At 44.7% G+C, this 119,693-nt stretch overlaps 2 protein-coding genes, 1 long non-coding RNA gene and 1 other non-coding gene across 8 annotated transcripts; 3 read left to right on the top strand and 1 right to left on the bottom strand.

Moving 5' to 3' along the window:
- Positions 1–13,593: 13,593 nt before the first annotated feature.
- Positions 13,594–33,150, top strand: LOC101936216 (very long chain fatty acid elongase 4-like). Of its 5 annotated transcripts, none has more exons than XM_065570904.1 (8): positions 13,594–13,972; positions 17,520–17,586; positions 20,042–20,229; positions 26,575–26,655; positions 27,608–27,664; positions 29,397–29,511; positions 30,384–30,511; positions 32,150–33,150. In XM_065570904.1, the coding sequence occupies exons 2-8, from the start codon at positions 17,529–17,531 to the stop codon at positions 32,318–32,320; spliced, it is 798 nt and encodes a 265-aa protein (XP_065426976.1). In that variant the 5' UTR covers positions 13,594–13,972; positions 17,520–17,528; the 3' UTR covers positions 32,321–33,150. The 5 variants fall into 5 exon arrangements, with proteins under 5 accessions (XP_065426976.1, XP_065426967.1, XP_065426960.1 ...); XM_065570895.1 differs by having other exon boundaries at positions 13,602–13,972; positions 27,605–27,664; XM_065570888.1 differs by having other exon boundaries at positions 13,655–13,810.
- A 13,190-nt stretch (positions 33,151–46,340) lies between these two features.
- On the top strand, positions 46,341–48,487 carry KCNA5 (potassium voltage-gated channel subfamily A member 5). The gene has a single exon (XM_065570872.1). The coding sequence runs from the start codon at positions 46,480–46,482 to the stop codon at positions 48,349–48,351; it is 1,872 nt and encodes a 623-aa protein (XP_065426944.1). The 5' UTR covers positions 46,341–46,479; the 3' UTR covers positions 48,352–48,487.
- A 289-nt stretch (positions 48,488–48,776) lies between these two features.
- Positions 48,777–79,230, top strand: LOC101935593 (uncharacterized). The gene is made up of 3 exons (XR_010593387.1): positions 48,777–49,806; positions 74,947–75,078; positions 77,651–79,230. It is a non-coding gene; the product is annotated as an uncharacterized LOC101935593 (transcript).
- Positions 79,231–110,910: 31,680 nt separating this feature from the next.
- LOC135976183 (uncharacterized) lies at positions 110,911–115,019 on the bottom strand. The gene is made up of 3 exons (XR_010593385.1): positions 114,678–115,019; positions 113,195–113,277; positions 110,911–113,041 (listed from the first exon to the last, which is right to left on the bottom strand). It is a non-coding gene; the product is annotated as an uncharacterized LOC135976183 (long non-coding RNA).
- Positions 115,020–119,693: the final 4,674 nt, after the last annotated feature.

The following is a 119,693-nucleotide window of genomic DNA, read 5'->3' as shown; positions in this document are numbered from 1 at the left end:
AATTCAGTGTCCCCCTTGTGAAAAGACTTCCATAATTCTGTCCTGGTGCTGATTGAATTTCATTGCTGAATTGCCATCTTCCCAGAACATTATTGCAGACACTAGAATGTGATGATATGCTCTTAGCTCACCCTCTTTTTTTAATACAGCCGCATCCGTTGTTTGGCTGAGCTGCAGGCTCCTAAGAGCTGCTAGGGAAAAAGACCAAGAGTATGAAATAATAACGTTACCGTGTATTTGAGCTGGGGGGACAGATTAAATGGCTATTAGGAGCCTGGCAGGGAAAAGCCCCCCAAAGAGCTCATTGTGTCAATGTACCCAAACAATGAGCCAGACTGGTAACACTCTTCTTTTATTTATATGGCTTCTGCCTTTGCAGGGAGCAGAGGGGAGAAAACTTTCCCCCTCACCCACTATTGTAATTTAGGGCTTGTTGTTAGAGATGGTGAGGAATTTTTTGACCAAATCTATTTTTTTTTCCATTGGAAAATGCCAATTGATCAAAACCAAACTTTTTGTGGGACTGTGTCAGTTTTGAGAAAATTTTCATCAGGAAGGTTTCTTAGGTCAAGGATGGAATTTCTGGTCAAACTGGAAGGGATAGAGAGAGAGTGTATGTGTGTGTGTGTGTATGACGGGTGGGGGGAATCTCTCTGAATTTCCCCTGTTGGAGCTGTTCCACTTTGCATAAATAGAGAGAGAAGCTGGGTGAGGTAATAGCTGTTATTGGACCAACTTCTGTTGGTGAAAGAGACATGCTCCATTGAAGGATTTAAAGAGACTCTTCTTCAGCTCTGTGAAGCTCAAAAGCATCCTGGGACCAACACAGCCACAACAGCACTATAAATATTCATTGGGCCAGACAGCAAGAGACTGGCTCTATTGAACAGTGGTAGGACATTTAGGCCTGGTCTACACTAGCCGGGCGGTTCGAACTAAGATACGCAACTTCAGCTACGCTATTCATGTAGCTGAAGTCAAAGTATCTTAGTTCGACTTACCTGGCCATCCTCACAGCGGTGAGTCAGCTGCCACAGCTCCCCCATCGACTTTGCTTACTCCTCCTGCCGAGGTGGAGTACAGGCGGCAATTCGGGGATCGATTTATCGTCTCTAGATGAGACGTGATAAATCGATCCCTGATACATCGAACACTACCCGCCAATCCGGCGGGTAGTATAGACATATCCTTACCTGGGATGTGGTGAATCAGGCAGAGGAGAGATTTGAACTTGGGTCTCTGACATCCCAGTTGTGAGTCCTAACCACCAGCTTACTGGGTAGGGTGTGTCTTTGCCCCACCCATTCCCCTGCAGAATGAAAACAAATTCTAAAACCTCAACATTTTTTCTGAAACTGAAGCCCAGTTTTCTGGCCAGCCCTACTTGTTTTCGCCACCAGGTCCTGAGACAGAGCTTCAGTTTATTACATTAATCTGAGTGCAAATGTAACAAGAATTTATTGAAGGTACATGGTCTCTTGGATAGGGCACTGGACTGGAAATCAAGAAACCTACAGTTCTAATTCTGGCTCTGGCTGACCTTGGGCAAGTCACTTTGCCTTTCTGTGCCTCTTTCCCTTATGTCTTGTCAATTTAAATTATAAGATCTTCAAGGATTATTTGTTGCTATATGTTTGTGCAGTGCCTAGCACAAAAGGGCCCTAAAGTTAGAGCATCTAGGCTCTTCTGTAATAAAAATAAACAATATTTCAAAATAGAGAACATGAACATTACTGAGATGACTGTGCCAGGGGCCTATTTACAAATCTTAGTGGCTCCTGCAGGAAAAAATGAGGCCCAGAGCCTAGCATGGACACTTAAAAAAACATGCTGAAAACCATTCTTTGCTTAGTTCCAGCAGGAGTTGTCATTGCCAGATACAGTCTGGTAATGAATCTCATGAGCTAAAGGGGAGCCGAATTAACAGGGAGAAAAAAATTAGGGCAGCCAGCAATACCGATTAATAAACAGTTTAGCACTGGCTATGATGCCAGGGACCCCAGAGGAGTTGTGAATATGATGGGGATTGAACCATGGGAATAAAGAGACAGCTGAGAACTGGCTACTGAGAGAACTGGAGGCCCAGAGGTGAAGTGTATCCCAGTAGCTAGTTCTCAACTGTCTCTTTACTCCCAACATTCAGTCATATCATGTTCACAACTCCCAGAGTCTGGTCCCCATAATAATCTCAGCTCCAGGTCTGTCTTGTGTCCTTACTGCTTTTTGGCTCCCTAGATTTAGTCCCCCTATAATGCTCTTAGCTCTGTGGACTTGTAGAAATCTGAAATTTCCTGGCAGCTCAGTTTTTAATTTCTCCTCCTTGCCGATGTAATGGGCTTGAGACTGTTGTTTGCCAGTTCTCCAATTTGTAACAAGTGTCAGACAATGCAAGTAACACATAGCTCTACTAAGGTATCCCTGCTTCTTGAGTATTTCTTAGCAGCACTGAAAAGAAGAATAAAACAGTGCAAAACATGGGCACTTTCTATAGACAAAGAAATTCCCTTCCACTGTAGATCCCTCTGCTTTTTTTTCCTTTTCCACTAGTTGCTGCAGTCATTTTCATACACTTGACTTGTACAATCTTCTGACAGAAAGTCATTTGAAAGGCCTCCTTGCTCTCTCTTAGACATGAAGGGGGCAGTAGTATGCAACTATTCCTCCAACAGAAAAATGAAACAGAGGTATGCTATCGGCATATTAAATAATTAGCCATTCTTCCCAGTGCCAGTTACTGCTTTGTGTTGCACTGTGTCCTGTTACATGGGACAGCTGAGTGCTTTCCTCTCTAAAATGTGCCAGGTTGCTTTCAGATTAGATACATAGTAGGAGTATTAGCAATGCCTTTGATTTACTAGTACATAATGACTTTTATCCCAATGAGTCATAGAATCGTGGGTCCAGTCTGACCAGGTTAAGACCATATGCAAACCCAACAGAGCCAATGGGCCTCATACTTCAAGGTCCTGGGCACCTACTTCAGTAGGTGTCAGGGGTAGAAGGCACTCAGCACCTTGCATGGTCATGATGTGTTGAGTAAGAGTTACTGGTGCATAATGTCACTCAGGATTTGGCCCATAGAGATGAAGAAGGATATGGTGCATCTAGTCCATATAGGGTGACCAGACGTCCCGATTTTGTCGGGACTGTCCCGATATTTGCTCGTTTGTCCCGCGTCCCGACCAATGTTTGGTCGGGACGCGGGACAAACAAGCAATTTTTGCCCTCCGCTCTGGCTCGCGCCCCCTCCCTCGCCCCAACTCCGCCCCCTCCTTCCCCCATTGGATAGCTCCCCAAATCCTCGGCCTGGCCCCACCCCCTCAACTGCCCCATTGGATCCCTCCCCAAATCCCCGCCCCCTACCGAAGCACGCCGCATTCCTCCTCCCTCCCAGGCAAGCGCTGGAGGGAGGAGGCCCGGGGACAGCGGGATGAGTCCGGCCTGGCCCAATCGCAGGCAGGAGGGTGGGGGGTACCTGCAGGGGGGCAGCCCCGGGTCCAGCCTGGGGAACCGGCTCCCTACGCGCCCATGGGTGGGGGGGCAGCAGCTGTCCGCGTGGGGACTCTGGTTCCTCGGGGCTTCACCTCCGCCACGTGCGCTCCGGCCCCGGAGGGGTGTAGTTGGCGCTGGGTGCCAGGCAGATGCCTCTGCCTGACACGCGGCGAGGGAGAGGCGGAGTAGCAGCTGGAAGGGCCGGTCGGGCTGCACTCCCGGGCCCGCGGGGAGCTGAAGCCTGCCAGGGAAGGGGCTGCCACACGCTGGCGCGCCCGCGGCCAGCCCAGGACGGTCTCCGCGCAGGGACTTGGCGGGGGTGCTCCCCCTGTCCGTGCCCATCTCCGCGGCATCGGGCTCCGGGCAGGGGTTGTTGCATCCCGGGACCCGGGGGCCGCTGTTTACCGGCACCAGCCTAGGCGCTTTCCGCTTGTTCGTGCTTTTTTTTTTTTTTTTTCCTCCCTACCGGCTTTTTTATTTTTTGGCTCCGCCCCCTTCCCCCCCCGCCCCCCCCCCCCCCCGCGCGTCCCGATATTTCGCCTCTCTGATCTGGTCACCCTAAGTCCATATCTGTGTCACAGCAGAATTGTTTTCTACAGTATGCTATTTTATTGCAGAGGAAAGCACTGTCCAGTGGACACTTCAGCAGTCAGCCTATTCCTGTGTGATACTCTATGTAATTTGTAGCCACCTTTGCATGGACCACATTAGCCTACAGCAGCAGTAAAAATCATTCTTTCCACTTGTGTATTGCCTTTTATTTGAGGATCTCAAAGTATCTGTAAATGTTAATTACTTAAGGCGACAACCCGCCCTCAGATACGCTTCTGGAACACATCATGGCAGCTGTTTAACAGCACACAGCCTCGCTAGACCGTACTGGCTGAATTTGCCATTAGCATAAGGGGGTGCAAATGCACTGAAGTCAATGGAGTTGCAGCCAATGACGCCAGTAGTGAACTAAGCCCTGTCCATGTGAGAGAATAACCATGCACGGTGGTGTTGCTCTTCAGTGCTGGTTTCAGTGCTGCTGCTGAAGTGTCATAAAGAAAATCCAGTTGAAATTCTCCCTATGAACATGATCAAAGTTGAAGAGAGGCGCAATATCCCACTAGTGAACTCCAGAGAACCCTGCCTTCTGGTCCTGAAACTGCCCCAAATGTCTCATCTCTGCTTTTTTAGCCAGTTACACAGCCCAGGGCACAGTCTGACCCTGGTAAAAATCCTGGTACACCTGTTCACTTCTTAAAAGCAAAGCTGGCTCTTTGATGAGAGCTTTATTAATATGGTGCAAAGCTTTCACACTTCCGTATCATGCAGTGCACAAATACATACCAGAAGTGGGACATCACAAAGCAGAATCCCTTTTCCAATTGAAACAGTCAAGGGAATTTTAGAGAGGGCTTGGCATTCCCCAAAGTGGAATTTCACCAGCTGGCTAGAGAATGGACCACAGGAGCCTGACTTCTAACCACAAGACCACACTGCTCATCCCTGGTTTGGGAGGATGGGGAAGATGAGTTGAATAATTCATTTTCTTCCTCCTATAAATATCAGCCATATTCAGCTTCCAGATAACTGAGAGAGTATGCACCAGAATTTCACTAGAATTTCCTAGTCTTATCATTTGTTGTTACGATAAGTGCTTAGGAATCTGGGCCTCTAAGATCAGTTTGTGGTAGTCATTGTACAAACTAGTAACAAGCAAGAGAGTCCTTGCCCCAGATGGCTCACAATCTGTATGGCAGACAGGATGCAACAGCTGGATGGAACAGACAAACAGGGTTGTGGTGGAGTGGGAGGATGTGATACTAAAGGGACCAGAGTTTAAGAACAAGTCAAGGCTTGCCACTTGCCCGACCAATGCCAGGTGGCAGTGATTGGTAAGCATCACGGATAAGGTCAATTTTAAGGAGGGATTTAAAAGGGGATAAGGTGCTTGCTTTTATGAATTTTGATGGGGAGATTTTCACATGGGGAAGGTGGAGGAAGCATTGCAAAAAGCCCAATGGTGTTATAGGGAGATGCAGGCAGGTCTGCAGTTGAGGCTGGCATTAGTGGAAGAGTGAAGATGGGGGTCAACATCTGCCTTATGATCAGATGGGGGACTTTGTCTTTAAATTGTCAGGAGTATTCTACTGCAATACCTGTGCTGATGTTGGATTTATAAGTAATAATACTTTGTACTTCTGTAGCACCTGCTTTCAAAGGGACTCAGAGCACTCTTCATATATTAATTGATGGACTAACCCTTACAACATCCCTATGAAGCAGGTGTTATCTCCACTTATAGACGGAGAAACTAAGCTATAAAAAGATTTAGTGAGTTTTCCAAGATCACACAGCATATTAGCAGGAGAACCAGGAACAGAGTCCAGGTGACCTGCCTCTACTCTTGTGCCTTAAGCACAATATTGTCCTCCCCACTGGTGGGAACTCACCCCTATGCACAGAGCTTGGACAAGGTCTATGTGCCACATAAGTTTCATTTAAGCCTTCAAAGTAGGGCCTAAGTGGGACTCAAGTGTTGTATAGGTTTGGTGCATGCCATCTGCCCAGGGATGAATTTCATTCTTACTGACAGACAAGGTAATATCAATTGTGAATGCATGGGATAAAAAACAATCTCCCTTTTCCTGGCTTTGAAGGATCAGCTGTAGATAATACCGTTTGCTGTGTGCAATAGGAATAGTCAGTCAAAATTGATTTCTCAAATTATTTTTAGTGCTGATAGTGGTTAAGCTCAATCAGTTGTCCAGGTAGGAAATAAAAGGTGAAGATTCTTAGAATCATCCACAAGGTCAGATCTTCAGAGCTGTCCTTAGAGGCCCTGTGGCAAATAAGTCTATGGTTCATTGTACTCCTTCTCTGATGCTGGGCAGCAGCACTATAGAGAGAAAGGTCATAGTTTCTATACTGTTACCTGTCAGCTCTGTGTTCTTGGGGAACCAGGGCGCAGTATCCAGCCTGTCTGACTCATGATGGACACACACACACCCCAGCCTCTGCTTGAACCAAAACCGATCAGAAGAAAGACTTACAGAAAGCAATGAAAAGGCAGTGGGAGACACACCTAAACCCCTCCCGACGAGGGTGACAGGATAAAGGAAACTCCCCTAGCCTCATTTGCATTGAAGGTGGGACAGGAAAGCATCCCCATTAGCATACAGAATGGAGAACAGAGATTCCAAGGCAAGAACTGCATTGAACTCTGGGACCAGAAAAGGAGGGAAGCACTGCATGATGGGGGATCTCTGCTCCAGATGTTAATGAGCCCATGCCTGCACACACCCAGCTCAGTAGTTATCAGACCAGTTCTAGTAATAAATCCTTTATTGGTATCCAAAATACTGAAGCTGCCTAATTGCATTGTGAGCTCCCTGGAAGAAACACTGCCCATAGCCAGGAATGAGCAGTTCCTATTGTCTAGCCTGAATAAAACAACTTTGGTGTACTCCCTTGAGCCATCAGTTTACCCATAAACAAATCTAGTGTTCTCCTTTGACCCATTGTTCTTTCCCTACAAAACCCCCTACCCACGCTCAAGTAAGTGCTCTGATGCCTGGATCCAAAATCTGCAGCAGTTCCATTGGGACTTCATCTTCTCCTGACTGATCATGCTGGGGGCTCTGCGTGTCTTCAGCACTCCGGACCCTCAGCTACCACCACCACCTGGGACCCCCAACTGGTTCAAGCTTCATAGAATGGTGAGAACCCAGGGCACTCTCTCTCTCTCTCTCTCTCTAGCCTTCTGACCCTGACTTGTGTGATCAGTTACAGTAACTCCTCACTTAATGTTGTAGTTATGTTCCTGAAAAATGCTACTTTAAGGGGGGAAATTTTCACCAGACAAAAGACTATATTTTATATATATGTATACACACATATACACAGTATACGTTTTAAACAAACAATTTAATACTGTACACAGCAATGATGATTGTGAAGCTTGGTTGAGGTGGGGAAGTTAGAGGGTGGAAAAGGGAGGGATATTTCCCAGGGAATGCCTTGCTGCTAAATGATGAACTAGCGCTCGGCTGAGCCCTCAGGGGTTAACACGTTGTTAATGTTGCCTCACACAGCTGCTGCCAGCAAGCTCCCTCCATCCTGAGCCCTGTCGTGTCCCCCACCCTGCTCCTTGGAAATCAGGTAAAGTAGTGGGAGGCAGGAGCGGGGGGAGGGGAACACCCTGATATCAGCACCCCTCTTCCCCCTCACCCCCATACAGCAAGCAGGAGGCTCCTGGAAGCAGCTCCAAGGCAGAGGGCAGGAGCAGCACATGGCAGTGGGGGGAGGAACAGCTGAACTGCCAGCAATTGGTAGCCTGCTGGGCGGCTGCCGCACAGGGAACTTAGGGGAGCTGACGGGGGGCTGCCGGTCCACCCTGTTTCCAAGCCCCCACCACTAGCTCCAACGGGCTGCTCTTTCTGCAAGCAGTGGCAAAAGCAGATGGCTGCCAAATGACGTTATAAGGGTGAATTGCACAACTTTAAACGAGCATGTTTCCTAATTAATCAGCAACCTAACGATGAAACAACATTAACCGGGACGACTTTAAGTGAGGAGTTACTGAGTAGTTTTCTAAACCTGACTTTTATAATAAAATTTGTTAGATTTAACATTATCACTATTTTGTTTGTTTGGCTCCCCTTGTATGGTTATTACCTGGCAATAAATAACTTTCATTGTTAAGCTGGTTGCTTCTCTCTCTCTCTCCCGTCCCTACCCCCCCAGTGGGTGTTTTTTGACTTTTCCATTTGCTCTGCAGCAACGCTCCTCGTATGTAAGCTAAAGATCCCTCCAGCACCCAAAAATCCTGTAGAGTTTGCTCATCAAGTGGGTTACTACCAGAACAATTGTAATGTGAAAGTGGGGATAGGGACGTGCTGAACCTGGGACATATAAGGGTGGCAAATTGAAAGTGCTGCTCGACCCAGCCCTACTGAGTCCAGCAACATGTAAGGGGTCAGCTTGGGAGTGCTGATTAATCTCGTCCTCTCAGAGAGAGAGAGGTGTGTGTGTGTGTGTGTGTGAGAGAGAGAGAGAGACAGATTCTGGGGCTGAAAAAACCCAGCCCTGGGGAACCGAGGTCCTGCAGGATAGCTCCATTGGGAGGGAACTTGCAGAAGTAGAGCTCCGTATGAGAACACAAGTGACACAAGCAGTACATTGATAGAATTAGAGAAACTCCCCCCCCAAAAGAGTAACCTTAATAAATGAGTGTACCCCAAAGTAACGAACAAATCTGGTAACAATACTATGTCCTTATCTGGGTACTACACAAACTGCAATGACTAGACATGCATCCTGCTGCTGGCAGCTAAGCGTGAGGTGAATCTGAGACGTTCCAGTATCCAAAATGCTCCTTATACCAGAGGCTTCCATCAATTATAGTTTAGTATGGTTAATATTCTCTGCTCAACAGAGCACTATGACAGGGACAAGCTTCTGGACACTTTCTCTCCTTTGCCTTCCCACATCTCTGTCAAAGCCACTGTAAATCATAAAACTGCCTGTGCTGCAGCTGTCTTTAGGGAACTGAGCTTTGAATACATGAGGAATTTAAAATGTCACAGGACGATCCCTCCGTTGATCAAGTTAGATTTGCAGCTCTTGGGGCCTGGGTGCTGAATGGTCCAGGGGATTAGAAGAGGTAGCAGAGCCTTTCTCTTCTAAAGTTACCAGTTAAAATCCAGCCCTGGAGCAACAGTGATCAAAAAGCATGCCGAGCTGTCAGCTGTTCAGTAGCCTTTGTCAAATGAGTTGGTGATTTTGAGCTAGGTCCTACTGAAGTGGCATTCATTATCTTCATTATTATTATTATTTCTATGACCGTAGTCTGTAAAGGTCCTGACTAAAACTGAGGCCCCCATTGTGTAAACACATAATGAGAGAGACAGTTCCTGCCCCATAGTGCTGATAAGTTGAGCAGGCAAGACAGACAAGGGGAGGGAACTGAGGCACAGAGCATGATTATCCCACCGTCACAAAAGTCAGTGGCAGAGCTAGGATTAGAGCTCATGTCTCCCATTCAAAATTAACTGAATATAACTGACCATACAGCTCCTTTAAAAACATTATTGAGTAACCGTCACAATAGCCTGGTGAGGTAGGTAGGTAGTTATCGCTATTTTCCTGATGGGGAAACTGAGGCACAGATCCTCAAAGGTAGTTAGGTACCTATCGCCCATTGATTTCAAGTCCCTGAATACCTTTGAGGATCTGGAACAGAGAGGTTAGCTCAGTATATTTCAAATGCAGCCACCATGGCCACTTGTGGCCACCAGGGGCTTTTCTTGTGGCCACAGCCTCCTGGGTAGTGATGGGGGAGAGGAGAAAAGCAGTGGCCCTCCCCCCAAGGCCGCCAGGGAGGGTTGGGCTCTGCTCCCCTCTGGAGACACAAATGCTGAAGGAGCAGGCTGCTAGTGAGTTCCCCACCTTCCCTGGGGTGGCAGGCAACAGGCTCTGGTCCTAGGCTCAACCCCCATCCATTCCCCCCTGGACTCCACTGCCTCCCCTGGCCCCTCATCTAGGACTTATTTTGTCCCTGGGCTTGCCAGGGCTGAATAAGTCTGCTGCTGTGAAAAGTGATATTTGTATGTTTGTTAATATCACTTTTCACAGCAGCAGTTACTAGCTAGCAACTCGTAAATAAAGCACCAACAAAGCAAAATAAATAACAACAAAAAAGATAAGAACGTGCAAAGCACCTTATTTGTGTTTCTATTCTGTTGAGGTCCAGTAAAGAATAGAGAAAAGTGTACATTATTTTTATTATTCAGTCTGCCAAAAATCCCAACATAAAAAAATTGCAATGATTGGGACGTGTATATGGGCATATATTTTGTCTTTCCTAAACTTAGTTAGAAATTTTAGTTAAAATTGTCACAGCAGCCACCAGCAAGAATTGGTGACCGCATTCTGAGGCCACCAAAAAAATTGTTGTGAGAATCCCTGGGTTAGCTGATTGAGTAAAGGCACATGATGAGTCAGTAATAAAAACAAGAAATAGAATCCAGGTGTCCAGATTCCCAATTCCCCCTTCAACTGGTAGGCTTCACTGGCACTGACAAGAACAGGGCAAAATTGTTTTTCACCTGTGACTCTTTCTTTTTGTCCCCATGGAGTAGGGATCCCTAAAACAGGGCAGGCTGAAATTGCAGTGCTTTTCATAGTTACTCAAATATTATTGATAGTTGTTTGTCTCCAAAAATCCACCTGAAAAATCTTACTCCATTTGTACACTGTTAAAAAGGTTCAGGAACTTATAATTGCATATTAACATAACAAAATGAGTGTTTCAGTACTGGTTCCGTAGGAAATTGTATTGCTGTAAAAACATCTATTATTTAGTTACCAGTTGTTGAATGAAGACTCCTCAAAGCAGCTGTTATTTATTTCTGTCATTAACAGTTGAATCCTGATGTGATTATGAAAGTGTGCTAAAGTGAGATCACATAACTCCACTGTACACTTTCCAGAATATTACCTTCCTGACAATTGTGCTTAGCAACGGTTTATGAAAACACCCATTACAACAGTTAAAAACTTTCCAAATAATATTCACTTATTTGCACAAGTGTATCCATTCTTTATCTACCAATAGCACTAAGGGTCTAATCCAACTCTCACAGAAGTCATTGGAAAGACACCCATTGACTTAGGTGGGAATTAGATCAGACTCTGTTCTACCTCAACTATTTGTTGGCCTTGGTTAGCAGTAGCACAATGGACTAATTAAAACTTGATTTAGATTCTGTTTAGGGTGCAATGAATGCAATGATCGCATTCAAGTTCTCAGTGGACATTGGCCCATGTAAACTTGGGAAGATTAACATGTCTGATCAGAAGCAATTACTGCTGCAGGTAAGGACTACCATGCTCTGACGGAGCATTTGGCCAGACTGTCTGCTGGTATAAATTGTTATCGTTCGGCTGACTTCGGTGGAACTATGCTACTTTATGCCAGCTGGGGATCTGTCCCAGTTTACAGAGATTCATTCTCTCCAACTGCTACTATAATTACTTCATTTTCACAACTACCCTGTGCCCCTTAGTAATTTCAAATTTAAAAAGAAAGCAAATTGGCTTGATCACTAAACTTGTCTTCACCTGCTGCTCTTGAAAATGAGCTAGAAATAATGAGGCATTGTTGTTGCTTAAAGTGGCATTAAATTAGCCAAGGAATGTGAGGAGAGCTTTTGCAGATACCCCACCAAGAGCTTGGGCACCCAAGCTTCAGAAATGTAATTGGTGAATTAATTGGCTAATTAAGAACTGTGAGCAGGTGTTTGTCCTCAAATGCCCTGCAAACACAGTAGGCAGAGTCCAATGTCAGCCCCTTCCTGGAGTAGGGACTGACAAACAAAACAACATTAAGATAACAAAGGTCCACTCAAACCTTTCCCCAGGCTTGGCTGCTCCTATGGGTCCTCCCTAATGGCTGCTCAGCCCATACCTTCTAGAACTTCCTCCTCAGAGAATCACGACAATTTCCCGTATTCCCTCTATGAGTCAGCAGGACCAACTTAATCCTTTCCCAACAGTGTCAGCATCTGCTAGCAGGGCAGGGCATTTCAGTCAAACACTACAAGATTCTTACAGGAGCTCATACTATATCCTAATTTTTATTTCTTTTCAAATTGAAGTAGGAGATTAGACTACATGTTTTTGCTCTTCAGAGTGGTTGTGGTATGTCTACTAATGAGCATGTGGAAGTGATATGAGGGGTGCTGGAATGTTAACCTCTGAATTTGGTTGATAAAGGTAATAGTCTTGCTGTAATATATGTAGACTTCTAGAAGACATTTGACTTGCTACCACATGCCATTTTGATTTTAAAAACCTAGAAAGATCAAATTAACATGGTACACGTTCAATGGATTAAAAACTGGCTAACTGATAGGTCTCAAAATGGAATTGTAAACGGGGAATCATCATTGAATAGGTATGCTTTTCTGGGATCCCGCAGGGATCAGTTCTTGGCTCTATGCTATTTAACATTTTTATTAATGACCTGGAAGAAAACATAAAATCATCTCTGAAAAAGTTGGCAGATGACACAAAAATTGGGCGAGTGTTAAATAATGAAGAGGACAGATCAGTGATTCAGCAAGCAAACAATATGCCTTTAAATATGGCTAAATGTAAATATGTACTTCTAGGAACAAAGAATGTAAGACTCTGTCTCTGAAAGCAGTGACTGAAAAAGATTTGGAGCTCAACATGAACTCCAGTGCTGTGGCCAATCCTGCGATGCATAAATGAGGAAATCTTGAGTAGGAGGACAGAGGTTATTTTATGTCTGTATTTGGCAGTCTTGTGACCACTGCTGGAATACTGTGTCTTGGACTGTGGTGGATTCTCCATGACTGCCAGTTTTTAAATCAAGATGGGATGTTCTTCTAAAAGATCTGATCAAGGAATTATTCACAATGGCCCCTTCTGGCCTTGGAAGCTATAAATCTCATGATATTACACATTCACTGGGAAAATCATAGTTTCCAAAGAGTTAATCCTGCTCTCAGGAATGGAAGCTGGAGATCCCAGAGGGGGAATTTCCAGCCAGTGCTCATTGGTGGTGGCATTGAGCCCACCTTAAAACACCTAAAGAACGAAACTTGGTGATCATGCAGAGAATTCTCCCTGTCTCATTTAAAGATGGTCCAGGTGCTTCCCCTAGGGATGGAGGCTGGAAATAATGAAGGAGATTGCTCTCAGTGTCCCCATCCCACATCCCAGTGAGGGTTTATTTGCTGGGTGCTCTCAGCACTTTCTCTGCTGTCATCATCTGATTCGGACTTGTCACTTTTGGAGATGGAAAATCCCATTGAACAAATCCTCAAGGGATGGGGTGGGGGAAGCTCTGTAAGAGTGCTGCCAATAGTACTTTTTCCAGTTTTCCCCAATCAAGTCGCCCCACCCTTCCCCATTTCTCAGGGGTTGAAAAGTTGCCAAAGCATGCCCTGAGTCAGAATACAGAAGGCTTTCATGGTTCTAAACATGAAGAGTTGGCATCATTCCCAGGCACGAGGCCGAAGGTCAGAGGTTCATTCCTATGGAAGCTCAGCCCAATTCAACCTTTGTTTTCTCAGTCCTTCCAGTCCCTTAATCTGACAAAGCACGTGAGGAACAGTAAAACGGAGTGGGGGAGGGGAATGTGATGTAACTCCAGATCAGGCAAAGTCAGAGACGGCCTTCAGCAATGGTGGTGTTTGCAGCTCACAGTCACTGGTGAACACCACACCCTGAATCTTGTCAAGGAGCCAGAATTCAGAGCATCTGTGTGGGAACCCAGCGGATGAGACACCTTCTTCAGGTGAGGAGAGGGAAATGTGGCACGGTGCCTGCTCAACGGCACAGACTCCAGCAGCTCTTTGTTCTGCTGTCTCTGGGGTGTATCAGGAGGGACTAGAAAGATTTCTGCACCCTGACAGTATTCCTGGAAAAAGAGAGAAGTTACAGCATCTCCCCTGGAAGGGTAAGTCTGCTCTGTGTAATGGGGTTCTCTTTTGCTTGGGGGTTCAGCTCACTGTTTGGGAGAAAAAGAGCTGGAGTGGAGCAAGCTGAGCTGTGTGTAAAGTGTGTGTGTGTATAAATAACCACAAGGAAATCCTCCTTGGTTTGACTCAGAGTCTGCTGTTAATCCCTTGACAGATCTCTGCTGGAGAATTCTGTTCAGGTGATGTGAGTGTGTACCTTTTGTGTCACAGTGTGTATATAAGTGAGTGTGTCAGAGGGCATCAATGCCGGGGGAGGGGAGGAGAGTGTGTGAGAATGAAAAAATGAAAGTGGAGGTGTGTGTGATTGCTACATGTGTGGGAGAGAGAAAGAGCCTTGTGTGTGTCTTTGAGTGTGATTGCTGTGTACATTTTAGGGTGTGATTGGGTGTCTGTCAGATTGCATTTAGGTTCTCAGGTGTTAGGAGTGCTATAAACACCTAAGTAGGGAGAGCCAAATTTGGCTCTGTTTCACCAATGTAAATCTATAATGAGATCTCTAACTGTAATGGTTTTCCTCCAGATTTGCAATGATGTAAACGAGAACAGTATTTGGCCCATAGTGTCAGGCCTGGTCTAGTCCTAATTTTTGTACTACTACAGCTATGTAAGTCAGAGGTGTCTTTCCTCTCCCCTCCCCCACCCTGAAATAGTTGCACCTGCACAACCCCTAGTGTAGATACAATTATACCAGTATAAAGCATCTGTATGCGGACAGAGCTGCAGCTGTTGTCGCTGTGGAACCCACCTCCGCAGATAAATAGCAGTGCTGGGAAGGCTGGCTCTGACCCTGGAGCCCCGGTCAGCTGGGGATAAGCAGAAAGGAGAAGCTGGTCTCTCCACCCTCACCACACCACTGGTTGGCTAGAGAGCTGGTAGAAAATCCTGTGCCTACTTGCATCTACCAGTCCTCCTGTGACTGGAGGGTGGGATTGCCATTTAAGAAGGGGCTGCTCAGGCTACTGGAGAAGGCACCAGCTGCTACTGCTGCTGGAATGACATAGCAAGCTGAGAGTCTGGGGACCAGCCCAGGGAGCAGACTGAGCGTGTGACCACACTGATCTGCTTGCAGCATACATGAAATGAAGCCAGAACCCAAAGGGAAGAAGAACCCTGGTCAGTGACTGAGTGGCTGATGCTGGGGATGGTCGTTGGGACTGTGTGTTAGCTGATGAAGGGGACCGATAAAGCTGATTTGTTACTGATGACAGAGCTGGGAGTGATTTCTGGGTCAATTCCTGCCTCCCCAAAGGCTGTAGGAGAGGTCTTCCTCGCAAAGCAAGTGGTGGGAATCTGGAATTACTGGCAAGGGGAGCCCTTAACACATTCCACTTTATGTACACCAGTGTAGGTAAAACAGTACAACTGTGCCGAGTAGGCATCAAGAAGTCAAATTCATCCCTGCTCTGACTGGAGTTGCAGCAGGTGATAAATCTGTCGGAGTGAGTCTGTGACAGGTGTGTAAGGCGATGATTGTGTGTTTGTCCCAGAGTGACTATTTTGCCATGTGAGCTAATAAAAAGGGATACATTGCTTCAGTGATCCCCACCCGCATCCCCCTCCACAGGGTACAGTATAGCACACTCTGTTCATCTCTCGGACCTTTCACACACTTTGCCCGTCATCACATTGGGACCAAAGCTCTAGTGTCCTGAGTGCAGCTAGACAAAATATTTAAAATGTTGAAATTGCAAGAAAATGTAGTGACCCTCCCCCACCAAAATTAGACTAAATTTTCATGACATTTTTCCTCCATTTTTTTTTAACCTGGTTATAGAGATGGTCAAAATTACCAACCCAATCTCCTTCTTTAATAGGGTTTCCGGCCTAGTGGATGGGGGAAGCTGTAGATGTGATATAGCTTGATTTTTAGTAAGGCGGTTGGCACAGTCCCATATGATATTCTCATAAGCAAACTAGGGAAATGTGGTCCAGATTAAACATACTCAAAGCGGATTGTCAGTGATTCTCTAGTAAACTGGGGGGATGTATCTAGTGGGGTGCCACAGGGGTCAGTCCTGGGTCAAGTACTAGTCAATATTTTCATTAATGACTTGGAGTGGAGGGTGTGTTTATAAATTTGCAGAGATAACACCAAGAGGGGAGGGACTGCAAACACTCTGGAGGACAGGATTAGAATTCAAAACACCTTGACAAATTGGAGAATTGGTCTGAATTCAACAAGATGAAATTCAATAAAGACAAGCGGGAAGAAAAAAGTCAAATGCCCAATACAACATGGGGAATAACTAGCTAGGTGGTAGTACTGCTGAAAAGGCTCTGAGGATTAAACTCATACTCAATTTGAGATCCATTGTATGATGCAGTTACTAAAAAGGCTAATATTATTCTGGGGTATATTAACGGGAGTGTGGTATGCAAAACACAGGAGGTAATTGTACCACTCTACTCGGCACTGGTGAGAACTCAGCTAGAGTACTTTATCCAATTCTGGGTAACACATTTAAAGAAAGATGTGGATAAATTGGAGAGATTCCAGAGGAGAGCAACAAAAATGATAAAAGGTTTAGAAAACCTGATCTATGAGGAAATGTTAAAACACTGGGCATGTTTAGTCTTGAGAAAAGAAGACTGACCCAGTAACAGCCCATATTTGAAGACTATTATAAAGGGAATCTTGATCCATTGTTTTCCAGGTCCACTGAAGACAGGACAAGAATAATTAGCTTAAACTGCAGCAAGAGAGATTGTTAGATATTGGGGAAAACTTTCTAACTATAAGAATAGCTAAGCATTGGAACAGGCTTCCAAGGGAAGTTGTGATGCAGGCACCCAGTTACATCAATGCAATAACAACACCCCCAGTAATGCAAAGACAAAGTCTACCTTCTTCCATCCAACGTAGTGCTAGCATAGACACTGAATTACCTGTGTCAACTCTAACAGTCCTCCAGCAGCTGTTCAAAAATGCCCCTGTTCCCACAACAGTAGCCACTCCATTCTGAACTCCATTGCCCAGGAGTCACACACACCAGAATCTGCTCCTTCCCCTTTAAAAAACCAGCATATTTTTGAAATACCTTTTCCCCAGTTGAACACCTTGGCAAGCACACCCACTAGCCCACATTTCAAGCTATGCCTGCTCAGCACATACAGAGAACTACACCTAGACACACTCCTGTCTGAAGCAGAGCAGAAGTCCTGGATCTCCTTGTCCTATCAGCCATCGCAGGAAGTTTTTAAGAATATTTAGACTATCAGGAATGGTCTAGGTATATCTGGTCTGAGGAGGCTGCACTAGATGGCCTCTCTAGGTCCTTTCCAGCCTAACACTTCTATAATTCTATGAAAATTTGTTGAAATTTCAACACAATTTTAAATTTTATTTTTTTAATTGCTAATTCTTTTCCCCCCCCACACACATTTTTTTTTGACCAGCTTGAGTCCTAAAACTGTGTCTATGAGTAACCAGAAGTCTCTGCACACTGCAGGACTTGGAGCCTGGAGTGGCATAATGGGGTTAGGTGATCACAGACAAGGTTAAATCTCATTTTGCTTTCCATTCAGGGATCCGGGATGGCTTCAACTTGGCAGAAAATTCAAGAGTTCTACAACTGGGCCCTTGAAAATGGAGGTAGGTGGAGAAGCTGCCTTGTATGGGAATTGGCCAAGGATGCCATTAGGCGGCACTATGGAAAGTACAAACCATTAATAAGAATCATCCCCTTCTTGAGCTCACTTCCTTTCCTTGGATACATGGCAAAATCTCACTTTTCCCTACCAAAATCTTAAGCTTCTTTAGAGTCCTGAGCTATAGCCCATGGAAACACCAGCTTGTGGGATGAAGGAAGGGATTTAAGCATCTTTGTTCTTGCGAAGGAAAACTCTTTAACCCTCATCCACATTTGTTGGCCAGTGTTGTGTCTCACAAGCATACATGTTGTGATAACTCATGAAATAGTAGCCCTCCAATTATACTGTTTTAGACATTGTCCCCTAGGCACATGTACACAATTCAGTGAAAATTTTAATTTAGCATAAAAAATACTTTTTCTGCATCAAAAAGTGTGTGAGGTACAAGTGTACTCCAAACATGTTGCACTGTTATACTGTATTTTTAGTAGTTCTACGTATACATGTTTGCTTCCAGTGACAATATTTATCTTGTATTGTAATACTGGTAACTGTCTCCCACACAAAACAAGCTACGTTTTTTTGCATAAATGTAACTTGCATGTTAGAATTGATAATACATGTGTGGGGTAATGTTATACCCCACCAGGATGTATGTTGTGACACCTCATGAACTAGTGGCTATCCAGCTATGCTGTTTTAGGCATTGCATATGCTGACTGATCATGCATTGCAGCAACAATGGTTGCTGCATACAGTCACCCTAAGTAGAAGGTATTCCGGCGATGTGTGAATATTGCACATTGGCTCACACTGAAAGAAACTTCTTTCTTTCAATTCGCTGTTTAGATAAAGTCTTTTAACCTAAAATGTTACAGAATTGTTTTTGGTTTCTGAATGCATTTGGGGTACAAACTACAGTTAATATAACTTTTTTTTCTTGACACTGGATTAAGGTTAAAGAAGGCAGCCCTTTATGGGTTCAGCGTGGGGCTCTGAAAGGCTGTCCAGCAAGAAGTGCACCTTGCTGCTTGTAAACTCTGAAATATCGTGTAAAGTGACGTCTTAAAATGTGCATTGGTATGTCATGGCCAGGCTTGATAGACCAGGTGATTAGAGCTCAGGTTTTGACTTCTGAAGACCCAGGTACAATCCTACCTCGGGTAACAAGTGAAATGTTGAGACAAACCACTGCACAATGTTTGCAGAGTTATCAGGGTATACTTAGGAGAGACCCAGGACTGGAATAACAGGAGGTGCTGCAGAGTAGCGTGACATGTCAGAATTGGAATATGCTGCAGATCAGAATTAAGGTGTATTGGCAGCTCTGTGTGCTGGCGTAGGATTGGGATAACAAGAGAAGGTTCAAATCTGTCTTCAGGAGCTTTGAGTGGCAGAGCTGAAGAGGGGGCTCAGGACTAAAAGAGAGGGAATTCTACAGGCAAGTTGAGAGGCATGGTGCCAGAGCTGTGTGGGTCCCAGGACTGGAATAGCAGATGGGAGTCTGAGTGGAGATTTAGGAGCACTGACAGACTGTGGAACTCAGAAGTAGAATATTAGAAGAGTTCCGGCGTCAGAGTCCATGACAGGAGTAACAAGGGACCCTGCAAGCGGATATCTGTGTAGACAGGTGATCTGAAGGGCAGGGTGGTGAGAATGTCAGTACTGCAGAGCATGTGGATCTTCAGCGCTGGCATAATGGATGAGAGCTGATGTTCATTGGCAGAGCTATATGTGTGGGGAACCCAGCACTGGAATAGCAGGGGGCTGCAGGGCAGGACTGAGGGGCATTGGTAGAGCTGCATGTGGAACAGTGGCGTAGCCAGCTTCTAAGAGGAGGGGGAGCAAACATAAAAAAGGCGCCCCCCTTGGCTCCTCCTCTGGCCACACACCCCTTGGCTCCTCCTCCGGCTGCACCGCCCCTCCCCCCCCATGGCTCCTCCGGCCCTGCCGTGCCATCCCCGTGGTTCCAACCCCCCACCCCTCCGGCTGCGCCCACTGCTCCCCCATGGCTACCAGCCTTGGCTGCCAGCCGGCAGCCTGCATCCCCCCGCGCTCCTCCGGCCAGGGCTGCTGGCCGCACTGCGGGCCGCATGCTGCGCCCCCCCGCCCCCCGCTCCTCCGGCCGCGCCCGCCACCCCCCCATGGCTGCCGGCCCCACTGTGGGCCACCAGCCTGCACCCCCCCTTGCTCCTCCGGCTGCTTCCCCTGCACCCCGCTAGCTATGCTACTGGTGTGGAACTCAAGGATGGAAAAGAAAGGAACCAAACTGGCTGTGTTGTGTGGATCTTCAGCCCTGGCATAATGGGTGAGGGCTGACGTTCATTGGCAGGGATGGAGGGGATAAATTAAAATCCAGGACAGGAGCCGTTTATTTAGATATAAAGTCTATTTCCCTCTCGAGGCCCACAAGCCACACTGTTCTTTGCTTCTGTGCAATGTGTTTTGCTTTGCAGACCCAAGGACAGACCCCTGGCTCCTGGTTTACTCTCCACTTCCAGTCACCCTGCTCTTCACTCTCTACCTCTTATTTGTGGCACTGGGACCACACCTCATGCAGAAGTGGGAGCCACTGAGGCTAAAAGGTCTGCTGACTGCCTATAATTTGACCCTGGTGGTTCTGTCAATCTATATTTTCTATGAGGTAAGGATAATCGATCAGCTCCATTTGGATAAACATTTTGGCAGGGGGGATTTGAAGCAGGAGCCCTTTAAACTCCTTCTCTGATGAACAGGTGACTGTGATATATTTTCATTCTGCCACTAGAGGGCACATTCTACTCAGTTAAATATGTATTGTGGTGAAGCCTCTATGGCAGAGGTTCTCAAAATGAGGGGGCACAGAATGTATTCTGGGTGGGGGCGTGAGAAGCTTTAGGGGAAAAAACTTACTGTGCACATTCAGAGCTGGGTGGCTGGAGAGCAGCAGCTGCTGGCTAGGCGCTCAGCTCTGATGGCAGCACTGCTGCCAGCAGCAGCACAGAAGTGAGGGTGGTATGGTATTGCCACCCTTACTTCTGTGCTGCTGCAGGTGGTGCTGACTTCAGAGCTGGGCACCCGGCCAGCAGCTGCCACTCTCCACTCTGCCTTCAGAACTGGGTGGCCGAAGAGTGGCAGCTACTGGCCGGGTGCCCAGAAGGGGGTGGGGGAGGCATAAACTACTACAGATACAAAGAAGGGGGCGCGATCAAATATGTTTGAGAACCACTGCTTTATGGGTATTTCTATACTGCAATTAGACACCCATGTTAGGGAAGGTTGCAACATGGGGTATGTCTATACCTCAACTAAAAACCCATGGCTGGCCTGTGCCCACTGACTCGGGCTCAGGCTAAGGGGATGCTTAATTGCAGTGTAGATGTTCCGGCTCGCGCTGTAGCCTGAGCTCTGGGACCCTCCCACCTCTCAGGGTCCCGGAGTCCAGGCTGAAGCCTGATCCTGAATGTCTACACCACAGTTAAACAGCCCCTTAGCCTGAGCCCCGCACGCCTGGGCCAGCCATAGGTTTTTAGTTGTAGTATAGACATACCCTATACGGCAAACACAATTTCTTCCATGTTTCAACCTTCCTTAATACACCATCCCTTCGAGTTTTAGAGAAGTAATGCTGGTGAAAGGTCTCTGAATTATAAACCTGGAATATAAAATCCGCTATGTAGCAGCTACAGAACACATGATGTACATTTGTCCCCTACATTGTGCCTCAGCCTGACCAGGTCCATCTCTGAAGGTGTGAGAGGAATTTTATTTTCCAAACTCTTGCAATCATGTTTGCTGAGACCTCCAACCAGGGTGCAAATTATTGCCACTGGCAGTGGAAGGGATGTTTATTTTTTGTTGTTGTTGGGGTGTGTGTGTGTGAATGGGCAACTTTCCATTAGAAATTGAACTGAGATCATAGAATATCAGGGTTGGAAGGGACCTCAAGAGGTCATCTAGTCCAACCCCCTGCTCAAAGCAGGACCAATTCCCAACTAAATCATCCCAGCCAGGGCTTTGTCAAGCCGGGCCTTAAAAACCTCCAATGAAGGAGACTCCACCACCTCCCTAGGTAACGAATTCCAGTGCTTCACCACCCTCCTAGTGAAATAGTGTTTCCTAATATCCAACCTAGACCTCCCCCACTACAACTTGAGACCATTGCTCCTTGTTCTGTCATCTGCCACCACTGAGAACAGCCGAGCTCCATCCTCTTTGGAACCCGCCTTCAGATAGTTGAAGGCAGCTATCAAATCCCCCCTCATTCTTCTCTTCTGGAGACTAAACAATCCCAGTTCCCTCAGCCTCTCCTCATAAGTCATGTGCTCCAGACCCCTAATCATTTTTGTTGCCCTCCGCTGGACTCTTTCCAATTTTTCCACATCCTTCTTGTAGTGTAGGGCCCAAACTGGACACAGTATTCCAGATGAGGCCTCACCAATGTCGAATAAAGGGGAACGATCACGTTCCTCGATCTGCTGGCAATGCCCCTACTTATACAGCCCAAAATGCCGTTAGCCTTCTTGGTAACAAGAGCACACTGTTGACTCATATCCAGCTTCTCGTCCACTGTAACCCCTAGGTCCTTTTCTGCAGAACTGCTACCTAGCCATTCGGTCCCTAGTCTGTAGCAGTGCATGGGATTCTTCCGTCCTAAGTGCAGGTCTCTGCACTTGTCCTTGTTGAACATCATCAGGGTTTTTTTGGCCCAATCCTCTAATTTGTCTAGGTCCCTCTGTATCCGATCCCTACCCTCTAGTGTATCTACCACGCCTCCTAGTTTAGTGTCATCTGCAAACTTGCTGAGAGTGCAGTCCACACCATCCTCCAGATCATTAATAAAGATATTAAACAAAACCGGCCCCAGGACCGACCCTTGGGGCACTCCACTTGAAACCGGCTGCCAACTAGACATGGAGCCATTGATCACTACCCGTTGAGCCCGACGATCTAGCCAGCTTTCTATCCACCTTACAGTCCATTCACCCAGCCCATACTTCCTTAACTTGGCGGCAAGAATACTGTGGGAGACCGTATCAAAAGCTTTGCTAAAGTCAAGGAATAACACATCCACTGCTTTCCCCTCATCCACAGAGCCAGTTATCTCATCATAGAAGGCAATTAGGTTAGTCAGGCATGACTTCCCCTTTGTGAATCCATGCTGACTGTTCCTGATCACTTTCCTCTCCTCTAAGTGTTTCATAATTGATTCCTTGAGGACCTGCTCCATGATTTTTCCAGGGACTGAGGTGAGGCTGACTGGCCTGTAGTTCCCCGGATCCTCCTCCTTCCCTTTTTTAAAGATGGGCACTACATTAGCCTTTTTCCAGTCATCTGGGACATCTCCCAATCGCCATGAGTTTTCAAAAATAATGGCTAATGGCTCTGCAATCTCATCTGCCAACTCCTTTAGCACCCTCGGCTGCAGCGCATCCGGCCCCATGGACTTGTGCACGTCCAGTTTTTCTAAATAGTCCCGAACCACTTCTTTCTCTACAGAGGGCTGGTCACCTTCTCCCCATATTGTGCCACCCAGTGCAGCAGTCTGGGAGCTGACCTTGTTTGTGAAGACAGAGGCAAAAAAAGCATTGAGTACATTAGCTTTTTCCACATCCTCGGTCACTAGGTTGCCTCCCTCATTCAGTAAGGGGCCCACACTTTCCTTGACTTTCTTCTTGTTGCTAACATACCTGAAGAAACCCTTCTTGTTACTCTTAACATCTCTTGCTAGCTGCATCTCCAAGTGTGATTTGGCCTTCCTGATTTCACTCCTGCATGCCTGAGCAATATTTTTATACTCCTCCCTGGTCATTTGTCCAATCTTCCACTTCTTGTAAGCTTCTTTTTTGCGTTTAAGATCAGCAAGGATTTCACAGTTTAGCCAAGCTGGTCGCCTGCCATATTTACTATTCTTTCTACACATCGGGATGGTTTGTTCCTGCAACCGCAATAAGGATTCTTTAAAATACAGCCAGCTCTCCTGGACCCCTTTGCCCTTTATGTTATTCTCCCAGGGGATCCTGCCCATCTGTTCCCTGAGGGAGTCAAAGTCTGCTTTTCTGAAGTCCAGGGTCCGTATTCTGCTGCTCTCCTTTCTTCCTTGTGTCAGGATCCTGAACTCGACCATCTCATGGTCACTGCCTCCCAGGTTCCCATCCACTTTTGCTTCCCCTACTAATTCTTCCCTGTTTATGAGCAGCAGGTCAAGAATAGCTCTGCCCCCAGTTGGTTCCTCCAGCACTTGCACCAGGAAATTGTCCCCTACACTTTCCAAAAACTTCCTGGATTGTCTGTGCACCGTTGTATTGCTCTCCCAGCAGATATCAGGGTGATTAAAGTCTCCCATGAGAACCAGGGTCTGCGATCTGGCAACTTCTGCTAGTTGCCAGAAGAAAGCCTCGTCCACCTCATCTCCCTGGTCTGGTGGTCTATAGCAGACTCCAACCACGACATCACCCTTGTTGCTCACACTTCTCAACTTTATCCAGAGACTCTCAGGTTTTTCTGCAGTTTCATACCGGAGCTCTGAGTAGTCATACTCCTCTCTTACATACAATGCAACTCCCCCACCTTTTCTGCCCGGCCTGTCCTTCCTGAACAGTTTATATCCATCCATGATAGTACTCCAGTCATGTGAGTTATCCCACAAGTCTCTGTTATTCCAATCGCATCATAGTTCCCTGACTGTGCCAGGACTTCCAGTTCTCCCTGCTTGTTTCCCAGGCTTCTTGCATTTGTGTATAGGCACTTAAGATAACTCATCGATCGTCCCTCTTTCTCAGTATGAGACAGGAGTCCTCCCCTCTTGCGCTTCCTCCCAGGATCCCATTTCCCCACTTACCTCAGGGCTTTGGTCTTCTTCCCCCGGTGAACCTAGTTTAAAGCCCTCCTCACTAGGTTAGCCAGCCTGCTGGTGAAGATGCTCTTCCCTCTCTTCATTAGGTGAAGCCCGTCTCTGCCTAGCACTCCTCCTTCTTGGAACACCATCCCATGGTCGAAGAATCCAAAGCCTTCTCTCAGACACCACCTGCGTAGCCATTCGTTGACTTCCATGATTCTATGGTCTCTACCCAGGCCTTTTCCTTGCACAGGGAGGATGGACGAGAACACCACTTGCGCCTCAAACTCCTTTATCCTTCTTCCCAGAGCCACGTAGTCTGCAGTGATCCGCTCAAGGTCATTCTTGGCAGTATCATTGGTGCCCACGTGGAGAAGCAGGAAGGGGTAGCGATCCGAGGGCTTGATGAGTCTCGGCAGTCTCTCCGTCACATTGTGTATCCTAGCTCCTGGCAAGCAGCAGACCTCTCGGTTTTCCCGGTCGGGACGGCAGATAGATGACTCAGTCCCCCTGAGGAGGGAGTCCCCGACCACCACCACCCTCCTCCTCCTCTTGGGAGTGGTGGTCGTGGAACCCCCATCCCTAGGACAGTGCATCTTTTGCCTTCCAATCGGTGGAGTCTCCTTCTGCTCCCTTCCCTCAGATGGGTCATCTAGTCCACTCTCCGCATTAGTACCTGTAGAGAGAACATGGAAACAATTGCTCACCTGTATCTCCATTGCTGGTGCATGGACGCTCCTCTTTCTCCTTCTGGAGGTCACATGCTGCCAAACCTCTTCACAATCCTTCTGTCCCTGCTGCGCCTGCTCTGAATCTTCAGAACATTGTGGCCGTAGAAGCATCTCCTGACATCTGTCCAGGAAATCTTCATTTTCCATTATGCAACGCAGAGTCGATACTCGTTTCTCCAGCCCTCGAACCTTCTCTTCCAATATGGAGACCAGCTTGCACTTCGTACAGACAAAGTTGCTTCTGTCCTGTGGAAGAAAGACAAACATGGCACAACCTGTGCAGGTTACAACAGCTGATCGCTCACCTTCCATATCACCGTCCTCTTAAGAGCTTTCACAGCTGTTGCAGGAACTACTCAGAGAAACCTGCAGATGAAAGCCTCAGTGAGCTCTCCCCAGGCGAACTCCCAGGCAAACTCCCTCTGTTAGCCTCTGCTGTTCACCGCTCAGCTGGTTCGCTGTTGACTGCCCTTATATACCAGTCAGGCCCACTCAAGGCCCACCTGGAACAAAGCACTCCCAATTCACACTTTTCAAACAAACAAACAATCAAGCAAGCAATCAAACACACGGTCAAACTGACCAACTGTTCCAGCAGCAGACACTTAGATACTCACCAACACAGCCCCCCTAATGCAGCACTTAGCGTACCTCCTCTCGGACAGCTCCCAGGCAAACTCCCTCTGTTAGCCTCTGCTGTTCGCCGCTCAGCTGGTTCGCTGCTGACTGTCCTTATATTACCAGTCAGGCCCACTCAAGGCCCACCTGGAACAAAGCACTCCCAATTCACTACCAACTCTTTACATGTGGGCCACTGAATACCCATCAAATGACTAGAGCTGAGTACATTTGAAATGAATGATCTAACTAATGAACAGGGCTTTTTATTTACTGTTTTCAGAAGGATCATGACATTCTCACACTTATTCAGAAAGAATTGCAAATTTATTTAGCAAACAGTTCTAGTCCTAAAGATTGCTCACAACCAGGTAAAAGTGAATATTCACTTCTCATCCTTGGTCGGGCCACGTGGTATGAGTTCAGCTCCCTAATTAGATGACTAATGCAACTTACCAACACAAAATGAACAATTAAGTTTACAATCCAATACGCAATTCAAAATTTGTTTTCAGAGAATTCTCAAGCTTATACTTCACTGTTCATTCTAGAAAAGCTCAAGCACTCAAATATCTGCAGCAAAGGGTAACAAACATGATCATATAGAAATTCACTTTCAGATTCTGACAGATAGCTACAAATATTTACAGATATTTTTTCTGTAGTGATGAATTTGAATCACTACCAGCCTGTGCTGGATTGGGACTGGTTACCTAGCATTAGAGTGTAAATCTCCTTGGAACCAAGGAAATATGAAAGATTGGATAGATGCAGGACAGAGAATGGGTTTCTCTTATTAGTTTTTTTTTTTCTTTTCTTTCAGTTCCTGGTAACTTCAGTCTTGGCCAACTATAGTTACCTGTGTCAGCCAGTGGATTACACCAGAAGCAAGTTGGGAATGAGGGTACAGTTTCATACAGAACTAGTCTTCGGTCACTCTCATTCTTCAGAGATAGATGGGTTGCTTTGCTGGAAGACTGGTGCCAAACTGCACTCTGGCTACCTTTGCATGTCCTAAGAAGGCCTTTGCTCCTATTCCCTTACTTTCAAATCCATTTTACTAAATGATTTACTTCAGCACTCAAGGAATCTCTCTAACTCCTGGCACATGGATAAGTCTGTATTTTCTAACTGTTTCATAAGGGCTTATGGATTCAGTAATTTTCATAAAAAAATCTATGATTTTTTTTTGGTAATTCTGTGGTTTTACCATATTCCTATTTGTCTGCAAATACAGCCAAACTTCAAATGAGTACAGGTGTGGATCTGGATTTGTGGCTTGAGCCTGCCTCCCATGCTGATGAGTCCACTGCTTTGCCATGAGACTGAAAATACTTGGCAATCAGTGAAATGATACTCTGCCCTTGCCCCACCAAAAATAAAAAAACAAATCAACTAACCAACCAACCAAAATAAATAAAGTAGGCTGAATTTTTACCCTGTGAAAAGGGAGATCCATAAAGTCCACTAGGAACTTCACTATGCCTATAGATTTTATGTAGAAGGCAGTCAGATACTATGAAGAAGGGCAGCAGTATAAGACCGTCAGGGGACAATGTACTGTGAAAAATCCGCCCCCTGAGAGACATAGCTATGCCAGGCTAACCCCCAGTGTAGACAGCGCTTGGAAGAATTATTCCAAATGCCTCCTTCCATCTCTCGGGAAGGCAGATTAACTACAGCAATGGGAGAACCCCTGCTGTCACTGTAGTGAGCGTTTACACTGAAGCACTACAACGGCGCAGCTGTGCTGCTGTAGTGTTTTAAGTGTAGACGTTCCCTAAGATAGATAGCTATGTGTTGAGCAAGGACTTTTGTCTCAGTATCACATGGCATTTCCTTGTCTTTTCCAGCAGATGGCGAGAGTGTGTTGGTGGTTCTTCTTCTCCAAAGTCATCGAGCTGCTTGATACGGTAAGGTGGGCCTGGCCAAAATAACAGGGCTGAGGCTCTGTAACAAATCGTCCTGGCTCTGAGCCCCCTCGTGACAAAGACATAGTGCCAAGACCAATGCACTATGTATTTATTCTGTATGTGGTTGATGCCTTTCAGTACACGCTCACTTTCTCTCTCTCTCTCTCTCTCTCTCTCTCTCACACACACACACACACACACACACACACACACACACACACACACACACACACACACACACACAGTGTCTGCCCACTTCAGGGAATAATGCTGATACCATCATGGGATGAGGACACAGCTTCAGGGTAATGTCATATGGAAACCACTTGCCTTCAAGCCTCTAGCCTTGCCACTGGCATCAGCCCAGTAAGTTTCCTTACAAACATTGTCTGAGCCTTCTCTGTCCCAATGACTGCATACCTGACATCGTATTCTCTGAGTGGACATTCCCTATAAATCTAGGATCAGCCCCCTTTACACAAACATATTTTCTGATGTTTAGATAACTCAGAGTACCAGGGGTTCATGCAGGGCCAAGAGGAGAAATCTGAACCTGAGCAGTGGGTGGGTGGGTGGGAGAGGGACTGGTGAGGTTACACACCCACACACTGGGAGAGTCCAGTCCCCAAATGTGGGTGCAGGGTTAATTTCACCAATTGGTCATGTCTATTGTAGCGTCTGCCCATTTTGCAATAGACCCAGCCTAGTCATTGTCCTTCTGACTAAAGTATGATGTTAAGCTGAAGAGTAAACAGCCTAGGACTATGTAGGCGTATGCCCCAGAGTCTCCATTGCTGCATGTGCATTGACAAGATGAGATTATTCCAGGCCACTGATCCTGGGATAAGGGTTTGTGTCCCAGGTGAGTTTTGACTTACCTTGAATTTCTATCATGAATGCCAACTGCTCCATAGCAATATACCGCACCTTCCCTTGCACTCAAATGGCAGACTGGACCCTACAGGGGGAACTGGTCAGGAAGGGAAGGGTGTTTTCTGGATTGCCTAGAACCCCTAGAACCGATCCTGGCTGGGGAATACTTTGATTCTATGCCCAGATTTTATTAGTGTAGGGACTGCCTACGAACTGGATTGATTTGAAGGAGTGAAAGTTGCATGGCTAATGGGCTGGACTACCCCTCTGCGTTCTAAGTAGCAGATAGGGGCTGTTCCCCCAGTCACCACTGCCCAGAAAGCAGTAGTGACAAAGCAGCATATAACTGGTTGATATCACCCTCTTTCCTAATGGGAACACCATCAGAGCTTGGCTGCTCAATGTGATGCCTCCCCTGGAGAGCTGTCCCCAGTGCTAGTAGGCATGTAACCTCTGCTTCTGCATTGTGGACCTCAAACAAAACCCCAGATCCAGATACCTCCAATCTACATGGAGGCTCAGGTCTGGATCCAGATGTCATGCCTTGGGCCCATCTGTGTGGGTAACCACTGAGAGAGTCTGCAGTGGAATCCCAAGGTACGGATGGCTGAGGCTTTGTGGAAGAGGCACTGTCCTTTGGCCTCTCCCCTTCCAAATAGCATAAGGTCCATGTGTGTGTTGGATTTGCCAGTGCTCAGCTTGGCTTCTAAAGGGAAGGATGATAGGTCACCAAGATGCAAGCAGAATGGAGTTGCGGTGCTTCAGGTCAAGCGCTGGCTACCCGTAGCCCCTTGCACTTCTAGGCCCTGTCTAAACATACGGAAGAATTCAAGACTTTCTCTCTTCTGACTTCTTTCAGGTCTTCTTCATTCTGCGCAAGAAGCCTGAGCAGGTGACTTTCCTGCATGTGTATCATCATGGCACCATGCTTTTCAACTGGTGGGCTGGTGTCAAATACGTGCCTGGAGGACAGGGTAAGCTTCATTTCACTGGGCATACTTTGTCTCCCTCTCTCTTGTTCTGGAGATAATTTGAACCCTGAATCTTGACTGGCTAGTGGACAGAAACCTCACTGCACATTATCCACTTTGGTAGTGAGAGACGAGGGTATCACGACTGACACCTGTTGGGTGCTTTTTTGGACTGTCCTGTCCGCCTCTAGACTGTCCTAATCACTGTCTCATCCAAGACAAGACTGCCCCATTCACTGCCCAGACAGAAATGAGAACACCAAGTTCAAGGCCTAAGTTTGCACCTTCTTGTTTTCCTTCCCAGAGCAGGACTACCCTCATTCTCTGTTCAGCTAGGGCCTGTCCCATTCACTGTTGTGCCCAGATCCATACTGTCCCATTCACTCTCCAGCTCATATCCAGACTATTCCCCACCCCCTGTCTAGCCTGACTGCCCCTTCTCACTAACCCACCCTAATGCACAATGCTAGAACTATAGAGCCAAGCTTGGCATAGGAATTCATGGTGCTTTTGCATGGGAAGCAGTTTTGTAAAAGGTCTTGATATCTGAGTGATCTGCAATATCTAATCTAGCATTCCCTCTTCTGTCGTTGGACCTCCTGTCTGTCCCTTCTAGAAACCAGTTATGGCTGCAACCCACACAGAGGGAGTAGGGTGGCATAGGGTGCTCCTTGGAGGGTGTGAGACGGTATAGGATTAAGGGTCATATTTCTAGGGCATTCAGGAACTGAAGGGTGTCACACATGTATGGGTCACAAGGGGACAATATTTTGGACATGTCACCTAGGGGACTGTGTCTGTCAGTACAGGAGGACAAGTCTCATAGACTCTGTGTGCCTTGTTCTTCCTGCTTTCCTGTATTCTCTATCCCACAGCCTTCTTCATTGGGATGTTGAACTCCTTTGTGCACATCTTCATGTACCTGTATTATGGGCTGGCCAGCCTGGGACCACAAATGCAGCGCTACCTGTGGTGGAAACGCTATCTCACCATCCTGCAGCTGGTAATTAATTTCATACATCTACCTCCTCCCACTCCAGACCTGGGATAGGGTGGCACCAGTTTTCTGTCTGTCCCCTCCCTGGCTCTCTCATCCCTGGTCTAACCTACTGGAATGGCCATCTCCCTAGGTGTCCTACTGCAACTGATCAGGGAGAAGTCTGGGTTGAGTGGTACTCAGGAGTAAGCCAAGAGACATTTCAATACCTACAGTGACTTTTTCCAGAAAAGCCTTATCCCCATGAGGGGAAGAAAACAGACAGAAGACTTTTACATGTCTGTTACCCTCCCCACCCCAATTTATAAGAAGAGTTTTCTGCATCGCAGCATAGTACATTTCAGCCAGGGACTCTGGGGAAAGATCATTCCAATCACTGATTCCTCATCAGGAAGACTTGACTTCTTGTGTATGGTAGCTGGCTCCATACCCCATCTTCCCCCATCCCCCTCGAAGTCCTTAACAAGTAGCTTGATTTTTTTTGCGTGGAAGTGTTGAGTGATCACTGAAGTTTGTGGGAGCTGTGGTTGTCCAGTAACTGTGGAAATCAGACCTCCTTTTATTTTGATTCCTTAGTATGGATTTAGATTGTATGCACCCAGGTTTAAAAAACAAAACAAAAAAACCAAATAGTAGGCCTTAGTGCCTTCTAAATTGTTTTCTCTTGGCTTTCTCCTTTTCTCATCTCTGAGGATGTGGCAAATCCTGACATTTCAACCGTGTGTTTCTCTGGTTGCTTAAGGCTACAACATAAATAGAAATAGTACAGAGAAGGGCAATGATTAGAGCCATGTGCCTGGGGGAGCAGGGAGTTAATTCCATACAAAGAGAGATTATGAAGACTAGGATTATTTAGTTACTAAAGAAGAGTAAGAGGAGATGCTGTAAAGTTAAAATAATAAAGGGTGTAAAGAAGCCTGGTTCGGAGCTCTTATTTACCCTATGCTGTAATACAGGGACAAGAAAGCACTGCATGAATGAAAGATTAAAAAATACAGAACAGAGCATAGGAAATACGTGTTTACACAACATACATTCAATGTATAGGACTCCACGTTGCGAGATATTAAGGCAAGTGGCTTAGTAAGATAAAAAATGGATTGATGCTTATATGAATAAGAGTAATAGCTGCAGTTACACTCGCTAAGCTAAAATGTAAAGGGCTCTCAATCCAGATGCTTAAAGGTATAATCTGAACACCATCTGGTGAAAGGAAGGATTCTCCTTACCCTCAGACACCTATCCCAAAGCATCAGTTACTGGACAGTAGTAGAGAAGGGACACAACAGAAGACTGACTAGTGATCTGCTCTTGTATGGCATGGGGCAGGATACTAAACTTTATGAACTAATTTCCTGTTCCCCTGTGGCAGTGGGCAGTATCCAGTACTTCCTGGACCCATGATATCCTTCAGTATGGTAGAAGCCGAATATTGGACTTGGTGAATAAATGGTTTCTTCCACTAAGGTGGGAGATGGGATATCCAATCTAAAAGAAGGCTTGTTCTGGACTGAGTGGACCAATAGTCTGTTGTGATGTGACTAGTGAAGGGATGCTGGACTGGATGGACCAATAGTCAGATTTAGCTTGACTGTTTTGCTATGTAGCATCTCTAATCCTGCTTCTGTTTTTTCCCCCTGGCAGTGCCAGTTTGTGGCCATCGCTGTTCACTCCTCCTATAACCTCTTCACAGAGTGCCCATTCCCCGATGGCTTCAACGTTGCAGTCTTCCTCTACATCCTCAGCCTCATTGTTCTCTTCCTAAACTTCTACTACTGGACCTACATCAGGGGGAAGTGGGAGAAACTAAGATGAAGGAGAGGGGCATGGTCTGAGGACATTGCTGGAATTCACATATACTCCACTGCCTCTACCTCAATTCCACGTAGAAGGTGCATTTGGAGAGGTTGAGGGAGGATCATACAAGCAGATTCTTGGTTGCCTTAGCATTATCATTTGGGAAGCGAAAAGGAACTAGAGGGCTCAGAAGACGAGTAATGGGGTACTGAGGTGTTTGCTTATTGAACATTGGTGCAAATACAAGCCAAGCTGATAGATAATGATAGTCATCAACATTTGGTGGCCTGTGTGAAACTGGCTGTTTGTCTCAAGTCCAGTGCTAGTGAGTAAGTGTCCAAAGCACAGTTGGCATATTTGTTGCGAGTAACAGCAGAGACCAGGAACTCACTGGGATTCGAGAATGTATTAGCTTGTCATCCCTCCATATCAGGGAGCACATATTCTATCTCCGTATTCTATCCCTCCATATCCGGAGCACACGAACAGAGAGTGGACTTCATCCTGCTCTCTCTTTCACAAGCGTGTAACCCCACTGACTTCAGTTTACATCAATATAAGAGAGAGGAGAATCAGGTACTCACCACAAGAAACTTGCTCTGCTGCTGCACCTGCTCTCTGGCTCAACAAAGGGCATCGGTCTCCAGAGCTATCAACCCAACACTAACATTCATCCTAAGAAATTAATGTGATGAAGGAAAATGTATTAACATACCATTTTCTGCCTTGCATGTACTTATCTTTTGATTATTGTTGTAACACTAAAGACATAAGTTTTTAGTAGGGCTGCTAAGCGATTAAAAAAACAAATCATGATTAATCGCATGATTAATCACACTGTTAAACAATAATATAATTATTATTAAATACCATTTATTTAAATATTTTTTCAAATATATAGATTTCAATTACAACACAGAATATATAGTATACAGTGCTCACTTTATATTTATTTTTATTACAAATATTTGCACTGTAAAATAACAAAAGAAATAGTATTTTTCAATTCACCTAATACAAGTACTGTAGTATAATCTCTCTATCATGAAAGTTTAACTTAAAAATGTAGACTTGTGTACAAAATAACTACATTCAAAAATAAAAACAGGAAAGTTCACTCAGTCCTATTTCTTGTTCAGCCAATCAGTCAGACAAACAAGTTTGTTTACATTTTCAAGATACAATGCTGCCTGCTTCTTGTTTACAATATCACCTGAAGGTGAGAACAGGCATTCTTATGACACCATTCTAGCCGACGTTGCAAAATATTTACATGCCAGATGCGCTAAAGATTCATATGTCCCTCATGCTTCAACCACCATTCCAGGGGACATGCGTCCATGGTGATGACGTTTTCTACTCAATAATAATCCAGAGCAGTGCGGACCAATGCATCTTCATTTTCATCATCGGAGTCAGATGCCACCAGCAGAAAGTTGATTTTCTTTTTTGGTGGTTTGGTTTCCGCATCAGAGTGTTGCTCTTTTAAGACTTCTGAAAGCATGCTGGGCGGAGTTGCAAGTGCTTTGGATTAAAATTCAAAGTGGTCTGGACAAACTGGAGAAATGGTCTGAAATAAATTCAATAAGGACAAATGCAAAGTACTCCATTTAGATAGGAACCATCAGTTGCACACATACAAAATGGGAAATGACTGCCTAGCAAGGAGTACTGCGTAAAGGAATCTGGGTGTCATAGTGGACCACAAGCTAAATATGAGTCAACAGTGTAAGGTTGTTGCCAAAAAAGCAAACATCATTCTGGGATATATTAGCAGGAGTGTTGTAAGCAAGACACAAGAAGTAATTCTTCCACTCTGCTCAGTGCTGATAAGACCTCAACTGGAGTATTGTGTCCAGTTCTGGGTGCCACATTTCAGGAAGGATATGGACAAATTGGAGAAAATCCAGAGAAGAGCAACAAAAATGATAAAAGTTCTAGAAAACATGACCTATGAGGGAAGATGGAGAAAATTGGGTTTGTTTAGTCTGGAAAAGAGAAGACTGAGAGGGGACATGATAACAGTTTTCAAGTACATAAAAGGTTGTTACAAGGAGGAGGGAGAAAAATTGTTCTTCTGAACCTCTGAGGATAGGACAAGCAGCAATGGGCTTAAATTGCAGCAATCTTACTTTGCTTAAGAGCTTTTGTGAGGGACCTTGTCAAAGGCTTTCTGAAAATCTAAGTACACTATATCCACTGGATCCCCCTTGTCCACATGCTTGTTGACCCCCTCAAAGAATTCTAGTAGAAAACAAAAAACATGTTGACTCTTCCCCAACAAATTATGTTAATCTATGTGTCTGACAATTCTGTTCTTTACTATAATTTAGGTTGGACATTAGGAAAAACTTCTTAACTGTCAGGTGGTTAAGCAATGGAATAAATTGCCTAGGGAGGTTGTGAAACCTCCATCACTGGAGATTTTTAAGAGCAGGTTAGACAAACACCTGTCGGGAATGCTCTAGATAATACTTAGTCCTCCCATGAGGCCGGGGACTGCACTAGATGACCTCTCAAGGTCCCTTCCAGTCTTATGATTCTATGCTTCACACCTCGTCCCTCTCAGATTTTGGAAAGCACTTCAGATTCTTAAACCTTGGGTCGAGTGCTGTAGCTATCTTTAGAAATCTCACATTGGTACCTTCTCTGTGTTTTGTGAAATCTGCAGTGAAAGTGTTCTTAAAATGAACAACATGTGCTGAGTCATCATCTGAGACTGCTATAACATGAAATATATGGCAGAATGTGGGTAAAACAAAGCAGGGGACATACTCCCCCAAGGAGTTCAATCACAAATTTAATTAACACATTATTTTTTTAACAAGCATCATCAGCATGGAAGCATGTCGTCTGGAATGGTGGCTGAACCATGAAGGGGCATACAAATGTTTAGCATATCTGGCACGTAAATACCTTGCAATGTCAGCTACAAAAGTGCCATACAAATGCCTGTTATCACTTTTTGGTGACATTGTAAATAGGAAAAGGCCAGCATTATCTCCTGTAAATGTAAACAAACTTGTTTGTCTTAGCGATTGGCTGAACAAGGAGGACTGAGTGGACTTGTAGGCTCTGAAGTTTTACATTATTTTGTTTTTGAGTGGTTATGCAACAAAAAAATCTATATCAGTAAGTTGCACTTTCATGACAAAGACATTGCACTACAGACTTGTATGAGGTGAATTGAAAAATACTGTTTCTTTTGTTTATCATTTTTACAGTGCAAATATAATCAAATGTAATCAAAAATAATATACACTTTGATTTCAATTACAACACAGAATACTATATATATAAATGTAGAAAACCATCCAAAATATTTAATACATTTCCACTGGTATCTTAATAGTGTGATTAAAACTGTGATTAATTGCGATTATTTTTTTAATCATGATTAATTTTTTTGAGTTAATCGAGTGAGTTAACTGCTATTAATCAACAGTCCTACTTTTTAGCAATGAAGCCCATTGGGCATTGCTCAGTTCTTAGAGCAAGCACTTTTCCCATTTATAATTGTTGTTACTGATTATTATTACCATTACTTATTTTTCCACTCAGAAGTGGAAGAGATTTAGACTAAGGGTATGGCTACACTTGCAGCTGTACAGCGCTGTGAGTTAAACCCGCCTTTGTATAGCTGAGTAGGGAAAGCGCTGCAGTCTGTCCACACTGACAGCTGACAGCGCACTGGCGTGGCCACATTTGCAGCGTTTGCAGCGGCATTGGAAGCGGTGCACTATAGGCAGCTATCCCAGCATTCATGTGGCTGCAATGTGCTTTTCAAAAGGGTAGGGTGGGGTGGGGTCTGACAGGGAGTGTGGGGGGAGAGAGAGTGTTTTTTGGGGTGCTGAGAGTGTGTCAGCGCCGCCTTGCAAGTTCCGCCCCCCCTGCTTCTCATTCACTCACTCAAAGCAAACAGCAAAATGTTTGCTTTTTCTCTCTGGTACAGAGCTTTGAAACGGCACTTCCGCATTCCTGGAGCCAGGGCCGCCCAAAGGATTCAGGGGGTCTGGGGCAAAGTGGGGGAGCTGCAGTGCTTGTACTCAGCTGCCGGCAGTCCGGGCCTTTGGCGGCATTTCGGTGGCGGGGGGCCCTTCAGTCGCTCCACGTCTTTGGCAGCACTGAAGGGCCTCCCGCTGCCGAAATGCCGTCAAAGACCCAGACCGCCGCCGGGCCAGAGCTTGCGGGGCCCCTGCGGGGCCCGGGGCCTGGGGAAATTGCCCCACTTGCCCCCCCCTCCCCCCGGGTGGCCTTGCCTGGAGCCGATCACAACAATGAGAAGAGTGGCCACTTGATAAAGGGATTATCACAGTGCAGCAAGTTAACTCCTCATTCACACTGACACCCGGGAGTTGTAGTCACTACGCTGCATCTTTTATTCCTCTCGGGGAGGTGGAGTACCTGCAGCGCTGTAGCCAGGGAGATACAGCGCTGTACGTGCCTTGCCAGTGTGGACGGGGAGTGAAGTACGGCGCTGTGGGTGGCTTTATTGCACTGTAACTCGCAAGTGTAGCCAAGGCCTATCATTGATAACCGCCTACACTATTAAATCGTACTGTTACATAAAATCCCATATAAGGCTCGATCCTGGGTTTGTATAAATTGGCACAGATCCATTGAAAGTCAATGTTGCTGTACATCAGCTGTGACATGTGGGTGGGATTTTCTAACAAAGCCTGCATGGCTCTTTAGTGCTCCTAAGTCATTTAGGGTCAGTTTCATTTCCAAAGATATTTAAGCACTTAAAGATGCAGCTAGTGTCTAGTGGGATTTTCAAAGCATCTAGGTGCTTAACTGAAAGTAATTTAAATGGAAGTTAAACACCTTTGGAAATCCCATCAATGACAAACCTGTATTTACTGCATTCCAATTTTCTTGGGTTTGTTTTTGGTTTATGGAGATATACCTATCTCATAGAGCTGGAAGGGACCCTGAAAAGTCATGGAGTCCAGCCCCCTGCCTTCACTAGCAGGACCAAGTACTGATTTGCCTCAGATCCCTAAGTGGCCCCCTCAAGAATTGAACTCCCAACCCTGGGTTTAGCAAGCCAATGCTCAAACCACTGAGCTATCCCTCTCCTAAAAACTTGCATCGAGAGTTTTTGCCTAAGGGTGATTAGTCATTGCTGAATCACAGATTTTTGAAATTAGAGTTTTCTAATCAGATTTCTGATATACCCATATCAATGCTAGAGCAAATACATCCCTGATATACTAGGTGCTATGGTCAGATCATAATAATAATAATTAATAATAATAATGATAATAATAGTACAGTAATAGTAATAATAATTAATAATAAGCGGGTACAACTTGACTGCCCCTGCACATTGAGTGGATGTTTTCAGAGAACTGTCCACAATGACTCCAAGATCTCGTTCTTGAGTGGTCACAGCTAATTTAGACCCCATCATTTTATTTGTAGAGTTGGGATTATGTTTAGCAATGTGCATTACTTTGCATTTATCAAAATTGAATTTCATCTGCCATTTTGTAATCCAGTCACCCAGTTTTATGAGATCCTCTTGTAGCTCTTTACAATTTGTTTTGGCCTTAATTATCTTGAGTAATTTTGTATAATCTGCAAATTTTGCCACCTCACTGTTTATCCCTTTTTCCAGATCATTTATGAATATGTTGAATAGTACAGACCCCTGGGGGGACACCACTATTTACCTCTCTCCATTCTGAAATCTGACCATTTATTCCTACCCTTTGTTTCCTAACTTTTAACGAATTACCAGTCCATGAGAGGACCTTCCCTCTTATCCCATGACAGCTTACTTTGCTTAAGAGCCTTTGTGAGGGATCTTCTCAAAGGCTTTCTGAAAATCTAAGTACACTATCTCCACTGGATCCCCCTTGTCAAAATGCTTGTTGACTCCCTCAAAGAATTCTAGTAGACTGGTGATTTCCCTTTACAAAAAACATGTTGACTCTTCCCCAACAAATTATGTTAATCTATGTGTCTGACAATTCTGTTCTTTACTATAGTTTTTACCTGTTTGCCCAGTGCTGAAGTCAGGCTTATCGCCCCATAATTGCCAGGATCACCTCTGGGGCCCTTTTTAAAAATTGGCATCACATTAGCTATCCTCCAGTCATTTGGTACAGAAGCTGATTTAAATGATAGCTTACAAACCACAGTTAGTAGTTCTGCAATTTCACATTTGAGTACCTTCAGAATTCTTGAGTGAATACCAACTGGTGCTGGTGACTTATTACTGTTTAGTTTATCAATTTATTCCAAAACCTCCTCTAATGACACCTCAATCTGGGACAGTTCCTCAGATTTGTTACCTAAAAAGAATGTCTCAGGTTTGGGAATCTCCCTCACATCCTCAGCCATGAAGACTGATGCAAAAAATTAATTTAGTTTCTCTGCAATGGCTTTATCATCCTTGAGTGCTCCTTTAGGATCTCAATAGTCCAGTGGCCCCACTTGTTGTTTAGCAGACTTCCTGCTTCTGATGTACTTAACAAAAAAAATGTATTACTTTTTGAGTCTTTGGCTAGCTGTTCTTCACATTATTTTTTGGCCTCCCTAATTATATTTTATACTTCACTTGCCAGAGTTTATGCTCCTGTCTATTTTCCTTACTAGGATTTAACTTCCACTTTTTATAGGGTGCATTTTTGCCTCTCACTGCTTCTTATACTTTGGTGTTTAGCCATGCTGGCACTTTTTGGTTCTCTTACTATGTTTTTTTAATTTTGGGTATACATTTAAGTTGAGCCTCTATTATGGTGTCTTTAAAAAGTTTCCATGCAGCTTTTGGTGCTATACCTTTTAACTTCTGTTTAACTAACTTCCTCATTTTTATGTAGTTCTCCATTCTGAAATTAAATGTTGCCATGTTGGGATGTTTTCCCCACCACAAGGATGTTAAATTTAATTATATTATGGTCACTATTACCAAGCGGTCCAGCTATATTCACCTCTTGGACCAGATCCTGGGCTCCACTTAGGACTAAATTAGTGATCATGAACTCCTTATTTGCAGTACTCAACTTTTTAAATTTAAACTGGGTGATCAAAGTTGTTATTATCAGAGTTGGGCATCCTGTCACATGGCAACAGCTGAAACTTGACAGTAGAGGTTTATTCTTCTGGCAATTTTTCTTTAAAAAGAAAAAGCAAAAAAATGTGAATTTCCCTTCAATGTCATGTCCCTAGAGTTAAAGATTACATCACAGCAATATACTGTAAGTAGCAAAAGGATGGAGATTAAAAAAATCAGGCACGTGTTTGCAAGTCGGAATGATTCATGCTCTCTGGTGGAGGCCAAAGCTTTGAGAGTGGATTGGAAAATACTCGGTAACAGCCGGATTTGTAATAGTCCCTGGGCCCAATCCTGCTTTTTCTAAAATCAGTGACAAAGCTCCCATAGACTTCAGTGGGAGCAGGATGATATTGAAATATGGCCTATACACAAGATAGTACCTAGAAGCACCACTCTAGTCTAATAGATGGCCTGATTTTAAAATTTTTCTATTTCTTTTTTGTTTTGTTTTAAGAGGCAGGGTCGGCCAGTGCGTAAGACACTGGATCAGGAAATCTGCATTCTATTGCCAGCTCTGCTGCTGAATTCTTGTGTGATATTGGACAAATCACTTCATGTCTGTGTATCTCTGTTTTCCCCTTTGTAAAATGGGGCTCATTAGGTCTTCCTTCATATGTACCTTGAGCTCTCTGGATAAAAATCACTATATAAGTGTATGTAAGTGGCCTGATTTCCGGAAGTTCTGGGCACTCACTGCTGCTCTTCAAGTCAAGGGGAGATGTGGGTCTTAGGACTTCTGAAAAATCAAGCTTCTTTTTTTCTGTGTGCCTAAAAAATGTTCAAGTTTAGACATTTTGGCCATAATGTACCAAATTAACCAGAACATTAGCCTAATGTTCAGTTTAAGAAAGGAAATATCCCTGAGGAATTATAATCTTAATCAAAGCAAAATACAGAAAATAAAATAAATCTTGATTTTAAATCTTTTCCATATACTATAATAAATGATGGTAAGGTGCTAAAGAACGGAAATATAAAGGATAGGAGCACCTTTGTTATAATTCTCAGAGCTTTTCAGCTATTATCAATGTATGTGATGCAGTGTACAGTCCAAAAGCAAAGGGATGAATCTACACAGCAATTTTCTGCATCTCATTGGACGAAGAGGGTAACTTAGTAGATTGTCACATGAAATAAATAAAAAATCAGTGGTGCAGAAATACACATCTGCACAGCTTACATTAAAATGGATCAGCCAGACGCTATAGATAGAACAGTGTGAATGTCTTGAATTCATTAATGAATTTCTTTGTGGATTAGGCCTTGATGGAGAGAGTGCTCAAATACAGATGTTTACTGTGATTTGTCAATGGCCTTGTACTTAATCCTCCTGAACAGGAAATAAGAGTCGCATAGGGGTCTCCCTCAGGGACTATGGCAGTTTGCAGAAACTCTCTCTCTCTCTGTGGCCTGAATCATCACAGCACAGGATCAAGCTGCTGGAGGATTAACAAAGGGAGGGCATGGATTTGCCTTTAACCCCTTCAGCAGCTTCTCTGCTTCAAATGGCTTCCTTACCCAGGAGGGACATGTTATTTATACGTCAGCTATGGCATAAATGGAGAGGAAACAAGGGGGAAGGTATAGTAGATCCTCACTTCTGCAGCTGACCCTGCCCCCCACTCCACCTACCAATGGAGGCCCATTCTCCCACTCCAACCCCTACACCAGCTGAGGTCAATGGTAAAAGCTTATCAACATCACGAGAGAGCTCAGCAGGGCTAGTTACAGCTCAGTGTCATGTGTATTTCTTTGCAGCACTAGTAAGGATGGGATGCATCAAGGGGAAGAGCACATGGGCACACAAGTAAATGAAACTGGAAACAGCTAGTCTCCCCAAGATGATTCATAGCTAAGAAAACAAAATTATTTGTGTATGTGTCCAGAGTGTGGGGCTGGGCAGGGGGCACTTGAGCTGTGCAAAAGGCTGGTGGTTGCGGGAGCGGGGGTTGGTTCACAGGCAATTCTGAAAAATTAAAAAAAAATGTTTTGGGTTGGTCTGAAAACATTTTTTTTCAAAACTATCAGTAAATAAAAGTTTTAAAAAATTGTTTGGGATAACAAACATTTCATTTAGATGTCAAGAATTTTTTAAAGGATTTTAATTAAAAAAAATAAAATGGAAGGGAATTTCTAAACAAAAACGTTGTTTTGCATCAAAATATTGACATCTTTCGATTAGAAAATATCAAAACAAAATGTACTGACTTTAAAAAAAATCAGTTTTAGACACAAACACATTGGTGAAGCTGATAAGTCGCTCAATGTTTTGGTATGGTCAAATATGCTTTTTTCACTGAAAGATTTTGCCCAGCTCTAGGTGGCACGACCTGTGAAGCTAGTACATGCTTCCCATCCCCATTTCTACCACGATGGAGAATGTGGCCAGGGTGGAGACTCTGGACTGATTGAAAAACAAGTAAAGATGGATGCTTGGGGTCGGGGATCCTTCCATGGAACATTGTGCAATTCCCTGTATTTTAGAAAAATATAGACCTTTCAAAATAGAGGTTCAATGGTAAATCTATGTATAATTATATTATTTATCTGTGCCTGGGAGGGAGCTGGCAGAGGGATGTATGCGAGAGTATAGGGAGACAATGGGTTGGGTACAGGCCTGCCTTTAGAGAGGAGATTGAGGTATCACAGCTGGGATACCTTTTTTTTCTTTCTCAGGCACTGTTGCTATGGGAAGGCCTTTCCAAGGCACTGGTGGGAAAGGATGGGAGCCTCAGCCAGGCACTAGCTCCTCTTCCTGTCCACACTTCAGATTCTCCGCCCTGGGAAGGCCTCATCTCACAAGCCAATGGGAGGGAGTGCTCCAGGGGAGTAGCACTCTTTGAAACCAGGAAAAGGGAGGCATTTCCCTCTGCTCTTAGCAAAGGGGAAGAAGCTGCCCTTCCCTGTGCATCCCCCTGGGCAGGGGAAACCAGCAGCAGTCAGAAGGGGCCTGCCCACCTAAAGAACCAGAGGAATCCCATTTACCAGCCAACCAACCACCAGAGGAGGTTTGTTACCCAGGCCACAAGCCAATCCACCTGCTCCTGCTGTGAGGAACAGGTAAGAGAGCCATGTAGTAGCACCTCTCTGAGGCAGGAAGTATGACAAACTGAGAGTGGAAGTGTTGATTCCTTTGACGCATGGATGGAGCTGGAAGGAATGGAATGTTTTGGTATGGATGAGAGTGTGGTTGGTGTTATGTTATCCAAGGAATGTCACATGTATCACTGAGTGAAGTGGAACATATCTGAGAAAGCCCCTTGTTAAAATATTGGCAGCACTACTACTCTATCTACAAGTCAGCCTATTTTCCATGCCTCCCTCCCTATCCAATGTCCTCTGCCTGGGGTTTCCATAGACACTACTACCCTTCAAGAAAGCATTCAGCCACACAGCCACTGCTCACTGCACTGAGAAATGTGGGGGTCCTGAACAAGAGCTGCTCCCTGCTTCCAGTCACCTCCTTGCTTGTTCATCATGCCCCCCTCACATAAAACATCCTGAAAACCTGCCCTGTATAGAGGAAGGGGACCCAGACTCAATGGTACAAGGACGTGAGTGTTTCCAGGATGGTTAAACTGGGATGCTGGTGGGGGTCGGGGGAGAGAGAAATAGTTGTGTTCTAGCCAAACATTGCCCACAATCCCAAAGAAGTCGGATGTTTCTGCTGAAATGATCAGCAGGGCAAGAGGTAAGGATGTTGCCATTTTAATTTCCTTCATTAGGTTTCAGAGTTAACACCCTACCTGAGCTAAATGAAGACAGCTTATCTCTCTTTTAGTGCTATAATTCCCATTTGCCTCCAAAAGCAGGAAAACAGCACTGCATCGGTTCACCTTCAGAAGGTTACCTTCACAACTGTGAGGGCTAGAACTTTGTTTCAAATGAAAGCTTAAATTCTGTAGAAACTCCTACGGTCATCAGATAAATGCTGGTACAGTGTGTCACAGAGTGCGCTCTCTCTCACCCCTGATTGGGGTTAGGACAGAACACTCTGAGAGGCAGAAACCTGCCTGTCCTTCCCCCACTCTCTCCTCCCCCGGCTCCCCAAAAGAGGCAGTGGTATCAACCCCTACATGCTGTGCCAGGAAAGGCTGTGATCTCCACAGTATTACTGCACTGTGTATGTTAAGTGGGGCAGGGGTGGAGGAGGAGGGGAAGAATTGCAGAGGGTGTTTCTGGGGGTGAGTATAGGTGGATGCTTCAAGAATATGCATGAGTGTGGATCTGTATGTGACGTGTGTATGAAAGGGTGAAGGTTGGTATGTATGGGATATCTTTTGGGGTATTTGTCAAGGTGTACCTAATGCCATGGATGGATTACTGGGGGTGCAATGTGGGAGAACTGTGTAAAGAGGATAGGATGTGTGTGTGGCATTTGTGTTAGGAGGTTCATTCATACACCTATGTGAGTGGGTAAGTGCAGAGGTGTAGTGGATTTATGTGTTCATGTAAATACAGTGCATGCATGGAAGCATACATGGGTGGATGTGTCTGGGTATGGGTGGGTGTATACAGGTAATCCAGTGTGTGTTTGGGAAACTTATATGTATCTGTGGATGGGTGTAGCAGTGGGTGAATGTGAGCAGGGATGTGTGTCTGGGTGGGTATGTATGAGTGAGTTTTTGAAGGGGAGAGGTTCAAGAGTGGGTATAGAAAGTGTATACAGTGATGACCAGATACCAGAGCTCTTTTCTGGAGTATGCCTGCTAGCTCCATGGCACCAAAGTGGAAACAGTGGAGATTTCTTTCCTCTCCTGTGATTCGATAGTAGCACTGGGACTGACTCGGAGAGATCTGGGCTAACTTCTGGTGATATATCCTTTTGAAATGGGATTATTATTCTCTTGGAGGGAGGCTAGAGTCAGGTAGCTTTGCTACCAATTGGGTGCTATTTGCAGGTCTGTTTGATGGCAAACACAGCAAGAAATAATATCCCAGAAGGTATTACAATACATTTTGCAGGTTTGAATTATTATCTAAATAATTGGTGTTGCAAAATAAGGGCCCCATGTTGCAAATACACACACAATTTTGCTCCTGGGCCGGTAGTCCTATTGGATTCAATGGGGACTGCTCACGTGAGCAAAGTCACTCGTGTTTGCAGAATTGGACCCTAGGTTATAGCTGCATAGCCTTACATGTCACTGATATTGTGTTAGCTCTGGGAGGCAAATTATAGAACAGGACCGTGTCAATGGGAAAGAATCACTAATGACAACCATTTAATATAATTATGTTTTTTTCTATTTCAGGAATGGTTAATATGTGTGGGCATATGTTATGTACAGAGATAACATTTTACATTAAGTGGAAATGAATTAATCCCCGTGAAACGAGGCACATCATTATACAGCCCCATGAATATAACAAAAGGATGCAGTAATGAATAATGTTCCTGCAGTGGTGCATAGCAGAGGAAGGAAAATGGTTTTCCACTTTAATATTAAATATTTTACTCCCGATTCTTTCAAAACCCCAGAAATCCACAGCAGTTAAAAAATAGGTACAACACATTGTAAAATACTGAATATTGCAATATTCTTATACATATTTATTATAATCCCATATAGAAATTGAGGAGATGTACTGAAGATGGCAAACAAATAATATCTTAGCATTGATTCCACTCAGTGTGATAAGGTAGAAAACAGATTCAATCCGTTTTATCTAATAAATTTGTATCTATTGACATTTACAAAGTTTTGATGTGGATTAAGAACGTACGTCAATGGAAAACATGATCAATGGTGTTGACATGCTGAAATCCTAAATAGAAATTTATTCGGATGAAAATATTTTGTTTTCTCCTTCGGAGGGCTTTGAAACAGATATCAACTCTTGTCTTCTGCAGGCTAAGCAAACGCAGGGTAGGCTCCAACACCCCATTTCTTTGTTCTGTCTGAACTTGGAAAAAAATCGAAAGGCCAAAAGAATCCCCAAAGTGTGTTCTGATTATGATTTTCATTATGTGTAAATGGGGTTTTGTAGCCGGAGAGACTTTACAGACCTCTTTGTATAAAATCCTTTTAACGAATAATCCATGAATGGGGACAGCCAGTATAATCCTTTGTTTCAGCCTGAACTGGTTGTGTGTGCAGGCATGTGTGTGAGAGAGGGAGCTTGTGTGTGTTTTGGTGTGGGGGCGATGTCTATACATTCACTGTAGGACAGGCTTAATAGTATAACTTCAATCGCTCATGTACCCCACAAAGGGAAAATACCCCCTTTTGATGCGAGATACAATTTTCCATGTCCTTTCTTGCATCACATTATTACAGCGGTTCTGGGTCCTGTCTAGCCGACCCTTCTCTCATCAACCCATTTCTCCCGTTACACGCACTGGCATCAATGGATCTGTAACTGAAAGGAGACTTTATCTGGGTCTGAGCTGGATGGTTATAGTCTCATTAAAGCCCGCTGCGATCGCTGCCCCATGGATCCTAGTGGGAACTTTGCCGAGTAAGGAGCTCGAGAATGGTTCCCTGTTTTGTCATATTTGCCCTTCTTCTTCCCTGCCATTTCTCCATGGAGAACCCTTCCCCACACCCCCATGGACCAGATTCGGATCCCAGTGAAACCAGTGTGAACCCGGAGTAGATCCACTGATTCCCCTGGATCTGCTTCAGAGTGACTGAGATCCGAGGGGGAGAATTTCCACGGTGAAGTCAACTACCTGTAGTGCCATTCTCCCCGCTCAGCTCCCCTGACAGTTACCATTCCAGGGAGGAATGTGCACGGCACGGGAACATCCCCTTGTCCCCGGGGGGCCGCCGCCGCGAGGGGCAGGGCTGGGCAAGGGGCAGGGCGGCTGGCCGGGGCGGGCTGTGTTTGTCAGGCAGGGATGCTGTAGCCTGGTAACCGGGGAGGCTGCTGGTTGTTTGCATTGGGGGGCGCGGGGAAGAAGGGATCCTCTTTGACGTCAAGCCTAATGCTCGCTCGTTCATATCCGGGTCCCCGCGCGGTTCCCTGGGGCTCGGCTGGGCTGCCTTTCGCGGCGCACTAGCGCTCCGGAGGCGGCGGCCGGGGGCAGCCCGGAGGTGGCCGGCTCGGAGGGAAGGGAGCGCAGCATGCCCGCCGCCTGCCCCACGCCACCCTCCCGCCGCTGCCCATGGAGATCGCGCTGGTGACTTTGGAGAACGGAGGCGCCACGGCCATCGGGGGAGGGGGCGAGGATGCTGGAGGCGGCCGGGCGCGGCGGCGGGGCGACCTGCTCCACATCCCCAACTCCGCCGCCGCCCCTGCTTGGCTGAACGACTGCAGCGGCGCCCCGGAGCAGGAGCAGCCCCGGGCGGGCAGCGGCGGCTGCAGAAGCAGGAGCGACAGCACCGGCAGCACCAGCCGGAGGGTGCCCGCTCCCCGGGGCGCCTCGCCGCCGCCTGCTCCTCCCCAGCCGCCGCGCCCCTACCCGGGAGGGGGCGAAGAGGAGGCGATGGTACTGCCGGAGGAAGGCGGGCACCGCTTGGGCATGGCCATGGCCGCGGCGGCCGAGGAGGAGGAGGAGAACCAGCGCGCCCTGCACCACCAGCGGGTGCTGATCAACATCTCCGGGCTGCGCTTCGAGACGCAGCTGGGCACCCTCAACCAGTTCCCGGACACGCTGCTGGGCGACCCGGACAAGCGCATGCGGTACTTCGACCCGCTGCGCAACGAGTACTTCTTCGATCGGAACCGGCCCAGCTTCGACGGGATCCTCTACTTCTACCAGTCCGGGGGCAAGCTGCGCCGGCCGGTCAACGTCTCCATCGACGTCTTCGCCGACGAGATCCGCTTCTACCAGCTGGGCGAGGAGGCCATGGAGCGGTTCCGGGAGGACGAGGGCTTCATCAAGGAGGAGGAGAAGCCCCTGCCCCGCAACGAGTTCCAGCGCCAGGTGTGGCTCATCTTCGAGTACCCGGAGAGCTCCAGCTCCGCCCGGGGCATCGCCATCGTCTCGGTGCTGGTGATCCTCATCTCCATCATCACCTTCTGCCTGGAGACCCTGCCCGAGTTCCGGGACGAGAGGGAGCTGCAGGCCCCTCTGCCCCCGCACGGGGCAGCCCTGAACGGCACCGCCGGGGAAGCCCCCCCGATGCAGCCCCCCAGCAGCCTGTCCGACCCCTTCTTCATCATCGAGACCACCTGCGTGATTTGGTTCACCTTCGAGCTGCTGGTGCGCTTCTTCGCCTGCCCCAGCAAGCCCGAGTTCTCCAGGAACATCATGAACATCATCGACATCGTGGCCATCATCCCTTACTTCATCACCCTGGGCACCGAGCTGGCTCAGGAACAACAGGAGCCCGGGACCCCCAGCACCGCCAGCAACAACAACGGGGGCCAGCAGCAAGCCATGTCCCTGGCCATCCTCAGGGTCATCCGCCTGGTCAGGGTCTTCAGGATCTTCAAGCTCTCCAGACACTCCAAGGGGCTGCAGATCCTGGGGCAGACTTTGAAAGCCAGCATGCGGGAGCTGGGGCTCCTCATCTTCTTCCTTTTCATCGGGGTGATCCTCTTCTCCAGCGCCGTGTACTTTGCCGAGGCGGACGACCCAGACTCCCATTTCTCCAGCATCCCCGACGCTTTCTGGTGGGCAGTGGTGACCATGACGACGGTGGGCTATGGGGATATGAGGCCTGTCACCGTAGGGGGCAAGATCGTGGGCTCCTTGTGTGCTATCGCCGGCGTGCTGACCATAGCCCTGCCCGTACCTGTTATTGTGTCCAACTTCAACTACTTCTACCACCGAGGAACTGACAACGAAGAGCAGGCTATTCTCAAGGAGGAGCCCAGCAGCGCTCAGGGCAGCTCAGCTGGGGGGGAGCTGAAGAGAAGTCACAGTAAAAACTCTCTGAACAAATCTGTTGTGCACTTGGAAAACAGTGAGGGGATCAACAATGGCCCTGGATCCTTAGAGAAAACCAATATCAAAGCTAAAAGCAACCTAGATCTTAGAAAATCCCTCTATGCACTCTGTCTGGACACCAATAGGGAAACAGATCTGTAAGAAAGGGAATGAATTTGGGTTCTGAGGTACAGCAGGATTTGTTGATGTTGGAAATTATATATATGTATATATATATAATTTTTGTATCACTTAGACAGTATTTTAAGTCAGCCTATATTTTATAATTGAACAGATCTCCAGGAGTACATGTTTTTATGTTCTTTTTTCCACGACACAAAGGGTCACCTATTTTTAAAATAGACTAAGAATAAGCTACACTCCATGATGCAGGAGCTGGTAAATATTGCATTGCAAACTGGTGTTATTTGTAGACACTTACTTTAGCAAACTGTGATTTTAAAGGGGTCATTTGTAACTAATTCACTTGCTCAAAGTTTAGTATTAAAAGATTGGGAGGGGGGTTGTGTATGGAGGATGAATGGATATTTTTTGTACTGTAGTTTCAAACTGAAATTATTCCAATATATTTTATATATGTGTAATTGTATTTAAGAATGAATGGGGTATTTATTTTCCTGTGAAACATGACTTCATTAAAGCACTAGAAACATTAGCTAAGAAACACTTTCAGATTTCTCCCTTGTGATCAGTACAGATCTGGTTATCTAGTATGTGAAGTGAATTTGGTGCTTTTAACCCTATAGCAGAAAACTTTTGTTTTGTTGTTGAGAAAATGTTAGTTTTTTTGTGAGCCTTAAATTATTAAATATTGTAGATATATTTCTTTATAAGTACTTTTATTAACAATCTTACTGTTTCAGAATTTCTAATAATTCAGCCCTGTGCTTTATATCCCAGAAAAAAAATTGTGCAGCTTTTTGTTTGTTTGTTTTTCTACCGCTGGTATAATTTTGAGATTTTTTTATAGGCTATTGTCTGCTGTTACTAGTTTTTATCCAAGTGCACAACAGATCAAAAACAGTGGGAACTGGAGGAAAAAACTTGAAAGCTAATCATGTGTGCAGTATCTGCAAAGCTTTTTTGATTTGCACTCCAGATTTCTTTAGCACACGAATCAGTCACATTGCGTACCCAGGCCATTCGTATAAATGGCTCGCTGTTTTTAATGATCATATTTCAAAAACGGATGGCACTTAGAGTCTGACATGGCACAGAGTGCTACTTAAGTAACCATCATGTGGCTTATGTCTTGGACTGAGGAGGAAAGAATCATCTTTCATCAAAATGTTTTCTTTTTCTGTTATTTCAAAGCAAAAGCGTCACAATGTTATGGATTTTACAATTTCAATCTTCCTGAATGACAATGACAGAGCGTCTTCATTTTGATGACATGGCACTGTGCAGCTACCTTAGTGAACACTGAAATGAAGTTGATTCGTTACTTCAAATCAAAGCGCTACATTATCATTTCTGTTGCAAAGAACTTACTATTTTTTTGCATACTTCTGTTGCACTACTGAAGGATGTTTCATGCCTTTACCATGGCAAGATTAGCAGGTCATGGAAGAGAAGTCTTGATTGTCAACGCTCAAGGTTTGTTTTTATCAAATTTTCAATGCACTTAATAGTTATTTAAGACAAGAATATATTTTATGCAAGATAGTAAACCGTATGCACTGAGGTGAATGTAAATCAACCTTGCAAAAATTTCCTTTAATGCTCCATAGTCCATGCACAATATCTACCCAACCATCCTTTACCATGATTGATGCTAATGAAAAAAAGTGATATTTTCCCCTCCTGTTCCAAAAAATATGATTCATGCCAGGTGAGCAGGCAAGTAGAATCTTTTCAAGATGGCGTAAAGAAATATCACATAAGGCCCAACTCAAAGCCAGGGACAATTTGCCTGAGAAAGGAGCGCAGGATTCTTCCCGTTGGCATTAGACCTTTGTCTTTTAGATTGGATGTGATGCTGTAGTCTGTTTAGAAATCATTCACAACAGAAGTTACAAATAAAGGGCCCGATCCTGACGCATTCCTGATATAGGCAAACTTTTTTTTTTCAGTGGGAGTTCTGCCTCCATGAGAAGTGCAGCCTATAGTGAGGTTGAGCAAAAATGTTAAAAAAAAAGTAGGTGTCACAGTCTGCCTACTGCAGCTCTTAAGGTCTTGATCCTCTAAGGCCTTATCGGAGTTGCCTTTATGGGCGAATAGTCCCATTGACTTCAGTTAGTCCCTTTTTGAGATACCTGAGTGGGGCTTGCAGGATCAGGCCTTGACTATGTCTCCCTATCACTGTTACCCTAGTTCTCCCTCCCTCATGTTCTCCATTGTTTGTTCTCCCACTTGGGTCTTGTATTTAGGTTAGGCTGTAATCTCTTTAGGGGAGGGACCTGAACGTTTCTACAGTGCCTGGCATACCAATGGAGTCCTGATCCTGTTTAGGTTCTCTGGGCACTAATGTAATAAAAATAATACACACTAACTGCAGTCTATGGAGTAGCACTGTTGTAAAATTGGTTCAAGTGAGAGCAGAATCAGACCCAGTGAGTTTGGGGAGGTAGCATAGAACTTAATCCTGCAAGGTGCAAAGTGTCCTTAAAGTCCAGTTACATCAATTGGCCAAATTCTGCCTTCGATTATGCAGGATGGTCACTGGTGTAATTGAGGGGAGCATTTGTCCGGTATGAGTTGTGGGTGCTCAGCATCCATCAAGATCAGGCCCTAGGAAAGCAAAGGAGTCTGCTTCCGCACAATGCCATTTACAAGCCCATCAGATCATTCTTCATCCTTCAGGCTGAACACTCACATGGACTGTCTGATGCTTTCTTTTGGTGTTGGACTGTCTCACATGCTGCATTTTCCCCAATAAAAGGAAAGAGTGGTCAAATACAAGGGGAACCAATTATTCTTCAGATATGATTGAAAATATTTGTTTGGCTTGGCTTTTTAAACTGTCAATCACACATTTAGATTTGATGGCTTTTTAAGAATAAGAGATTGCTGGAGACTTACTAGGTAGAAAGAGATAGCGCCTGTAAGGTGCTGAGGATTTGGATTCAAGAAGTGCTTAGGCCTTGGTTCATCCACGCACTTAAGCATGTGCTTAAGTCCCATTGCCTTCAGTAACTACTCGAGTGCTTAAAGCTAAGCATGTGCCTAAATGGGGACTTAGAGCCCTTAGTTCCCATTGACTTCAAGGGCAGGAATTGGGAGCCTTGGTCATTTTCAGAAGGTGCTTCACAGATTGCAAGACTGGGCCTTAAGTGCTGTGTGGTACACCAGGATCGGAACTCAGCTTTCCACTTGTCCTATCATATTCCACTATTCTTATTATAAATGAGTACCTGCAGCCCTTACTCCTGAGAGTAGTCCTTCCTCACTCAAACAGTCTTATTAAAGTCAACAGCACTAACCACTCTAGTAGGGACTATCTGCGTGAATAAGAGTTGCAAGTTTGTGCCCTGACTGAGAATATCTATAAATAAATTTCCAGTACAGAGGGCCTGCTTCTGCTCCCATTGACTTCACTGGCAAAGCTCTCATTGCTTTCAGTGGGAGCAGGCTCTGGCATTGATCACTCCTACGTGCAGTGCTGAAGAGGTATAACAATGAGGAGGAACAAATTGTTACCCAATTTACTGCTGCAAAAGAAAATGGGAGGAGGGGAAAGAGAAGAAAACTATGAGTGAAATTTGGAGAGAGTTAATGCTGCTTTCACCCATTCTCCATTCATTTCAGGAAGAAAATCTGCACCAGACCATTACTGATTTTATGTTAGCTGACCTGGAAATTAAAAATTAAAAACAAACTTAAAAACCTCTTTAGTCCAATACAAGGCACAAAATGTAAGAGTTTAGTAAAAAAAGAAATCAATCAACGTTTGAAAATAATAGTGGTTATTGGTTAGGCCTTATGGGCAATGTACTGCATCACGTGACCTTCTTCGGTCACTGAAACATATGTAACGGTTATTAATGACTTGTCATTTTGGGCAGAATGCTACAATGTATTGAAAAGCACTAGCCTTCCATTTCTGGTATGCTGGCTTGAATCATACCTTGGGTCACCAGTGACATGAGTTTGGTTTGCTCAGCCTGGTCACTAGTGGAAATTCGTGCACATCATAGCCTGTCATTCTACAAATGATAATACAATAACTAACAGTTCTAGAACCCCCTTTATCTTCAAAATGCTTTATGAACAATGGATACTGGGTTCCTCTCCCATAGAGAAAGGTATAAACAGAAAACACCAACTGAAAATGTCTGCGGAGAAAGGGAGCTGTGTTTTCAATACAGCTTCTCTTCTAGTGCTGCACATGTGCCACTGGGCAGTGCCTGACCTGATATATAAAATAGGGATCCCTAGACCAAAGACTGAGCGGCTCACTCTCCATGTTCCTTTCTGCTCTCCTGCACTCACACCCAGCAGTGGCAGCCTGGCTGGCTGGGGGGCAGTGCAACCATTGGCTCTGAGCCAGCATCTGTGCTCAGTGACCTAGCTAGCCATCATTGGACAGGTCACTGAGCACGCCGAATACACGGAACAGTTAATGCTGCTTCCAGCAGCATTAACAAATCCTCCTTCTGTATGATTTTTGGGCTGCGTACAAGGAATATGTTACTTAGAGTGGGTGTTCCCTGGCTTCTCTCGCAGGCTGCTCCCTATATACCTGTGTGATTCAAAGGCTATGGAGTATGGATCTTTAAGGAGCTATTCAGGATGTTGGTTTTACAACTCACCCGAAAGATGGATTTTGTATATGGTTTTGCACACTTGGTAATTTGTGCTCTAGAAACTAACTGTAATAATAGGATTGATTCATGTCAGAATTGAGGTGTATTGGGGGAAAATGTGATATAAAGCTTTAATAGCATCTGCTTGCTCCAGGTGTCACTTTAGTCACATTTTCTGTCCACTATTTCCCTGAGCACCAACCTCCCCACCTTACTTAACAGAGCTATGTTTTTTTTTTTAAATTAAAAGAAGGAACATATTGTATTATAGTCTCCAAATCACCAAAATCACTGGGCAAAATCATTCTGTCAAGGAATGTTTAACACTGTCACATATAATAATAATTTTATTAGTACGATTAGTAGTACCTGTCTTTGTTGCCCTCTTGATACACACATTTGCCTCTCCTTGGTCTTTCACTCCTTCTCCTCCTTCCCCTACTGTTCTTGCCTTAGCCCAATCATTCACTTACTATGCAGCATAATGCTTGCTACATGACTTCAGTGGATTTGCCCATGATAGTAAACACTATGCTCACTCTAGCAAGTATTGGCAGGATCAGTCCATGTCAGGGAATCTATCTATATCTTGTATTGTAAAACCTTTTATAAAACTCTGCTGCTGTATAAATAACGTTATCAATAATAAGCAGAGGTAATTACAATTTTTATAGGAATAGAATACTACAAAAAGTAATATGAATAATACTATGGCCAAATAATTAATTCATTGCAATTCTAAGTTATAAAGATTAAAAATGGTTAAAATAAAAAATGGCGTTCATATAGAATTAGTGTTATCCATTGGAATGCAACTCCTTCTCACTCCTATAATGTAGTGGATTTACTTGGTGTTCTGTGATTTCTATGTATGTATATTGTACCTGTTCATGTTTATCATGGATGCAGTAAAAATAAAAGCCCCCAAATAATGGGCGAGATTCACAGCTGGTATAAATTAGCTGAAGACTGTTGACTGAAGACAATGGGGCTCCACTGATTTACACCAGCTGAGGCTCTGACCCCGTACTAACAATTCCTGATTTTCATCAGCTTTTTGCACACAGAAACATAATTTTATCAAATTCCCCACTGTCATAAAGGCATAGGACTTGATTCTTCATTCATACCAGATTTGCATTGCACTTACTTCAGTGGAGTTACTCCCGGATTACACCAGTATAAGTGAGAAGACAATCAAGTCTATATTATCAGTGTTGGGAATCTGGTTGTGCAAAAAGTTTGCCCATCTGCACTCCAGAACACATTACCAGTTGATAGCTAGTCCCATCCTTGAGGTTTATTTAAGCACTTGTTAAACACAAATGGCCACGCTTTGCTCTCGTTTATACTGCCAAAATCCAAAGTATCTCCACTGAAATCCACTGATCTCCCTAACACTGATTTTGCATAGACATGATACCATTAGTTTCATGAAGTTACTCCTGATTTACATCAATGTAAATGAGATCAAAATCAGGCCCATTGACTTCACTGGGATGCTGTTGCTCTGAATTTTCAGCAGTGCAAGGGCAGAATAGCGCTCCAGAAATTGACCTATCTGGCAGTAGATTAATTATCTTCCTAGCTGACAAAAGCATTTTCTGAAGACTGTTTCTGTTTCAATGTAAGAACTGGGGGTCTCAGTACAGATAATCCAAATGATTACAGTACAATGGATTACCCTAAAGGCAGTTTACCAAAAATGTCAAATTATCACAATAACGTCAAAGATCTTGTAACTCCTCTGCTGTATCATCTGTCAACTCAGGTTTAGTATCCCCAAGAAATTAGGTTCCAAAAGAAAGCAAGAAGGGTTGTAGCATTTGATGACATTCATAAGGGCGAAGTGAAAGACAAATCACAGCTCTGTGTTTTGGCTACAGTGTGGCATGAAGACTGTCACTCGCTACCTTGCAGAAAGCAGCTGACTAGCAGGGGCCAAATTCTGTGCTGTTTTACACCCTATGTCCAGGTGCATTGATGTACATTTGGCTCCACTGACATTTGCATCACATGCTTCTGTCCCTTCCCATATTTTGAGCGCCTCAAACTTTAGAGCCCCAATTACTGACAGCTGCTCATCTCAAAAGGTGAGACCCTGAGCACCCTGACTGTGCCTCCCCTCACCACCCTCTCCCTTACCACCCCACTTACAGACCTAATGTGTGCCAACCTGAGAGCCCTCATCTTTACCATGCATCTTTACCTCACCTCTCTCTCAAACCTCGCCCACCTGCAACCCAGACAGTGGGAGGCAGGGAAGCCCACTATAATATTATATATTCCATATAGATGACACATACAGTATAATCTTGCTGCTCCAGCCTTCAATAACCAGTACAATGGCAAATCCTCATAATCAGGTTTGCAATTTGCTTGCACTCAGCTACAACAGGGTTGATGAGGGCATTATAAATATGATGGCTAGGTAGACAGTAGTGCAGACAATTGAGGGTCAGCAGTGGTGACATTCCGGACTGTGTGTACAGTAGAATTTCATTACCTGCACTAGTTTCATTCCAGCACTTGGTAATCTTCAGACCTCACAAATCCGCACCAAGGTTCTCTTTGCCCTCCCTAAAGTTAGTAGGGATTAGTGAGATTCTACTCTACTTACCTCTCTTGGGCAAGCTCAAGGCACTTTTAAATCTCTCCCTCCTCCCTCCCCCCCTCACTGAATCTGCATATCCCTTCACATAGCTGGAAATGCATGTGATTTTTGTGGACAGCTGAAAAGAGATTTGCATGATTGAAAGAGCGTAGCCTTGTAATTTCTCTCTCTTGTTAAATGTTTTGGAAATCTGAGGGGGAGTAATTGAGGGAAGTTTTCAATGTGAACGAACTTTATGATTTTTCTTTTTGCTTTAGAAAACACTATCATTTTCAAGGCATAAAAGAGTTATTTAAAGATGAGAAAAGTTAATCTGAAAATAGATTGTTATTACACAATGAAATTGTGGAACGTTTTAATTAAAGTATCCATTAGTGCACTGGTAAGTTTCAGATTGCTTGCCAAATGACTAATTAGGAAGACACGATCAGTCTGAAAAGAGGCCTTTAATAATAATAATAATAATAATAAATAATAACAAACAAACACCCAGCTTTTATATAGCACTTTTCATCTGTAGATCTCAAAGTATTTTGCAAAGGAGGCCAATATCATGATCCCTATTTTACAGATGGGGAAACTGAGGCACACAGTGGCAACACAACTTTGTTTAAGGCAGCATGGTTTGGAGGAACGAGCTCATGGGTGGGAGCCAGAAGGTTCTGAATTCTGACTCTGCCACTGACTCACTGTGTGACCATGGGCAAGGCACTTTGAATTTCTTTCTCAGTTTCCCCATCTTTAGTGATATTGACCCATGTACCTCTCTGGAGTGTTGTGAAGTGGAACTAGTTCACAGATCTCCATTGCTTGGAATAGGTAAAGCACCATGTAAGTGCTAATTACTATTATTAATAAATACGCAAATATTAAATATTATTAGTAGCTGTGGGGTTTTTTTAGCTTATTCTGCTGATTTTATATATATTGAATACAGAATGAACTTGACTGAATATTAGTATGATCTGAAGTCTGAAGATTTTGGTTTTACCTAAATTTTGGCCATCTTGTTTTGCCATTGAATTCAAACCTTGTTAATCAGGTACTGTATTGAGGGGAATGGAAAGAAATAGGATCAAGGAGATATGCAGGGGTAATGTGATAAAAGCAAGAGTGTAGGATCAAAAGTGGTTGGGTCGGAAGTGTGAGGAGAAATTGTAATGAAAGGCTGGAAGCTCCATGGATTTCAATGTGGTGTTTACACTGACTAATGCCAGTGGGGATCTGTGTGGGTTCTATTCCTATTGAGGGATCTGGAAGTTTCATCTAGGAGGAGACTTGAGTTCTCTTACACATCCTGTGTCTCCCAGCAAAGCAAACAGGTGCATCTTCAACTTCAGAGGACAGAGGGGTGTAGACACACCTGCTGTGGACCGGCAGTGGAGCAGAATTCAGTGTCCATGGGGAGAAGCTGGATCCACTAGGAATAGTGGACTATGGGTCCAACATTATATTGACTCTATCAACATGACCTTATTTTATATGTCATCAGTTTTCATTGACTGGAAGGGGTTGTTGCTGTAGATCCCAGCTTGGTTCTGGCTGTCCCCCATCCACCCAGCCATGCCATTCATCAGAGCCCCAAACTGGTTGAATTCCAGGGAAGGGCTTCTGTGACTTTAACAAAGAGAGGAGGATGCTGCTGCTTTAGCTTATGTTCTAAACTAACCTTCTTGTATCCCACCCACGCAACAACACTGTAGACTGGCTATTGGCATTTTAACCACCTGGCAGTTAAGCTGCCGATGGCCATTGTATACTAGCTGTCTTGCTGGAGCTTCACTGGACTTAGAAATGATGGGAAATCTTGCAAGTGTCAGAAGAATTCTCTTGGAACCCCAGGGATATTCTCTTTGTCAGTAATTGCTATACTGTGGCCTATAGGAAATAAACCATTACTAGAACTCTCTTGTAACTCTGGGGGAAAGTGTAAACCCCACTAGAACACCACTCCTCAGACAGGGAATTTGACTCAGATCCAAACACAGCAGGAGGGGTTTGCCTTCACCCCTTCAAAATTCAGGCTGTTCATGCAGATCCATTGTTATTGGAAATAACCTCGAAGAGTCTATTATCATGTCTTAGTATTATGAAGTGCTTGGAGGAATGATATGAATGTTTGAAACACATGCTTGCCTCAGAAAAGAGGCTTAGATTTATGAGTGGACAGCACCGCAGTTCATGGACCAATCTCATCCCCGGTGGAAGTGGACAAAACTCCCATTGGAGTTAGTAGCAGATGTGCCTATTATGGGGTGATTTTATGCCTTTTTACTGATTCCTCTACAGTGAGAATCTGCTAAATATAGAATTTAAAATGTCAATGGACAATGAAGTATAAATTTCAGCTAGTTTAGGGGACAAATTCTGCTCTCAGGTCCACCAGTGTAAATCTGGAATAACTCCACTCAAATTAATCTTTGACCCTCCCCTGGGTCCTGCTCAGGTAGACCTGAGAATGGTCTGTTTTCACTTCATTCTTAATATACCTATTCAGCTGGGCTCTCACTTATATGGCTAGTAGGAAGAGTGGAAGTGTTGGTGCAGGGAGAGGGAGGATGCGTGGGGACCCAACCCTGCTTATTCCACACGCTTGACATGCAAAATGGCCAAATTGCACATATTTTGTATTTCCATATTTAGTTCACACCCTGAGCAGGAGTTACAAGGAGACTAGTCCCAAAGTAATTAGATCTGGTGGGGTCCAAAATCAGGCAATGAAATCATCTAGGGTTGGTGATTGGTGCGAAATTCACATGCCACAGTATTGCACTCCTCCCCCTTCTGGGGAAGACTCCTCCAGCCAGATGCATAGTTGCTTAGCTGGCTGTTTTTAATTCCAGGATTGGGGAGTAGTGCCTCATGTAGAATTTTTTCCTATATTCGGTAATACACCCTAATGTGCAGGAATCAGGCCTTAATAAAGGTCTCACATAAAATACATTGTTCATAAATTAAAACCGCAGAGATCTTTTTGCTAGTTTTCAAACTATATTACCATGACTGTGTCATCGCAGGGTCCAAAAAATGGTTTCTCGGTATCATTGGAACAGAGTTGTAGACATGGGCCAATATGACATACTTGAAATTTGTTTTCCTTTTCAAAAGCACTTTGTGATTTCCCTACCCCCCCTCCCCAATCTAATGTACATCTGATGTCGGGCTTCCCATATGAGAATGGTTACAGTGAGGCTGACATTTTTAGAAATATGTGCGAATGGAAAATATCCTGGGAGAGCTGCCAATATCAGATTCTGTGAAGTTTTAGTCTCCCATGAATAGGAAACATGATACAGGTACATTTCCTGAAAAGGAGCCTAATTAATGAAGTTGTTTCACTCAGGTGTGTGTAGTTCTTGCCTTCTTTATTTAGGGAAAGAGTAGAAATGAATTCTGGCACATCTGATATAGTGAGGATACATTCAATTCCCTTTTCTTACCAAAGGATAAGCAGCCAATCTTACATTTACTTCCCAGAGGGAGAAAAATATCTGTGCTGCAAAGGACCATGGTGAAAAGAAGATTTTCCAAGGTTTAACCCTGATGGCAATGAAAAAATTGGTTAATACTGTTCTTGTGTCTAATTCACCACTGCATTACTCCAGTTTTATGCTGGTGTAATTGGAGTAAACCAGCATAAAACAGGGCTGACCCAGAGGTGAATCAGGCCCGTGGCCTTTTATTATACACATTAAAACTAGAATTATAAGAATGAATGCGGCTGATTGATAGTGCTGGGCATGTCAACAAGTTTTATAGGCTTCCCAGTGTGCTCATTTTAATTACCTTATTAAATCAACTATCGAGTTAGCATACAGAAGCATTTTACACTGAGCAGGCCAAATTCTGCTGTCAGTTACAGAGGTGCAACCCAATTAAAGTTAATAGGGTTGCACATGGGGTAAGTCAGCACAGAACTCAGTTCAAGTGATTTGTACTGGCGCATCCTGAGAACAGATTTAGGCCCACTGTATGCTAATTACCTTGTGCTGTCACTGCTATAGGTAGTATTGCTGAGTAACAGTGAAAAACATCACATTGGCTTTACAGAAAACAATCATAAGGAACCAAATTGAGCTCATGCTGATTTTTCTTTCCCGTCTTTCTTTTGCAATGTAACAAACATTAGAGGGAAGTTACAAAATACCAGTGGGAAGCAGGGGTCTGTTATAACACTGGAAAATAATAACTTTGCATTAAGATAGTTCCTTCCATCCAGTGATTCCAGAGCCTTTTACAAACATTCAGCCGGCTCCTCAGCCCATTGAAATCAACAGAGAGACTCCCACTGACTTCAGTGGGCTGTGGATCAGGCCTATTAAACTTCACAACGCCCCTAGGAGGGAGGTAAATTATATTATTACCCCCATTTTACACATTAGGAAAATGAAACACAGAAAGATCAAGGGTCAGATTTTGTCCAGTTGCCCAGCTGGGTGGGTGGCTGGGTTACAAGGAAAGTAGCCCTATCCCCATTTGCTTTTTGCACCCCTGGACAGCCGTTGCAGCCCCTTTGCTTCCTGGAGCTCCGGAATTGCTAATTTTATTTTAATTGCAGGGGCCCAAGTCCCCCTAAATGGGGTTGGGTGATGCCTCCCCACCCTGTGCACCAAGCAGCCACGTATGCTGCACCTCCAGAATTGGCATAGGAGTTGGTGTGCTTCTCCTTGGAGGAAAAACTTGTCCTAGAACTTCCCTTGGGGTAATGGAGCTCCATATTGTTCCCAATACAGGGCTTTGCCTACAGGGCACAACTGAGCCCTAAGCACTGTGCCCAAGAGCACACAACATCAGGGCCAGGAATAAGATGCACATTTCCTGAGCCTCAGCCTTGTGCCTTAACTCCAAGGATTTAGGGCCAGGTTTTGGAAGGTATTTAAGTGCCTACAGGTGCAGGCAGAGGTGCCTCGCAGGAGCCTTTTGAAAATCCCACTAGGTGCTTATCTGCATCTTTAGGCATCTAAATACCTTTAAAATTTTTAAAAGTCTGGCCTGCAGTCACTCTGGTCATTTGGTATGTTACAGTGCTTCATCATGCTACTCTTTTGTTGGTACAGTAGCTGTATGCAAAGGGTTAAGTGCTCCCTCATTAAGAGTCTCTTCCATCACCCCTTGGAATCACTAGAAACACTCCCATTGAATCAGGCACGAGGGCCCAGTTTCGCAACGGGACTTAGGCATTGGGTTGCTCAGTGTTCCAAGTGCGCTAGGTGGGGAGCTGCCTAAACTAGCCAATGGGTGATGTCTATGAGAAGGGTGTGTGCTAAGCCCCACCCCCTCAGAGAGACAGGTGCCTACGTCCAGGCTGAAGGGAGGTGATGATCTCAGGTAGCTATTTACAACCAGGAACCGCTCTCCTGGAGTTAGGCGGTTTAGGTGCCTCAGGAGTTTCTCATAAGAGTGGCTTAGGCAGGCAAGTATCAGGGGGTAGCCGTGTTAGTCTGTATCTACAAAAACAACAAGGAGTCTGATGGCACCTTAAAGACTAACAGACTTATTTGGGCATAAGCTTTCGTGGGTAAAAACCTCACGAATCTGAAGAAGTGAGGTTTTTACCCACGAAAGCTTAGGCAGGCAGTAACTACAGGCAGAGGAGGAGGCAGCGGCACCACCCGTCTTTTGCTGGGTGGGTGGGAGAAAAGACTTGAACAGGGATCATCCACCCCTCTAACTACTGAGCTATGGGGTAATCTGAGGTGGGGGCTCCCTCAATCTCTTCTGTTCTTCTTTTGTATGGCAAGAGAGGTGATGATCAATGTTCAAATAACCAAGCCCAGATCAGTGAGCCAGTAGGTAGCTGTTGAAGCTGTTCCACTGTGGATAGATCATTACAGAGTGATTGGAGCAGGGACTAGGCACCCAGGATCTCCCACATGGGTTCCCTAACACTGGACTACAGAGTCATGCTCTCTCGCACTCTCTCTTTCACACTCCCAATGACTGTTCCACTCTGGATAAATGCTTAAAGAGTCATTGGGCCAGAGAGAGAGAGAAAGAATGACTTTGTAGCCCAGTGATTAGGGCACCCACCTAAGAGGGCAAAGGCATGACCACCAACGCCTCCCCTGGTTGGATTTTGAATGGGACCCTATCTTGTAGATGGCTTCTGAGCATGCCTACCGGATTGGGCCCTGCACAGGACTTAGGTAGCCAAACGACTGTCTTCTCTGATTTGTGAATTGCTCTGGAGCTTAGGTGGAAGATAGTTCCCCAGGTGCCTGGAGTGAGGCAGCACTGCGTGTACCCGGAGGCAGAAACTTAATCCCTGTCAAGGCTGAATCCCCACTCTGGCACTTTGAGTGCAGAAGGTGGGGGCCCGCAAGGATTTTAAAAATTAATACTGGCCACTCCCGTTGTATTAAATTCCCAAGGTTACAGCTTTTCTCTGACCTTGGATGGGTAGATGCTACCACCACCCAAGTACAGAACCCCTTTGAGGACCCAGGAAGACGCACTTGGGAATTCCTTCCTGTGGGGTACCCTCAAGCCCTTTCACCCCCCGTCTGGGGAAGAGCTGAGAAAATAAAAGAAATCAGCTGTTGCCACCAGCTAATTAAACAACATATGCACCAACCTCTTAAGACACAAAAATCCAATTCTGTTCTTTAAAAAGGTAAACTTTATTAATTAAAAAAAAAGAAAGAAAATACATCTGGGAACTTGGGCATTTGCTAGATTAAAAAAAAACTACAAGGATTAAGCATCTAGAATAGCTTTTTGAGGTCCAGCTTAAAGGTTAGAAGGAAAACCAAAACACCTGGGGTTAGCACAGAGGAGTCCACAAGCCATAAAGAAATAAAAAGAGATAAACCTAATCGCTTCTTCCTAGACATTTCCTGATCTACTTAAATATCTGGGGTTTCATATGAGTAGTTTCTAGGTATGATACCAGGAATTTTTCATACCTGACCCCAAGCTTCTTACAGCATAGTTGTTGTCCTGTTCGCTTCTCCCTGGGAGAACAACACAGACAGACAAAAGAGGAGTCTTGTTTCAATTTTAAAAAGTTCTAGCCTTCCCATTGACTCTTTCGGCCAGGTGCCAACTTATTTCCTTTTACCTATGCATAGCAGTGAGACTTTTTAACCCTTTGCAGGTAGAGCAATTAGAGAACAGCTACTAAGTGGGATTTTATAGCTACTGGCTGGCTGGGTGTCCATAAAAGGGAGCTACCCTCCTTCCTTCATTTATCACAGGCCCCTAGGGAACTTTCACTGCCAAAACTTAGCCACTGAATGAGTTTATGTACCTTCGTGGTTTGGCATGAGTTTTGTGGATCTCTATGGAGCCTAAAAGTGGGTTGTAGGTGCCTACATTTGGGGTTTAGGTACCTGCATACCTTTGTAATCTGGGCCTAATTGAAGAAGAGGTTGTTTCATATCTGGATGTGGACCATATAAACAGGCAGAAAAATCTGCCCAAGATCTTTCTTTGTACCTTCATGCTCTGCTTAAACCTCTTGTTATATGGCTAGTAACTTTTGATAAACACTCTATTTGTTTCTGGAAAAACATCATTGCTTCCTTGATTAACTACTGTGAAAACAACACATTCACGCATGCCTCATTTATACAATCAGTTTATGCACTATATAACTGAATACATTTGGATGCAGCTGTGGTATCTAATGTGTGTACTGGGAGCCACTTACAGCCCTCAGGGATGTAAATTGTGACCCTCAAAGGTGACTGTCTTAAAAAGAAAATATGTATTTAATGATAATTGAAAATATTCTTTTGCATAGAGACTGTGATATATGCCATCATGTGCCAGCAATGCCCCTCTGCCATGTACATTGGCCAAACCAGACATTTTCTACGCAAAAGAATAAATGGACACAAATCTGACATCAGGAATTATAACATTAAAAAACCAGTAGGAGTACACTTCAGTCTCTCTGGTCACTCAATAACAGACCTAAAAGTGGCAATTCTTCAACAACAACAAAACTTCAAAAACAGATTCCAGCCTGAAACTGCAGAACTGGAATTAATTTGCAAACTGGACACCATTAAATTAGGCCTGAATAAAGACTGGAAGTGGTTGGGTCATTACAAAACCTAATTTCCCCCATAATAATTTCCCCTACTGTTACTCACATCTTCTTGTCAACTTTGAAATGGGCCACTCTCATTACTACTTCAAAAGTAATTTTTCCTCCCTTGGTATCCTACTGTTAATTGAATTGTCTTGTTAGACTGACCTCCTACTTGGTAAGGCAACTCCCATCTGTTCCTATGCTGTGTATTTATACCTGCTACTGTATTTTCCACTCCATGCATCTGATGAAGTGGGCTGTAGCCCACGAAAGCTTATGCCCAAATAAATTTGTTAGTCTCTAAGGTGCCACAAGGACTCCTCGTTGTTTTTGCTGATACAGACTAACACGGCTACCACTCTGAAACCTAAACTAATGTAGTAAGTACACAGGCTAAAAGCAAGGAATGTATACGCAAAGAACATTGTAGAATAAAAGCCCAACATGCTGCCAAACGGGCTTATTCCCAGAGTTGATATGCCATAAAATAATTGGAGCTGGAAGTGTATTTTGGTCATTGCCATATGATGTACGCATCCAGAGAATCCGCCTATGAATTTAATGTCACAGCTTGGGCACTATGGTGGTGAGTGCTATCAGAAAAAATCTTAAAAGGGAGCTAGCTATCTAGCTAGCTAGATGTGCAGTATGGACTCAATGTGTAACTTTACTATACCCATTTAGAGTGTGCTATCAGCATATCACAACAACTTTCATGGTATAGATAAAAATTAGGCATTGGGGGTAACATTTTCAAAAGCACCTATGTGCCTTAAGAGCCTAAGGCCTTATCAAGTATCAGGGGGTAGCCGTGTTAGTTTGTATCTACAAAAACAACAAGGAGTCTGGTGGCACCTTAAAGACTAACAGATTTATTTGGGCATAAGCTTTCGTGAGTAAAAACCTCACTTCTTCGGATGCATGTGGCCTTATCTACATGGAACACTTAGGAGAGTTAATCTGAATTAACCAAAAATGTGAATTTTAACCAGATTAGTTAAACTGGATTAAACACCTATGTGGATGCTCTCATTTGGAATAAAAATGGATTTAATTCAGTTTAGTTTAATTTGCTTTGGAAGTGGATTAAACTAAACCTAATTAAGGCCACTTTTTTCCAATTGACAGTGTTCACGTGGGGCTAAATCTGGTTTAACTAATCTGGTATAATTATATTGGAATTGAAATGCCTGTAAATTTCCTCATGTAGACAAGTGCTAAAGCCCAGATCTTCAAAGACATTTAGGCACCTAATACCTTGTCTACATTTGAAAGTTGCACTACTTTAACTATACTGTATAGTCAAAGCGATACATCTCACCTGGTGTTATATCAGTATAAAGGTGCTTTAAACTGGTATAGCTATTTCTGTACAAGAAAGGGAATAAACTATACCAGTATAAATGTCACCTTTATACTAGTATAACTATGCCTCCAGTAGGGGTTGTGCCCGTATAACTCTAATGGTACAAAACCCCAGACCCCTATGAAATAGTTATACTGGTACAACTTTCAAGTGTAGACCAAGCCTTATATCGTTTGAAACCAATGGCAGTTAGGCACCTAAATACCTTTTGAGGATCTGGGACTAAATCCCATTTTCAAAAGTCACATAGATGCTTAGGAAAGTCACTGAAAGCCAGTGGTACTCAGGACTTGTCTACATGTGGGGTAATGTGCTCTACAGGGGTGTGATTTCTAAAGTGCACTAATGTCTTGTGCATTAATTGGTCCATGTAGACCCTGCTAGTGTGAACTAATGGTTCCCTAGTGCACTTTAACATAGTGCTGTTTGAAAGAGCACTACATTTAAGCACACCAGCAGAGTCTATATGGACTAATTACTGTGCAACACATTAGTGTGCTTTAGAAATTGTACCTCCGTAGAACACATTACCCCACCATGTAGACAAACCCTTAGATTCCTGAATCACCAATGAAATGTTACCCACCATCTATAGTCATCTATACATCTACACGAAGGCCCAATGCTGCAAGGTGTTGGACACCTCCTGTTTGGTACTAAGTGCCCTCAATGCCCATTGAAGTCACTGGGAGTTAAAGGCCATCAGCAGCTCCCAAAATGTGCTCAGCACCCTGGAGGACAAGGCCCCAAGATGCTGCTGGGGTTGCATTATAGTGCTTGATGTGCAAACATACTATAGGTCTCGTCAAGGTTCATGGGTGTTATAGGCAAACATTGGCAGAGCAAAACAAATCCTTTAAGGTGTAGACATTTCTGTTCTGTTCCTGCCCAGAAGGCACACCATGGGACAGAATTCAGGTCACGCACAGACCTGCTGAAACCAATTTGGTTTGTGCTATAACTTGAACCCCAAAGGCCTGGTTTTGCAGCATATAGATCAATGAGACTTTTGCCATTGGCTTCAATAAGAGGGTTGGGCCTCAGCATGGCTCTGAACTAGCTGTGAGATGAGAAAGTATTTTGGTAAAGGCTGGAGGCAATATAATTATTATTCACTGTCAACTCTAAAGCAAAGTTGTGTTTCAGTCAGTATCTACACTATCTAGAAAGACATCACATGAAGTTATATAAGGCCTGATGTCACTGTCAGTGCATAATGTTTAACCTGGAAAATAGAACTGCAGAAGGAGTTCTGAGTCAAGTGGTGCTTTGTACTTTCCCTATGAAATCAATCTGAGAGCATATCACAGATGATTTGATATTGCAGTGCATCTTAATACCACGGTATAAGAGGATGTTAAGAAGTATTTTGAAGGATACCAGAAATAACTATTGGAGCAAACATGTCAGTTTAGATACATTCATTCTAACTGAACTCACTGCAGTAAAAAATAAGCATGGAATTTTTAAAGGCACTTTGTATTGGCATAACTGTGCTCCCATGAAGCCAGTGGAAGTTCATTGATTTCAGTGGGTGCCATTATGCTAATGCTGAATGCTTTTGAAACGCTCATCCTAAATATTTTCTTCTTTCTTGGCTTTGCAGTGATTTTCAGCTCTGGCCTTTGGAGCTTGCTCTGTCACAGTGGTGAAGCAAAACTGCACCCACTGGAAGAGATGAGGGGGCTTTATACTATCTTGTTAATGTTCTCCTTCAAAAAGTAGCAGGACTCATCTCTCTTTGTTCTCCCTTAACTTTTCTTTTAATGTAGTTGCCACTATGTAGAATTCCATCTGGTAGTCTTCAAGCAGTAATGCACCCTACTATTTTTAGGTACTTCCAAGACTCTTAGGGTTTCCTGATGCTTTTTGAATAATAATAGTAATGAATAATAAATAAATGTCCATCTCTTCACACAGCATGGCTGCCTCACATCTCTCTTTGTCATGCATTTCTTTGGTGTACATTCAACCATGATCCAATTTGCAAATGACACCACAATTGAAAAGCAACTCATCTGTGTCTAATTCAAGGGACACTTTCATGTTTGTCTTGAGACGACTGACTATTAGAAAGGTTAAGTTCTATTGCTATTAGATGTCATTCAATTTAAAATATAGGATTGCACAGGGCCTGATTTAGGAACATAGGACTTTCCATACTGGGTCAGACAGTGGTCCGTTTAACCCAGTATCCTGCCTCTGACAGTAGCCTTTAGGTCTCATCCTGGTCTCTAATAGTTAGAGATTGGCATAAACCCTAAAGCACAAAGTTTAATATCCCTCCCAAATGTTTTATTGTCATTTATAATAACTCTGGGTATTCAGAATATCCATATAACCAGTCAATCCCTTTTTGAATCTGGTTAAGTTCTCAGCCTTAACTACTTCTTGTGGCAGTGAGTTCCACAGCTTAGTTCCCCGTTGTGTGAAAAAGTATTTCCTTTTACTGATTTCAAGTTTCCCACCCCTTATTTTGATTGAATGCCCCCTTGTTCTTGTGTTATAAGATAGGGATAGCGGAAGCTTCCAATCTACCTTATCTATACTATTCATTATTTTATAGATTTTTATCATGTATTCCCTTATTCATCTCCTTTCTAAAATAAAAAATCCCAGTCTTTTCAGTCTCTTTTCATATAACAGTATTTCTAGGCCTTTGATCATTCTCATTGTCTTTCTCTGAATCCCCTCTAGGTCTGCAGTACCCTTTTGGACATGGAGTGACCGGTGCTGCACACAGTACTCAGATGATGCTGCACCATTGATTTGTACAATGGCATCATAATATTTTTTTAAATAATTCTCCATCTCATTCCTGATGCATACTAACATCTCGGTTGCTTTTCTGAGCACAGCTGCACATAGAGCAGAGCTCTTCATTGAGCTGTTTACAATGATGGCCAAATCCCTTTCTTGAGTGGATACAGTTAATTTAGAAGCCTTAAAGTGTAAGAGTGGTTTAATTCCCCCCCCCCCCCCTCCAATATTCACTGGCCATTAGCTATCAAGTTGTCCATTCCGTTACCTTGTTTAGGTTTCTCTGAAGTTCCTTATAGTCCTTTCTGGTCCTAAATAACTTTGGGTCATCTGCAAATGTTATTGCCTCACTATTCACCCCCTTTTCCAGATCATTATAAATGTATTAAACAACATGAGACCTAGTACAGAAGCTTGAAGCACCTCACGATTAGCCTTTTGCCATGATGAAAACTGATAATTTATTCTCAAGTCTGCAATAGTTAAAGTTATTGGTGTTGGCCCACCCAACCTACAACACCCACCCAACCTGAATGTACCCTCCTGAAAAGATATTCAGATGTCACAGTAACAAATTACTGGGAAGTTATTGAAAATGAATCCCTTGAATACAAAATGGTATTTTTCAGTCTCCTAGCAATGTGTTATTTGCACCATCATGCATGTGTTTTCAAATTTTAGGAGGCAAAATTAAGCTTGGTAAGTGGTGTTTATGGGGTGGATGGTGAGTGATGAAGGATTATAAGGCCATGGGGAACTGACTGGACACTTTAACTTTTCATTGCCAGGTATTCTAATTATTGTATTTTTTAAGAAGTGCAGAAGTTGTGTAGCAAAAGTGTAATGTTGTAGTTTGGCTGCTCACTGGACTACAATGAAACATTCTTTCAACCTAACGCATTTTGTTTGTGTGGTGTATTGGAAGCTGGTTAAAAACGACTAGCTATCATTTTAAATGTGAGGCATTTCCTAGTTCTGCTTGCAGGAATGAGGTCTCTTACCAAAGCTATGTGATTTGGGTCATCTTAGTTAGTCAGCAGACAGTCCGTCTGGAAAAAGCCAGCTTAAAGCAAGGTGGGGTCAGTTGTATCTCACTGCCTTAGGGACCAACCTGCTTTTCTCTTTCTCTCTCTCGCTCTCTCTGTTTGGGTTCTTATGTGATCTCTTTCTGAATTCTCTGAAATGAAGTAGTGTTATATTGCAGTCTTCGAGCAAATGTATTTATGTTTTTATCTAACTTTTCTGTGGCCTGGTATACACTTAAAAATTTAGGCTGACAGAGTTACCTCACTCAGGGGTATGAAAAATCCACAGTGTAGATGCAGCAAGGTCAACAGAAAAATGCTTTCTCTGATCTCGCTAACATCGCTAGGGAAGGTGGTGTTCCCATACCGATGGAAATGTAGGCTGTGTTACACTACCAGGTTATGCTGGCAGTACCACATGTAACCCACACACCTTCTGGGTGTGGTGTTCTGTCCCATCTCGTGGCACCAAGACCACTTAAAGAGAGAGAGATTGAGTCTGCTCTACAGCCTTAGCTAACAGCCCGTTGACTTTTAGCTCATGTAGTAGAGGCTCATGCACTAAGCTCCAGAGGCCCCAGGTTGCTAGTATAGTCCCTGTAGTGTAGACATATCCTATGTGTATGATGGGACCATAGCAGTTGGTTTATGAATGACCCAGTTTTTTGAACAAGCACCAATAATTTCAATCAGGTTGGTTTATAAGGTCTTCACAAGAGGAATCTAGCTCTGACAGACTTTAAAAGGCTCATCAGAGTGGAGGTACCTTCCTGCAGTCCCCACTGTCCCAAACTCCCTCTTTGTGGAGGGGCAATTGTTAATTGCATGGTGAAGGACACCACACTTTGTGTTGACAGGATCAATATTATTTTAGTTGGGTAATCCCTGCACATTCTGAGAGGGTGATGCTCCAGTTCTCCTTCCTGATTCACAGAGAGAGCACCTGATTCTCATGCTACATTTGCCATGGAGTTTCCTCAGGACCAGGGAGAAGGAGAGATGATGTCACAGAGCTATTACTCCCATCTTTCTCTGTATGCCAGGTCAGGTCTGTTCAGTCTAGTTCTCTTCCATGCCTTGAAGTGAAAGTGATAATCTAACCCTAACAAATTTGAACAGCTAACACATGCAGGTTAGTTGTGAGTCTCTGTATTGAAAATAGTGGGCCCAGTTCTGATCCCATGGAAGTCTCTGGGACTTTGCTATTGACATCAGGGAGTTGAGGACTAGGTTCAATACTGTTACATTTTATAAAGAACACCTGTAAAGAGAGAATACAGTTACACTACTTGGCATTGAACAGTCCTACAAAACTAGAATGTGATTGTCAGTGACTTTAAGATATTGAATGCAACAGAATGAAATCAGACTCTTGTACATTTCTGAGGGATGCACTGTACAATCCTAAATATCAGCATCAGGTTTCAGTGGTATCTATGATGAATTACTCTTCCAATGGAAACCTGTAATAAGAAAGATTGTTGGCTTTCCCTCTGTAACTGATCTTACTTAAATTCCAGCAAGATCACCAACTAGTTAATTCAGGGTCAAATTAAATGTAAATGTGGCCTAAATCAGCCAAAAAATGCAGAGTCCTGCATTTGCTCATGGATTTTTGAGGGCGGTTAGTCAGGGGAAACACACACAATGTCTCCTGGAAAAGAAAATTCCAGCTCCAGAAAATTCAGATCTCCTAATTTGGAGGCCTCGACACAACATTGAGAAAACATAAAATCTCAAAAGTCGAGGGACATTTCTGGTGCGGATAAAGGAGGAGAATAAAATGGCAGTGCTAATTTCTTATGGGATTCCTTTCCTTCAACTGCCACACCAGCTAAATTACTATACCAAAATGGTATCACTTTATATTGGGGAAGATTACTGCCCCTTTAAAGAGCCTGTTCTGTTCCATTAAGTCTCTAACCCTGCTTCTATTACTATACCTTCCAATGATCAGGGCCGGCTCTAGGATTTTTGCCGCCCCAAGCCAAAACAATTTTGGCGGCCCTCGTTTTTTTCTTACCCCACCCCTGGCCCCGCCTCAACTCTGCCCTTTCCCCAAATCCCCAGCCCTGCCTCCTCCCCCCACGCTCTCAAGCCTAGGAGGGAAGGAGGGAGGGAGGAAGGGGGAGAAGCGGTATGCGCGCCGCAGCCGCTCGGGATCTCCCCCTCCCTCCCAGGTTTGCGAGCCTGGGAGGGAGGGGCAGCAGCGGCGTGCGAGCCGGCAGCAGCAGCGGAGGTGAGCTAGGGCGGCCGAGGCACATTTTTAGGGGCGGCCCAAGCACCAGCTTGTTTTGCTGGTGCCTAGAGCCGGCCCTGCCAATGATGCATTCAGCAAAGTGACTAGTTTCTCTACTTGATTCTTATTGAAATGTTTTTTATAGAATCATAGAATCATAGAATATCAGGGTTGGAAGGGACCTCAAGGAGGTCATCTAGTCCAACCCCCTGCTCAAAGCAGGACCAAGCCCCAACTAAATCATCCCAGCCAGGGCTTTGTCAAGCCTGACCTTAAAAACCTCTAAGAAAGGAGATTCCATCACCTCCCTAGGTAACCCATTCCAGTGCTTCACCACCCTCCTAGTGAAAAAGTTTTTCCTAATATCCAACCTAAACCTCCCCCACTGCAACTTGAGACCATTACTCCTTGTTCTGTCATCCTCTACCAGTGAGAACAGTCTAGATGCATCCTCTTTGGAACCCCCTTTCAGGTAGTTGAAAGCAGCTATCAAATCCCCCCTCATTCTTCTCTTCTGCAGACTGAACAATCCCAGTGCCCTCAGGCTCTCCTCATAAGTCATGTGTTCCAGCCCCCTAATCATTTTTGTTGCCCTCTGCTGGACTCTTTCCAATTTTTCCACATCCTTCTTGTAGTGTGGGGCCCAAAACTGGACACAGTACTCCAGATGAGACCTCACCAATGTCGAATAGAGGGGAATGATCACATTCCTCAATCTGCTGGCAATGCCCCTACTTATACAGCCCAAAATTTCATTAGCCTTCTTGGCAACAAGGACACACTGTTGACTCATATCCAGCTTCTCGTCCACTGTAACCCCTACGTCCTTTTCTGCAGAACTGCTGCCTCGCCATTCGGTTCCTAGTCTGTAGCAGTGAATGGGATTCTTCCATCCTAAGTGCAGGACTCTGCACTTGTCTTTGTTGAACCTCATCAGATTTCTTTTGGCCCAATCCTCTAATTTGTCTAGGTCCCTCTGTATGCTATCCCTACCCTCCAGTGTATCTATCACTCCTCCCCGTTTAGTGTCATCTGCAAACTTGCTGAGGGTGCAGTCCACGCCATCCTCCAGATCATTAATGAAGATATTGAACAAAACCGGCCTCAGGACCGACCCTTGGGGCACTCCGCTTGATACCGGCTGCCAACTAGACATGGAACCATTGATCACTTTTCTTCAGTGCATCTCAAGCCAAGTCAACATTTATATTCTAGTGTGATCCTTTATGTACCATGAAGTTGCCATTGTGTGGTGCATGGAAGTCAAGTGACTTGGTAAAAGCCAGCCAATGAGAGATAGCAACTGAGAGGATTAGGAGTCCAGACCCCTAGGTGCCCGTTCCTTTGCCTTAACATCTAAGAGAACGTCGCCCTAGTTATATTTTTTCTAGGCTGCCTATTTAAAGCCTCTTTTCAAACAAGAAAGACAAACCAGTTATTACATTAAGAAACATCTTTGGTAGCAAAACTAGGAGTGAGGGAGCTACCTATAGGTCTTGCACTAAAATAGGACTTGTCCTTAAGGAACAAATTATTTTCAGGCCCTTATGATCCAGAATAATTTATTGTCAGGCCCTGATGGCTCAACTTCACTGCACTTCCATTTGACTCAACAAAATGGCAGGGGGAATAGGAAGCTGATTATGGCTCCCTGAGTCTCAGAGCTGATCAATGACACCCTTGCACAGGTGAGAGCAACCTGGGGGCTGCTCTAACTGTTTCCAACTGGCTATGTTCCTTGATGGTCCATATATCAGTTGAGTCACAGATAGAGCACAGTGTATTTCGTCCAAGCTGCCTCCCTCTCCCTATGCTGGGGTTGAGTGGATGGGATGGGTCTAGCACAAGGCCTCAGTACACAGTTCTGTGACAGTGGAGAGCGCCCCCTTGCCAGGAGGATTCACAGCAGTGGCCAGACTGGCTGCTTTCCAGCCCCTTTGCACTCTCAGATGGTGGGAAGAGGCTGGGATGCTCGGGAGAATCTAGCAAGATAGTGTCAGAGTCCCACTCAAATCAGACAGTTAGATGTTGGAATGACCTAGATAGGATGGTACTAGTTCAAGACAAATGAGCTACAAGCTCAGGAAAAATATAGGCTGAGGACAAGTGACTAAAGCACAGGACAGATGTTGCTGAATAGTGCCTCTGATCAGGGTTTGACAAGCAGAACCTGTTACTGATTTGAGTCAGTAATACCAAGATACTGGGATGCTGCAGCTGGGATCGAACATTCACAGGCGCTGGCAGCAGGATGCTGCACTGCTTTGAGAGCACTGCTTCTTCTTTGGGCCTCTTTGATTCCATTAGCTTTCCCACTCAAAAAATTGTCTTTAAAATGGCAACAGGTTTCATTTCAGGCCAGTAACCACAGCCTCTTCAGGCTTCTGCTTCAGGGTTTCTACAGCTGGGAAAGATGGTGGGAGGCAATGACATGACTGGTGTGCTAAGGACATGCTTCCATATTCAGGATGTCCTGCTATTTGGACTGAGGGAAGGCCCTGACATTTGCATTTGGGGAGTATGAGTAAGCCTTCAATCTTCCTTCCCTCTGATGCACATCCACTCCCTTCCAGCCAGTCAGTCGTACTCTAGCTTTGGGCTGGGTGAGAGAGTAGGACAGAGGACACAACGGGTGACCTGAGGTAGCATCAGCATGTAGAGCAGTAAAGTGTCTCTGGCAGTGGCAGGCCACTTGGCACTGCTGTCTGACTGTCTAGCTCACCATCAGCAGTGCACCTAGAAGAACCTGCTGAAAATTGAGCTGACAGGAGATTAAGCTTTGCTATGAGGCTAATGGATCCGCAGAGAACATCATGTAACTTTCATGGGAGCGCAGCATGCTTCGGCGTCTCCTCGGGAAGGTTTTTATGGGTGTCTGTAAGACCAGGCATGAAAGACTGAGAGAGAACAGAGGTCCAAGGGATCCGACTGGGAGCACTGGAGAGATGAAGAGCTAGATTGTGCCATTAGGCACAGCCCTGTGTAAGGGGCGGTGCATATCTGTGCAACCCCAGCAGCCACGCAGGGAAGAAGTTGTAACTCAGAAAGTCCAATTGCCTCTCTGTTCCCCCTTGCTGCATGGGCAAGTCTTCTGCTACAGCCCCATAACAGGGGCAGATTACTTCCTGTCCATACCAGCTCAGTTTCACAGGCTCACACAGTACGTGGAGTGGAGCCAAGGATTCTTCCTCTTCCTGCCCCTCTTTGCTCCCAGCCTCAACCATTTGATTGCAGTGGCAGTAGTGGCCATATGGAGCTTGCTTTCCCATTTACATCCTAAGCAGTGATGTGGGTTGGAGGGAGGTTGGAGGGTCTTATGCCCCAGTGTAGTCACGAAAGGTTGGACTACAGTCTGGCCCTAAAAGAGAAAAGAGAGGGAGAGGTCATGGATTGAGAAGGGATGACCAGTACTTCACATGCTATTCCTGACCAGGTGGCATCACTGAATAAAGGCATTATAATATTTTCAGTTTGATTCCCCATCTCTTTCCTTATGCATCCTAACATTGTGGTAGTTTTTTTTTTTAATGCAGCTGCCCATGGAACACAGGTCTTCACTGAACTGTCTACACTGACACCCAGGTCACTGTCTTAAGTTGATACAGCTAATTTAGAACCTTGTAAGGTTTAGGAGTCATTTAAGTTTTTCCCTCCAACATGCATTATTTTGCATTTATCCACACTGAACTTCATTTGCCCATCTCACAAGAGCCTTCATAAAGGTTTCTGAAATGTAGGTTATCCATGCAATGGTCTCTCTGTATTTGTATTATCTACCTGTCTTTGACGTTTCTATCACCTAGGTTCCTAAGTGTCGACACCTATGTAATAAGCTAAATTAATGCCGTAACCCCACTGAATGCTAAAAGCACTTTGCTAAACAGACTGCAGTAGTCACAGTAATTGTGATGCCATATTATAGGTGACGTTGCATTTTTTTGTTCTCTAGAGTGACCTGGAGCAGAGACAGTGGTGCTGTTCTTGAGAAGGCTTCCCGGGACATAGCAGTGCACAGCACACCCAATGAGACACAGTACTGGGATGGAAATTCCAGTCTGGGGAGGGTGTGAGTCATGAGTTGGTGAGTGAAAGAAACAGCAGGATAAAAATAACAGAACACAATATGATGCTGAATGTTAATCTGTTACGTTGCATTATCCTTGCTTGCATTACCCATAACAAAATAGCATGTAGTGTGCACTGCAGTGCATAACACAGATCGTTGTATACTATTCTGAAAGGATATGGTTTAGGATGGTAGATTGGTTATGCCTTATAATTCCTGTTTTTAGGGTTGATTGAAAATTATTAATCACATTTTTTTCAATGAAAAATGCCTTTTCAAACAGTATGGACATTTCTGTATACAATTTTTGCATCAATCAAAATTTCCAGACTTTGGACAAAACAATTTAAAATGAAAACATTTTCATTTCAATTTGAACTGAGTAGAATCAAAATGAAATTTTTTTGGTTTCCCTTTTTTTGTTTCCTTCCTCCCTCTTTTCTGCCCCCTTTCTAGGAGTAAATAGATAATGAGGAGGAAAAAGCCTCAAAATTGAAACATTTTCATTTCACTTCTATTTGATGTGAATCGGTATGAAAACGTGTTCTTCTGGATTAGTTTGAAAAATTTTGTCTGTTTGTTTTGAATTGTTTCATCAGAATGTTTTGGGGGAAATTTCAAATGCAGAGTGAAATTTTCAGTAGCACTCACTAGGGTGGCCAACTTTGGTTGGACGAATTCCTGGAAATTTCATCACATGACATAATCTTTAATTAAAGATTAATCTTTAATTCCTGGAGACTCCAGGGCGATCCTGGAGGGTGGCAACCTCGCACTCACCATTGGCTTAACTCTTCCTGGGGTCAATATTAGGCCACTGCTAAACATTTCTGAAATCCCAAACAAAATCTCTGTAATTGAAAAATGATTAAATCAGATTTTACCAAACATCTCTGAGATCTTTTCTGCACTGAAGATTATCCAGATATTTTAACTTTGAAAAAGCTCCCAAGGTGATTCTCAAATTTTCCACCCAAATTTACCTTTATGTTCTGTCCAAGATAAACACCTGTAGGAAAGTTAAAGGCCACTGAATATAGGCAGTAAGAGCCAGATTTTAAAAGGTGTTTAGGTGCCTGACTCCCAATGAAATCAATGGGAGTTAGAGACCAGATCGGATTCTGGGAGAGGAGTTAGGCCAGCACTGAGTGATATTGAAAATCTACCCTTTGCTTGAAAATTTCCCCAAAATATTCTATACTTTTGATGAAATCAGTGGGAGTTAGGTGCCTAAAAATCTGTCCCTAGGTGCCTTACACCCATTGATTTCAATGGGAGTTAGATGTCTGGGTGTTTATCTTCATCTTTAGGTGCCTAAATACCTTTGTAAATCTGGTCCTTAGGACTGAGCTAAATCTCATTGAAATTAATGGAAAAACTCCCATACACCTGAAAGGAAATTTGGATCAAGTCCTTATGCTGTGTTGCCATTTTTGGTTGGGAAGGGTAGATGCCATTCCCTGCCCTGAAAGGACAATGGGGTCTCAGTAAGGGAAATGTCATGGGGATTTCCTCCCCAGAGCCTCATGGGAAGGATTGATGGAGGTCCGTTATGGTTTAGTTAGGCATCTAGGCCCTGCTCCTGCACCATTAAAGTCAATGGGAGCTTTGTCTTTGACTTCAGTGAGCACAGGTTCACACCCATAGTCATCATTGCAGATACCACATAGACAGCTCCTAGCATTGCAAGGAAAAAAGTGTCTTCATTTTTTTAAGTGGGAAAAGGGATCTATTTTAGTCTAGTCATTTCAAGTCAATTCAAAATCCACTAAAGTGTATTTTACTTCAACTTTCTTAACATCATTTACCTTTGGGCTCTGATGGGAGTGTGGAAAATTTCAGCCAAAACAGAGAAGACTTGCAAAAGTGAGAGGCTAGTGAAAACTGGAGTTTATAACACAAGTCTATGTATATTCTTATCTATCATATTCTCTAACTCTGAATGACATAATTACCATCAGGGGTGGCTCTATGTTTTTTGCCACCCCAAGCATGGCAGTCAGGTGGCCTTCGGCGGCACGCCTGCGGGTGGTCCGTGGTCTCGTGGATTCTGCGGTGTTTCTGGGGGTGATCTGCCAGTGCCGTGGCTTCGGGGTACCCGCCACTGAACTGCCGCCAAAACTGCAGGACCGGCGGACCTCCCGCAGGCATGCTGCCGAAGGCTCCCTGACTGCCGCCCACACAGTGACCGGCAGGCCGTCCCCCGTGGCTTGCCGCCCCAGGCACGCGCTTGCTGCGCTGGTGCCTGGAGCCGCCTCTGATTACCATTCACAATGCTACATTATTCAAAATGTAAATTACATGTATTTGTAAATATTCTCCTCCTCCTCCTCCCCTCCTCTTAGCTGCCTCATGGGACAGGGCACTTACCCTGCCTCTGAGAGATGCTGAAGTTTAGCCAGGTGAGAATGCCCCTTGTCTTGCAAACACTATAAAGCATGTGTATATTTGTGTTTGCAGGATCGGGGTTTAAGTTTGTGAGCAGAATATTTTTCTTCCTTCCAGATCTTGTTACAAATGGCTTATGTGATTCCACTAAGATGAAACCATCTTGAATAATCCTTTATATTTCTATTTTCTCTTTCAGAGGCTGCCTGAGAAGCTATTTAGGGCATCTTTTTTTATAATGTTTTTAACTGATCTTGTGTTGCTTTTTTAATTTATACTGACATCTACTTAGCTTGTCATTTTTTTGTATATTACGTATTTTTATTTCCAAATTTGTAAAAAAAAATATTTTATTTTTTAATTTATATTTATGCAAGAAAAAGGAAGTCATTGTAATTGTGGTTTGACGTCTTTGGCAACAAATTTTATTCGCTACTCAGTGGCCACTGTTTTGGTTAAGACACCATTTCATTAATCATATCTGTAAACCCAATAGGGTGCTGAAGGTAACTTCCTGGGAGAGGACCTTTATGGTCCAAATTTTCAGAAAGGGAGGCTGGAGGTAAGAAAATACACAGCTGCCCTTGAAGTCAATGGAAATCTGTCCGTTGTAAATGGTTATTTGGCCAAGCTAACTGGTGATTTGCATAGGCAAATACCTGATTTGCAGAGGTAGCTGTATTCATTGCATGCACAAATGTAGGCATGTAATTGAGCATACTATCCTGCAAGTGGATCTACCTACTTTTCTGAAAATGTTACCCTAGAAATCTAACTTACGAGTGTAGGGGAGAAAAGTAATTTCTTTCTTCTGTGAAATCTGTCTATGCAACTGTACTGAATTAGAAGATTTGTCCAACAGGAAAGTCAGGAATGGTTTCCGGAGGCACGGATACATTATTGGTTTGCTCTAAAGTAAAGCAAAATAATGGAACATTGCAATCTATGTGTCTGCCACTCCTGATCTAAGCCATATCTCTGTATCTGGTATGCATCCTAAAGACTGCACCTATAGTTGCTTGGTAGAGGACTGGCTGCCTTTCTCCTGGTGTCACGCTGCAGTAAAAGGACATTGGGAAGAAGTTCAGAGATTGGAACTAACACAGGTAGCCAGATTCCTTTGCTCCCTGTTCCCATACCTTCTTGGGATATGAAACTCTATTGAAAACCTTTCCCCTGCATACATTGCTTTGGAGTTGCCCAGCTTCTTCTCCGCCGCCCTCCCTTCCCCCTCACATGGATGTGTTCTCATCGGTTGGATTCCTCAATTTGGATGTTTGGAAATCTGTTCTTTTGGGGGTTTTCTCTTACAGAGAAGCTTCTCTGCATTCAGAGCCCAGTTTTGAACTCATTCTCAGACACAGTGAATTTTGGACTCTGCTATTTTGGATTTCGTATGGAAATACATGAATGATCGTCTCTAAGTCTTTGCTTTCCTTCCACTAGTGCTGTTCTTTGTCAAACTCTCTCATAGTTTAGGGAGATTATTCAAGCACCATTTATTTCTGTCTTTTTTGACATTAATTTTCTTTTATTTCTTTTGTATTTTTAAGATGTGAAGTCTCCAGGGTTAATATTTCAAATCTTAGCATCAAAGTGCTGTGCATACAGGTCTAGTACACATCTGAAGGTTAGTCTTAGTTTTTGTGTGGCTTTGACTTGAACACTTTTCCATTTCTCTTTCTGTTAATATTGGTATTTGGGAAATGTGCGCTGCCTGTATTCTTTCTGCCTTTTGCCCCTGTCTCTTAATTCAATAAAAAAATGTTTTCCTCAAAACTATGTTATTTACGGTATATTGTACCGAAACAAAGTCTTTGTAGGTGTGCACTGGATATATCTGACATACATAGGAGATCTTCTGATGTGGAGTTTGAGAGGGTGGAGCTATACCAGTGAAGGGGTAAATTAATCCCAGCAATAACTACACCATATTGCTTACATTGAGAAGATTTTATTTTCAAAAGCATCTATTTCCTAAAACATTGCACACCCTGGGTTTGATTCAGAGCTGGTATAAGCAGATGCAAATCAATAGAGTTTCACCCATTTACACCAGGTCTAATTTGGCCTCATGTGTATATCACATGTTATTCCACCTCAGTGACTACAATACATCCTTTGTCCTGCTCATGAGGGTGTATATGCCTTTTAGGGATCGTAGGAGGAAACTTTTGTGGGTAGTATTACACCACAGCCTCCCTCAGAAGAGAAGAAGGATGGTCCAGTGGTTAGGGTTGTAGCCTGCAAATTGGAGGACCTGGCTTCAATTTTGGCTCTGCTGCAGGCTTCTTGTGTGACCATGGGCAAGTCACACTGTGACTTAAATTCCCCATCTGTAAAATGGGGACAATAGTAGTTCTCTAGCTCACGGGGATGTTGTGAGGAAAAAGACATTAAAGATTGTGAGGTGATCAAATGCTACAGTAATGGCAGCCATATAAATACCTAAGATACACAGATGGGTAACAGGGGACACCAACAGGGTATTAACCAGACACAGCTGCTTTAAATTAGAAGCAGAGAACTCTCTTATTACTGTGTGTATCCCAGCCTCTGCTCAAGAAGAGCAGGTGAGTTCTGTTCCTCTATTTAAAGGAGTGCTACGCAGCAGGAGAGGAGCTATAGAGGAAGATACAAGAGAGGTTTCCTAGGCTGGATGGCTCTTGGGTGAGTATAATATTTTTCTTCTGTGAACCCTGTGTTGCTTTTTGAATTGAATATACTCTTATGTGGTCCTGGAAAAAGGCTGGCTCACCTGTTTCAAACCCTTTGAGCCATTCTCCTAAGCTGGTGTAAACTAACATTGCTCCTTTGACATTATGGGGGTTCAGTTATTTGACACTGAGGATCTGGCCATTTATTGTTTAGCTGAAATCTGTTGCCATAAAACCCAGCCTCCCACAGGGGTTTTTCTCTGTCTGAAATAAAATGAATGATGTGACCTGAGATATTATTGATCAGACACAAGCCTTTAGACCTTCACAGTCTGAAAAACAAAGAGCGCCTCAAATAACGTTAACTTTCCTTTCCATGACAAGCGGCTCCTGTGACTTTCAGCACTGCTCTTTCTTGTGCGTAGGGTCAGAATTCCTGATCCTGTAGTGTGCTTCATTTTATGCATGTGCATAATCCCAGCTGATGTGAATGAGATTATTATTTACATACTCAGATGTCTGCAGGTAGAGGCCTTAATTAGCATTTTTAAAAAGTGATCAAATAGTCTTTGATCTTGGTGTGCATTTACAAAACTTCACAGGGCTATAAATTTTAATAAACTTTAAAAAAACTCTCAGAGGAAGGCTATGAAACACTCCTATGTCTCTTCTGCTTTATGGAGATTCAGTTTCTTTTGTCAACTGTATTAGGAGCTGCTCACTATCCGGAGACACTCAAGGCCACTATTACTGCTGCAATATTCCTTTGGGGTCTGATGCAAAGCGTATGGAAGTCAATTGGAATTTTTCCCATTGACATCAGTGGGTTTTGGTTCAGGCTCTTGCTGCCACACGAGTCCATTAAACCAGGATATTAATGAACCATTCTCAAAATTAGAGATGCTTTTCATCCTGGCCCACTTCAGACTTTTGATCACGTCAGTGACTGTTTATAGTACTTTAACTCTGTCAATAAAAAGAAAACTCTTGTTGGGGTTCCCCTGTGAACTTTTCCACTCAGTTCCTCCAGAACTCAGCCTTGTCATTCAGCTTTCTTTATTTGGCATACAGCAAGACTAGGCTGAGTTGATCAGCCCTCACGCATATGGGGCGTACCGCACATTCAAAGTTACACAGCAAAACTCTTCCGTTATATACACTTACACATTCTGTTGCATTTACTATACATTGCATCACCTGTTTGGGGATTGGCTTGGTCACTTTGTAATAGGAACCAATCCCTGTACAGCATGCACTGCCCATGCACAATTTACTCATTACCTCATCTTACATTGCAGGCTCATTTTATTCATTTTTATCTTGTCCTTTGTAAATTATTCCTAGGGTGTCCCCCCCCTCTTATTTTAGCTAGTGTGGACATTGTTTCCAACCTGCTGATCTATTTGCCTCCCTAATCCTGTCTCCCCAAAAAATGAGGCCTCACCCATGTCCAATTACTCATGTCAAGCCAGACCTACAATTCTGAATCAACCGAGTCCTTCTATTCAGTAGGATATTTATCGCTATGGAAAGCCAGTGGGATGCTTGTTAGCTTTGCATCTGCTCTGGGACTGAGGGAGCTGAAATTCTAAGTTCCCTTGCCAGCAGCTGTAGCATAGTCACTAGCCTCTCTAGGCAAAGCGGCCACTAGAGGGAGACATAGTCCCAACCCTGTAGTAATGGGGACTACACCTATAGTTGTGACTGAATTATCCAGTAATACTGTACCTATCTTAATCTAGTAGTATATATTTAATATATAAATTAATTGCTTAGGTATTCATCAAATTAACTGGTGGTTTATTGAAATGGAAGTGACGGAGTCCAATTATCAGAGGTGAACAGTTCCTTCTTTGAGTTTCAGAGTGGCATTTTGGCACCCAATTAACTGCTTTTGTACCTAATTATTGACCAACAGGTAGAGTTGAAAACTCTCAAGTTTTCTTATTTTGCTTTTGAAGAATGATTTGCAGGTCATTTCTTAAGGAAGATAGTGGGACAGATTTTTATTTTGCCAACATATTGGTAAATCTAGGGTAATTCTGTTGATTCCAATGGAGTCACTCGGGATTTATACAGGTTGAATGAGAGCTGGATTTAGTCCATTGCGCATATAAGGTAGGCTGCTTTCTTCTCTCTGTGGTCGAACATGACCTCCCAGGCTGTAGCTCTAAGACACATAAAGGAAATGGGAATTCTGTCCTGTGAGAAGCAAGGCATAGATCTTTCCAATTCCTCTTCATATCTTCAGTCACAAGGCCCCAAGGACCATGTAAACTCACAAAAAATATCCCAAATAGCCAATCCAAATATAGCTTTTGTCTGAGGCCATACTCTCAGTGACATTGTGTATAAATTAAGGTTATGACATTCAAATGGATGACTAATTTTGACCCAGTCTCAGTCTTTGCTCTCTCTATTCCGGTCTCTGTGGAGTCCCATATGCTCCAACAACTCTTTTGGTTGGACTTCTGCTTCCATCTGTAAACTGTATGCAGTGGTGGATTACCGTATGGGCTGATGGGGCGGAGGGCGGGGCATGCCCAGTGGCCCTGCAGGAGCTGCCAGAACTCTAGCCCCACTCTCTGCTCCTCCTCTTCCCCCGAGGCCCAGCCAGAAGCCTGTGGAAGGTTGATGACCAATTCCCCCTTACCCCAGGCAGATCTGGCTGAGTGCTTCTACCCCAAGCCCCACACTGAGCTGACCCAAGCATGTTCCCTTCCCCTCTGCCTGGTGTGGCACTGGACTGAGCCCCCACCCCCTATGCAGTGCTGGATTGAGGACTGCTGGGCCGAGGACCCCCCCAACCCTGCATGGCGCTGGAGCGAGTCCCCCGCCTACAAAGCTGGAGCGTGCCTCTCTCTCTCTCCCCCTTCCCCCTACATAGTATGGAGCTGCTCTCAGCCCTTCTCCCTTTCCCCCTCTGCACCCTCCTGCATGGCATGGAGCTCCTCTGAGCCCCTTCTCCCTTTTCCCCCTCCCCCCCAGGTGGAGCTGGCCTGTGCCCCTCCCCTCACACCCCCGAGCTCCACTGCTCACCCCCCTGCTCATCCCCCTGCCCCTTTTTGGCAAAACTGAGCATTTGTCCTGTTTGCTCTTGCAAACAGGACAAATGCCCAATTTTGTCAAAAAAAATTCAGGATGTCTGGGTCAAAATGGGAAGTATGGTCACCCTAGGCCAGACATCCCCAAACTTTGTCAGTGGTGCCTCCCCGCACCCATTACCCAGTCTGCGCCCCCTTTGGGATAGGGTTGCCAGCTTTCTGATTGCAGAAAATTGAACATGCTTACCCTGAGGCCCTGCCCCTTCCATAAGGCCACAGCCCTGCTCACTCCATCCTCCCTTCCTCTGTCGCTTGCTCCCCCCCACCCTCATTCACTCATTTTCACCAGGCTGGGGCAGGTGGTTGGAGTGTGGGGGGGTGGGGTGGGCTCTGGCTGGAGAGTGCAGGCTCTGGGGTGGGGCTGGGAGGGCTTGGGGGTGTAGGAGAGGCTCCACGCTGCAGGGTGGGGCTGAGGGGCTTGGGGTGTGGGAAGGGACCCAGGCTGGGTTAGGGGGTTGGGGTATGGGAGAGGGTGATGGCTCTGGCTGGGGGGTGTGGGCTCTGGGGTGGGCTGGGAAGGAGGGGGCTGGGGCATGGGGTCAAGGGGGTTTGAGTGTGGGAGGGGGCTCCAGGATGGAGCAGAGGGTTGGGGTGCAGGGGAGTGAGGGCTAGGTGTGTGGGTTCTGGATTGGGGCCAGGGATGAGGGGTTTGGGTTGAAGGAGGGGGATCAGGGCTAGGGCAGGGAATTGGGGTGCAAGAGGAAGTGTGGGATGTGGGCTCTGGGAGGGAGTTTGGTGTGGGAGGGGGCGCTGGGCTGGGAGGTACAAGAGGGGGGTGCAGGCTTCAGGAGGGAGTTTGGGTGCAGGAAGGGGCTCAGGATTGGGGCAAGGTGTTGGGGTGTGAGGGGATGAGGGCTTTCGCTGGGGGTGCAGGCTCTGGAGTGGGGCCAGGGATGAGGGGTTTGGGGTGTGGGCTCCAGGCAGAGCTTACCTCAGATGGCTCCCAGGAAGTGGTTGGTATGCCCCTCTGGCTTCTAGGTGGACGGGCAGCCAGAGGCTTTGCCTGCTGCCCCCATCCACAGGTGCTACCCCCACAGCTCCCATTGGCAGTGGAGCTGCCAGGGTCCCTTTTTGACCAGGCATTGCGGTCAAAAACCGGACGCCTGGCAACCCTATCCCAGGAGCTGGGGCCAGGAGCAGGGCCAGGGCCTGCGGTTGGGGACTGTGAGTGAGGGTGGAGCTGGGAGCAGAGCCACAGCTGGGGGTGGGGGCAGGGCTGGGGTGGGGCCAGGGCTGGGGCTAGGGCTGTGCCCTGCTGTGCCCCCCTGAACATTCCTCCATGCCCCCCTAGGAGGGTGTGCCCCACAGTTTGGGGACCACTGCCCTAGGCTGTGGTAAGAGCTGCCCGGGCAGCTGTCGGGAGACTCGGCCCTGCACCTGCCTTGGGCAGGGGACGGGGGTGCCTGAGAGCAGCCCCCAGCCCTGCCCCCCAGGGTGCACTGCACAGGGCAGATGGAGGGTCCAGGGCTCCCCACAGTGGTCCAGGCTCTCTGGGCAGCTCTTATCAGGACCTGGCTTCTGGCCCAGTCAGGGGGCAGGGCCTGGGGGGGTGGGTAAGGGGAGGAGCAGGGACATGGCTTCATGGTGGGGATGAGGGATGTGGGGGGCCCAAATCTTTTTGCCCAGGGCTCCAACATACTTAATCTGCCTCTGCCTGTATGGCCTCTGCTTGACTCCCACTGAGTTTTGGACATGGAGTATATACTCCTCTAGCAATGTTCAATAAGTAGTATGATCCATCCACATAAACAAGTAGTTGTGTAGGCTGTGTAGTTTAATTAGAATTACCATTAAATGAAGACTTCTTTAGTTTGGATGAACTCATTTCTACATTGTCATTTTTCCTTTCTAACTGATCATTAATTATTAGAGGGTGGGAAGCCATTCTGGTTAACCCCATGAGCTGGTTAACAAACTGCTATTAGGCACTGCTACTCTCACTTCTCTTGATTCCTTTTATATGTTTTTTATTCTGATGCATGCTCTGAGCACAGCTGCCAGCTCATGTACTCTTCAGCAATCCAAAGAGAACATTTTTCTTCATAATTAATTTACTACTGTAACTTCTGTAGAATCCTGACAAATGCATGCAACTGCATAATATTCTATTAAAACCAAGGATTTTCTACCCCGTATAGATGTAATAAAGAAATCAAAGCACATGCTGGATATAAATCCAAAACTAGAGCTGAATCCAACATACTTTGAATCCCTTATGGCAATGATTGATTCCAGCATACTTCAGAGGACAACAAGAAAAGCATCTACTTCTGAGCAGCTGCAAACTGAGAATCATAGAATCACAGAATATCAGGGCTGGAAGGGACCTCAGACGGTCATCTAGTCCAACCCCCTGCTCAAAGCAGGACCAAGCCTCAACTAAATCATCCCAGCCAGTGCTTTGTCAAGCCTGACCTTAAAAACCTCTAAGGAAGGAGATTCCACCACCTCTCTAGGTAACCCATTCCAGAGCTTTACCTCCAAGTGAATTTTTTTCCTAATATCCAACCTAAACCTCTTCCACTGCAACTTGAGACCATTACTCCTTGTTCTGTCATCTACCACTGAGAACAGTCTAGATCGATCCTCTTTGGAACCCCCTTTCAGGTAGTTGAAAGCGGCTATCAAATCCACCCTCGCTCTTCTCTTCTGCAGACTAAACAATCCCAGTGCCCTCAGCCTCTCCTCATAAGTCATGTGCTCCAGACCCCTAATCATTTTTGTTGCCCTCTGCTGGACTCTTTCCAATTTTTCCACATCCTTCTTGTAGTGTGGGGCCCAAAACTAGACACAGTACTCCAGATGAGGCCTCACCAATATCTAATAGAGGGGAATGATCATGTCCCTCAATCTGCTGGCAATGCCCCTACTTAAACAGACCAAAATGCCGTTAGCCTTCTTGGCAATAAGGGCACACTGTTGACTCATACCCAGCTTCTCATCCACGGTAACCCCTAGGTCCTTTGCAGAACTGCTGCCTAGCCATTCGGTCCCTAGTCTGTAGCACTGCATGGGATTCTTCCGTCCTAAGTGCAGGACTCTGCACTTGGCCTTGCTGAACCTCATCAGATTTCTTTTGGCCCAATCCTCTAATTTGTCTGGGTCCCTCTGTATCCTATCACTACCCTCCAGCGTATCTACCACTCCTCCCAGTTTAGTGTCATCTGCATCTGAGTGGTGTAGGGTTTGTAGACTGCAGTAATAGAAGCAGTGAACATAGGAGGATTGACATTTCTGTGTTGGGATTGAAATTATGGGGGTACTGCAAGCAAGGATCAAACAGCATCATTCATAGGGCTGGGTAGGAAATGGGGTTTTCTTATCCCTGGAGAATTTGTGAGATTTCAAAAATCTTCCCCCTCCCAAATTGGGATGAAAAATTGAAATCTTAGATTTTCATGAATGAAAATTTCCCCCTCCCCTGAAAACAACAACCAGATTGGTTCTATTTTTGATTTTGATATCTTTTACTTTTTTTAATATACTTAATTTTGAAAGCCAAAAATCAGATTTTTGAGTCAAACTGAAGTTTTTGTTTTGAAAATGTCAGAATGAGACTTGTTAACTTTTTTTTGGGGGGGGGGGGGGAATAACAGGACACTTATTGAAACCAACTCTTTCCTGTGATCAGTTTTGGTTTTGACATATTCTCATTTCCAGATGAGAAAAGACTTTCAGTAAATTCCCAGCTGGCTGTAATCAGTTGTGCTGTGTGTGGGCTCAAAGGCTGAAAAATCAGGGGGTGAAGCAGGCCGGGAATGGGGGGGTAATGCCTGAGCTGTGTAGCATCCTAGAGTCTGAATAGCAGGGGATGCTGTAGGTCAGAAATAATGCACACTGGCAGAGCTGTGTATGGTGCCAGGGCTTGAATATCAGGGGATGTTGCAATTTGGGATTATAATCCACAGGCCTATGTATGTTTGTGTCAAGGGAACTTGCACAGCTCATGCCCCCAATGTGCCTGGCTAAAATCACTGCCAACTCCATCTATTGAACACTAATTCATTTTTTTAAGAAGGAAAATGAGGAAAATGAACATTAATTTCCAACAGATGGGACTAGAGTAGGGCAGCTGCAGGTATACAGTACATTACACACAGCATGCAAGTGTGTGTGGAAGCCTTTCCAAATAGTGCAGAGGCCTCTCTGTTTCCCTGACAATTGAATCAGGTAACTGTATTTTTCCACTGTCACGCCACAAATCCTGTTGCTCTCTTCTGCCCATTTGAAAAAATGGGTGGACTCAGGGGACTGCTAATAGACTCTGGGTGTTGGGCAGCAATCAACAGCATGGTGTTGTCCATGTGAGACTGGTAAACACATTCCTGTAAGATCATCATTTGTTTTACATTCTGGGTTGAAAGCCTGTGTAAACAAGATTACAGAACAGGCATGTAGAAAACAAAACGATAGCAAAGACAGGAGTAAATAAGATTACTAGGCCAAATGGTGCCGCTAAGCACATTATCCACACTGCAGGGGATGTACAGCTGGGGCAGGCCTGGAGGAACTCTGCCTATGCAGACAGAATACACTGGGGTGTAGAGAGCTCAGGAGAAGAACACTCATTGGGGTTCATTAGTGTTGCCAGTTCTCTCAGATCTATTGTAAGTCTCACGATAGCTGGTGTGTGGGTTTTGTTTTGTTAAAGCCCCAGCAGCTCCTGAAATCCTGTGACTGAGAGAATCTCAGCTTTCAGATAACAAGGAAAAGAGCTCTCAAAGCTGTAGAAAAGCTTGAAAACCTAAATCCTAATGGCTCAAAACCTGAAGTCCAATAAAGAGAACCCCAAATTATTATTATTTTTAAATATCATGGCATTTAAGCCAACTTCCTGTGTGTGTGGGTGGATGCAGGGAGGCAGACTGGCTCATGAAGGGTTGTATGTTTTTTGTTTGTTTGTTTGTTTGTTTGTTTTTTAATGCTTGATGTTGCCAGTGCTGTTTGTGTGGGCCCAGTTCTGCCACCCTTACTCAGACCAGCTAGTCCCATTGAAATCAACAAGGTTATTTGCAGAATAAGGGACTACTCACTATGAGTAAGGGTGGCAGAATTAGGCTATATAAGCTGTAGTGAGTGCCACATCCTCCTGGTTACTAGCAGAAGGCAGAGCCCTGCACCCACTCCCAGCCCAGCTGGATAGACTCTCTTTACAGCACTGGCACAGTCACAGTAGTCTATCTCCCTTCTCCGGGTGTTCATGGATAGCTAGCAGCAGCAAGTCCTCCTTGGCCCTGTGTGGAGGCAAAAAAGGTGGAGGAAGCTGCACTCCTCAAGCACTGTGCAAAAAGAATCCATGTTTGACTCAGATGGGGAAAGGGTGATGGGTTTTAATGTTACCCTCCTATTCCTGAAAAGAGGGCCCTCACTTGGCCTGAGTAGCATTCACTTGTGACTGACTAGTTCTCTTAAATAAGCAACAGAGGGTCCTGTGGCACCTTTAAGACTAACAGAAGTATTGGGAGCATAAGCTTTCGTGGGTAAGAACCTCACTTCTTCAGATGCAAGTGCTCTTAAAGTCACTCAGCATACTCCCTCCCCAGTTCTGTGTGGCCAGCCAGCTCTGCTGGTCCACACATGGAAGCGGAGGAGACAGCCATGGCCCACCTCTCTTCAGTCTTTTCAGTGAGTTGCTTCTGAGGATGAGCAACTTGATAGCAGTGCCTCACTCACTAATAGTCACTATTCATGTGGCCTCTAATTTAATGCTTACTAGGTCCAGATAGAAGGCTGGCTTAGGTACAGCACAGAAGCTGCTAACTATGAATGGGTTTTGAAGTTAGCGACCCATGTGAGTGCTTTTTACATTAGAAATGGTATATTCTGGACCTAAATCTGACACAGCTTGCAATGGGAAGGTAAATCCAGTGTGCAGGGATCCTCCTGTGGGGTAAAAGTTGGTATAGTGGCTCTTCTAGCATACATGCCCCATGCCACTGCCAAGGGAAAGGAGGCACTGTCAGGACTTCCCTAAGCTCAGCTAAGCTTATAGGGACTGTTTGGGGCTGTTTGTAGCCAGTGTAACTCAGAGCTGCCTTTTAATGTGTAAATAGATTTAGGTTTTTAAAACTGGGGAAAAAAAGCGAATTTCCCAGTGCAATCGCTTTCTCCTGCACTGAAATCTGTCCTAACCATTTCCATGCAGAGATAGAATGCTTTGAAGTGTGGTATCTACCTTGAGTATGCATGATCTTTCTTTATCTCCCTCCATTAAAAACCGTGTATGCTCCAGCAGCTAGTAAAACATGAATCACTACTTTCCATGTTGCTTTTTAAAGGACCGCTGGGTCACTGTTTTGTGCTTTGTCATTTCTAGCATAGCTTTCCAGCCTGAGAAGAGGTTTTAGAAATCTTCCTGTTCTATGAAACATCAGGCTTAATTCTGCTTTTAGTCTCACTGGTTTAACTGAGGAGTAATTCCAGTGAGGTCAATAGAAAACTAACATAAGGGAGAGCAGAATCAGACTGACAGACTTTGTGGGCTGGAGGGGTAGCAGTTACAGGAGGGCTATCTATAGCGAAAAACCATTTACTAAATGTATCAAAGGCATCGTTCCTCGTCTGTGAAGAGGTTATGGACCTGTAGGAAGCCTATCTAGCAAATGGGATTATTTTAAACAAGAGAATACATTGGGAAAACAAGATGTGAAATGACCCTCCAGAGGAACTGGCCTCTGAGACCTAAAAGGATGGGAAATGGCTCTGAAACATGGCCAGATAAAGATGCTTGCTTTTGATATTGTGGTATAGTCTCAAGCTACCATCGCAGCTGAAATGAACACAGCTGCACATAAGAGGAAAGGGAGCTGAGTTAATTTCTGCAAATGTATTCATTTGATATCTGTCCTGCCTAGGATGCTCACCTCTCCTTCTTGTGCTGAACAATCCTTGTTCCCTGAGGGCTGCCAAACCTGGGCAAACAGCCCCAAAAAGCATCTGAGGAAAGACCCCACCAATTCACTTCAGCCCCTCGTTTTCTTTTTGAACATTCATGTGACTCAAACTGTGTAGAAAGTGTAAATTTTGTGACCACTTGTGATTGTGGTCTCCCATTAGACTGCACTGGAAGGGTTTGTGTGACCATCTTGAAAGGTCTTTGAGGCTTTAGGAATCCTCCAGTCAGAATGGAGAGGATACCATGTGACTGGTCATGTAGCATGGATAGTGAATTACAACTTGTAGCTACTCTTAGCAGTAACAAATAGTGCATCACTCAGTCACTTTAGGCTGAAATATGTTTGTATAAATAACTCATTAAATATTACAAGTCACAACACATTGGTAAAAATCCAAATATAATAATTCACAGAAAATCAAGTTAAATTTTTTTATTCAATTGTTGGCTGGAACAAATTCTCCTCATCTGCTCATAGTTCCTTTAGAACGTTCTCTCCCTTCTCTACTATTCCAGCAGAGATTCAAATAACTTATATTATCAAAGCTTTTAATTCCAGATTAAAAACATTGCTGCATATCAGCTATAACAGCCCCCCACAGTGTCATGTTCTCCATCTCATACAGTGTACACCTGAGCCTTCTTGGCAATGCCTGACTGTGCAGGTAGAGAATTCCCAGGCTCCGCACCAGTCCTGTGGGAATTACTGTGTTGCTTAGTGTTGGCATGGTTTTCTCTGTACTTTTGCTACTATTTCATCGGCACAGTAAAAACTGCTTTGCTCCTTATTGAAATTTGCTAAGTAAATACAGAGTAACCAGCAAATACATTTAGATAGTGAGGACCAAACTTTCTGACACTGGCCTCCATTTCTTTAGCATCCAGAATGCAGGTGCAATCTGGCACCCACTGTTTAGTGCAGGAATTCTCAAGACCAAATTTTTGGTGGTCTCAGAGTGCGGCCACCAACTCTAGCCAACACAGATACATGTCCAAATCATTGTAATTTATTTAATTGCTAGCTAGTAAGTCTGTTGGGAAAAGGAACATTAACAAATCTACAAGTATCACTTTTCACAGCAGACTTACTCAGCCCTACCAAGCCTGGGGATAAATTAAGCCCTGGATGTGGGGGGAGGGGGGGTTGGAGGAGGCAGCAGGGGTCTGGAGCCTCAAGCCCTGTGGCCAGAGCCCAGGGCCTGCTACCTTGCATCCAGAGCTGGAGCCTAAAGCCCCATGGCCAGAGCCTGCCACCCCACCACCCGAGGGCTGAAGCCCAAACCCTGAGCCCTACTGCCCCTGGGAAGGTGGGAACTCACTGACTGCCATCTCCTACAGCATTGTGCCCCAGGTGTCTCCAGAGGGGAGGGCACATCCCAACTCCTGCTGGCAGCCCCAGCAATCAACACCAAGGCTTTGCATCCAGGAGCAACAGGGAGGAGGAGGGGCTGCTACTTTGCCCCACCCGCAATCACATCCCAGGAGGCTGTGACCACAAGAAAAGCCCCTGGTGTCCACATGTGGCCATGGTGGCCACACTTGAGAAATGCTGAGTTAGGGTCACTTAGAAATCTACATAAAAGTGGAGGCCAGTGTCTGAAAATCAGGCCCTCAAAAACCGTGGGATAAGTCCTGCAGTTCATAGTTGGGCAAAACTTTCACTGATTTCAATTAGGGTTTCATTGAATAAGTACTGCAGGATTTGACTCCTTGCTGGAGAAAGCAGCAGCAGTTAAGTGATTTCAACAGTCCTGCTTTCCTGTTTAAAAAAAGTCTTTATTTGAACACACCAAAGAGCATTTCCAAATACCTTAATAGATGTAATTTGTTCCTCTTATCTCTGTTCCTCATATAATCTAATATCTGATAGCCTGTTGCATCAAATCCAAACAAATAAGAGACAATGGAAAAAGAGAAGGGGCACATAATCGTTAATAACATTTTAAAACTAGATGTAAAGCAGCCTAACCATAAATAAGTTGCACTTTTGTATACATATCTGTTATAGCTTTCCAAATCTGTCTGAATTTCTGGTGTTTAACTGGTGAGATTGAATAACTTCTCACACTGAGCCCAATTTTATCTCTGTTTTACTGGGGCCAATCCTGAGTAACTCTAGTGAAGTCCAATTAGCTTCTAAGGATTTACACCAGTACAAATGAGAACACCTCTGGTCTTCATGGAGATTCCCTTAAGTTCAGATTCCAAGCATAGGAACCAGCCTTGGTGCTGCTCCACTTGTAAAAGACAGAGCTCAGTCTCTAAAGTGTTGTCTTTTCCATTTGTTCAGTGGTCTGGTGATGACTCTCCTGGTTACAGTTCCAAACATGTATGGGGTAGGCACAAGAGCAGACCTCTTCAGGATCCTCTTTATTCTTATTCTTGTTTCCCACATGCTATTAGGAGTTAAAACCAACAGGTCTTCTCTACAGTTATGAAGACTATGGGCTAAGAAGTTGGGATGGATGTGCATAGGGAAAGGAGGAAGGGACGCCCTTCTAGGCCATGGAGAAACTGCAGCGCTATGCTGTAGATAGGGTGACCCAGATGAGAGACATGAAATATTGGGACATGGGGGTCACTGGCGGGGGGGGGGGGGGGGGGGGAAAGAGCTGGAGCATAGGAAAAATTGGTGGGGGCTGAGCACCCACCGGCAGCTCCATGCCCTGCCCCCCACTGCATCAGCTCGCCTCGACCTCCCCTGAGCGGGCTGCCGCGTCCTGCTTCTTCCCCCCGCTTGCGCTGCCATACAGCTGATTCGCTCAAGCCTGGGAGGGAGGGGGGAGGAGGAGGACTGCAGTGTGCTTGGGGAAGAGGCGGGGCCAGGGAAGGGATTTGGGGAGGGATCCAATGGGGCAGGGAGGGAGCGGAGTTGGGGCGGGGCTGGGGCTGAGTTGGGGGAGTGCAAAATATCGGGATGCGGGACAAACAAGTAAATATCAGGACAGTCCTGATAAAATCGGGACGTCTGGTCACCCTAGCTGTAGAGGCCACTTTAGTCAAGTTTAAGTAGCATTTTATAGCTGTAATGTACACACTCCTCTGACCAGGGGAGTGAGTACCAGAGGATCTGCATAGTCACATCAGCAAATTGCTGGATTAGATCCATTGATATCTTGACTGACTGCTAAATGAAGAGATTAAGTGTCTACAAGAATGTGAAGCATATAAACACTTGGGAGAAAAGGATTTTTTGGAGCTGTACAGCCGGGTACATACACAAATAATGGGATAAAAAAAAAGCTTAGGAAAACAGGCCTAATAGAACCAGTTTGGAATGGTGTGATGTATTTCACTCTGGAAGTCTCCCAAAGGGAATGGGGAAAGCCCCATCACTCACATTTTAAAAGTAGGTTGGTCAAAGTACCTTTGGAGGGAGAAAACCCTGGACTAGCACTGCAGGGGATGAATTGCAGTAGGTGACCAAAGAGACCTCTTCTGTCTGTAACTTGTGTGATTCTAATAGCCAAGGAATGATCTACCCACATGTGCCTCTGAAAGGCTATGGCAGCACATTGCTGCAAACACCACTAGACTGAAGCCCTGGCTCTGCAGTGAATCACAGGCCACCTGCTTAACCAATTGCATCACCTGACATCCATGCCTACTTATGTAATTATATGGCCCTCATCACTGTAGTATCTGAGCACGCATGGGAGCAGGTAAAGAGGAGGAGAAGCAATCTCCCATTGAAAATACTGACTAGTTCCAATCATGCTCCTCTTATGAACACTCTCTCTTGCACGAGACTGCAGCTAAATGGGTTTTTCCCATCCTGTGAACATTTTCAAGATTTTCAAAACTGTTTGAACAAGACAAAACTGAGACCTTTCAAACTTTTTTCACTAAAAGCGAGCAAGAGAATAATCTATAACCCAGTGGTTGGAGTACTCACCTGAGATGTGGAACCCCCCGCTTCAAGTCCCTGAATCAGGTAGAGCAAGGACTTGAGCCTGGGCATCCCACTTCCTGGGTGAGTGTCCTGCCCACTGGCTATTCTGGGGTGGGTCTCAGTCTCTAGTTTTAACCAGAAATTCCATCCTGGACTTTTCCCTATGAAAGTCTAGCTGAAACTGGTACAATCCACAAAAAACAACCACCCTGTTTTGACAAATCAACACATCCAACAAAAAACAGGTTAGTCATTAAATTCCAAACCAGGTCTAATTGTGATAGCAAAGAGGCAAAAAATCCTTCCCTTCCTTCCCCCCCCACCCCACTAGATTTGTGTGCAAGCAGAACTTGGTATGAACTGAAGAACACACCGAACTTCCACATCAGGGGTAGGCAACCTATGGCATGCGTGCCAAAGGTGGCACGCAAGCGTATTTTCAGTGGCACTCTCACTGCTCAGGTCCTGGCCACTGGTCCGGGGGGGGGGGGTGGTCTCTGCATTTTAATTTAATTTTAAATGAAGCTTCTTAAACACTTTAAAAATCTTATTTAATTTATATACAACAATAGTTTAGTTATATATTATAGACTTGTAGAAAGAGACCTTCTAAAAAGGTTAATGTATTACTGGCACGCAAAACCTTAAATTAGAGAGAATAAATGAAGACTCGGCACAGCACTTCTGAAAGGTTGCCGACCCCTGTTCCACATTCTATTTTCATTGTTCCACTGTAGTTCATCATTTTCAGTCATAGGATGGAATGAGCTCCCTCTGGTGGTTTGGCATTTTTACTTGGAAAAAACATAGTGTTATATCTTTTGCACAGTCTAATGGTTCATACTCCTGTCTTGTAGCTTGAAGGTTGCAAGTTCAACCCCGGGGGGCGGTGTTACACATTCTGTAACATATATCTATTTTAATCTAGATTACTCATCACATTGACTTATTATCTTTGCCTTTAAACACATTGGGTCAGACCCTCCTTTAAGGGAACATCTACACTGCAGCTGGGAGCTTGGGTAGCTAGCACAAATTGAGCTAGTGCATTAAAAATATCAGTGTAGCTGCAAATGCTACTCCTGAGGGCATTCTGCCCTCAAAATTAAAAATTCTGTGCACAATATTTTAAAATTCTGCAAATTTTATTTGTCAAACAAATGTGGAGGCTCCAGCATGGCATTGGGGAGCACAAGCCACTGGCTGCACAAAGGTGGGAGACTATTGTGCATCTCCCCCATCCCACGCGCTGGGACACAGACTCAGCGGTGAGGCTGCATCCAACCCTGACACAGCACAAGGATGGGGCCTGCCCCAGTAACACCGCAGGGCCCTGCCCCTCTGGGCCAGGTGTGGGAGGCAGGCTCAGCAGGGCAGGATCAAAGTGTGGATGGGCTTAGTGTGGGGGGAATCCAGGTGTGGGCTGAGAGGTGTTTTTGTGGGGCAACCTGGGTGTGGGTGGCTCAGTGGGGGATCCAGGTGTGTGTGTGTGTGGGGGGGGATGTGGATGCACAAGGGCTTGTTGGGGTAGGGGGTTCTGGGTGCAATGGTAATGGGACTCTGCAGGGGAGTCCCAATTAAGGTGGTTGGGGCTCAGCAGGGGTGGTGGGGTCTGGATGTTTGTGGGAGATATAACTTGGCATGGGGAACTGGGAGGCTCTGGGGGCATCCAGGTGCTGGGGGAGTGGGGTTCCGTGGGGTGGGGATTCAGGTGCGACTGGCTAGTTGGGGGAGTGGGACTCGGGTCTGGGTATGAGGTGGTCTGGATGCATGGGGGTTGGGCAGATGGGGGGAGCAGCTCTCTTTACAGGGATCCCTCCCCCTGCAGCTGAGGAGCGATGGGTGCAGGAATTGTGTGTGTTTGGGAGGAGGGGGTGTCCGAGCTTCTTGCAGCTGAGGGAGAAATCTGAGGGTGGGCCTGACCCAGCCCTGGATGCTATGCAGGGGAAGAGGAAGTCCTGTCCTGCCCAACCTGGACTAGCAACTGAGCCCGATGCAAAGTAGGAGCCACTAGTCCAGTCTTCCCCAGTCCTGGCCCCTGACCCACAGTGATTTATCTCTCTGCCAGCTGCCCTGGGCCCCCAAAACATACTGCTGGGGAGGGCTGCATGACTACTCTTGTGGCTTCCCTTTGCTTCCCCATCAGAGAGTTATTTTTCTGAAGGTAAGCAAAGAAATCTGCCGGGGACACAAATTCTGCACATGCACAGTGGTGCAGAATTCCCTAAGGTGTAACGTGCATTGGGATGGGCTAGCTGCACAAGTGAAATCATGCCCAAGATCTTGGGCATGTACTCAGGCAGCTAGCCCATGCTGCTGTGGCCACACTGCTATTTTTGACATGCTAGCTCAAGCAGACCTAACGTGTATGTCAACTTGAGCTAGAAATTGCACCACCCCACTTCAGTGTAGGTGTAATCATGGTGTAAATTAGAGCATCTCCACAGAGTTCAATGGAGCCACATTGAGTTACACCACCTGAGAATGTGGCCCATTATTATTCATAGAACAAATAAAACTGGACTCGGGGGGGAAAAATGTAAGATCCTCTCCAACATCTAGCTTGGAAATAAGACTTAGATAGTCATGGCATCCTAGATAAATTCCAAGTGCTCCCAGACATAAAGGGATATACTTTCAAAAGGGCCTTTACTGGGCCTTCACATGTGTAATGAGCACATACAGGTTTGCTCACACACATGTGCCTCATTTATGAAATTTAAGTGCCTGCTCAGACTCTGAAAACTCTAATCCTAGTGCATGTGCTTTTAGTAGTAACAGCTGGGCCTGAGCAATTGTGACTATTAAAGGGGTTCCACCTGGTGGTGGAGCATACTTGTGTTTGCACCTGACAAGTATGGGTGCATGTACATGTACATGCAGGTGCAAAAGTGGCAGCCTGGCTTCTGTAGACTTACCCAAAGGAGAGGACTCCAGTGAGGGAGGGGCAGGCAGGCAAGCCATTAGAAGAGACTACAATCCATTCTAGGATTTATTTTGTAACAGTCTGTCAGGAGAAAAGTGGCAGCCAATGAATTAATCTTTAAATTCAGGGGCTAAGACTGATGCAGCTTTATCTTTTTGACGCGAGATGGGCAGATTTTATCAGCTTATTCTTTCCCCCAGTTAGTCCCAGACTGCAAGTATCTGTGTCTTTTAACTAGACTCTGCTGATAATCTCTCAAAGGAGGAAAAGTGGTGGTCAGAGAGGGGAAGTTTCCTTTTCTTCATTGCCTGGAGTAGATCATCTACCACATTATCCAGGGCTTTTAATGAGTTCATCTGTAAGATGTCACCAAAAACCAGTCTGATCCAAGCATGCTTGGGGCTGCCCTGTTACTAACACAGCAATTTTATAAGCAAGAGATTAGAAATGAAGCCAGCAGTCCACTAATATTCAGGTACTGAGATTTCTTCATTAGACAGGCTGCATCACCGATGATCTGCCTTAGGACATATACACTGTGCTATGTTTTTGTCCCGAATCCACTTTAATCTCAATTTCTCACAGCAGAAACTCTGAAATATTCTACTTAGTAAGTTAATTTTAATGTTTCCAGAAATGACAAATTGTATATTAAACAGAATACAATATTTTGTATGGTTAATATTTTATCATAACAAAAACTGAGTTGCAGTGCAACACTCCAATTAGATTTCAATTGTTCCAATTTTTTCCATCTATTTTGACAAAATCGATATGAAACATTTCAGTTTCAACAAAACCGCATTTTCTGATGGGAAAACAGTTCCACTGAAAACTCTTAACCTGCTCTCATCCTGACAAGCCCTCTCCTCTTTGTAATTGACCACCAATTTCCCTGGCATTCAGATATATAGGGCCTGATTCTGATCTCATGCTGGTGTAAATTGGGAGTGACTCCATTGAAGTAAATTTGTGGAAATTGGTGTAAGTGAGATCAGAATCAGGCCTGTTAATCTATGCAGAGTCATATTCTGAGCTACTCCACTGAAGTCCGTAGGCTTGATTATCCTCCCTTACATGTTTTGACTTCAATGGAGCTATCCCAATTTACAGTACAGTAAGTGAGGAGAATCCAGTCCACTGACGTTGCACAGGCTGTACCTGAGAGCAAACTTCATCCAACAAAGCAGAAATCTGCCCTTGAATACAGCACCATCAGTGATCCTAGTGGCCCCTTACCAATGCTTTGTCCCATCTTCAAATGAGCACTGATTTGACTGTCAGCCAAGCACAGCACCAAAAGATGGAGAAGTATATAGTCCTGACTCTGAGTTGACCTGGCAAAGTGACTAACTATACTTAAACTCAAACATGAAGGGCCTTAGGGGAAAAGTGCCATAAATAGGCATGTTTAGATCCCTGAATACCTCTTTCATTTGCAATTTCTTTCCCTTCCCTTCCTGCTTTCTGTATTGTGCCCACACAGTGAGGTCAACCAGAAGCCAGGCACTTGACATGGCTCTAGGTGTTCCTTGCCAGCAATGGGAATGTTGCTTGCAGCTGATGCTCTCCTTCCACCATTCCTTGTATTGCTTGAGGATGAAAGCTTTTCTAAAAGCTGCTGCCTTACTAAGAACAGGACATCAAGAGCTGCAATTCCAGGGATTAAAGTGGATTTCCCTATTCAAACACATGAGCAGAGATGACCCATGCCTACCGATAGTGTGGGGAACAGAGAGGGCAGCTGGCTTCAGCAGTGCTACTAAGCATGCTCAGTACAATCCAAGTAGGGATGTGACCCTGCATCTTCCTCCCCTCCCCCCATGCCTTGCCTCTACAGGCCTTTGTGGTTACTCCTCTGTAGAATCTGATGAATGAAGCTTTCAGAAATAAAATGTAGCTAATAGATAAGGAAGTTACAATTAATATAGAATCATTATTGAAAGGTCTCTTGACTGTCAAGCAGTAGCTCATAGTAAACCCACTTTAATGAGGGCTTTCTTCTTTACTTCTGAGTTGTATGTTTCACCTGGGAACTTCATTTTTTTTTTCAGCTGTACTTACAGCTCTGTATTTTCTCTCTGCCTTTCAAGTAAACAAGCTCCTGAAAGGTCCCTGTCTAGCAATCCTGTGCCCTCCAGAAGGGCCTCACCACAGGAAGGGCCTTCACAGGGGGAAAGACAACAAATACATAAGCCAACTAGTCTTTGACCTCCCAGAAGGAGGTGGAGCCCCCACCCCAGGAACAGCCATGGGTGGTGTGACAGATATTGGAACAGCATGCAGGATCTTTGGAAATCATGGTATTGCATTTTGTAACAGTTTATGTATGATTGTGTTCTACTCCATGGGGGAGGGTTACTGCAAGTTCTCCAGAAACAAAAAAACAGTGGGTGATGGTGACCCCTGAGACAGTAAATTACTCCAGAGACGTTCCACCCCCTGGAGTAGTTTGCATAGACCGATTCAGGTTGGGTTTTCCAGAGACTAGGAGACAAAGAAAGGCCTTTCAGTATAAAAGGTTGAGCTTGAACTGACTCAGGCAGAGGTGGATTTACCATGAAATAAACAGTGCAGTGGCACAGGCCCCCCAATGACAGGGGGCCCCCAAAATGCAGGACAAATCTTATCTGACAACCTGCCCCCGAGTCCCGGCTGGCAGCACAGCAGGGCTCAGGCAGGCTGGCTGCCTGCACGCCATGGCCAGTGGCCCCACGCTGCTCCCGGAAGCGGCCTGCTGCTGGCACATCTCTGCATGCCCCTGGCAGGGGGAGGCATCTCCCTGCACTGCTCCTGCCCCAGGCAGTGCACGGAGACCCACTACCCCCTCCCCACAAGGGCGCGCAGAGACGTGAACCCTGCCCAGAGACAGGTGACAACTGGAGACCTGACTGGGAACTCCTGGAGTGGACCATGGAGTGGGGAAATACAGATGCAGTTACCCTGAAACTGTGACAGCCTCCACCTCAGAGTAGACACCACAGACTTGGAAGCCAGTTAGCCTGTTTAAATCCTGATGGTGGACAACATTTCCCTCCCCTCCACCCCGCAAAAACAACAACAACAACCGCCTGTTCCCTCAAATGAGAGGGGCCATTGAACACAGAACTTAACTGAGCATAGGGGTCAAAAAATGAACAGACAATGATAGATCATGGGAGTCAAAATAAGGAAGCCAGAAGGGGACACCAAGCAGATAACTCTAGAAAACACTCACTGCTCTGAGACAATCTAAGTCCACTTTAGAGGAACTCCTCTCTAGATGCGTGAATGGATAGGGGACTGGAAAAGGGCCCAGCAGTTGCAGAGAATTCCACCCCGTCCCTGCCCCAAGGATGCAAACATTCCTCTCTGAATTCTGAGGAAGATGAGCAGAGCCCACCAGTTAAAGGCCTGTCCCCTAAGTGAGGGAGGAGCCACATGGTTTAGAAAACAGATAAGGCAACAAATGAAAAACCAATGAAGTGTCCATTTTAAAATCACGGAATACCAAACAAAGAACCCCAGACAGCGCCTACTTCTTCACAAAGGAATCAGTGGACACTATCCAGAACTATGCCAGGATGCGTGAAGCAATGAGGGAATAGAAGTGGGCCCCACAGCTGAAGAGAACTTCCCTACGGAAGCCAACTAAACAGACTGCCCTGGAGACTGAAGTCCTCTTTCTTCACACAACAGGTACAAGGTACATTGGAAATTTCCTACTCACTGACCTCTCCTACCCACCTTCCATTGTCATTTGTTAACTAGAGCAGGCTGAATATTTTGTTAATCTTGAATAATTCATTTGAACATGATATGAAACTTGTTAGATAGATTAGTCTATCAGCCCAGATCTAAGCTATTACTCTTGATCTACACTGTAAATGAGAGGCAAATCAGCCCCACAGACTCTCCGGCTGAGTGTGGGAAAGGAATCTGTAATGAAAACCTGAATCTGTATGTCTGTTTTTAATTTCTTGGGTGTCTTTTGTTCTTATTAGTTTTAAATAATGGTCTGACTCTGGCATTTTATATAATAGGTGCCCAGTATTAATAGCTAGAATGGAAAGTGTTAGTTTTAACTTTTCAGTGTGTGATGGGGCATGTGCCCCACACTGGCCCATAAGGGGTTAATTGAGCCTTAGGGAGGCACACAGGAGGCAGCCAATTAGAGAGGGGCTGTGAGGCGCAGCCAATCAGGGCTGGCCTGGCCCATATAAGAAGGCCTGCAGAGCAGCTTCACTCACTCCCTGGAGCTCAAGGAGGGAGGGGGGACTGGCTGCCTTGCAGGCTGAAAGCAGCAAGCACCCTGAACAGACGAGTGCTGCAGGCAGAGACCTGGGGAGCTAAAGGCAGCTCCTGGTAGGCTGCAGGGATCTTCAGAGGCCCTGAGGCAAGGTCAAAGAAGGTGCTGGGGCCATGGGGGAGTGGCCCAGGGAGGTCTATAGAGGAGTCGGAGGGGACAGTCCCTGGGCTGGGACCTGGAGTATTGATTTGGCCCCAGTCACCACTGAAGGAAGTGGCTGGACAGCAGACTGTGATATTGTCACCCAGAAGGGGGAGCACAGAGTGTGGCACAGCCGGAGGGCTGCATCACTGAAGAGGATGTCATGGTCCTGGTAGTGACGTGGGTCCCTGGAGAAGAAGTTATGCTCGTAAGAGGCTGCACCACCTAGCAGAGCTGATCCCCAGGACATTCAGCAGGGGGCACTGCAGTGGTGAGTCATGCCCTGTCACACAGTGCATTAATCACTTTGGCCTGGTTTACACTGGGGTGTGTGTTGGGGGGAATTGAGCTAAGTTACACAATTTCAGCTATGTGAATAACTTAGATCTACTTACCACAGTGTCTTCACTACGGTGAGTCGACTTCTGCTGTTCCCCCATCAACTCCGCCTGCGCCTCCTGCCGAGCTGGAGTTCAGGAGTCAACAGAGCGCTCAGGGATCAATTTATCGTGTTTAGACTAGATGCGATAAATCAATCCCCACTGTATCGATTGCTGCCTGTCAATCCGGCCGGTAGTGAAGACATGCCCTTCAATTTTTTTTAATGTTATGACCAAGGATCTGATCCTGGAATGGGAACTCCTTGTGCAGACCCTCTGTCCAGTAGGTACAATGCCTGCCTGAATAGATCCAACTGGTGGATTAGGGTCTCAATTCTTAATTGCATGCAGCAGCTAGTTATTGTAAAAAGCTAGTAAACCTGAATGTCACTCAGATTTCTATTTTTTTAAAACATGTTTTATTGAAAGAACAATACCACTAATTCTATTGGTGGGACCAAGGGTGTGTGTGAAAGAGGTAAACAAAGGAGGGGAGGAGGTTCATTTCAGATGAAAATCTTATGAATATCCTGTAGGTTCTAGGATAAGGCTAGGTTTCTTCTCAGAAGTATTCTTGTGTTGTGAAATCTTGTCTTGTTCATTTCACAGCTGAATGCAACTTGGAATTGTTGATCATGCTCTTGAATCCATTGTTGTAAGAACTGTAACATAAATGAGGGTATCAAAGTACAAACAAATACAATGTGGGTAAAAATAGTCTCACAGCTACATGGCATTGGTGTCAAGGCTTAGCTTCAGCATCAAAAGTTATCGGCTTCAGTGCACATGTAAGTTTATCTGGCACAATAGAACCTATTACATAAGGAGAAGTCCTATATTTTAAGCCAATATGAAAGAGGGCAGAATAAATGTGTCAGTTTGAGGACCAAATCATAGAATACTAGGGTTGGAAGAGACCTCAGGAGGTCATCTAGTCCAACCCCCTGCTCAAAGCAGGACCAACACCAACTAAATCATCCCAGCCAGGGCTTTGTCAAGCTGGGCCTTAACCTCTAAGGATGGAGATTCCACCACTTCCCTAGGTAACCCATTCCAGTACTTCACCACCCACCTAGTGAAATAGTGTTTTCTAATATTCAACCTAGACCTCCCCCACTGCAACTTGAGACCATTGCTCCTTGTTCTGTCATCTGCCACCACTGAACAGCCGAGCTCCATCTTTGGAACCCCATTTCAGGTAGTTGAAGGCTGCTATCAAATCCCGCCTCTCTTCTCTTCTGCAGACTAAATAACCCCAGTTCCCTCAGCCTCTCCTCGTAAGTTATGTGCCCCAGCCCACTGATGACTTTTGTTGCCCTCCCCTGGACTCTCTTCAATTTGTCCTCATACTTTATGTAGTGGGGGGGCCCCAAAACTGGACGCAGTGCTCCAGATTTGGCCTCACCAGTGCCAAATAGAGGGCAATAATCACTTCCCTCGATCTGCTGGCAATGCTCCTACTAATGCAGCCCAATATGTCGTTAGCCTTCTTGGCAACAAGGGCACACTGCTGACTCCTATCCAGCTTCTCATCCATTGTAATCCCCAGGTCCTTTTCTGCAGAATTGCTGCTTATCCAGTCAGTCCCCAGCTTGTAGCAGTGCATGGGATTTTTCTGTCCTAAGTGCAGGACTCTGCACTTGTCCTTGTTAAATCTCATCAGATTTCTTTTGGTCCAATCCTCCAATTTGTCTAGGTCACTCTGGACCCTATCCCTATCCTCCAGCATATTTACCTCTCCCCCCAGCTTAGTGTCATCCGTGAACCTGCTGAGGGTACAATCTATCCTATCATCCAGATCATTTATAAAGATGTTGAACAAAACTGGCCCCAGGACCGACCCCTGGGGCACTCTGCTTGATACCAGCTGCCAACTCGACATCGAGCTGTTGATCACTACCCATTGAGCCCGACAATCTAACCAGCTTTCTATCCACTTTATAATCCATTCATCCAATCCATACTTCTTTAACTTGCTGGCAAGAATACTGTGGGAGACCATATCAAAAGTTTGCTAAAGTCAAGATATATCCCATCCACTGCTTTCCCTGTATCCACAGAGCCAGTTATCTCATCACAGAAGGCAATCAGGAAATCTGGCGCTTAAGATTAGATCCTGGTCCCACTCCCTTCAAGGGCCAAGAGAAAGTAATTCCCCCTCATACAGGCTTGTAGGCCTGAGTCAAGGAGGAAGACCAGAGTTGTAGCTTTGTTTGAAGATGCTTCTTGGTTGGAAGAAGCACTTCAGCCTCTTATTAACATCTAGCAAAGGAAGCTGAGTAAGTCATCAGTTGGTTTAATCAAGATGGGAAGATTGGAAAGGTGTGGCAGACAGGATGGGGGTCACTAAAGCAGTGGTTTTCAGACTCTCTAGCACAGCTATTCCCCTACCATTTTTTCCCTACAGTCACGAACCCGCTTTCAAATATATTTATTTTGAATAAATGATTGGTTCTTCTCATTCCTCTTCTGTGCTGCTGGGTCTGATATGGGGGGTTGGGGGAGGCTTTAGCTGGGCAATATTCAGTGCTGAAGCAGCAGATATGCTAGGTGCTGGATGCATGTGCTAACATGTATGTGCATTTAATTGTAATGTTTTGGCATAAACCCTTCTAGCTCTGGAGCTTACAGGAAGTTGAAAGGGAAAAGACTCTCCTTCCCCTATAGGAGGAAAAAGCCAGCTCAGATGAGATTTGCTTATAATAATTTATAACTTTTTGCTTACCCATGGTTCCAGATGGTGGTGGTTTCAAAATTGCTCTGGTTTTATGAATGATAATAGCTTAACATAATTGTACAAAGTGTATGCCCTTTCATCAACACAAGGTAGACCCTCTAGCCAGTGGGTCACCCTGACTTGACAGCTGGTGGACTATGGGGGATAGGGAGTACAAGACCAACAAGTGGAGTGAGGGGCTGTATGTGAGAGAATAGCTTTGTTGGAAAGAGCAGGGACTATGGACGAGGACTTAGCTTTAAGTCCTAACATTCTGGCACCACTGAGATCCTCAAAACCCCTACTCAACTGCCATCTAATCCTGGAGGTGCCTAGGAAATGTCAGTGTCAGTTTCTGCCAGTGAACATGTTTACAGCCACTTCAGTCTGGGCACCTTATCTCATGCCTAAATCCTAGTGAGATCCTCGAATGAGATGGTCCCCCACCTATCTTGCCTGCTAGGCCCAAGCTGGTAGGTGTTCTCGGAGCCTCTTTAACCCACACACAATGGCAGGCAGCAAAAGGAGGTGGTGGTCTCCCTTAGCCCTAGTGGTTGGGGTACTCATCTGGGGTGTGAGACACCCAGGTTCAATTCTCTTCACACACACACACACACACACACACACACACACACACACACACACACACACCTACCTTGCTGTCAGATGAGAGAAACCCAAATTCAAATCCTTTCACCTCTCATGTGAGTGCCCTAACTGCTGAACTAGAGCGTAATTCTTTCTGGCCCAATGAATATTTAATTGGAGTGGAACTGCGTCAACAAGAGAAATGGAGAAACACTCATCAGAATATCCCATAGCCCCAAGAAAAGGACACTTACCTGAGAGGAGGGGGACAGAACCTCTAGACAGCCCTTATTACTGCTACAAGCCCTAATAGAAATAGCCTCACTTGTAGCCCTTCTGCTAACAGTTACTTTGTCTCCATTCCTTTTTTCTTCTCTTCCTCCACCCCACTTCATTCTAATTCCACAGCTCTGCTCCTCTTCCCACAAGTCTCCCTTAACAGAAAGTACCTTCTTCCCCAAGCCCCTCAGTTATGCTACCCCTCATCCAAAGCATAGGTAGCACTCCTGGGCTCACCTCGGAGCAATCCCCGGAACCTATAAACATGGCTGCCATCTCCCAGTGTCAGATACCAACATCCTCTAGCGAAAAGGTAGTAGTGATAGTTACATAAACATTCCTATATTTTCACAAATTTGGGCCCATTCTTTTAAAAGCCAGGCTTTTGCCATGAAGTTATACTGTACAAGGACATACTTGCAAGGAGTGCTGCTGGTAATCTGCAGAAAAACACATCCAATGCCAATTTTTTCCAATATTGTTCAGATTGACTTTTTTCCCCCTCCATAATGACTAGTCTGAAGAGGGGTACAAGTCCCTGTTAGTAACAGCCCTCATGTAACTATCAAGTCATCCGAAAAATGTCACAAGGGCATGCTGAAATATCAAGCCACTTCTAATAAGGCTAGATTAGAGTTGTGTTTAGAGAAGCTGGGAATGACATTTTACTGTTCACTGGGCAGTTAGGAGTGGTGGTGGTTTTTAAATTGCATTCCCATTATTTATTATTTTTGCAGAAGAACTTGTTCCCCAGCTCCTATGATGCGAAGGGAGGGAAGTTGAACAAATACCAGTTTCAGTCCTGAATAATGTTTGCTCGCTAGTTGTATTGCATTATTCATTAGGGGCCCCAATCATGTGTAAGCTCCAGAGACACAAGATTTTGAGGGATGGAGATCCCTGCTCTCTCTGCAGGGGAGAAGAAGAAAAGCCAGCTCAGGCCAGGTTCACTTGCATGAATGATAATGTTGATTACCCATAATTCCACCTACTGGGTTCTGTTGCTTTGGGTACCATGCATATGTTTTGTGTATCAACAATAATAGATTACTTCTCTGCCTCAGGAAAGGGCTTAGGCATTGTACAGGATATGCCCTGCAGAGAGTGGATCTCCCTGACTCTGTGACTAGTGCACCTGAGTCTGGTAATAAAGCTCAATTGAGAGGAAAAAGCTCTGTCCAAAAAGCTAGAAAGACTACCAAGAGGAGTAGGGAACCTTTCCATGAGTTCTAGATTGCTAGCCTAAATACTATGCGGCCTATGTGTCAGAAATCTGGGCTGGCGGGTTTCTAGCCCATATTGTTGTAGAGGAAAGCTTGAAAATATGACCAGAGTACACCCTAAAGCCTCAAACATAAGGCAACCTCCTTCTCTCAAATGTACTATTTTTAAGCTAATCTCATGATTTTTGAATGCTTGAGGTTGACAATACTATGAACCCTAGGAACATTCAGACCTGAGGAGAATTATATTTATGGCACATAAACAGAAGTTAGATGGAAAAACATTTTGTTTCTATGATGTAACACTATTTTATTTCTTGGAATCTAGAACTCTAACACACAAGAACCAAAAAACAAAGCAAGATAAAGCAGGCCAGAGCTGGTCTTGAATTTAAATTGAAGTCAGTGGCTAGGGCACTAGCCTAGGCCATGGGAGACAAAGGTTCAATTTCAGTTTCTTCCACAAACTTCCTCGGTGACCTTGAGCAAGTCACTTAGCCTCTCTGTGCTTCAGTTCCTCATCCATAAAACAGGACTACTACTTCCCTACCTCCCAGTGATGTTGAGGATAAACACATTATAGATTGTAAAGTGCTTTGACATCTACTTGTAAGAGCTAGGTATTATGAATTACCTTGTTAACAAAGCCAAACCCCAAGAAGGGAGTGAGCTGACAATATACAGTGTAGCCTCTTTTTATTGGAGCAGATCGGAGTGCTGCCTACTTACAAATAGGATGATCCTAGAGATGCCTGCATTGCTATGGGCATGTACTAGAAAAGTATCATGGTAGTGGTGTGTACCAAGATTCAATGTCTTCCAAGAGAAGAAACCATCAATACCAAATCTGGAGGTGATTGACCACATACAGGAGAGAGAGTTCTGCTCTCTGGCCAGAGCAAACCCCAGATTGAAATTGGTCAAGGCTTACAATAGACACTACAAAGATGTGTTCTGGGGGAAGAAAGCTCAAAGGCTGATTGTCCATGTGATTTCATTCCATCACTTTTTAAAGGGAAATAATCTCTTGCTAGACTCCTGCCTTCATTCAAATAATAAGCATTTATAAGCTCAAGATCATAAAGGTTGCAATCTTCTCTGCAGTGAAAATCTTTAGTTTAGTGATGAAGGGAAACAGATGTTCTCTCCCTTATGCACTAATCTTCCTGTATGCTCCAGAAAATTAAGGTCCGTGTGTTCTTGTTTTGTTTTTTCTCTCAACAGAGCAATGGCAAAGGCAAATCACTTAAAACAACATAAAGCAAAATTGATTTGCTTTTTATGGGTTAGAAGCCACAGGCATGTTGCCCAATTTTCCAGAAAATTAACAGCTTGTTTTAATAGCTCTCCACAACACAGCCCCTTCACTTCCCTCTCCTCTCATGCTGTTCCTGATTTCATTTGGGACACAATGTGTCAAAGCAACTTCTCTTGGCTGCCAAATAATGTGCAAGATCTATTGTGTTTCAGTGCCAAGTGTTCTTCATTTTGGGGTGAGGGAGACAGATTCTTATCTATTGACTGGGACTTATCCTTATCCCTTTTCTTTGCCCACCACCCGATTTAGTATCACATGCACTTAAGACATAAGCCCTCTGGAATTATTTCTCCAGATAAACAATTTCTGAAAATCAATTGTCTGCCAATGTGATTTAATATTTGTTCTCCACATATAATACTGGATCTGATTTATGCAGAAGCAGACTACCACAGCCCGATCCCATTGATTTCAGTAGGAAGTCTGGCTGTGGAAGGAGTAAAGGATAGACTTTTCTCTGTCTCCTAAGTTTATTGCTGATTAAAAGTTTCTTTTATTCAAATTTTGAGAATTTGTTTTTAGCCTTCTAAGGCCTTATTCTCATCTGGTGTAAAAGGATGTAGTGCTGACTTCAGTTGAGCTCTTCCAGTTACACCATCTGAGAATCTCACCCAGTATCAAAATAAAGCTATAAAGGATATCTAGGATCACATAAAACCCAATAAGATATAGACTAGAGAACTAGGGGCTTCATGTTCCCCTATATCACTGAGTGGAGGGGAGGCTGCACATGCTGATCTCAGCTGGGATCAGCATAGAAAAGAGGGTCTCCACTCCCTCCTTATCATGCCAACCCAGGGGAGGGAGGAGGAACAGACGGTTTCAGGGTGGGTAGAAGTAGGTCCTCTCCTGATTATTTTCCCATCCTCACTCACCTTCAGGATAAAATGGCATAAGTTAGTGCAGACTAGGGATGCCAACTCTGGCTGGGCACATTCTGGGAGGCTCCCCAGCCCACACTCCCACTGTGACCAAAAGCACCCCTGTATTCACATCCTGTACACTATTGTAGTAATCTTTGTGCAAATTATGCTTTGTGAGCTATCATTTAAAAACTAATGTCACACTGATCAATAGTCTTGTGTAATGGATGTATGAAATGTGTAATAAGAGTTATGAAAATAAGCTGAAATGACTACAATGTTTTACCACATATTCTACCACAAGTCTAGATGGGTGTAAGCTGGTTTCTCCAAGACAAAGGACAAACTGATGCCTCTAGACAAGTGTCATCAAAGTTGACCGGCAATCATCTATCAAGTGGGCCATTCTTTGACAACAAAGGAGGGAAGGAACAGATCAATCTGCATTTTAGCAAATAACATGGAACCTCTTTCACCATGAGACTCTCTCTGTCCTCACAGCTGGAATGAACTTTATCTAGGGGTAACTTTCAGGAAAATGCATTTCAAAGGGTGACTGGACTATAAAAGTAAGGGGCAAAACCACCCAAGGTATTTCTCTTTCACCTAACAAGAAAGAAGACTCAGCCCTTTGAATTTTGGGGGAGATTCTGAGATGAGAATTTGGTCCAACACATTGCTGGGGTTATGTGGTAAGGATTTGACCTTGAACCAAGTCTAGTTTGTTACATTTTAGATACTAGAAAGTTTTATCTTGTAACCATTTCTGACTAATACCTGATTTCTCGAATTCACGTACAATCCTATCTTTTGTTAATAAACTTTATTTTTTTTAATCGAAACAATCCAGTGCTGTGTTTAAGCTGAAGTGTTTAACTCCAGTTAAAGTAGCAAACAGTCAAATATTGACTCTTCACTGGGGCAACAGATCTGAACTGTCCAGGAGAGGGCTGGACAGTGCAAAACACACATTTTGGGGGAACTTTGAGACCTGGGAGTGTGTTGGGGTCACCCTGAAGGCAGTAACCCAGGCTGGTAGAAGCCAGAATGTGACTGGTATGTTGCTGACAGGGTGCTGGGGTCAGATTTACAGAACCAGGGCTGCATCTATAGACAGACATTCAGGGTGTGACTTGCATGATGTTAGGCTGTTTGTGAGTGGCCCTGGTTGGGACTTACAGCATAAAAATTTTGTGAGGCACCCAAGGTTGTGGGGCAGGTTGTGACACAACCCCTCACTGGTCTAGCTTGCACACCAGAACATGACACCCACCCAGAGGCAGAAATGAATGGCTGTCCAGATGACAGACTGAACCAACAACTGAGCTGAGTCCGGTGCCCACACCCTATGGCCCAAAAGATCCCAAGACAGTTTGATGATTCAGGTAGAGGCAGCTAATGGCCAATGAGGGCCCGAGACACACGAAGCTGATGCCAGAGTAGTGCTGCTCTTTAACTCACTAAGCTGCTGGGATATTCATTCTAAGAAGTCTGATTTTTTTTTTTCCTCAGTTTGCTCACAGTAGTATCCAGGAAATTAATCTTTAACTCCTGGAGACTTCACTGTGGCTAGAGTCTTGCAGCACTTCTGTAGTGTTATCAGTGGAGCTGGTGTCAAGAGGGCTCATATTCCCTGGAGGGGCTATTGCTGATCCAATATCAGGAAAATTGGAAATGTGAGAAGTGGGACTGGAAGCAATGCAGCCACCTGGACAGGGCAGTGCAAAGGGTTTAGTAAAGGTCCACTTGTTCAGCTTGACCTTCATTCACCTTCTCTCTTTGTTAATAAAACATGGTGGCAGCATCGGAGCTGTGAGGTCTCCAAAGCACACCAGCTGGCAGTGTGAGTCATGAAACTCAGTCTGAAGCATCCTGGAGTCCTGCATTTTGCAGACATGCACATTGAACCCAGTGAGGGGGCTGGTGGAATGAGGAGTTTGAGCTATACACAGAGCTGGCCATGCAGGTGCACAATACCAGGAAACTAAAACTGTCACTTTACCTTATTGGTGAACAAAGCAGAGAGATCTGTACCACTTTTTGAACCTTACCACTGGCTCAAGCCTCTCAGAAGTCCTAGGAGCCATGAGGACTTATTGCCCTCACTCCCAATACCTCCAAAATCAGAATGAAACTGTGGAGTGACACCGTTTCATTCATTGGATACTAATCCAAAGGGTAGGGGATTGAGGTCTGTTACTTCCTTATGCACCCTGGTTGCCCCATGCAATTTTGGGGACTGGACAGACTCTGTAATTTACAACAGGATACTCTGGCAGCTGGGAAAACTTCCTGAAGGAATGACTGCTCCAGGAAGGTGATCCCTCACAATGGACAGATGCTTCAACATGGGGCATACAATGGAAGCCTTGGGAGGCAGGGTAAAATTCTAGAAGGCACAACACCCCCGCCCACTGAGAGGTACATGCAGTGAAGCAACAGTAAAGGAAGGAGGAAGCCAGGGTTCCATACCCATAGTGAGATGCATTTATTGTGGGAGAACGCATGCGTGGGTAAAGAATTGCCCTGTATTAGGACAGCATTGCAAGGAATGTGGCAAGTTGAACCATTTTAACAGTGTGTGAAAGGTTCAGTCCGTCTTGTACAAGATAGTGGTGGCACATCAGACAATGACATTTTGACACTCTCCTTTGAGTCCAAGAGTATAACAGGTTCAGGCTGTCAGGACAGGAAAGCAACATGGGACAATAACAACCTCAGTGTATGCAACAATGTTAGTAGGGTAATGCTCTGTGCAACATTCACTGGATAGCAGGGCATCCTGAAATGTGATTCCACAGGTGAATTGGACTCACATACACCCATTACAAAGAGCAGGCACAATCTAATAATATACAATGAGAGCATAATGCAGCCCATGGAAAAATGTGATCTTATCATACCTAACTCAAAAAAATAACAGAGGGCACCAACTGAAGTTTGTGGTGATGTAGGGTTAGCGCTACAGACCCCTCTTGGGGAATTCAGCTGTACAAGCCCTGGATCTGATCAATGTGCAGCATCAGAATTTTATACACAAGACTGTTTCTTGTTAGCATTGTTTGGCATACAGGAATACCCCATCCTGGGTGTCAAAACACTCAAGTGCGGGCACTGATGGGATAAAGGACCAAAACCCTCCTACCAATCAGGGGAGATCTGTTGCAGCCAGAAGGATGGAGATATGGCCAGAGGTGAAAGTAAGCCGGTACGGCGTACTGGCAAGAGCCAGTACTCCATGCTGGACTGGACCGGTTTCCGGGGTGGTGATTTAAAGGGCACAGGGATCCAGGGAGACAGAGAGTTTGGTCTCCTCAACAGGCAATCACACTCAGAGTGACCTGTCTCAGACTATGTAACCAGTTGAGTTTGTGGTGAAGATAAGACTCCAACTCCGCCATGTGCTAGCAACCTCGGGACAAAGGGTGGGAGTTTTGGCATCAATTATTTGTTTTTAATGTTTATATTGCAAAGGAACAGAGAATGTGGAGAGTTAGGCTGGAAGCAACTCAGTCACGTGGACAGAGAAACACATGGAGAAGTGCAATAAAGTTTCACTTGTTCAACTTAACCTGTATTCAGCTTCACTCTTGAGTGAAACAACTTCCACATCTGTGCTGTGGCGATCATGTCAGCAGAAGGAGCCATACTGCCCAGGGAGGTTAGGCAGCAGCGTGGAAGCTAATGATTTTGGCAGAGATGCTTCTTGCCTCTTGTAGGTCATGGAAGGTCTGCCCAGACCTCAGTGGAACTGCATATTTGGAGTAGTGGGACTCTAAGGCTATGTCTTCACTACTAAAAAGATTTCTTCTGTTATTTTTACACACACTAGTTATATTGCTGCAATATCCTAGTTGTCTGTTTCAATGGAGCGAGTGTTCCTTCTCTTTTCCTGAAACAGTCGTGGTTCAACATCATACAGGGGAGCGGTTACTAGCACATCATCCTGTAATGGTTTTGTTTCTTCTAGAAAAATCCAAAAGCACAGTAGGTCTGTCAGGGGACAAGGGAGAGGTTACTAGCACTTCACCTTGTCTTTCTTTCCTGCTGTCCAGAAGGCACAGCAGAGCTAGAAGGAAAAATAGGCTTATCAGTCAGAGTGTCCTCCTGAGGTGGAGGGATCTTTTTACAGTGAGAAGCATGGGTCCAGGCAGTCAGTTCTTGGCACTTCACAGCGGTGTTGGTGGTTAACAGGACTTGCAGGGGCCTTTGCAGCATGGAGCCAAAGCAGTTTTTCATTGATGGACTTTACGTAGATTCAGTCTCCTGGTTTCAATGAATGGCAGGGCTGCTACGGTCTTTGGGTAGCACTTCTTTTACCTGTGAGAAAAGAAGCTTAACACATTTCATTAATGCCTGGCAGTGTTTTGCAGATTTTACAGCTGCTTGGACTCATTCAAGCCCCCCCTTTTCTTGGTTGTCAGCCAAGTCTTAGCTGTGAGCAGTGTCCTTGAATGGGGGCCAGCGTCTTACCTTTGGAGTGAGGTTGCTAGCTATAGTTTTTCAGTTAACTCGTTCTATTCTTTTTCCTTCTCCCCTTCTTGGCTTCTTTTTTCCTACAAAGGAAACGTCCACTCTTCACTCATACACCTTTTCCCAACAATGAACACATACACATTGCCATTATACAGTACATTAGTCGTATTATTCGATGTATGCCACATATACCCTTTCAGTAAAATAACTTTATTACAGAGCTTTGGCGCAACAAGCCAGGACAAGCACACCTACTTTTGAGGAGTCCACTCAGTACAACCTCTTGCCTGGATTACTTACAGACATTCCTACCAAGTTTCACTGCTTGATTCCCTCTAGCAACTACAGAGTTAACTTCTCACTCTTTCCTTAAATCACTTGCATGTCTCCTAAAACGAGACCAAATCAACTCAGATTTTACCATTCCAGTTATTGTTCTGGGGATTTGAAATCCCCATTCTTATAATTACTTACTCCTTTCCTTCCACTATGCCCTCAAAGTTTCCGACCTGTTTTCCAATCTCTCTATCTGTTGTCTGCCCGCTTGGGCCTGATCCTGTTTTTCTCTCTGAACCGTCCCTTCCATGGGCACCGGCTTGTTCCACTACCAATTTAGCTAGGAGGGTGGGCTTATCAACTAGCCCCCACCCTTCCTGGTCTCTTCCCTTAAACATTCTTACTCACAAGGCTACCCGAGTCCTCCCTCGTGAGGCTTGCCACTTGGGCAAAACACATGGCCCATTGGCGTTTAACTATTCAGTTTTCTCTTGTGGCAAATACACTGCTGTTACGGCGTATGCTGAGCACAAATGGTTAAATTTTGACAAGTCCCTAAAGGACCGGTACTTGCTTAGCCAGTGCTTCCTTTTCTGCCTGGAAGTCCTGTCTCAAGGCTTGCAACTTGCCCTGGACATAGGTTTGAGTTGCTGCCTGGTTCATGATCTATGCTCTTAATTGCTCAATTCTAGTTATCAAGTACACAACTCTTCCCTTTTCTCCAACTTCTCTATTGCCCAGTCCTGCTACAACTGGGGGTAGATCCACCTGACACCCTTCCTGGTCAACCGGGGTGGAGAAAGGAATGCTAAACCCCTCTCTGGTTCTCAGACTTACTGTGGCTGAGAGTGGGCACACTTTTAATCATGCAATCCTCAACATATAACACCAACAATACCAAGTAAGGCAAACATAAAATAACAAGGGCAAAACAAATAGATGGTGTGCATTCTGCAGGGCTCCCCCCTTCTCAATTTTCTACCAAAACTGTGGCAGATTGGTAACAGAAATCTATTCCTCGTTTCAGGTGATCAGGCTGACACCGCAGGATCGTTGGGGGAAGATGAAGAAAACACACCATATGACTGAATTTTAAAGCTTCATTAATAAAATAATAAAACAACAACAGAGTGTTGGGAACACTCCCACATCACTCAGGAAAAAAACATTAATGCCCCAAGCCCTGAGCCACTTTCATACTCACTCACGTATGTCCAGACTGGCCATGTCTGTGTATAAGGTCCAGAGAAGGCGCTGTGCAATCTCCAACTTGCTTCCCTCTTGGGAGGGCTGTTCTTTTACACCCTGGGGTCTCCTGCAGCATCTCTTTCAGAGATTCCAGTCCAGGCTGGCTGCCTGTCGCTTCTTCAGCGTCACCAAACCACACCGGCTCCAGGGTCGCAAAGGCAGACTGTTGGATCTCACTGGACAGTTAAGCTTTGCAAATGTAATCTCAGTCCTGTAATGTGTATTGCCTTTGGTTTACCTCTGTCTATATTTTTTCCCACAGCCAGCTGGGGCCGAAAGCAGTTTTTCTTTGTACTTAGCATGGTCTGCGTTGATTCTTGACCTTGAATGCAGAGCAGCTTTTCTTTATCTCTGGGCCAAGCTGAATTTTTCAAATTAACCCATTCCTTTCCCTCCTTGCTTTCAGCCTTACCTTACTTGGGGATATAAAGAAGCAGAGGGAGTTAATAAAATGGTTTGGGTAGGGAGGCAGCTGGATGCTATAGACAAATTGCTCCCACTGTGTCAGAGGCTTTTGGTGATAGAAGGGCTCCTCTGAGGTATGTGAGTTTATCTAAATCAAAGGTACCTTCTAGTGAGAAGTATCTAGATGGATTATCACACGTGCAAACATTCCAATTTTCTAAATACCTGCAGGTTTGGGGACCATAATACACATACATGTGGTACGCAGGGGTACCCTTTGGGGTGAGAGGGAATTCTTAAACTGTCCCTTACCCATTTTCCAATCGCCTACACTGGAGAGGACGTCCTGTCTGCTAGCGCTCATGAGCTAAAGCAACGTCTCACTCTCTCACCTCTCCAGGAAAGGGTCTACTGGAGTCAGTGGCTCCGCTGGGTCACAAGATTCATCTGACCCCCCTTGCTTTCAGAACTCCCACACGGGGTAGCCCTGGGGTGGCTAGAGTCAGCTTAAGTCTTAGACCTGATCAGCGGCTTATACCACCAAAGCTCATTCATACACACACACACAGTCATACACATTCTTTCCTAAATCTAGATGCATCTCATTTAACAATAACCTTACTCCTCTATAGCCGGACTTAATACACTTTTCCCTTATTTGAGGCAGTCAAAACACCTCTTGAGGCGGTAAAAACCCCTCAGCACCGGTGCATTAACCTAATGCATTTCCCTTATGCATTAACCTTATTGGGGGTGGCAAAACTAAGTCCCCAGCACCACATCAAACTAACCTTATTGGGGGCAGTCAAACAGTTCCCTAGCACTGCTCTGCATCTGATCCTGTTGCACAGTTAATAAGTTCGGATGGCGTAAGCCCAACAGGGACAGACAGTCTCCACGGGCAGTCCTCCTCCGATACCCCAATAGAGATTTCAAAAGGTCCCTAATCTTTATTGTGGCGCCATGGGATTCGAAGGGGAACGGTCCGCAGCAGTTGCTGCTGTCTCAGCGGGTGTTGCCATCCCGGACGAGCCCCAAAATTGTCGGAGAAAAACACAGTTTTCACTCTTTTTTTGGGTGCAGCAAAGTCAGATACTTTATTATCTCTAGCAATTGTGTGGAGAAAGAGAGTGCACTAGGACACAGGGTTCCCCCCTTCTAGGCAGGTCTCTCTCCAGGTAAACAATTATACCTTTTGTTACATGCAATAATAAGCAACAGCTGCATTTTGTTTATACATAGGTCATCCTGATATCTTATTTTTCTCACTTATTTAGACTCTAGTCTACATTCCATATTATCTACACAAGGTCGCAACAACTTCTCACACAGTTCTTTCCCACTCGCCTCACACAATCCTTGCTTCTACAAGTCTCACATTATTAGGGTTACAGTTAGCCTGACTCTTTCTAACAAAGACTGTTTGCATTTGAAATCCCCTTCAAATCCCTGTCAGGCCTTGCTCTGCTTCCACATAGTGGAAACGAGGTTTACACAATTTTTATCACCATGTTGGTAGGCAAAGTCAACACTATACCTTCCACCTGTGGCTGACCCATCTTCCTACATCACAGTAAAAACTACCTGTGCCTTGTTGCCACTAGGATTTTAAAGTGACATACTAATATGATTAGTTATTTCACTGTAAAAATGCACTTTTTTTTACAGTGAAGACATGGCTTCAGCCTCTTCCTGGAGGAGACAATACCCACCACAGCCCAACAGAAGAATGAGGAGGCAAGTGCATAAGCTACATGTGTGCATTTTCTGCTCCCCCACATGGTTTGTTCCTGCCTAGGAAAGAATGATGGCCTAGGAACCTAATAAAATCCAGGCTAAAGGGAAAATCTAAAAAGAAGGGAAAATTTCCAAACAAATTCCACACCAGAAAGCGAAAATTACAATCAAATAGCTGAAATCCATGGTCACTCACCCTTTATCACACCATACTGAAATATACCAAAGTTCAGAAAAACACCCTCCCCGCCTCACTCACTCTTCTCTCCCCACCCCCAAAATAATGAACTAGTTCAATATATTTTGGTACATTTCTTATATATATATATATATATATATATATATATATATTTGTGATAGTGATGTGTAGGTTTGATTTCAATTGTAATGTGAGAGAGTTCTGAGGAAGTATTTGCTTTTATGATATGTGATTGTTTTTAAAATGTATTTATACTTTGCCAATTGCAGTGATGTCTGAGCACCTTGAAATTTAGTTTCAGTATGTAGTGATCTTAATGGATGAATGAGAAGCTAGCTCCAAGACCATATCCTCCTGCTCTTAGTGAAAGTGAGAGAAAAGGCACTGGTTAATTCAGACCCTCCGATATGATATTGCTATGATGCAGCGTTGTAATTTGATCATGTTTCATTAATATGTTACGAGATGAGGGAGCAGCACCATGATTTTGAGGCCAGGGCATAATACAAAGATGCCAATGTGGTGACTAGTGACTTCTTTTTGTAATAGTTCAACACGGTTTTAAGGGCCTTCAAAATTAACTTCACTGGGGTCTTTTCGGATCCTAAAATCAACCCTTTGTACTGCTCTGTAATCAATTATTACTGCTGATTCTGACTAAAAGCATTTTGGAGTGATATACGATGCAGCCTGCTAATCCTGGAGAGGCACAAGCCAAATGCTGGTGTGGGATTTCAGCTAAGTGATTTAATAAATTGACTTTAATGTAACCTGCAGCTCCTATGTCACATAACAGGTTGGCAAATGAAATGGAATATGTATTATCTGAAAGATGAAAGCTAGTGTTAGCATCTGAATGGGGTGTGTAAACCTGACTGGAAGGCTCATTGAACTTCAGTATTGTTATACTTCCTCGTGAATTATTTATGTAACACAGATCATTGTCATGGTGGTGAAACAATCGCAAAACTAGAGATGAGTCAAAACCAGAGACATTTATCTAACTCCCCTCCCTATCCCAGACTTTGGGAGTTTAGGTAAAATGTGATCCGGAGAGACTTGTTTCTGGGGTTTTATCAATCCAGAGCCCATATGACACAACCTTATCATTTGGGGCTGAACTGGGAGTTAAATCAGGTTCTGGCTCTGTGACAGACTTTTTTTGTGAGGATAAATTCATTGTTTGTGAAGTGCTCAAATACTCTGGAGAGGAGGCCATAAAATTACTTATGTAGACTGTAATCTACCATGTGATGGAGAGGATGAGATGTTGTCACAGATTTTGCTTTATATGTATAGTATTCTCCCTTTCTAGATAATACACATATGAAAATGATATTTGGTATGCATCATCATAAACATGCATTTGAATCTGTGACTTATACATTTTCAAGTGAATTTATTACTAACACATATAGCTCAAATAGTTGTTCCACAAGTTTCCCTCACAACATCTTGCTAAAATGCCTCAATCCTGATTTGAAGAGATCATGCTTCCAGGATGAAGAGGACAACATTTAGACACTGGCATCTCTGCAGAGTCTGACAACTATGTCAAGAGGGGTCGAAAAACTTGTGGGCTAGAAACTGGGTTCAGGTCATGAATTCTTTCAGAGCAGGCAGCAAGATCTTTTAGTGGTTGCAGATCTCAGCTGGACTACAACCAGCAATCGAGATGTGAAAAGCGCTGAAGTACCTGATCAATCCAGTGAACTATCCAGACCCTCAACCTGATGTATCTTATTGTAACAAGAGTATTGTTTTTTAGCAATTGCTTAGCAAGGATTATTGAATGATATAATGCAATTAAACAGATGAAGTAAGGAAAATGCAATTAAAATGTATGAATAATTCATTTTCCTCTCCTAAAAATATCCTCTGAAGCTGACACAGAGCATGCCTGAACAAGGTCCCTCATTCAGAGTGAGAAATGTCAAATTAAACATAGCTCTGTTGATATAGTTTTAGAAGAAGATGATTCTGCCTAATTTTTGCCAGTATCGGTAGTTATAAAAGAGATGCAGTAGGCTGAATGACAGCAGTTCTAAAATACTTGCTCTCTGTGGGAGCAGGACTGTTTTACTCAGTTTAAATTTAGATTCCAACCACTGGATTCTAAGAAGCAATACCAATTTAAACTAGTTGGTGATATGGCCCAATAAAAGCCCACAAGTGAAAAGTTACAGTAGTGGTGAGTAATTTGCTGACATATATATATATATACATTGAACAGTTCCTCTGAAAATTGTTAGGCAAACTTTTAAAGGAGCTATATTTTGGGCTAACTACTGGTAGCAAATCCACCTCTTGGCTTTGGCCACTTATAATGCTGTTCAAACTCCTGTGATATTTTCTGAATACATGAGGGTCATAGGCATGAGCAAAGAGTTGTCAATGTGTATACCAAACAACTGTTATCAGGCGTTATGGGGTGGATGGAGGGATTCCTGGGTGAGATTTTATTGCTTGTGTTATGCAAGAGAGCAGACTTGATGATCACAATGGACCCTTCAGGCATGATGACATTTTGCAGTGCTATATACCGCTGGCATTTTTGTTGAATACAACTAATTAGCCCAAGTCCAAAGCATTCTTGTTATGGATTATTCCAACATAAATTTTTAGACTGTG

The sequence above is a fragment of the Chrysemys picta genome, chromosome 1, assembly GCF_011386835.1.
Source record: "Chrysemys picta bellii isolate R12L10 chromosome 1, ASM1138683v2, whole genome shotgun sequence".
Classification (NCBI taxonomy): Eukaryota; Metazoa; Chordata; order Testudines; family Emydidae; genus Chrysemys; species Chrysemys picta.
Note: the sequence above shows the minus strand (reverse complement) of the source record. Positions and strands in the feature narration are given on the sequence as shown.

What these genes read in the sequence shown, in the direction of transcription:
- LOC101936216 (XM_065570882.1), top strand. An exon ending in CAATCTATATTTTCTATGAG is followed by an intron (nt 20,230 to 26,574) that starts GTAAGGATAATC and finishes CTTTTCTTTCAG; the next exon opens with TTCCTGGTAACTTCAGTCTT. An exon ending in ATCTCACCATCCTGCAGCTG is followed by an intron (nt 30,512 to 32,149) that starts GTAATTAATTTC and finishes TCCCCCTGGCAG; the next exon opens with TGCCAGTTTGTGGCCATCGC.
- KCNA5 (XM_065570872.1), top strand. Translation starts at nt 46,480, where the DNA reads ATGGAGATCGCGCTGGTGACTTTGGAGAACGGAGGCGCCACGGCCATC.